Raw genomic sequence first — 144,179 nt, forward strand, 5'->3', positions numbered from 1 at the left:
ATCACTCCTCTCTCTCTGAGACTGAATTCCAGGAGCTCAGCTCAGTGTTTTGATGTGGGTTTCTGCTTCTGCTTCCATCAGCTAATGGATGAAGGTTCTAGGATGGCATTTAAGGCAGTCATTCTCATTATAGGGGAAGGGTGTTTGAGGTAGTCTCTCCACCATTACTTAGGTTCCTAGTTAGGGTCATTCATATTGATCTCTGTAAAATTCCCTAGTGCCACATTTCTTTTTAAACCTATAGTGGCTCCCTCTGTTGATGCGTCTCTTTGCTGGTTCTCCTGTATTCCTCTCCCCACTCAATCTTTCCGATCTCTCATGTTCTCCCCCCTCCTCTTCTTCCCTCCTCTTTCTCCTACCTCCCTCCCCAATTCCACCATGCTCTCAATTTGTTCAGTGGCTCTTGTCTTTTCTGCTTCACTAGGGGAACCTTGTATGTTTCTCTTATTGTCCTCCTTGTTTCCCAGCTTCTCTGGAGGTGTGGGTTGTAGGCTGGTAATCCTTTACTCTATGTCTAATATCCGTATATGTGTGAGAACATACCATGTCTGTCTTTCTACTAATTCTTATAATCAGTATTCTTTTGAATTTTGTCTTCTAGTTTATGTCAGTTAATCAGAATCTTACCTTGATTTTCCAAAAGTATTTAATAAAAGGATGGTGGCCACATCAAATACTTATATTCCCTGGGTCCCAAACACACTCTCAACTTCTCAGCTCAAGGAGGAAGCATACTTTGAGTACTTTGGGGAGCAAAAATAACTGTCTTTGCTCTAGCCTTCCTATTTAGGCCAAGAGAATTCTCAGGAAGACATTCTTCAGCAGAAGTTTCATTCCTGTGTGTTAGGAAATCACAGTTGTCAATCTGATGAGTTACACAATCACCTGAGAGAGGCATATCCCCTACCTCCACCTATTTAAATTTTAATTTGAACAGAATTACATCAGTTTTCCTACTCCATACCTGTCCCTGCTTGTCTTGAGCTGTAAAGAATCCCCCACTTTGACTAGCCATGGTGATACAGTTTTATGAAAATATCTCTTACATTCAAACAAATTGGACTTTGTGGGGCCCAACCTCACAGCCAAACAAGTATGTAATGCACCTTGAGATCACTTAAGATTTAAGCTGCTATCCTACTCTGTAGTCAGTCTAAGTTTAGTCTGCCTTTACAAAGAAAAATGCACAAACCAACCTTATTGGTCTTGAATTTCTCATGCAATTAGCTTTACAACCTGAGGCTAATGCATAACTTTAATTTTAAATTGTGTACTTTTCCATGCTTCTGACCCAGAACAATGTGTGTGTCTTTGTGTATTGAAGCAATTGTTATGGAATAGTTTTTGAGTACACTGTAAAGATGTGTCTTTAGCAAGGCTCCTTCTGATTGGTTTAATAAAAGAGCTGACTGGCCAGTAGCTAGGACAGGACAGCCAGATAGGGGATGCTGGAGGAAGGAGGGTGGAGTCTCTGGAGTCTTGAGAGGCACAGAGAAAAGGAAGATGAATGTGCCATGTTGAAAGTCAGCCATGTGGCAGAGGGTAGATAAGAAACATGGGTTAATTAAAAATGTCAGAGTTAGCTAGTAACCAGCCTGAGCTATCAACAAAGCATTTATAATTAATAATAGGTCTCTGAATGGCTATTTGTGAGTGGCTCCGGGAGACACAGAGAAACTCCATTTACAAGTAATTTGATGACAACAACCCAACAGATTGGAAGCAACCTCATACAATAAATATTTATAAAAATTGGATTTGAAATATCAGATAATTGTATGGGTGCAGAAGGAGATTACATTCCCCAGCCTGCAGCGTTTTTTGGAAGGTGGGAGAACCTATAGAAGGTGGGTCCAATGACAATTATGCCACTGAGGGCATGTCTTTTGAGGGGACTCAGTTCTCTTCCTCTTCCTTTGCTTCTCAATCACCATGAGGAAAGTTCTTCTATACTATGTCCTCTTGTACAATATGCTGTGACAAAGACAAAGCAGTATGATCTAGTAACTATAGGTTGAAATCCCGAAACTATGAACCAAAAATAAGACTTTCCCCTTTTTAAGTTGATTGCCTCAAGTACTTTCTCTTGAGTACAGTTTCTCAAGTGAGAAAAAAAATTTTACTGCAAGAGGTCTCAAGGAACCTATTTAGAGAATTTGAAAATGGACACAACACTGAGATGTACAGAAAGTTCTTGTCTGAGGCCTGAACAAATTATACCCACTGTGGAATGGGAACTGAGCCAGTAGACGATTGATTACTCATCCATACTCTCTTTCCATTGGTTCTGCATTGTATCAAGTCTACAGTCAAAACTAAACACCACACCAGGATTTATTTATTTAATTTAAACATGCACTAATACAACACGGGAGCCATCATAGGAGTTCCCTCTGCTTCACTAAATGTTTACGGCAATGTCTGTTTTGTCTACTTGAGAATATTACAACCACCCACAATGTCATTATCAGTATGTTTATAACTCTTGACATCTTATGTGAAACCACCATGGAAATTCACAAGTTTGCACAGATGAAAACATCACGTGGTAACTGCAGTGCCCAGGCAAACAATGACGTGGCCTGGTCACCAGCAAATTATCAAGTCATTGGGGCAGCCAGCATTGTTTTACTCTGAGTCATTCCTGCACCGAGATGATTTCTGCTTGGATACTGGGAACAAAACCTCGTTTGGGGACGTAATGGAAGCCCCTAAACCTCATAGGGACCTTCAGAGGCACAGGGCACACCCGGCGGCTCAGTGGAAGCCACCGCGATCCAGCGGAATGCGGCCTGCGCGTGGGCGGGCAGCGTGGTGACGTCACCGCGCGTCGGCTACGCCCCGCCCGGGTTCGGATGGTCACCAGGGGACGCTCGCGGGTCGGATCGCCTTGGCAACCCGCCGCTCCGCCCCTCCACCCCTTTAACCTTTAGGCTGCGCGGTTCCGGGTCCCTCTCCGTCCCTGTCCTTTCCCTCCCCTCCCCTTCGGGCCTCTGGGACCGGAAGCGAAGATGGCGGCGGCTACGGCCGAGCTGGTGATCGGCTGGTGCATCTTTGGCCTCTTGCTCCTGGTAGGGGAGGCGCTCCGAGTTCTCCCAGGGTGCGGAGGTGGGAGGAGGAGGGCGGGCCAGCCAGCGCCGGCCTTGCGAGCCCGGAGACCTTCCTCGCCCGTCCTGCTTCTCTGCTGGGTCCGCAAGGGTCCCCAGGGGAAGGTGGGGGAGGCGCTGACTCTCGAGGTCTCTTCCCAACTTCAGCCTCTTAACGTTTGGTCCGAGGACGTGGCTGGATGGTCGGTTTGGGGACGAGCGACCCTCGAGGGTGGAGAAAGGCGTGATGGCTTTGATCGGAGTCCACGCCGCCGCCAGTCTCCTGGGCGCTGGCTTGGTCACTTGTTTGTTTTTCTAATTGTCCCATTTCCCTACTTATGCTCCAACCCTTGGGGTGGTAAATCCCCAGACTTGCCCGTGCTCATTGTGCGATTCTGACTTGATGACGTGAGTGTCACATTCTAGGTGTCACATTCCACCTAGAACAGGAGTATGGTCAGCCCTCCTGGTGACAGTCAGTTTTATGGGTCTCCACTACTATGTGTCTGGCCTTAGATGCCTCATCTTTGATTATTGAGTGCACAAATCCACCTGTAATTGCCCAGAGTGTTCTACTTATCAATCTGGTACCCAAAGGCAACGGACTCAGTTTGTTTACTTTGCCTTCTCTGTGGACCTTTCGTGTTGTCGGACCCTTACCCCACTCTTCAAGGACTTGGAGTCCTATGGTTACTCAGTGTTTGCATTTTGAAACCCATTTGATGTCGTTTGTCAGATTCCCTAGACTGACACTCGTGTAGTTATGTTCCGCTAGTAAAGTTTTTCACCAAGACACACACACACACACACACACACACACACACACACACACACACACACACACACACACACACACACAGCACTTGCTTAGCTTGTTCTGGGGTCCTAAATTGACTCTTCCGTACAAGGGTGCTACCATCATTTCCACAAATCCCATTGCTGGGCTCTTCTCCAGGGGGGGAAGTTGGAAGCCCCAAAGGTTAGAGGCATGCTTGCTCTCCAGAGCCGTCCAGTTTTGTACTTGGAGAGTTCACCGGCTTTTCCAGTCCATTTATTTGGAAGAAAATAAACATGTAACCAGTATGAAAGTAGAGTGGGACTATTTGACTAAAAAAAATTAGATCACAGTAGTTTTTACTGTAGCCCACGGAAGGTTACAAAGGGAATAATAAAACGACTTTTATAGAGAGCCGATAAGTGAGAAAAATGGGTTTTAAATATTGAAAGACAAAATATGATCTTATATATGAAATAGGACTTGGGAGAGGACTTTGTTGAAAGAAAGTACAAGTGGAGGTAAACCGAAAAGTTAATGAAATTGTATCCTGGACAACAAGAGACCGACAGGAGAGCAACATGTGAGGTGCAGAAACAGTGATCTGTCTAAAATTAAACTGCAGTTTTACCTGCAGTGCTTTATAAATCCCGTACCGGGATGTCAGAAATGTTTTTTTTAATGGCAAATAATGTATTCTTCTGAGAGTAGTTTTCAGATTTTGAATGTCCAGAAAAAGTTTTAGAAACACAGGACCTGGGAACTTCACATTTTGAGAGTGAATGCCAGTTGTGTAAGAAAGGATCAAGTAATTCGTGTTCCCTTTTTACAACCTTTGACAAACAAAATGGACTTTAGTTTCTTGTGCCACGTTCAGAATAATTACATTTGGTCCCTTATGTAAGTCCTTCTACTGAGTTCCCCATATCCTCAGGAATTTGGCCTAACCCACCTTTCAAATGCTCTTCCCATTACTTCAGAGGCAAACTCCGTATCTGTAAAGCAAATTACTTGTGCTCCTCAGGGTGTGGGCATCCCTTACGGATTTGTCACCACTACACAATCCGTGGGTCCACCCCACTGAAGTAGCTTACCGTTTAATAAGCTCCCTTAAACATCTCTGCTTCTTAGTTTGACAAAAACTCTTTAGTATTCTCATTCTTTGCTATACCTGGTTGGTTCCCAACCTTGCCTACTCGTTAAAACCATCTAGGGAATTTTTAAAATCCTAATGCCCAGAACAATTAAATCCAAATTGGGAAGAGTTGGAGAACTATTGAAAAATCTCTCCTTGGTTTTAGTAATAGCTTCTTAAAAGAAAATAATGCTGTTTGTTAAGGAGTTACTGTAGCTATGCAATGTGCTACACAATAGCTCATTTAATCTTGAAAATCCATTAGAAGAGTTTTTATTCTTGTCTCACAGGTCAGGACAATTGGTTCATTTGATAATACAGTTACTGTTGTCATCGGTAACATAACCTAAAGAAAAAATTGGGGGGGTTTCTTAAAATAGTAAAAGTCAAAACCTCCTGCTTGACTATTCTTCCTGGCAGCTCTCTGTAGCTTGTCTTTCTGAGGGTAGTGCATGCTTTCTGGGCACTTCCTCTCAGTTTCAGCTTGGTAAAAATGCCAACATCTCTTTCCTGAAGTCTGTGGAGAATGTACTGAACACCGTGTTAAATGCTGTGAAAGTGTAGAGAGGTAGACCCAGCTTCCAGTGAGTCCAATACAAACTCGAGCAATGCTTACAAGAATTTTAAATTCACCTTAAAACACTCATTACATGTTAATATAACATTTTATGGAAAATAAGTTTCTCAAAAAATTAACATTTCAACAGAATTTGAGCTTAGGTTGGTTTTTTCCTTCTTTTTGTCAATGTCAGTGTTGAAATGACAGCAGTATGTAGAAATCATATAAATCTTTGATGGATTTCAAATGCATAGGGCCAAGTGAAAGAAACTAGACCCAAAAGATGATATATTACACAAATACATAAAGGCACTCTAGAAATGAAATAAACTGTAGGGACAGATCACAGATAGTGGTAGTTAGGGGCAATTGATGTAGAATGGAGTTATCTATGACAAATCAAAATGTTCAGTTGTAGTGGAACCACTCTTGGTATCTTAATTGTGGTGGAATTTGGATGCTACAGGACCAGTTAAATAACACAAAGCAAGTTTTGTCTTTGCATTCTCACAGATCTTGTATAGAACAATGGTTGCCACTGTTGACTTACAAAGCCCTGATTCTTAGAGGAGCCTCCCAAATTGGTTGATGTGATAGGGTATAAAGGTATTTAAAAACTACATATATAACTCTAGCTTACAGTCAGGGCTGAGGACACCGATAGTATGTGTCAGCAACCTTCTGTTATCGAGTAGAACATAGGAGCTCTAACATAGTACCTGACCACTACTGCCATGATCATGTCCATTAACATGGAGATGTTCAGAGCCCACCTGGGCCTCTAATGATGAACCTCTGGGAGGTGGGCCCAGCAGCCCGCCTCAGCAAGCCCCCTGTATGATCCCAATGCTGCCTAGTGATGTAGAATCCCTGAACCTAGGTGTGCTCTTTGTTAGGCACTGGAGAGGTCCTAAGAGTGCCATTCAACTAGAGATGTCAACTTCATTGCCCTGGGCACAGTTTTCACAGGAAAACTTGTTAGGCATGAATCGATTTTCATTATTGACTTTTCTTAAATGCCCTTTTGTTGGGCCCCAGCCCCATGGGGTCTCTGTGAGTTGCTGGTCAGCCTACAAGTGCAACTTGTTTTCCAGTCCAAGTGCTTTCTGTTTTCTAGTCCTGGCTTACTGCCCTGGCCTTGACCCTCTGACATCAACATTTAGTAGGAGGAAAACAACGATCTCTTCTACCTGGGGTTTTTTCCACTGTACTGTAAACTTGTATAAAAAGCTCCTCCCTCCTACAAGGGAGAGACCTCTTAACACTTGCAATGAAGACACACACACTCTCCTGGTAATAAAGGCAACACATGCATTCTATTAGTACAAACAAGTGGACATTTGGTCTCTCTTTTCCTGATACCCTGGACTTGGTTGTGGCACTGGCGCGGCACCCTTTAAAGTTTGAATTATCGTTTTTGTGTGGTGGTTAGCAGCTTTTGTGTGGTGGGTGGCCTCTGTGGGCTGCAGTTTCCGGTACATTTCCTTTAGATTGGAGAGATGTACTGGAGCATGACTTTGTGTGTAACTATGAATGTTTGGTGAGGATGTATGCACTGTTACTCATAAGGTGTGCGGACTTAAGTAAAACTGTAGTGCATTTTCATTCATAAATAGACTTTAACTTCCTATCATGTGCAAGTTTATAAAAATTTCCCTTACACATGTAAAAGAACCTTTGGCCAGATAAACTCCAAATACACACTGATATCAGTTTAAAGGATGTATAAGGTAATGATAGGTGTTTCTTCTGCTCTGTTTCAGGCTATTTTGGCATTTTGTTGGATATACGTTCGTAAATACCAGAGTCAGCGGGAGAGTGAAGTGGTCTCCACTGTAACGGCCATTTTTTCTCTGGCAGTTGCTCTGATCGCATCAGCACTTCTGCCGGTGGATATATTTTTGGTTTCTTACATGAAAAATCAAAATGGTACATTTAAGGTAAGTGTTATCCTGCTATGTGATTTTTTTTTTCCTTGTGGATATTTAGCAATAGTTTCATTGCTCCCTCCCTTCCTCTCTCCCTCTCTTCCCCCCTCTCCCCCCCCCTCTTGTGTGTCCTTGCATAGGCATGTAAAGTCCAGAGGTGGACATCAGACAGAGTTCAGTGTTTAGGTTAGCCTGGTGGGTCACAGAAGCCTTCCTGCATCCCTGTCCCTGCCGCTGCCCCCACTGCCCAATGCTGAGGATCAGGTGTGGGTGGCCATGCTTGGCTTGCAAGTGGGGGCTGAGGATCTAAACTCAGCTTCTGCTGCTTTCACTGATAGCTAGCATTTGTCTCCAGCCAACAATCCCTCCAGTCCTCTTTCCTTGAGTGGGAATAGATAAGTATAGAAATGAGTCACAGAGAATGAAAACACAAAGTGGTAGGCTAGTTGCAGACGACCACCTTATACAAGAACCCTCAGTTCAACAACCCAGCCAGTACCGGGCGTCTTTTTTTATATATGAAAATATTAATTGGTTTTAGTTTTGTGCTTCTTAGAATTCCTTAGCAGCATATTTGATTGTATTGACATTAATACCATAAATACGTGACTTAGGAGGGCTTTCACTAATGGCAGAACAGCATTTACTTCATAGAGTCTTAAAATATATAGAGAGATTGCTAGACTTAGAGGGGTAATTTTGGCCAAGTTACTTAACTTTTCTCTACTTTTGGTTCCTCATTTTAAAAAGGAAAGGCGTAGATTGGAGGAAGATCTTTTTCAGTTACGCAAATTCCTTTTGTTTCTTAATAGCTTAATTTAGCCTCTGGGTACTTTATGTCAGTATCTGGCACATGGTCTTGAATAAAGTAGTAATTTTTGAATTTCAGTAATTCCCAATGCTTTAATGACTCTTATTTTGGTCTTAATGACTTCACTATTTGATAACATTTTTGTGGCTATGTTTGGATATATTCTGCCTGTTGTAGAAACTGAAATTTCTTTTTCTCCTATACGGCAGATGTCCTTGTCAATTCTAGAGTTTATATATTATCCTTCTGAGATCTTTGATGGAGTTGAAGACAGATAGTTATGGTTTTCCTTAGTTAAGATAAAAGATAAGTTACATATAAAAATTTAGACTCACAAAGGTAGGATAGATGATAGAATATTTTTTTTTAATTTTGCAAAATGTTAATGGACTAAATATTGTTAACTATAGTTCTTGCTTGATAACTGTTCTGTTAAATGTAATTTTGCTATGTTAAAGTTAAAACCTTTTTATTTAGACAGAAAGAGGAGATGATGGGGGATGTCCTTCTGAATTCTGTAAATATATGTTTCTCTTTTTGGTTGATAAAGCTGTTTCAGCCAGGGGACGGGCAGGAAGTATAGGCAGGGCTGCCAGACGAGAAGAATGCTGGGAGAGAAATGTATAGAGTGAGTCTAGAGAGAAATGCCATGTTGCCACAGGGAAGATAGGACGACCAGGCATTCTCGGGTAAGCCAAGACCTCGTGGAGAGATACATAGTTTAATAGAAATGGGTTAATAATTAAGAGATAGCTAGTAATAAGAAGCCTGAGCCATTGGCCAAACTGTTTATAATTAATATAAACCTCTGTGTGCTTATTTGGGACTCAGTGGCTGTGGGACTGGGTGGGACAGAAAATTCCATCTACAGGCAGACCCCCAGTTAGTATTAATGGAGTCATAGCATGTGCCAAAAGTGTAGTGTTGGGAAGACGATTGTTGGCATCTGCTCTATTGTGTCTGTATATTAAGTGTTTACATACATTGGCTTCCTTGACCTCCCAAGCAGTCTGATGAGGTAGTTATATTACCTATGACTTTATGGGTTAAAAAAAAAAAAGCGAAACAGAAGTTCAGCCTGAAATTATAAAATAATTTGAAACCCTGGTGTCTGCCCCCAGAGGTCTTCTTTCATTTATTTTGATTTTATGGGGGGAAGATGCCCTTTTAAGAAATAAACTTTTCAGTAGTTTAACAGAGAATATCTTACTGTCTTCACTTATTTTCATTTAATTTATATTTTGTGTTTTGCACTGAGACATTTTAGGAGGAAATGATTATCTTCAATGGCTTCATTAGATTTTTCTGTTTTCTTTTTATTGTTGGACAAGAAGTAAACACCCTTAATAACCTTGGATACAGATAATTAAGTAATTTATCTTAACATTATGAGGTAATTTTCTCTGATGTCATTTTAGTATTAAATTACATGAAACTGTCTAATTTCTTGTGATTGAGGTTGGGTATACAGCTGTGTTTCCTAGATAAATGATTCTGACATTGTAAGATTGTGGGGGGTATTTTTATTTTGAAGTAGTGTAATGAAATCCAGGAAGTACGTAATTATAAACTTCTGGGATGTTTTTCTTACTGCAGTCTGTGATTAACGCATATATGTATGTATATGCACAACTATTCTGATATAGTACAAGCAGTGTAATTATCCCTTGCATAATTACTGTTTGAACTGAGATTGGTTTTTAGTTTTTAATTTAGAATATTTATTTATACATTAGAGGGAACTGTTTTCATCTTGGTATTTCTAAAGTAAATATTTCTATGAACTTATGAACTTTGTTTTATATTGTTGATTTTTGTACCCATGCCTGAATTAGTAGTCTTTTTCTGGATAGTAGTTATTTCCCTTTTTAAAAATTTTGTCTGGATTCATTATTCTTTCTTTTCTTTTTCCAGTGCTAGGGATAAGACTTATGTCTTAGCACACACAGCAGGCACTTCACCAGCGAGCTGCTTTCCTAGCCTTTGTGCTAGTTTAATTTGGGAGATTTTATTTTGCTTATGAGCAAGAGTTTAAGCACTTTCCTTCTGGCTGGAGATGTGCTTCAATGGCAGAACACTTGCCAAGCATGTCTGCAAACTTGAGCTCTGGGTTTGAATCTTAGTTTCTGTATCTTATTGTCTCTAATTAGTTTATTTTTAGCTCCTGTAATGAAAATAATGCAGTAGTATTCTTTTCTTAGTACACTTTTATTTGATTTGAAATTTGATATTGTTATCATCATCATCATCATTATCATCATCCTCATCATCTCAGTGTGTAACCCTGACTGGCCTGAAGATCTCCATCTCGGTCTCTTGAGCACAGGGATTACAGATAGACATTGTCCTTATCACCCCAAGCCCCACACGTGTTCTCATGAGCGTGAGTGCACTTGGTCGTTTATTCCCGAGATTGTGTTTTCATTTCAAACCTCATATTTGCTGTCTCATGAAAATAAAAACTAAGATGGACAAAAGTTCTTCTCTCCAAGTTCTTGCTGAGTTCTGGTCGGTGCTTAGTGAAAGTCAAGTCCAAGTATGTAACGGTTACTCCTGCAGACTTCATACTGCAATTGTAAGTTGTCATGTTGAAGAAAGGTGAGCTACTGACTTTGAATTTCCTAGTTGTTTTCCACACTCGATGATGCAATATCCCAGTGTGACTTTTTGTTCCTTCATGAATATGTACTGTATACACCAGCTTTCTCCATTTCTACCTCATATATTTTGAGTCTTCCAAACTCATGGGTTTGCTTTCAAAGTTTGATTATTTGTAGTGATTGCTAACTCGGCTAAAGTACGGCTTCTCCCTGTGAGGTGTGGCAGTCCCCACTGTTTTCCCTGCTTTTGTCAACAACCCTACTGGTGTTTTCATCATTCTAGCCACGTGTGGGCAATAATGCCAGAGCTGTTTCTGGTGACAGTTGTTTTTAAATGTGATAATATGAATGAATTTAGCATAACAATTTGTTTCTAGTTTTAGCGAAACAAGTTTGTAGATAAAAATTTTGTGGTATAGGTGTAACAAACAGTCCTATTAAAGACTCATTTAGTTAGCCTTGGATAAAGATATACATAAAGTATACAGATAATTTTAACTTAACTTAATTCTAATGTGAACAATGATACGTTTTTTTCCACCCTGTGTGGATTTTAAAAATTACCCAATCTGCAGCCTCAGAATGTTTGCTGTTTTGGTGCTGACTGTGTCTCCCCTCCTCTCTTGAGTAATCACCTCATGGCTCATTGTTTTTATGTGTCTGGTTTGACTACTCCCATTCCTGTTTTAATGGCGATGATGACATCCTGGAGCTTGTTTTCACCCTGGAACCTTAAGAATCAGTTCACTGTGGGCAGTGAGGTAAGGATGTTGGGCTAGGGAATGCTGATAGTGTTTCAGGAGCTTTGGTTTATAGCACTGGTTCGCAACCTGTGGGCTGTGACTCCTTTGGAAAACCTCTGTCTCCAAAAATATTTATGCAGGATTCCTAACAGTAGCAAAATTACAAATATGAAGTAGCAATGAAAATAATGTTATGGTTGAGGGTCACCACATGAGGAGCTGTATTAAAGGGTCCCAGCATTAGGAAGGTTGCGAACCACTGTTTTATAGGGAAGTGGAGTTGGGTTAGTGGAGGTGGTTTCACTTGTGGTGGTTATGTATTCATCTCTGTAAGTTACTGGAGTTGTGTATATTATGAGTCAAGAGACAAGAAAGGGTGGCTTTGCAAGTGTAATGTCCTTAAGAGGGGAAGGGACTAGAGTTCTCAGTGTGAATGTGGGATCCCCTCTAGGAGTTCTTGCTCTCCCTAATAAAAGAATTTAAGAATAAACTCAAATGGAAACTCAAGGACAATTTTATTAGCATTTAAAAGAGAAACCCAAGTCTGGCTAGCTAAACTCCAGTGCTGCACAGAGAAGGTTAAAGACCATTCCATTTAAGCTGGCATGGAGAGCAGACATGGAGATGGAGGGGAGGGAGTTGAGGGAAATGTGGGGGAACCCAAAGTGATAGGGAAAGCATGCTTAGAGATAAGAAGGAATTGAGTCATTGTAACTCTGAAAATCAGGCTTCCCTACAGAATGCATGGCTGCGGCCTTGTAAGCTCTGCTGGGAAAATACAGTATTTCAAGAAGAACTAAGGATTCTGCTTGTATCTTTAGTATGGCTTAAGGTGAGCCCACTGTCTTAGGGACATGGTCCCCTGATAACGAGGACCTTAGATCTCCACCCAAGCCACAAACCCTATCCTCTTGAACAGAAGGAGGTTTTCCTTACTGGGCTTTGTTGCTACTTAACAAAAGGATTAACAATGAAGTAGTGTGCCGCTTTGAAGGAAGATAGGCCTAAAGTTTGGGTACAAATAGAGGTCAGTTTTAACTTTGTCAATAAGTTGAGTCAGTGTCAGTATTTTAGATTCAAACTCTGAGACCACTGTTGGTGTTTAGCCCTGGGTAATTACTGTACAAGATTCTCCTATACTAGATGCCTGTAGCATTGGATGCCCCTTTGCCCTCCTCCAGCTTCTAATGTCTCAGGACATTGACAGATGCTCCTAATGTGGAATCACTTTTCCACGGTGAGGTTATCACTTGAGAGTGGGGAGGGTTTAGTTGGAGCTCTAGTTGGACAGAGAGGTTCCAGGGTCGTCTTGAAGAATAGCAAAGGCGTGCATACCCACTGTGTCTTTCTGTAGAATCCGTAATCTTTCTGAGATATTCCAATTTATTAGTCTTTAGTCCTCCTTCTTGACTGTTCCCCATTCCTCTGGCTTTTAAGTAACTGAAGTTCTCAGTAGTTTCTCCTTTGGGAGACAAGAGTTTATAAAACATATCAAGGGCATAGCAGTTCTCAAAGTGTGCGAGGAGGAAGGCTATCTAAAGTCAGCCTCCCAACAGTCCATCAGATACTCGGGAGGTAGGGAAGTGTATAAAGCAAATACACTAAGAACCCTTGAACTCTGATGTATATTTGACACATATTTGTAGCTTTACAATAATAACAATTTGGCTGGTCTATTGTCTTAAAAATTGGCTAGACAGAAGAGCCCTCTAAATTAAAAGATGTTACATTTCAATGAATATTTGCCTTTAAATTACTTTCATACTGTCTGTTCCTAATTTATGTTTTGAGATTGGTCTTTTGTGGAATTTCCAAGTTTTAACTTTAAGTGGTTTTCAGTGAGGATGGCACTTCTTCCTCAGATTGTCTGGGAAATGCGTTGGGGCTTTGTGTAAGATGTAACAAATGAAAACAGAACTAAATATCCTCTGGTTCACTGATTTGATCATCTTAATTAAAATTCTTTTGAATATTCTGCTCTGATGTGTAAGGAATCACTAGGGATGCCAGGCTCTGAGGAGCTGACACTTAATGGTTGTGTCCATTCATGTTGGGTACTTAGGACAGCGGGACAAAAAACCTTTCTCCTCATCCATAGATTTCTCAGAGCAATGGGTCCATTAACAATTTATGTTTCTGTATTTTCCTTTTGTTAAATTTTTAAAGATAGAAGTTAAGTGCATTTAAGCCATTGGTTGCAGCTTGTTCTGTTTCCCTAACTCTAAAGTACTCCATGCTATTTTTTTTATTAAATGGATCTTAGTTTTTAATATTTACATATTTTATGTTAAGAATTTATGATAAACGTTTTCTCATCTTTCCCCTGGTCAATGATGTCTTTAGCTTCTTTTTTTTTAACACACTACACTGTATATTTTTTGATAAAAATCCCTTATTCAAAATCAAAGGTGCAGGCTGGAGTTTACTGGGATACAGGTTCGATACAGGTTCATCTACACCTCAACTTTCTTTCGTATGTCTTGCTCTAGGGCCAAATAGTCTTGTCAGTAGATAAACTAGGTGTCAGCTAGTTTGAGCTGAGTAGCTATCAGCAGTTCACGGGGTGCTAGAATATGCTGATTGTTGAACACCTTAAGAACAGGGTTCCTAGGTCCAAGAAGAAACTGAAACTTCCTACCCAGCTCTTTCTGGGTAGGAAAAGGAGGCTGAATTTGGGCTCCTTTGTTGCCAAGGAACTCACTCAATAAGAGTCCTAAAGTCATCTAGTTATTCATTGTACACTACTATTTAACTAATTTATACACTGTTATGTCTTGATTTGTCAGATTTTTTTTTCTGTTAGATTTAACACAGAATGTGCAGGTCATAGGTTATCTTGCTCTTAATATATGAGGTTTTTTTTTTTTCTACCACAGTTTTGAACGGATTACTATTATCAGAGTGCCAAGTTACTAGAATGGGTGAAAGGCTCCTATAATAACAGTGCGATGTTTTCTCTGTATAGTAATTCAGAAATTTCTTATTGTTGATCTCCTTCAGTTTCTTTTCTTGCCGTTTGTCTGTTGTCAAATAACTTTTAGGATGTCCACTTTCCATTATACCTAAGTCTCAGCAGGGTACAGGTTTTATTCTATGAAAATGATGAATTTTAATTATATTTTCTAAGCTTAGAAATGGCAGCTGTGAAGGATGAATGCCAAGAAGTTTCAGTTAGCTTGTAGGTATTTTTTAAAAGGTATAATACACTTGTGTCAGTCACTGTGCTGGCTAGTGTTTGTCAACTTGATACAAACTAATGTCACTTGGGAAAAAGGACCCTCAATTGAGAAACCATCAGATTGCCCTGTAAGCATGCCCATAGATCATTTTCTTATTACTGAGATGGAGGGGGGCAGTCCTCTTGGGTGGTGCCACCGCTGGGCATGTAGTCCTGGGTTATATAAGGAAGCAAGCTGAGTGAGCCATGAGAGCAAGCCAGTAAGCCGTGTTCCTCCATGGTCTCAGCTTCAGTTCCTGCCCTGACCTCACGATGGACTATAACTTGTGCAGGGAAATAAACCCTTTGCTCTCCTGGTTTTGGTCAAGTGTTTCTGCACAGCAGTGAAAACCAAACACAGTAGTTACTTTGCGTGCCTATGACAAAATACTGGTCAGAAACAGTCTAAGGGAGAAAGGGCTTGTTTTAGCTCAGCTTTCAGTGAGTTAGTCCTGTACTTGGTCAGACATCTTGGTGTGGGCGAATGCAGCAGAGACTTGGGAATGCAGCACTCCTTGGTCTTTCTTAGTCTGAGGCAGGGCTCCAGCCCATGGCATGGTGCTACCCTCTTCCAAGGTGTGTTTCATTCTCTCTTAAGTCTCTCTGGAAACACCTCCACAGGCATACTTCAGCAATCTGTAAGTTCTAAAACCCAATTCTAGATAGAGCCAAGTTGATAATGAAGACTGCCACAGTATCTAATGTCCAGATCTTCCTGAGGCACAAGCCAGAGCTGCTATTCCTCATCTAGTCCCCACTATTTTCTGTTGCTCCTACACAAAATGCAGAATACTGACACTGACTCACAGGTCCCGCCAACAGTAGCCCTTCCTGTCCTGTCGTGCTACCTTTCCACAGCCATGGGGAGTCTGTCTTGAGCTTCTTACAGGTTTTGGGTTTTTTGTTTGTTTGTTTTCAAGCCTTCTCTATATATTCTGTTCTGTTTTCCCTCCTTGTATCATCTTTTCAGTTTTCTAAGACTATCCTTTTTTCCTTGAGTGACATTTGAGGACAGTTGGGAAAGTCACTCGAGATCATGTTTTCCCTGTAACTCTGTTGCTGTCTCAGTGCTTATGTATTGATGCCTGTTTGATTGTCTGCTCTCATTTCTCATAGAGACCATATTTCAGCCATAACAGACCCCAGAGATGATACTCATTGGTACCTAATCTTCACTCTGCATGTTAGGCAAAACTGTTGTTAAAGCTAATACCCTTACTGTTTCCCTTTTATCCTAGGAGTGGGCTAATGCCAATGTCAGCGTCCAGATTGAGAACACCGTTCTGTATGGCTACTATAGTGAGTATCATTCGGTTTCATTTTCTCTTTCGCCTGCCAGTCAAATTTAAAGTAAAACTACATGATTACTCTGAATTTTGTTATTAGTTTTGAACACAAGGAATAAATAAATTAGCAGTTTCCCCCACTTGTGCTCTGTATTTGATACGTGCTCGGTTTTCTGGCTTTCCTCTCACAACACTGAGGGTAGTAGAGTACACTCTGGGAGTTTTTTCTAGGGGCTGTGGTCGCTTGGCCTCTTTCTGTCCCTTCCTCCTCCCACCTATATTAGACAGAAGGTACAAATAGCTACCTAAATGCTTTCTTTTATTTGAATAGTCCCAGAATTAGGCTTTCATAAAAAGGTTTAAATATGTATATTTTGGAAAAGGATGCTGTTTTTTAAAATCAGTAAATCAAGATATTGAATAAGATTTTAATAGGACATAATATTGGAAATTGAAAAATACACAGACATTTCTAATGAAGGAATAGCTAATTTTATTGCACTGACTTATTTGCATGTGTGTATGTATGCTTAGGCATATGAGTGCTACCTTATGCATGCCAGGTCAGAAAAGAACTTGTGAGATTTGGTTCACTCCTCCCATCATAGGAATCCTGGGTATTGAACTCAGGTCAACAGAGTTGGGGCCACACCCCTTTTCTTGCTGGACTGTCTGGCTGGTCCTAAGTGAATGATTTTTTTGTTCAAGAGGCTTCCTGGATTTTAATTTAGCAGGTTTGGTTCTAACGCATGTCTTTTCTCCTGATCCATAAGAACCACGAAGTTCCTCTGGTTTAGGTTTTAGAAGGCTTTTATAGTATTTATATAGAATGTATTTATTTATTTTTGTTTTCTTTTTTTTCCACTTGTTTATTTTTATTTTTAGAGCTTGAGGAGCATTTTACTAGAGTTTAAGAGGAAAGCAGTGCGTTCTTAGGGGACAATCCAGCAGCTGCCAGGAAACAGAAAGAAATAGTAGTGCCTTTTAAGAGATGATATAGCACTCTGGATAGAAATGTGCTAGTCAGCTGAGAATGGGAGCCCCATGCCCTCAGTGTGTGCTTTAATACTTCTGGTTATTACATTAAGTAGATTTTATAAGATATAAATAGCTCTGTGTTAAGTTTTCACTACAAGTTATTTGGGTTAATACAAATGACTTTTTTAAACATTCTTTTGAGGAACTGGGTCTGTGCCCTGTTACATTATAGTCTCCACCCTGTAGATCATGTGACAAGATAACCAAACTTACTATGAAGCCTGAGTCTAGGAACCATATCTTATCCTTGAACTTATCAGCTGTTACAATGACCTTTTGCTACTAAGGTCACAAAAACACTTGTAAAGCACACTATTGCTTTAGGCAGACTTTTAAATGTTATCCCCAACAACCTACAGAGAGGGATTTTAGTGAGTTTTTCTGAATCATCCCAAGGATATTCTCTATCTTCTCAGGGATAAAGTGTCCTAGTCTCATTGTAAATGCAGAGGAAATAAGCTGATCATTACCAATGGGGGGATGCTTTAGGGGTTGCTGAATTCTCTGCAGAAGATAGAGTTGGTGACCAAAGCTCTATATCAGATTGCTTGTTGGATTGCCAGGTTCTGAGTTCAATCCCTGGTGTATACATACACCCTGAGTTCAATTCCTAGTGTATACACACACACACACACACACACACACACACACACACACACACAGAGAGAGAGAGAGAGAGAGAGAGAGAGAGAGAGAGAGAGAGAGAGAGAGAGAGAGAGAGAGAGAGAGGGAGAGAGAGAGAGAGGAGAGGAGTCTGCCATTTACAAAAAGAAATTTGAATGACTGCAAAGTCTAAATGAGGAAACCTAACATGGATAACGGTGATGATTGTTCTTGTCTATTGTGACTGTGGCTAGCCCAGCTTCTAAAATAGTTACTGTCTCCAAGCCTCACTGTTTTTCCTATTAGATTTGCTTCTGAACCTTAAGATTCAAAGCATCCAAGGCATGGTTTAATCATAGCCCATTAGAGTCTGCTATTCCGAATCTCATCTCTCTAGGGATATCAACACATTTCTGTTGTTAATCTTGCTAGTCATTGTGGACTCTCAAACTCAGTATCTCAATGAAATTTTCCTGACCCATTACTTTTGAACCATGTACAGATGAGGGAATCAGATCATCATATTAGTGGATGTACAACCCTAGCTGGGACTGTTTGCTGTTAAGTCAGCTAGCTGCTTTTTAGTCAGTGGTTCTGGGAGTATGACCTATGGGAATAATTAGTAGTATTAAAACCCCAGTGCAACTTCAGGATCATCTGGGACCTTTAAATAATTCAGTTGTTCCAGAGAGATTCTGATTTAACTTGTGTGCCTTAGTTAGGGTTTCTTTGGTGTGAAGGGACACCATGACTCCTTTAAAGGAAAACATTTAATTGGGGGCTGGCTTTCAGTTTACAGTTTTAATCTATTATGGTTATGGTGGGAAGTGTGGCAGCATGTAGGTAGAGTTGTGCTGGAGAGAGAGTTGAGAGTTCTACATCTGGAACCACTGGCAGCAGAAGAGACTGCCACACTGGCCAGGCTTGAGCATCTGAGACCTCAAAGCTTTACTTTCACTTGCCTTGGAGTGTGTGTTTTCAGCATACACAAAAAAATCTATTTGTATATTATTTGACCACCATTTTTCCTAGAATATTGAGATTAGTATACCTTCTCTAAACTGAACCCAGCTTTTAGGCTCAAATCAGTTCTTGTGTCTTAGCCCATGGGAGAGCTGGAACTACAGCTATACACCACTGTGCCAAGGGTCCCATGCCCATGTTTGATAATCTGCCTAATGTACTCAAGCCTGTATAACCATTGTTTAACTCTCAAATTTGATTTCTCAAATTTAAAGGGGGGATGGAACTGAAAGTGTGGATGGTGAGGCTCACAATTACAGTAGCACACACTGCTGAGCTGTTGTAAGGTGTGCGTGTGTGTCACTGTGCTCTTCCCAGACAGCAGTGAAGGTTTCATCCTCAAAGGTGGGTATTTAACGGGCATTTTACTGCTTCCAGGGGGACACTGAATGAAGTCCCCGGCCTTCTCCCCCTCTGAAGTATACAGTGATTACAAGTATAGTTTGGACCCACTGTTGCCTTTCCTTCTAAAAGCCAGAATGCTTATCCACCATCGTTCTGCCTCACACCTCAGGTCCAGTGCAAGCGCAGCAGAGAGCAATGGCACCCCAATGTCAGGATAACCAGTGCCCATGCTGCATGTGAAGCAGTCCCCATGGGGACATCTGCAAACACTCACCTGTAGAAACCACATTCTTCCTGACCTTCTGTTAAGTGAATGAAAGTTTGTTTTTTCAGACAAAGTTCCCACATGTAAGACTGGCAGCTGCCCGAGAGTCAATATCTGGATAGTTCCCAGCTATTGACTTCTCACTACCGCTCACCCTCTAGTGCCTGAGGCTGTCTGCAAGGGAGTTTCCTAGAACCTGATGGAGAATGAAAAGGGTACCTGCTGGTCCCTGCCCTTTGCTCTTAGTCACAGGGTCTTTAATTCAGAAGCTCCACTTGAGGTGTTCTTCTACCCAAGAACTGTAAGGATTCGTTTACCCCCCTTCTTGGTGTTTATTTTTCTTATTTATTTTTTCATTGTTTTCTTCACCATTTTCATACCTCTTTGCAGTGAAACAGATGCTATTATATGGGACTTTGATTTTCAGTTTCACTTGACTTTTCTACTTAGGTCTGGTACTGAGTCCTCCATGTCCCTGTCTTAGTCACTGTTCTAGTGCTGTGAAGAGACACTATGACAAAGGCAGCTCTTATGAAAGGAAGCTTTTAACTGGGGACTTGCATGCAGTTTCAGGGGGTAATTCCATGATCATTGTGGTGAGCAGCGTGGATTTACACAGGCTGGCAGGCGCCAGAGCAGTGGCTGACTTTATATCCTTATCCACAGGTGGGGGGGGGGAGACAAGAGACAGAGCAGACCTTGGGACCTGCTTGGGATTCTGAAACCCCAAAGTCCACCACTAGTGACACATCTCCTCCAACAAGGCCACACCTCCTAATCTTGTTTCTTCCACTGGGAACCAAATGTTGATACATGTGAGCCTATGTAGGCCATTCTTATTTAAACTACCACAGCCCCTCAGGTCTCAGTCTTTCTCTAACTAAATTGTTCCAGTGTTTCAAATTGTCTGTTATCTTTAGCTTTCTTCATTGTGCTTTTTTTTTTTTTTAACTCTTCCCTTTATTCTCATGGTTGCTTTAGCCATACTTGAAAATCTAGTATGGCAGAGCCAATTGTTTTGCTACCTGCTTCCTTGTAGGATTTCATTTAAGCGAATTTCCCTTGCATATATCAATATCTATACATCTTTCTATCTGTCTGTCTGTCTGTCTATCTCTCTCTCCTGCCGTCTAGCACTGCTTTATTAGGGCTTAAGTTTTTAATACATGAGCGTTGGGACATACATTCAAGGTTTAGCAGGGTTTGTAACTCCTAGGCTCTAGTTTGAAAAAGCTCATTGGACTTACCAGGTTTTTGTGACTTTTCTACCTTGAAATGCTGATTAAATAGTACCGGTTCCATAATATTAAGGGTGTAGACACATGTAGATAAGCAATAAGTAGATGTTACTGCTGATGTTTATTCCAACCCTGTTAGAGATTAGTGAAAGGAAAAGTCAGTATTGAAAGAATTAGCCTCTAATCTCCATTTTTATCCTTCTGGCACATTATTTTTGAAATGTCTGTAATGGTGTATTTCATTCAGTGCTTTCCAGAGAAGATAGGAAGGTGAAGATTTGTTTTTTGTGACTCAGGTCTGTAAAGTCCTTTTGGTAAGACAGCAAGTCTTGTCTCCTGGCCCCTCACCTCCTTTTTAAAAGAAACTTTAAAATGTAACTTCCAGCTGGGCGGTGGTGGCACACGCCTTTAATCCCAGCACTCGGGAGGCAGAGGCAGGCGGATCTCTGTGAGTTCGAGGCCAGGCTGGACCGACAGCCTCCAAAACAATACAGAGAAACCCTGTCTCGTAAAACCAAAAAAAAAAAAAATGTAACTTCCTGTTATGTTTGCTCTCCCTTTTATGTAAAAATTATTTCATTGTCTCTGAGTAGAAGCTAGGAAAACTAAAGCAGTCTTCAGTTGTGTGATCTGAACATCCTGTGTCTGGACAGACTGTCAGTGTGTCCCCTCGGGAATCACAGACCTACCCTACTCGAGACTCTGGAGAAGCATGTACTCACGGGTTTCCTTCTTCTAGCTTTCTATGCCTTGAGTTTTCCTGGATGGCTCTTTGCTTTCTCCTGTATTGCTTGCTTCTTTGATGTATAAGTGCCCCCGGGCTTAATACTCACATTTGTTCTTTATCTCAGTTAATCCCTAGCATATTTTATACGGTTTAATCTTCAGGCCAGTTCTTCATCCCAGTCTCTTACTTGTTTTACACTGTGGCTTGACTCGGTGCCATCTATATGCCAAACTTCCAGATTTAAGTCTGGGTGCTGATCTCTCTTGAACTTCATATTCTAGTTTGCAACTATTGCAGGAATTTCTACAAAGAAATCAAAGCCATTTCAGATATAACACATCTAGAGCAACCGACTTGCAGCTTGCTAGATCTCTTGATTTTCTTGATTTCAGTGGATAGCAACTGGAGGAATAGAGTTACTTCAGATAAAAAACCTTGGAGACATCACTGTTTTTTTCCACTTTGTATGTCAAATATGGCAGGATGTTTTCTTATGCTTGATCATCCCAATTAATTAAGAATCCAACTACTTCTGGATCCAACTACCCTCACTACCTTCTGGTTACTCTGCTGCTTAAGCCACCATTGTCTCTTTTTGGGTTATTGCAGCAGCTTTTTAATATATCATTTTACTATCCTTTGCCCCAGGGTATTCATGATATAGTTATCTTAGAGATTATTTAACAACATGAGCTTCTGTTCTCATCTGCTTGTAACCCTAAAAAATATTTTCTTTTTCACTCAGAGGAAGAGTAAGTTGTTACTGAAATGCACTGAACCTTATGTATGTGGTCTGTCATTGTTCATCTCCTGAAACTCTGAGGCCTTGTTTCATACAACTCTCCTCTGTATGCAGATGCCCAAGAAGACCCATAATGCTCTCGGCCTCCTCAGACCTGTGCCCTTTGTTGCCCAGTCCTCTTGCGTACTGTATCTAGTAATTTGCTTTTAACAGAGAAAATGAAGCAAAAAGTGTGGGCTATCACTTCTGGAGTGAGGCTTTACGAGAGGGATTTCTACCTTGCTTGTGCCCCTGGTTCTTTTCTCTCCTTAGCTTTGATTAAACATGCTGCCTTGCAGTCCCCTACCTAGTATAGAGTGGCTCACATAATAAGGCAATGAAGTAGCTTCCAGCCACAGCCAGTAAGAACTAGAATAGAATAGACTACACTGTTCGAGTGAGCTCAGAGGCAGGTCTACCCCGTTTGAGCCTTGCAGTAGCTGCTAGTTGGTCCTTTGTAGCCATAGGAGAAATTCTAGCAAGATCAGTTGGTTAAACTTTGCTCATATTTGTATCTCATAGAATCTATGACAGTACATGCTCTTTATAAATTTACTTTCTGTACTTTTTTTTTTTTGGTTGATGCTTTTTTTCCTGTATCTCTTTGTGTAGTCCAGGCTTGCTTTAAAGTCAGAATCCTACATCTTGGGATTACAGGTCTGAACATTGTGCTGGGTTCTACATGCCCTTTTCAGCCACTACTTTTAGACATTGCCATCAATACCTAGTATTTTCATCAGTATTTATTGCTGTGATGAAATATGTATGAATAAAACCTTGCAGGACAACTTAAGCTCAGGCTTCAGATGTCTCAGTCCAGGGTCGAATCGATTGATTGCTTTAGGCTTGGAGTTAGGCAGGACATCATGATGAGGAAGGGCAGTCAGTATAGAGCTACTCATCTCACACAGGTTTGGATGCAGAGGAACAAGAGGAGCTGGACTAAATATGTCCTCCATGAGACAAGGATCCTTCGTAGGGGCTGCGCTCCTGATAGTCCACTCAGATTTAAAAATAATCATTGGGTTAAACTATCGGTTAGGTCAGAGCCACCACCATCTGCTTGTGGAAATGCCTCAGGGACATACCCAGAAATGTGCGTCACATCTCAGTAGGTGTAGCGTGGGGTGCAGATGTTTAGGAAATGAGTATTTCTTTGCTGTGCAACCTAGGGCAGCTCACAGAATTTGCCACCTGTAAATGGAAGAAGAGATTATTTTTGCATTATTACATGAGTGAGTCTAGGGTAGGGTTTTGCACATGGTCAGGTAAGAAGATTGGCAGATTCCCCCTCCCATCCCCCAAAAAAGGAAAGTTGAACTAAAATTGAAGAAAACCCCACTATTGAAGTACGTTGGAAATCAGTGCAATGTCTATCCCACTTGGGAGAGTTTAAAAATTGCTGCAATGTTTTGGAGTTGTATTCTATCCTTGTATTTTGACCCCTGCCTGCCCTGTCCTCATGCCTCAGGTTGATTACTGGTGATCTGCCAGGCAGGCCAGGCCACAAAGTCAGGCAGCTCTAGAAGGGGCCTGTTCAGCTGCTGGGAATTCACTTTGAGTAGTACTTTCTAGTCTTTGGCTGTTTGTTGAATTACTCAGACATGAAGACAGACACCAGAAAGACAGGCTCAGATAGGAATAAAACAGAACAGGAATTAAAACAAAAACCAAACAGTTGAGTAAAGACACTTAGTGGGAGCTAGATTTGAAAGATTTAACACAGGCAGTGATTGATCAAAGAAACAAAGCAGGAACAGCACCCTTGAAGCAAAGCAGCGACCCAGACTGAGCACCATCCAAAATACAGACTTCAAATGGTATTATGTCAGGTGTCTGTTGTGATGCAGTTAAAGAGTTCAGAGAACCTTCCCATGCTAAGGACGACAACAGTTCATCAAGCAATATTTCTAAATGTTAAATTTAAGTGGCCGACTTCAAAGCAGCCTCTGTGAACTGGTTCAAAGCATAAGAAATTTAAAGAATTAGAGGGAAGTGAGACAAATGGAAATTTGTCTTTAAGGAGCTAGAAATGATTTTTAAAAGAACCAAACAGAAATTGTGAGGTTGAGGAGTTATAATAGAGAAATGAAAACTCTTCTGGAATGTCCCACTGGTAGATTTGACATTGCAGTAGAAAAACCTCAGTGACCTTGAAGACAGATGACCCAATCTGAATATCCAAGGAAAAGAAGGTTGAAGAGAAATCAATAGAGCTTCAAAGTACTGTGTGTCCTGATCAGACTCGTTCCAAATGGAAAGGAGAAAGGACAAGGGAAAAAATGTTAGAAGAAATTATAACCATATCCTAGTCCACACATTTAAGCACTTCAGTGCAGCTTAGATCGGAAGGACAGAGAACCATTGAAAAGTCATTCCGAAAATATAGCACAAAAGTAAAAAACAAACAAAAAAAAAACTTGAAAGTTGGGAAATTCCTAAGAGCATTTATGTGATTCATAGCTAGTTCTTAATGTGAAATAGTAGATTTCAATAGTCCAGCTACTGAAAGAAAATATACATGCTAATTAAGAAGTCTGTAAGCACTAACATTACCCTTCCAAAAGGGAAGATGAAGTAGACATTCTAAGGCAAAACTTAAGAGAATTCATTGTTAGCAGGCCTTCCTCACAAAAAATAGTGAAAGAAGCCCTTCAGGATCAAAATGCTACACTAGAAAACCACTATTGAATACAAAATAAGAGTAAGGGAGGGAAGCTAGGGCTGGGAGGCAGGGAGAGATAGGCAGAAGTAATGATGAGATGGGTAAATACATCTTTATCAGAGATTATATTAAATGTAAATGATATAACTACTCCATTCACATTAGCCATTGATTGGCATAGAGGATAAAATAATCACTTCTAATCAATGTACTCTCAGAGAACTTCTATTCAGGACTCAAATATGCAAACAGTAATTATAGCAGTTGGAATAAGTGTATTAATATCAGACAAGATGAACTTTAAGATGAGTATTACCTGAAGGGCTAACCTGAAATGGTTAAAGGGCTAACATACTAAAAGATATAATATTACTAATGTATTATTAGTGTTAAGACTAATTATATAATATACCCTAACCTATAGTATCAAATATTTAAAACAAATGGAAGAATAGAATCCTGACAAGCTTTGGTTAGACAGTGTACTTGGGTCTGATTCATAGGAGAAAAGTCTTTAATACTTTGGACTTTGTGTGTATTAATTGATCTCAGAACAGAAGACCCAAACAAAAACTGATTGGCTATTTGTGGTGGTAGTCTTATCTATTTGGGAGACTGAGGTAGGCGGATCACTTGAACCCATAAGTTTAAAACACTAATTTGAATGCTTAGAGAGAAACTCCATTAAAGGAAAAAAGATAATTGCCAGACAGAAGAACATAATTGTAAATCATATGACAGGGAGTATACATTGATATTATATCTTATTAATCATTAATCACACAAAGTGATCAGTTAGAAATGAGCAAAATATTTGACTAGTCATTCTTACTGGTGGTGATAAATGAATGCTAATAAATGTCAGCATTATTAATTACTAGAGATATACAAATTATATTTCTAGAGAGATATTCAATGCCTCAACTGAGATGGCTGCTTAGCCGAGTGTGTCTACTACAATACAGCTGATTGGTGGTTTAAACAAGCAAGTAGGAGATGATAAGTCTCTTAGTCTACCTTAATGTCACCCTGCCTTCATTCCCTTCACTTCACGTTGGAGATGCTTCTGCTGGGGTGGCGGATTAAGTTCATAGTTTGTAATTCAAAAATACTGTTTTGAATTTGGGGAGCTGTTCAAGTCCATAGCAGATGGACTGTATACTATACATGTATTGTAGAGTATAGAGAAAGTCTAGCAATGCTGCCGCTGGGAATGTAAAGTGGTATATTGCTCTGGAACACAGCCTGTCACTTTCTCAAAAAGGTTAATCTGTTATGTGACCCCGGTAGTTCTAGTTCTAGAATCTACCTAACAGAAGCAAACAGTGCCCACAAGCCACATGGTTTCATAGAAGCCTCAAACTGTGAATCTGAAAGCCCCAAAGCTGGTGAATTCTTAAATGGAATGCATGGCCATCTAGTGGACTGTGTATTCAGAAACCTAAGTTAGAGATCAGTAAGCCCCCAAGACTGCTCTCTTCCTGGCTGTTCACTTGCCTCCAGCGTCTGCTGTCAGTACTGCAAAATGCACAGTTGAATGCCTGTGACAGAGAAGCATGCTACTTTATTTTGGGGGGGGGGTTCAAGACAGGGTTTCTCTGTGACTTTGGAGATTATCCTGGAACTAGCTCTTTATAGACCAGGCTGGTCTCGAACTCACAGAGATCCGCCTGCCTCTGTTGAGATTAACGGCATGCGCCACCACCACCCAGCCCCACATGTTACTTTTTATGTCAGCATTTACAAAGAACAAACAAATGAAGCTTAGTGAGGAAATCAGATGAATAATTCCGTGTGTGTGAAATATCCCAAAAAGCCAAATTGCTAGATCAGTGCTTGCTTGCCTCAGGGTGGGAAGCAGTGAGCATTAGTTGCAGAGTGCTCTAAAAGTGGACTGTGGTAATAGTTCACAACTCTTTAAATTTCTCTTTGACATGTGTAATATGTGAGTTTTGTCATAGCAAATTCCTTGTTGACACTAGAGACAAGTATGGTGAACAATCAATACAGTAGCTTGAGGATTAGTCGTCGGGGTGGCAATAGTTGGAGGCCCCATGGCTTTAGGAGAAGGGTCACTGGGGTGTGCCCTCCTGGGGAACCTGACTTCCTGATTTCTTCCCCCTCCTTTCCTTTGCCCTTTGCCCTTTGCCCATGAAGTGAGCACAGTGCTCACTATCACTACTACCTGGCAGCCCCACCATTGGCTCATGTAATTACCCCACCTTCTTCTACTGACTTCTCCAAACGATGACCCAAATTAGCCTTGCAGGTGTTCATAGTAACAAGAGGCATAGCAGCTTAACTTTTGTTTTTATCATTTTATGTGATTTTCTATCATTGGAATGGTATCCTCAATTTGCAAATGAAAAAAAGGAAAATGAGGCTAAGTTATGAAGACAGGCTTATGAATTGGAATGTGGTTCTTTGATTTGTATGAAACAGGGCCTCTAGAGTAACTAGTTAGTAATGTTAATTGCTATGTTTCTGCCTACTGCTATTGCAGCTAACGTCTGTGTAGCTTTGAAGCACACATTCTAGTCCTCAGTTGCTAGACAATTGGGAGTAACATCAGAAATTGCCTAATCTTCTTTTTTTCTGGTTGTTTTATTATCAATTATTCCTATTACAAATGACCTTTTAGTGTTAACTGTGGAATAAACACTATAAAGAGGAAACAACAACAACAAAATCATTAACAAAATGACTGTTGTTCACAATACCAGTTCTAAGCTAAGGCTCACCAACAATTTTATTTTCCGTTCTGTATTCTCAGTGGGCATACAGGAGAATGCCTTTGTGGCTTTGCTTTTCTCTCTGAATTTGTTTCAGTTATCGCTTATCATTCAACAAAGTATCTGAAAATTTTGCAGTGTGAAAAACAGACTTCATGTTGCAATTTCTCTGCTCAGGAATCCAGATGCATCTCAACTGGGTCTCCCTGTGCAGGGAGGTGTGTCGGGTGCTATAGTCCTCCTGAGACCCTGCTAGGGAAGCACTAGCTCCCCCAGTTCTCACTCGCCTGTTGGCCAGCAACCCCAGTTTTGTGCAGCAGCTCTTCTGTAGGCCATAATACAGCGTAGCAGCTGGGGTCTCTCGGGGAAAGAGGGATCCTGTGGTCAAGATAGAATGTAATCTCAGAGTGACTTTAATTACTTTTGTCATGTTCTCCTTACAGAAATGACTAGTATGTCCTGGGAGTTGAGATGCTGCATCTTTTTTTTTTATTATTATAACTGATGTCATAAGATTAGGGCTCTGCATTTTGGTTTAGGTATATGCTTACTCTGGAAAGAGGGCGGGAGCACATTCCAGGTGCTTACTAACCACACACAATTACCTGGAGCCTTTTCTCTGTATGAATAGCATCATTCCACTTAGGGGCTTTGTGAGTCTTTTAAAAATACTCCAGAGGTTAATTATTATTAGGCTAACTTTGCATGCCTTAGAAAATCAAAACTGTTGAAAATGGTGGCATTGTAAAAAGCACTTTGCTGCATTTGGTTCGCTCTTCTCTCTTTTAGAATTTTTCAGTCAAGTTGCATTGATACAGGCCTGCGATTTTTTTTCTCCTTTATTTTATTCTTGTCAGGTTTTAAGTATGAAGACCCAGGTAGGTAGCTTTATAAAATGAATTGAGAAATCTTTCTTTTGGAGAATGCCATGGCCCACCACAGAGCACAGCATGGCTTCTCCCTTCCATCTCCTGGGGGTTACTAATTACCAAGGGAACAGTTCACACCACCATTCCTGGTTCCTGGTTCATTATGAGCAGTAAGTTTCCAAGTAGTTCATTATGAAACTTCCTTAACTGAACTGTGTGGTGGTTGTTAAATCTTAGAAGCTGTTTGGGAATGCTTCCAGCAGAGTGGGAAGTAGCACTTTCACCGACTCACTTTCACAGGGAGGAGAGTGGCCATTTTGGTCTCATTCTACAGAACAACCAGAAAATAGCAGCGATCACACCAGCGGGGATGGTAGGCTGGCCAGGGCTGGTATGTTCTGTCATGAGGTCAGAGTTCATTTCTTCTCTGGTCTTCTTCCTCATCATAGTCTCCTAAGAGCATAACAAGTTTAAGATGGCACCATCGTGTATCAATTTGAAATAGGAAGCAGGTGAAAGGGGGAAGGTCAAAAGCGACTGAAAAGATGGTGAGTGTTGGCAGTGCAGCTCCCGATTTTGACCCTGTGTTTCTTCAGCAGGAAAAATGTAAACAAATTTGAAAATGTTCTTATTCCCAGAGTATAGATCTTTATACTTTGACCCTCCAAGATTAAAAGTTTTGTAATGATTGGTTATTCTTAGTGTTGGAGACGGGATCTTGGCAGGCCAGGCAAGCATCAGCATACTACTGAGCTAAATCCCTGCCCCTTTTTACTTTAACTTTGAGATAGGCTTTCAGTAACTCATCTAAGGTGGTCTTGAACTTGCTTTATAGCTGGGGGCAGGGGGTGGGGGTTTCGGGAGGCTTGACTTTATCATCTTGGTACTTCAGCCTTCAAGGTAGCTGGGATTACAGGTCTATGTCACAGAGACTATCTGTTATCCTTTATTATAGTGTGTTGAGTTAAAAGTTAACCATTTTTACTGGTAATCAGGAGGAAACTGATCTTGAATTTTAAAATTTCAGAAACCTAGTGTATTTAAGTTCGTCTCATATGTATTACCCTTTAGTAACACAAAGTTATTAGGCAGATTTCTTGCTTTTTGTGTCTAAAGGAAAACAGTATGGGGGGATTAGCATGTGGTCTTGGCAGTAGCTCTCTGTTCACTTGTTTTACTGGTTCTTGTATATTAAATCTATTTAACATTTTTAAGGAAACCATGAGTTCGAGATCTTCTGCTATTGTGATCTTTGATATCAATGAACCTGTTAGCCCCAAACTTGCTTACTGTAGTTTGCTGATGGCAGTCTTTAATGAAGACACAGGTATCAGCACACTTCATACAGGAGTGGGGATCCATAGTCTTGGCTGGTGGAGTTAAGAAGGACTTCCTTTGACAATAGATATGAGTCTGAGGTACATCTTTAAATGAAACACTTCTGTTTCATGATAGTAGAAGAACCTTTTTTGCTTTTCCATTTGTAGATATAGAAGGATGACTGAGTGATAGAAATAGCCCAGTTCTACTTTTACAGTATTTCTGGGCTAAAGGCAGAGACCTTGGTGAAGGACACAGAGGAAAAATAACCAAATGGGAAAGATAGTTTAGTCTGGGCTGTAAAGAAACTGGCATTTAGGGTAGGTCTCTAGTGTGTTTTGTGGCCACTACCTATAAACTGTCCAGTCTCTGCGTTTCTTCTGTTTCTGTCTGCCTTGGAGAAGTGGTCACTGCCAGAAAGTTGGTTTTTTTCCTGAGTTTTCCTATCTGTCAGTCATTGTCCTAAGGTTTCCTCTGCTTTGACTTTTGAAAATGGATGTCTTCCTTTTGGATGAAGATGTGTGTTTACTGATTCGCAGGGTTCTTCATAGTATAGCATGAAGCCTGAGAGACAGATTTCAGGGCATCAGCTACAGTGTGACAGCATGACTCCTCTTCTCCTTGAGCTGTAGTTTCCTTATAACTTGTTATGCTAATGAGTATGACAGCAGCTTACAGCAGTCATAGGCCATTGTTTTACAAATGAGATCATGTTTAAATATTCTGTAACTCTGTGTACAGGCACTTCTTTCTGAATAAGTTATTTGAGGTTTTGGCAACCACCCTTCTACTTTTTGTCTTCATGGGTTTTACTTAAGTATCTCCTATAAGTTTAATTATGTAGATCTTGTTTGTTTGTGGTGTATTTCAGTTAATGAATGTTTTTAGTATTCATGTTATAGTGTATGTATAGTGTATTTTAAGTTTGACTAATAGTCATTTAACATATGTGCTATATTGTACTATATTGTGCTATTTATCTGTCATTGGACCCTGGGTTCTATCTGTGTTTTTGCTATTATAAATAATAAAGCTTTGGGCATGGGGTGTGGCTATTGAAGTAGCTAGATACCACTTCTAATTCCTTTGGATGCATACACCAAAATATATTCATTCACTCACAGTTGTAACTCTTAGTGGTTGAGAAAGCATTTCACATTCCTACAGGAATACACAGGATCCTATGTGTCCTTGCCAACCTGATATTTTCCCATGTATAGTAGTCAGTGTGTGAGCAGGTAGCTTTGCTTCCTTGTATGGAGGAATGTGATAGCTGCTACTTGGTAACTGGTTTAGGATGCTATACTGCTATTATTTTCCATGAGTTTATGTGTATGCAAGAAAATGCTGATACACGGATTTTTAAAAATAGGTTTTGTGGGGTTTCAAGTTTCTCAAAGTTACTTATATTGTTTTCTTTACTTCATAAGTGTACTGGATCTTTGCTCATGGTTTAAGCTTTGTATTGAATTAAATATTAAATATTTTACTACCTGAAAATATCTCAACTCTAACATCATTTTAAAGCAGAAAAATAACTCCTGCTAAATAACTCAGAATTTAGTTTTATTGATTGATTGCTATTCTTACCTTTTCTTTACCTTGTTTTAAGACCAGTGTGCTAATTCTGTGTTTATATTTAGCATATATTTTTATTTCTATAAAAATTGCAATATTATTTCAGTTTGCTCTTTAACTTACCAGAATGACTGGTAAATGTTGGGCTGGAAGGAGTACAAGAGTTAATTGAAATGAGACAGTGTACAGGTTTGTATAGTGTGTGTATAAGAACCTGGATGTTAGCCTCCACAGTTACCATCATTAATTTTGTTTTACATTGCCTGGAAGCTAACCTATGGTGTTATATATTATTCTAATCCATTTGCTGATTTCTTAGGATGGGAAGAGGAAAGGGCATTTGAATACTATGTATGTAACCAGAGTTCAGATCACAGGACATCAGTTTGGTAAATTTGACATTTGTTATTCTTCTCCACAGCTTTGTATTCTGTTATACTCTTCTGTGTGTTCTTCTGGATCCCCTTTGTCTACTTCTACTATGAAGAGAAGGACGACGATGACACCAGTAAATGCACTGTGAGTATCTCAATCTAGAGTGCTCATCTTGGTCAAAAAAGATTATTTCTTTGCTTTTCAAAAAATGCCATGACTCCACTAGACTTTATTCTAGCCCTTGTTTAGACCCCAGTGACTTGGGTGACTTAGAAAAAAACTATTTAATCCCTTTGGGCCTTGACTCCCTGTGTGTAAAATAGAGGTTAGAGTATGTATCGTGCACTTAAGAGGATTAAGTAAGTTAGCTTGCATAAAATGCTTAGAATAGTGCCTGGCATGATAAATGTCATACATAGACTTAAATCACACACACAAGCTAGAAGGAGCAGTGCACACCTGTAATCCCAGCATTTGGGAGATGGAGACAGGAGCACTGCCAAGTTGAATGCCAGTCTGGCTACATAGTGGTTTATATTTGTTTGTACTTAAGTTTACAAATGTAGCAAAACATATATGTGTTTACATGGCTGTTAAAAATTTATATTTTATAAACATAAACAACTGTGTACATACATTATTTATTCTTAGCCAGTCATGGTGACACACACCTTTAATTCCACCACACAAGAGACAGAAGCAGTTAGATCTCTGAGTTTGAAGCCAGCCTGTCTACAGAGTGAGTTCCAGGACAGCCAGGGCTGCACATAGAAACCTTGTCTCAAAAAAATAAAAACAAGCAAACAAACGAAAAGAATATTGCTTATTCTTTTCACTGATTTTGGTGATTGTATCATAGGTGCTGTTGTTCATTTGGGGGGGAATATTTTTCTATTTTGACAATTTCTTCTACTGGCTAATCATGCTTTCAGTGTCGTGCTTTTCAAAAAGGTCTAACCATCCCAGATTTTAGAATCTTGCAAAGACACTTAAGATGCAGAATACTGATTATAGTTTTCTTTACATTTGAAGGCTTTTCTGTCTAACAATTGAAACCTTGCACTCTTGACTTGAAATGTATATTTGATATGAAAGAGAGCATTTTTATGCTGTCACAGTACTTTTCTATGTAAAGGCTTGACAAGATGTTTTCTCCCTTGGCCTGTAGCAAGTTAAAACGGCGCTCAAGTACACTGTGGGCTTTGTTGTGATTTGTGCACTTCTTCTTCTCATTGGGTAAGTCTTGGTTTTTCATTGTGTCAACGCGGGAAACATTATTTGAGTAACAGTAACAGAAGCTTCATTCAGAAAAATTTTGGCAAGGAAAACAGAACAAAATGTGAAAATCAAACAAATGACTTTTTATGTCACCACTGCATGGAGCCACAGTGAACACTGGTTCTTGCTTCTAGTCCTTTTACCCATCTCCTCATGTACCCTCTGCCATTACTGGTTTTACACAAGTACATTTGTATTTTGTACATTGTATTTTGTCCAATTCTTGGTGAAGTTGCACTCTTAACACTATTGCCAGTGTTCTGGGCGACTCCTCAGGTCTGTGAGTGTGGACTCCTCAGATGTTGGTGGCAGGGCCTTTGTAGAAGACAGCTGTCCATGTGAGTGAACTCCAAGGATTACTCCATGGACATGCGTGATATTCACATGGTAAAATGAAAAGTCGTGTCTGTTGAGCTCTTAAGTTTGACCGTCCTGTCAAATCTTTGTGAGTTCCTTTCTGAATGCTTCATTCTTATTTTAACAGAAATGTCATTGACTTATGAGTCTGAGGCCTGTCCTTGTTTGTTGGAGACTTTCACCTTTGTTAAAATAGATCTGATCCTTTCATATTTTTATAGCAAAAAGGATGAATAAAATGATCCTTAGTTTCAGTGTCATGGTTTTTAAACAATTTTAATTAAAATTCTTTTGATATTGTAATACAATTACATCCTTTCCCTTTCCTTTTCATCTCTCCAAACCCATGTGCTCATATCCCTTTGAGGACATACATTAGGTGGTGATACGCTTTTAATATTTTTTGTTTATAATTAATTTGGTGGGTTTTTAAAAAAATAAATTTTATTCTATGTGTAGGGCTTTGCCTGCACATATATCTATGCATCACCAGTGTGCCTGGTGCCCACAGAGGCCAGAGAGGGCATTGGACCAGCTGAATTGAAGTTGTAGACAATTGTGAGCTTTCATATGGGTGCTAGAAATTGAACCCAGATCCTCTGGAAGCACTCTTAACCATCCTTCTAACCCATAATTTAGTGTATTACATTTCAGTAAATAACTTTCAATGCTTTAGACATTGTTGGATGTACTTTGTGATGGGAATGAAATCTGCCAGTGACCTCTGGCTGCCAAGGACTGTGGTTGCATATGCTTCCCATTCAGTTACATTCCTGTTTCTTCTGCCTGTCTTGCTGGGTCGTAAAAGGAGTGTATTAAAAGACCATACGATTAGGGGTTTCCCTGTTTGTTTTAGCTACAGAATATTCTTTTATAAGCTCATTTCCTACTAAAGAAAGCCAGAGGAATTTATGCTAAGTTTCTTTGGTGACATGGAAATCTTGTGTGTTAGCCTGTTACTTAGAACAGGGGGCAGCAAGCGAAAGGGGCAGATACAGGTTACAGTGCATTTAGTTAATGTGGTTTGTAGGCCCTTTTGTAGCTGTGGGATAATCATAGACTCATAGACAAAAGCAACAGTAAAGCTTACATTTTCATAAATACAGTCACTAAACATGTGGCAGGTCCCTGATGTAGAATATGACTGAGAACTAGCGATAAAACCACCTATCTCTGAAGAAGTCACAGTAAAAGAATAATGAATTAAAGACTAGCAATGTTTCGGTTATCTGGGACAGTGCTCTTCTCATTACCATGTGTGACGATTTGAACAAGGCGTGCATTTCAGTTAAGTGATTTACTGAATTTCTTGAGAATTTTTTAAAATTTATTTTTGTGTTTTCAATGCATCTCCACTGTAGTGTCTCCTCCTCCACTCTTCTCTGTTCCAATCCCCACCACTCTTCTCCACATCCACTCCCCCTCCTCCTCTGTTTCTCTTCATGAAAGAGCAGGCCTCCCAGAAATAACCACTGAACACAGTATAACAAGGTACAATAAAACTAGTCACAAACCCTCATATCAAAGTTGGGTGAGACAACTCAGTAGGAGAAAGAGAGTCCCAAGAGCAGACAAAAGAGTCCTAGATACCCTCACTCCTACTGTTAGGAATCCCACAAAACCACCAAGCTAACAAGATGTTGGCAAGTTAGGTCCCTGGTAAGAGTCTGCCTGGCACACAAATGGCAGCCTCTTACTGTGTCTTTTTTTTTTTTTCTATCTCTTCCCTTATTTCAAGGATACCAAGCTCATGGGACAAGGGCTCCACTTGACTATAGAATGACATAAAAAGTATGTGACTTTAAACCTACCTCTCCCCTCAAACTGACAAGTAAACAACCAACAGACTGCAATGTGATGTTTCAAATGATCACATAGACAGTTGGCACATCATATTAGACACATATGTAGGCTCTGAGTCTAGTGTGCAATGTTTAGGAAAGTGAGTTTCATTCTACTTAGCAATGAGAAGATAGCGGAGATGTGTGATTGTAACTTCAGGAAAGTTAATATATGTGACTGATTTAAAAGTTACAGCCATGTAAAGGGTGCTTGGACAGGGCCCTTGGGGACTGCGTTTGAGAAGTGAGGTATTAAAAGGTAGCAAGATCAGCCAGGTAAGCCACTATTGATTCAGGTGAGAAGTGAGGTCTGAGTGATTAGTTTCTCAAAGCAGGAAGAAACAAGATGAGCCATTGGGAAGAAAGAGAGGATGTGATATGGTGGTTGAGGGTAGGAAAATCTTGTGTTTGATTATGCTAAACTCATCTGTTCAAATTCATGTCCCCCAAAGTCATTGATTAGCCCCTTGTCTGCCTCTTTCCAATGATACACTGAATTAGGATGCTTCAGCCAGTAAGAGGAGTTTAGAATGTTTTTCCTAAGCAGCGTTTCAGGTTTATTATGCTCAATGATGAGAGAGAGAATTCTAATCTTACTGTGTTCTCATTCTGTTTGCTACTACGACTATGGAAACTGGGCGCTCTGTATTTGTTGTTTTTGAGAAAGGCAAATTAAGAAGATATTGATTTGATTTGGTTGTATCTATACCGTTGAAATACAACTCTTGATTGCCATAAATCATCACCATTTACTGAATGCCTGATAGTCTTATTTACTGCTTTTCCCTTCTCAAAACTGATATTATCACATCATTAATTGGTTTCAGTTGCCTTTTTAAATTAATATTTTTATTAATTTTTGAGAATTCCACACAATACATTTGATCAAGTTCACCCCACGATCTTGCCTTTAACTCTTCCCAGATCTATCCCTTCCAATTTCATATTCCCCCCTTTTAAAAATGTAATATTTTATGGACTCCACTTTGTGCCTTTCATAGTCTTCTGCCCTTGAGGCCATCCACTGGACCATGGTCAACCTATGAGGAGCTTTTAAGAACCCTGACTTTCCCTCAGCCAGCAGCCGTCAGCTGTCCGTACAGCCTCAGTTGCATACGGGTGCTCATAAGCCCCTCCTGTACCATGCTCAGATTTTGACTGGCTTTCTCTCGTGCAGGGTTTGTGCAGCCACCCCAGCTTCTGTGAGTTGACGAGTACAGGGGTCCTGTCATTTCCAGAAGACAGTGGTTGCTTGTGATCTGTTTTCTCCCGTCCTCTTACCTTAGCCTAACCCCATTTAAAGAGTTAAAGTTAGCTAGACAGTGGTGGCACCCGCCTTTAATCCTAGCACTCATGAGGCAGAGGCAGGCAGATCTCTGTGAGTTCGTGGCCAGCCTGGTCTACAGAGCTAGTTCCAGGGCAACCACGACTGTAATGTAGAGAAACCCTGTCTTGGAAAGAAAACAAGAGTTAAGCCTGTGCTGGTGCACATTGATCATTATTGCCTTTACTGAATTGGTCATTAAATATTTGAGTACTGTTGTTTAGGATTTAGTTACAGAATTATTTTCTGTTCTGCCCATTGGTATTTCTCTTTACATAAAATTATTTTGGTTGTGTTCTTAATGATTAAATCCCAGCGGTGATGTGGTTGGGAAGAGCTTTGAGCCTCTGCTCTAGTTTCTGCCTGAACAGATGCGTGATGAGTCTCTGATGGATTTCATTTTTTGAAATTTAGTTTAAAAATTCAGGTCATTTGGCATTTCCTCTGGTGTTACTTACTGTTACTTTTGTGTTGTTGAGCAGCCAACCTCAGAAATTGGATTGTGAGGGTCCCCAAAGCTAGATTCTGCCAATGCACAACACTTTTGATTACCAGATGAAATTTTTGAGAGTGAATACTACTCTTAAGTATTTGTAATATATCTTGTAATCATAGCTAAATGAACTTTTTATAAATATTTTTTTCTATGATCACAGAATGATTATTCTGACTAAAATATTCAAAATACACTTTGTGGGCTGACAAGAAATTTTTTATGCTAAAATAACTAGGCTATTGTATAAGTAGTCCTTTCTTGCTTATTTTTTGGTTAATTAAATCTTAGTAGTTAAATTAATACTATTGTTATATAGTATATAGAATTTAGCCTGCTTCTGCTTGATTTTATTACTAGACAGTGAACCAACTTTTATATTTATCCTTGTGCTGTTGAGTAGTTACTTTTCTTTCTAAACGTGATGAGAATTAAAATCTCGAAGATTAAGAAGACTAAAGGCAATGTGAGTAGTTAGAATTGCCCTCCACGAGATGGGAATTGAACTCAGGGCCTTGGTTTGCTAGACAACCCTTGAGAAACGCTGTACCACTGACCTACATCTGTAGCTAACCTGTTAGGAATCAACTGACATATGCATCCCATTCATCTTTTTATAAGAACTGGAGTAAAGGTTTTTAAAACTGAACTTTCAAAATAATTGCTGTTTTTGGAAAATATTTTCAATACAGATGCCTTAACATACCAACATATATTCATTTTTATATATTGAATTCAACATATATTCATTATTTCTTTGTAAAAATCAGATACATCCTATTGCTTTACTTATAATTAAATCAGTTTAGGAGGGATGTATAAAGTTACTTTTTACCCTTTAGAGTGATTTCCCATATATATTCTCTCAGAGACATCTGCTTGTTACCTTGATGTCTTCATGTTTTGGTTTATTGTTCTGGTCTAGAAAATGAATTCTCTATTCTGTTTTCCATTTTCCTTAGTGTAAGCTTCTGTAGTGGTGCCTCTATTTCAGGGTGTCCCTCTCACCTGTAGATTACAAAACAAAAGAAAAATGTGTTTGTTATTTGTATTGGGTAGGATCTTAAATGATATTACAAAGAAGAAAAACTAAAAACCATCTCTAGTTTCATTGTATGATATTTACTGTTTATTTTGATGCATTTTATTTCAGTTGTACATATAAATATATTGAAATAATTATATGCATTTATTTTTTGCCAATTCAACATTGAGCTTTTGTTATATCATGGGTGAGAACAATATATGTGGTACATTTTGTGCAGAGATGAGAAACTCCTGATACTTCTGTGTCTGAAACAGGACTAGTATTTGGAAGAAGAATTGATTTTTTTCTTTTAAAAGGCCTATTGAGAGTTGAGTTTCAGACCCTTTTCTTGTCTTTAGCTTATTTTTGAAGCATTTAGAGTTATTTTCTCCTTTGCAGTGCTTTTGTGCCTCTGAATCTTCCCAGCAACAAAAATTCCACAGAGTGGGAAAAGGTGAAGTTCCTGTTTGAAGAACTTGGAAGTAGTCGTAAGTATTGAAAACAGTTTTCAGTAATTCATATTTTGCATTCTTTGGGAACTTACGAAAATCAGTGAGTTTTTATTGTCCTAAGAAATGTACTTCACCATTCTTTACTTAAATGAGGAGGTCTACATCCGTTTTATGTGCCAAGTACTTTAACATGCTGAAACATCTTGCCTAAATATATAGGAGTAATTCTTAATGATTCACTGAATTCTTTGGTCAAATCATTTTGATTATTAGTAATGCCAATTTTTCCCTGTCTCAATATGTTAGTGTAATACTCCACTTTATTAAAGTACCTGTGAGCTGGATGCCAGACCTACCTTGGTAATATGAAGGTTTTTTTGTTGTTGTTGTTTCGTTTGTGGCAACCAAAAAAACCTTGGTGTATCTTTGATTTGATAAAATCTAGTTTTAAAAAGATTTATTTTATTTGTGTGTATGTGTGTTTATGTATGCCTGCCACATCTGTGCCAGTACCATGTATGAGTAGCTGTCTGGGGCAGCTAAGAACTCAAGGCAGGAAGCAGAGCGTAAACCGTGGAGGAGTGCTGCTTGCTGGCTTGCTCACCATGGTTTGCTCAGTCTGCTGTCTTTTTTCCCCAGGACCACCTGCCCAGGGGTGCCACCACCCACAGTGGCCTGGGCCCTCCAGCATCAACCTTTAATGAAGACAAGGCCCTACTGACTTGCTTACAGGGCAGGCTAGTAGAGGCATTTTCTCAGTTGCCGTTCCTTCTTCCCAGATAACTCTAGCTTGAGTCAGGCTGCCAGAAATCTAATCAGCACATGCTCTCACCTCCTCGTGTAGCCCAGAATGGCCTCCAGCTCTTCATGGCATGCTTCTCCCCATACTGAGCACATAGGTGCCCACCACTGTCTTCAGATAGTGCAGTTATCATTCCCAGTTTTTATGTTGAATTTCAATATAATTTTGGCTCGTGTTTGCTTTGCTTTTCCTACCAAGTAGACAAGCTGATCCTCTCAAGTTAAAAAAATGAAAAATGCTTAGTGTTATTTCTGTCTTTCCTTCCTCTCCCTCCATGTTAGTCTCCTTTCCCCTCCTCAGTTAGAGTGCAAGCCCTACACCTAAGGCTCAGAGCACACCACTGAAGAAGGGTGGAAAGACTGTGAGAGCCAGAGGACCAGGACACTTGCTACTAGTTGTCTTTTTTACACATAACAGGGATGCTACACACATGCAATCTCAACTATATGGTTGCCAAAACAAACCCTACACGGTGACAGTAGCACTTGATGTGACAGTGCTTTAGGTGAATTTCACAAGGCCCACCCAGAGATGAAGAGCTAGGTCATGAGTAGCTGCTGAGAGAAGTAGAATCATTCTCCAGGAATGAGCCCCCACTAGGTAGTCCAATTCTAAGAGGTCATCCCTCAATACATGTACACAAGAGCAACACTAAATGAGCTTAGACACCTGCCTGTATATGTGCATAATGATGGAAGAGATCAGAACGTGAGTGGGTTTGGAGGCTGGAGGCATGCGCAGATTTGGAGGGACAGGTGAAATGATGTAAATACAGCACTCATATGAAATTCACAAAACAATAAACTTAGATACAATTTAAAAATCTTGAAAAAAATGAAATAAACTCTAAAGGCTTTAGATTAAGAAAAACTTAACCTCAAATTATCAAGACTAAGGGAAGGCAGGCAAAAAGAGAAGGACGGGGTGTTCCTGTGTAGTTTTACAAAGAAGTGAAGGCATGGGCTGGGGAGGTGACACCTCGGTGGGCAAAAGCTGTGCAATCGTGAAGGCCTGAGTAGGGATCCCTGCGCCAGCATGGAAGATCTGTAGCCTCACCACAGATGGCTGGAGACCAGTGGGGGAGCCCGAGACTTGCTGACTGGTTGGTCTGATGAACTGGTGAACCTCAGGTTCCATGAAAGACCACAGTGGAGAGCAGCAGAGGAAGACCCACAGTGCTGCTAGTGCTCCTCCGTGTTCACACACATGCTCACCCGTGTTCACACACATGCTCACCCGTGTTCACACACATGCTCCTCCGTGTTCACACACATGCTCACCCGTGTTCACACACATGCTCCTCCGTGTTCACACACATGCTCACCCGTGTTCACACACATGCTCACCCGTGTTCACACACATGCTCACCCGTGTTCACACACATGCTCCTCCGTGTTCACACACATGCTCACCCGTGTTCACACACATGCTCACCCGTGTTCACACACATGCTCATCCGTGTTCACACACATGCTCACCCGTGTTCACACACATGCTCCTCCGTGTTCACACACATGCTCACCCGTGTTCGTGTGCTCCACACACCTCGGCACACACAGGGGCACAGAACAACCTTATCCTCATCTTTTCATGCCTCTCATACTGTACTGACTTCTTTTTAGGTCCAACACTTACATGGATTTTTCTTCCTAATTTTAAAAGGTGGAGGAAAGGAAATCCTAGCTGAAGATCAGTTTGTAAAGAGCTCATTAGAAATTCCTCTCTCTCTCTTTTTTTTTTTCATTTTTCTTTTTTTTTATGTATTTCATTTTCCAGTTTAAATTTAGATAAGAAACGAGGTTGCTTCACAAGTCAGTTCCAGGTCCCTCTCCCATTCCCTCCCCTCCTCCCTTGCCCTCCCCCCAACCCCCCTCCCCATTATCCCCTCATTCCCCCAGGGAGGGTGAGGCCCTCCATGGGGGTGTCCATAGTCTGTCATTTCATATAGGGCAGGGCCTAGACCCTTCCCCAAGAGTTCAGGGTGAGAGAGCACCTCACATTGTTCTATGGGAGTCCAAAGTCCGTGTGTATACTTGGGATGGGTACTGATCTGCTGCCCAAGGCTCAATAGATTACCTAGGCCTCCTCACTGACACCCAGATTCAGGGGGTCTTGATCAGTCCCATGCTGGCTTCCCAGGCTGATGCCTGGGATTCAAGAGTTAACCTTTGTCTGGTCAGCTGTTTCTGGGGGTTAAACCAGCCCAGTCTTAATCCTTTTGATCATCAGTCCTCCCTCTCTGTTACTGGCTTTCTTGAGTTCAGCTCAGTACTTAACCGAGGGAGTCTGCCTCTTCTTCGATCAGCCACTAAATGAAGTTTCTGTTTCCCAGACTCTCTGGCCATAGGATTGTAGGCTAGCACTCCCCAGATCTATGTCTAAAATCCATATATGAGAGAGTACATGCCTTGTTTCTCTTTTTGTGACTGGGTTACCTCACTCAGGATGGTTTCTTCTAGTGTCATCCATTTGCCTGCGAATCTCATGATTCCATTATTTTTTCTCTTTTTTTTTTTAACAGACTTAATTCACTTTATTTTTCTTGTATGAAAACCCTCATGTGGTGGCCACAGCTAGAGCCTGGGTCCTCTGAGCAGAGACTCTGGTGTGGGCTTTCACAAGATGGTCTGTGAATTCCTGTTAAGGAGACTTGGTGAACACAGTCTCTTTCCAGAGGTCAGGGGTCAGGTAGCTGTAGGTCTTGGAGATGGCATCAAAGATGGCCTTGGCAAAGTTGCCCAGGGTAGCAGTGCAGCCCCTGGCTGACGTGTAGCAGCCATCAATACCGGCCATCATCAGTAGCTTCTTGGGCACAGGAGCAGAGACGATGCCAGTGCCTCTGGGGGCAGGGATGAGACGCACCAACACAGAGGCACAGCGGCCCGTCACTTTGCATGGGACAGTGTGGGGCTTGCCAATCTTGTTCCCCTAGTAGCCTCTCCGCACAGGGACAATGGAAAGCTTGGCCAAGATGATGGCCCCCCAGATGGCTTTGGCTACCTCCTTGGAGCAATTAACACCAAGATCAACATGACCGTTGTAGTCCCCAATAGCGACAAAAGCCTTGAACCTGGTGTGCTGGCCAGCCCGAGTCTGCTTCTGTACTGGCATGATTTTTAGAACCTCATCCTTTAGAGATGCACCCAGAAAAAAATCAATAATCTCGGATTCCTTAATGGGCAGGGAGAACAGGTAGATCTCCTCCAGGGACTTGATCTTCATGTCCTTAACCAGGCAGCCCAGCTTGGTGACAGGGATCCACTCCTTGTCTTCGGCTTTACCTCCACGAGCCCCGCGTCCTCGACCATGGCCACGGCCTCGACCACGACCGCGGCCCTTGAGACCATTGCCGAAGAAGCCTCCGTGGAAGCGGCCGAGGCCTCCTAATCCTGGGCCCCCGGGTCCTCGGGGCCCACTTGCTGCACCGGAGAAATTCCTCTCTTGAACAGGCTTAGCCCTTGAAGGGCACAGCAAGATATATTTGTTTTATTCCTTCATAATGCCTAAAGAAGCCTGATTTATATATTTTATATTGCTATAATAAATATAAAATTCGAGTAGTAAAAATGTACATTAACAGTGTTTTTCATGTTCCACAGACGGTTTAGCTGCGCTGTCATTTTCCATTAGCTCTCTGACCCTGATTGGAATGTTAGCAGCCATAACATACACGGTAAGTGCAGTGGGGCCATGAGCTGTTTCAGCATCACCCTCGGCAGCAGATTGTACTTCAGTCATCTCTCACCGTCCTTCCCTCTGCAATGTCTTAGCTCTCCCTTGATTTCCTTACTTAAGAGGATGATACATTTCAGTGACTTGACCACAATTACCTGTTTGCAAAATGAATACTGAGAAATGAATCTTAGAACTTGTGGATTGCAACTAGTTCTGTCCAGTACAATAGGGGAATTAGTGTTGGTATGTGCCAGAGCCCTGAACTACACGTAGACTAGTGTGTTACTAGCTCACAGACTAGTTCTGTGGGAGCATGTGCTTTTACAGTCAGATGCTGACACTCCTCTAGTGTACAGTTCCTGGTGCTGTATTTTCTTTTTCTTTTCTTTTCTTTTTTTTTTTTTTTTTTTTGGTTTTTCGAGACAGGGTTTCTCTGTATTGTTTTGGAGGCTGTCCTGGAACTCTCTCAGTAGACCAGGCTGGCCTCGAACTCACAGAGATCTGCCTGCCTCTGCCTCCCGAGTGCTGGGATTAAAGGCATGCACCACCAACGCCCAGCTCATGGTGCTGCATTTTCTAACTTTCTGATTTTGTTCAAGTTTCTCCTGGAAACAGCAGGTGTGGTAAATAACTGCTACGAATACAGGCTGCTCTTTGGTTTGGTCAAATTAAGACGGAAGGGGCCATCGTCAGTGCTCTTTCTTACCCTTCCCCACTGAGCTGCATAAGCAGCATCTAAATGATCTGAAAGCTCTTGAGATTAATGGGATTATGCATAGAGCATTCTTGGTTCTTGTAAAGATGGGAAATACTGTTCTTTTGGAAACATTTTTGGATGTCTTTCTTTAGGCATAAAAGAAATGGACTGTTACTATAGTAGCAGAATCTAGTTATGTTACATGATCAATCATGTTTTATTATATATAGTTAATATATATAATAATATATATTATAATAATATAAATATCATGGGTGGCAAGATTGCTTAGTGGGTAAAGGTATCTGCCACCAAGAGTAATATTCTGAGTTTGATTTCTGAAACCCACATGATAGAGAGAACCAACTCCCACTAATTATACACACACATGTCCAAACACACACACACACACACACACACACACACACACACACACACACACAATTTAAAAAATATTCTGAGACACTTACATTTAAATATCTTGAGGTGCTTTTTTAGGTACTTAGTTTTTATTCACTCTCAGTTTTCTGTTTTAATGTATTATACATAAGGAGTTTGCCATCTGCTACTAGTGGGTGGTTATCGTCTACCTCACAGAGTATGTTTATAGCTTGTTAATTTTTCGTCTTTTGAAAAGAAAGCACATACTGTAAACCAATCGGGAGTTAGACCTGGTGCTCTTGTCAGTGTTATCTGGCTGGTCTGTCATATTGATTTTGAGTTTGTTTCTTAACCTTCTTGAGTCTGTGTCTTCTAGATTAAGTGGGAATAGAAAAGTCTCACAGGTGTTTGTGACGTTCAAGGGGAATTGTTTATAGAAGTACTTTGGTAATTACAGGGAAATGTGATAAGCAGTGGATAACAGATTAGTCAGGAGAAATAAACGAACAAAAAACCAAAACTGACATGTAATGCCACTGTCAAGAACCATGAAAGGCCCAGAGTCCATCCTGCTTTAGCTGCCACAGTTCTGTGGATTCTTCAGATGATGTAAGACTTCTGAGTCTGAAAAAAAAAACTGTGTCATCGGGCAGCAGCACTCGTAGACTCGTTGTCCTGTTCAGGGTTCCCGGGTTTCAGTTCCCACCAGCAGTTGTGAGTAGAACCAAAGGAAACATGGCGCAATGCATCGTAGAAAAGGAATTCTGGCTCAGGGAGGCTGAATCATTTATATGAACAGTACACATGGCTGCCCCTTGTCCCAAAGGAACATACTTCCTGTATCTGCCAAGGCTGTTGCTACACAGGTGTCCTTAAAAAAAGACTACCGGGAGTATGGGATGGGAGGGGTCAGGTGATAACCTGAATTCTGATTTGTGAGTGAGGAGGAAAATGAATGACATCACTAAGACCATCTGAAAGACAGCTTCCTGCAAGAGCAGTGTTATGATATAGAGAAACATGTTTCTAATTAATTAACTAACTTTATTTTGTGTGTGGGTGTTTTGCCTGCATGCATGTGCACCACTTGTGTGCTGGTGCCTGCAGAGGTCAGAAGGAACCAGATCTGGAACTGGACTTGTGGTTAGTTGTGAGCTGCTGTGTGAGTGCTGGGAAACGGACATTGGTCCTCTTGCAAGAGCAGCCAGTGTTCTTTACTACGGAGCCATCTCTCTGGCCCACAGAGAAATATGTTTAATATTTTGTGTTGATCAAATGGGAACTTTGAAATTTTTCATTCATTCATTCAAACCAAATGATCATGTTGGATTGGGACATTCTTTTTTTTTTTTTTAACAGACTTAATTCACTTTATTTTTCTTGTATGAAAACCCTTATGTGGTGGCCACAGCTGAAGCCTGGGTCCTCTGAACAGAGACTCTGGTGTGGGCTTTCACAAGATGGTCTGTGAATTCCTGTTAAGGAGACTTGGTGAACACAGTCTCTTTCCAGAGGTCAGGGGTCAGGTAGCTGTAGGTCTTGGAGATGGCATCAAAGGTGGCCTTGGCAAAGTTGCCCAGGGTGGCAGTGCAGCCCCTGGCTGACGTGTAGCAGCCATCAATACCGGCCATCATCAGTAGCTTCTTGGGCACAGGAGCAGAGACGATGCCAGTGCCTCTGGGGGCAGGGATGAGACGCACCAACACAGAGGCACAGCGGCCCGTCACTTTGCATGGGACAGTGTGGGGCTTGCCAATCTTGTTCCCCTAGTAGCCTCTCCGCACAGGGACAATGGAAAGCTTGGCCAAGATGATGGCCCCTGGATGGCTGTGGCTACCTCCTTGGAGCACTTCACACCAAGACCAACATGACCGTTGTAGTCCCCAATAGCGACAAAAGCCTTGAACCTGGTGTGCTGGCCAGCCCGAGTCTGCTTCTGTACTGGCATGATTTTTAGAACCTCATCCTTTAGAGATGCACCCAGAAAAAAATCAATAATCTGGGCTTCCTTAATGGGCAGGGAGAACAGGTAGATCTCCTCCAGGGACTTGATCTTCATGTCCTTAACCAGGCGGCCCAGCTTGGTGACAGGGATCCACTCCTTGTCTTCGGCTTTACCTCCACGAGTCCCGGGGCCTTGACCATGGCCATGGCCTCAACCACGACCACAGCCCCTGAGGCCACTGCCAAAGCCTCCGAGGAAGCGGCCACCTAATCCTGGGCCCCCGGGTCCTCCGGGCCCTCCCGCTGCACCGGCGTCATCCGCCATTTGGTGTTTTCCGAAGTAGAAGAAGCGGATTGGGACATTCTTAAAGCAACTTTTCTCAACTACAGAAGAGTGACCTTAAAGATAGTGATAAAATAACCAGGGTAACCTGTGCTAGGATTGGGAACCAAGGGCCACAGAGTAGTTGCTGAATAGAAAGGAAGGAGTGCTGAATCCCAAAGCCAAGGAAGAGGTTTCTGAGGAGTCTCTAGGGTTCAAACTCCTAGGGGCTGCAGCTTTTCTTTAAACTAAACATACAGCACAATGCAGGTTCTTACTGTGCATCTCACATTCAGGGATTTCCTAACCTACCTTATCATCTCAGTTTCTTCATGATGGAGATGGAATAATAGTCTGCAAGTTAGGTGTGATGGTTTAACTAACCAGTGTACTAAGTCTTAGAATCCACTGACTCCTTGTGAAATAGTTGTTGTTAACTTTGCTAAATATTTAGTTTTATATAAACCAAACTGCAATTTCTACTTCTGTCTTCTCTCTGTGGAAGTAAAAACATGCACAAAGCAATTATATCACGAAGAGTAAGGAAATGAATTATTCAAAGATGTGCAAGTCAGAGATGTATTCATAATTGATGGTTAGTTGGAATTGGGAGGATGTGGAAAGAGAATAAATATCATTTAAATAGCACTGAAAAATATGCTTGAAGCACAGTGAGATAATATTTCACACCTAACTCAGGGATCGGCTCAATTGACATTGACAGTGGGAAGGAGGAGAGCGTACGTACATAGCTAAGTTAGTTTGTATGGGTTTTTAGATGACATCTGCTATCTGATCACGTGCTTCCCTGGTAGAAATGGGCAGTAATCTCACCTTTTTAAAAGTCTAATCAGAAACTGCACCAATTCTTTTGAAAATTAATGAGTGCCTTTCGTGTAAGTAGGTAATTAATATTACTAATTATTGTATTTGTTTACAGTTGAGCTGCAAAGTTTTTCCAGCCTCATCCTGGGAAGGCTTGGTTGGTCTTTTGTGTTATATAGTGTGAAAGAAGGCATGATAGATATTTATAAAGCTGGAGGGGGTTTAATTTTAATTTTAGTATCAAAGTGAGATATTAAGACGTAGAGTATTTTGACCCTGAATATAAAGAATCAGCTAAATAGGAAATTCTGTTCCAGAATTTATAACTATTTTTTCATATTGAATTTACAGTCATTTCTATATCAATCAAGTGTGGGTTTCATGCACAATAAAATGGAAGTTCTTACTGTGTATCTCATATTCAAGAATTCTCTAACCTACTTTGTCATCTCAATGTGTGTGTGTATAAAATGTTATAATACTATATATGTGAATTTTATACGTATTTAGTTTAGAAGCTAGTTGATTATTTATATTTCACTTAGCTACTGACATTGTACTGTGTCTTAAGCATTAGCTATGTCATTTCATAGTCCGTTTTAGGAGAATGACAAACTATTTTAATCTGCTTATTATTTTAAGCTTAAGTTGAAAGGTGATCTGATAACTTTCAAATGTAACAAATGAACTCTCAGGAAATACATATCTATGCAGATATTGTAGATTTTCTTGGTGCCACCAAGTGGGGCAACGTTGAATCAAGATATTTCCATACCAGCCCAGTCTTAATCCCTTTGGTCATCAGTCCTCCCTCTCTGTTACTGGATTCCTTGAGTTCAGCTCAGTGCTTAGCCGTGGGAGTCTCTGAATGAAGGTTCTGTTTCCCGGACTCTCTGGCCATGGGATTGTAGGCTGGCACTCCCCAGATCTATGTCTAAAATCCATATATGAGAGAGTACATGCCATGTTTCTCTTTTTGTGACTGGGTTACCTCGCTCAGGATGGTTTCTTCTAGTGTCATCCATTTACCTGCAAATTTCAGGATTCCATTGTTTGTTTGTTTGTTTTTTCTGCTGAATAGTACTCCATGATACCTGGGATTCCAGCATGGGACTGATCAAGACCCCCTGAATGTGGGTGTCAGTGAGGTGGCCTAGGTAATCTATTGAGCCTTGGATAGTAGATCAGTATTTATCCCGGGTATACAAATTGACTTTGGACTCCCATCCAACAATGAGAGATGCACTCTCACCCTGAACTCTTGGGGGAGTGTCTAGGCCCTGCTCTGGATGAAATGACAGACTATGGACACCCCCATGGAGGGCCTCACCCTCCCTGGGAAATGAGGGGATATTGGGGGGGTTGATGGGAGGGCACGGGAAGAGGGGAGGGAAAGGGAGAGGGACCTGGAACTGACTTGTGAAGCAACCTTGCTTCTAATTTAAATTTAAAAATAAAAATAAATAAAAAAGATATTTCCATATCAAATATGATGAGTGGTGTGCTTAGAGACAAGATTGCTAACTGCATACTCATCAGGGAATCTTTAAAAATGTCCTTTAAGGTGCTCATAAATAATAAGCATACATTATCCTACCCTATGTACATTTAATATAGATTGTTTATTAGTGGCCATGAGTAATAAATGTAGTGCAATAATATTTCATGCTGTTGAGAACTAGTAGTCTGCCTGTTTTGGAGTATTCTATTTTCATGTTTGGGATCTGCTTTCAGCTTCTAACGCACTGTTCTGTGCATTTACATTGTTTTGCTGCTGTTTATCTCACCATTAAGGCAGTCCTTAAGTAGAAAAATGCTGCTTTGTTCTCCTCTGGTCTGTATGCACTGTTTCTGTGTCGTGCCTTAGAAATGCAGGTGGTAGTTAAACTCAGTATTTTATATCAGCAACGCATGTAACTCAAGGAAGGTGACTTCCGTAAGCAGGACTGAGTTTGCGATTGTGCTAGGGACACTGCCGTGTCGCGGCTTGTGTCTCAGCAGTTATAAGGTGGTCCGTGTCAGGGCACACGCAGACTTCACTGACAGTAAATGTGAGAAAATGGATGTGGCCTTATGAGGAAGGCCTGGGCTACAGCATGTGTTCCATGGGCTCTCGATGCATGGGACATGCTTGTTAATTCTACATGGCTTGTTGTTGAACCTTAGCGAAAATCCCAGAGGCTTGAGTTGGAAACAGTCTAAGGAGTAACATATATAGAAAATTTCCATTCTAAACTGAGCAGTGGAATATGATGGAAGAAATGTTTGAACTTTATACATAATGTTTTAAAACACTTTGGTTGTTGATTTATGCTTGGAAGCAAAACAAAACAACAAAAATTGGAGGCAATTAGGGCTAACCTAGAAGCATTTTAAACGCCTATCCCGTTAGACTTGCCATTTCCTAGAAATCCACTGGAGGGCAGTAGTAAGCAATGAAAGTGCTTTTGTGCATCCCCCCCCCTTCCCCTGAGATAAGAAGTTAAATTCAAAAGATTATTTAGAAACCTTAATGTTTTAAAATGTTTATTTCAAGTTTACCAAAATCTAAACATTCTAGTTAAATTTTTGATAAGCATTGAAACTTAAACATGCTACTTAGAAGCAAGCCAAAGCTGGGTAGCCAAGCCAGTGGTGACTGTATTGTATTTGCTACCATCAGTGAGACTTCCAATAGAGGTGCAGTGCCCTGGTGCCCTTTTTAAACGGGTTGTTACCACTGGAGTATTTTTATTTTCTAAAGGACTTTGTATGACACTATTTAGTAGTTCACACCAGCTCTTCTGATAAGTAAATCAGTGTGTATAAGACAGTAACTCCATGTGAAGAGGTCTCTCTTCTTAAAGGCCTTTAAGCAAGTGCTGTCCTCACAGGCAGATTATTTTATCATCGTAGTAAATGCTTTAGAATAAAGACAGGAGGAAAAAGAATTGGGACCTCCTCTGGACATATCAAACGGTCTCCGCTCTTGTTATTCGGCTCTAGCTTAGAAGCCTGATTAGCCAAGTTTGGCAGGCCAATAATGTTGACTACACATTGTTGTTTATTATAAGCTGGGCACATTTGCAAATCAGGGGAAATTTCTCAGACATGGTGTAATTAAGCTGGCTTGGAATGTGCCGGAGTTTTCTAATGAGGCAGGGCAGTAAGTGGCGCTCAGAGGAGGGCACTACATATATTAAAGAGTGACATAGCAGAGTTTGAATTGGGCCACTAGAGCGTTTTGAGACTTGTGGGGTAAGGTTAACAAGATGATGGCTATGCAAGATTGCTACAAGAACTCTAGCTCATGTTAAGAGATTAATAACACTCCTTCCTAACGCAATCCTAAGTGAGATTCAGAGAAGATCTCTGCATGTTAAAAATGGATGGATGAGTAGGACACTGAGGCTACAGTAGCAGTTGATGGTGCCATGTGCTGTTTCTCTCCTCATCTTCTGCACTGGCCCTCAAAGTACTTTCCCAGAATCCTCTCCTGTGAGAAGATTTTGGATGATATCTTCATGAGTCCTGGAGACTCTTAAAGGCTATTAATTAGAAGATAACATGGTCCGGTGTGGGCAGAGTATGATCACTTTGAAACAGCATAGAAGATAGACGTGAACTAGATCAGACCAGCAGAATCATCAGGCAAATGTATACAGCTTGGGCTTTGACAGCAGACTGTTAATTGGGAGCGTGTTGTAAATAATGACTAAAACAATATATTCCTAGTGAAGCGGTTCTGGAGTTAACTTGTTAAAGAACTCAGCTGCCCAGCACAGAATGAGGAGCCCAGTTCACGCCCCTTCCTGTCTACGGGGAGAATGAGTAAGGCACCATGGTTGTGTGCTTAGGAGAAATATGAGAAAGATTATATATTATTACTCTGAAGGACACCATTTTGAACCTGAAAACTGTGTAGAAGATGCTTTGAGTAGCTTTATTAAAACATGTACATGTTCCTTTCAGGCATATGGCATGTCAGCACTGCCTTTAAATCTGATAAAAGGCACTAGAAATGCTGCTTACGAACGCCTGGAGAACACCGAAGACATTGAAGAAGTGGAGCAGCACATCCAAGCGATTCGATCAAAAGTGAGCGCCTGTCTTGTCATTGGAAGCATAGTTACCTTCTCTGTGTCATCCGTCACGATCTGAGTTTGCCATTGACACACCCAGAACTTTTTACGTTGTTTGTATCCTGTGAGACAAATACTTCATGGAGCACTTCTCGATTCAGGGATGTGAGTCTGCTTCTCTTATCTGGGTGGGCCACGACACAGAGAAATGGGCATGCTGTTACATAACTAACTGGTTTTCTCCTTTTTCCTTTTTCATCTAGTGCTGCCTATTTTCAAGGGTAGTCTTCTTTTCTTTTTCTTTTTTTTCCCTCAGTTAATCCCCTTTAAAGTAGTCCTCAGAGATATCCAAAAGTGTGTCTCATCAAGGCTATATATACATGTTTTCCTAACTCAATAAATTCATAATGAAATTACCCATCAAAAGCCCAACTTTTATTAACATGATGCTCAAAAAGATTACTGTAACCCATACAGTACCCCCTTCTCATACTATGAAGGTCAGCTAGTCTGCTTTTAAGAGTCCCTGGCATCTTAAGAGTCCTAACACTGCTACAGTGCCAGACAGAGTCTTGACGAAGGAGGATACAGCCTCTTCTCTATGAGACCTTGTAAAATAACAGAGTCGGGTTAAAAATTCCAGCGTATGGTGGCATAGAGTAGATACTTCCGTGACAACAAAGAAGAACAGAAGGGGCAAGGAACGTGGGCAGGGACACCAACCTGAAGTCCCAGGTTTGGCGTCTAGGGCTCATGGTGGCAGCACCTCTTAAAATGAGCACGAGTGGCTCTCCTCTTCCTGCTCTATTATCCTGCTCTATTACAGGTGGCACGTGTGACGCTCAGTTTGCTTCCACTCAGTATCCACAGCAGTCTTTCCCCGGCAGATCCTCACCTTTGTGGCAGCTCCAGTATCCCGGGGTTTCCATCCCACTTTAGGCTTTGCCTTCACAACTCCATGAAGAGCCTGCTCAGGAGCTCTCTGTAGAAATACCAACCCTGATCCATGTTGCCAGGCCTCCATGACTGTCCAAACCCCGCTGTAAGCCTCATGTAACCTATTCTCGCATCCTACATACTTGCAAAACCATCATTGTGAGTACAGTACCACCTTCTGATGCCAGCCATGATATACCCTGGTCCCCTGAACCACATATGCAGTGGCCTCTGTGTATCTTTGACAGTCTGGGAAGGCACTTCCTTTGATGGTCATTTCTAGCAGAGTGCCCTAAAGGAGCTATCTTTCCAGACATCATCTTTCAGATGGATTTGAAGTATGGCTTCTCGGAATTCTCAATAGGCAGAGAATTGCCTTCTAGCCCCTTCTCTACCAGCTATCGTGAGCCTGTAATTGCTCTACAGTGGTGCTGTTCTCAGAAACACTTAGGACATTTGTCTGTATCCATCTCGGGCACAACTTTGAACTCCTCATGCTCCCCCAAACTCTTCATTGCTCCATCTGCATAAATCTAAGAAGACTGAGCAGTAGTCCTGTCCCAGTGTGAAGAATATTCTGTCTTCAAGCTTTCTTCACCACACAGTGCAGTCCTTTACTGTGGAGCTTAGCCTTCTCAAGTTTCAGTATCTGGGCAGAGCGCAGCCAAATTCTTTGCCAAAATGGAACCTGGATGGGCTCTTGCTGGCTTCCAGTTGGAGACACTGTTCCGCTCTGAAACCTTGAGCCCTGCTCCACCGTTCAACACTCGGGCCTTGTGAACTCTAACTAGAGTGGCCCACTAAGCTATGAAAGAGGTTGCTTGGTCTCAGGAGGGCCTGGCACAAACCATGGAGAGATGTTTATAACGGTGGGAGGCTCCTCCAAAAGATACTATCTTCATTTTGTTATTTCACGTTGAGGCTGTAGTAGCTAGCATGTGCTGGCGAGCATGTTTTGTGCCTTAATAAGAACAATATGGATGTCCCCCTGTTCTTAGTGTCTTCACATCTTTAAAATAGAGCCCCAAGAGAGTATTTGTTCTTCTAATAAAAGCAGTTGTGTTCTTTCTTCCTGCGTTCTGGGTTTGCTTTTATCGAATGCCTTCATGATCGCTATATCTGCAGCACGTATTAGGAACACTTCAGAAGCGTACATCAGGCTGCTCCTTTACATTGTTGGATCATGCATTTGCCTGTAGAGTGTCCAACTTTTTAAAAAGCTGCTGGATTGTTTTGTTAAGACTTTAATGATTTGAAAGAAAAAAAACACCCTTCATTTTGTTCTATTATTTGTAGAGCAAAGATGGTCGACCTTTGCCAGCAAGGGATAGACGAACCTTAAAGCAATGTGAAGAAAGATTACGAACGCTTAGGAAAAGGGACCGGCACTTAGAATTCATTGAAAACAGCTGGTGGACGAAATTTTGTGGTGCCCTGCGCCCCCTGAAGGTAAATGGAGTTTTAAAAAAATTACCCTCTCACTGTTTTGCAAGCCTGTATAGACCTCTTAAGGGAGATTGAATTCTCTCTTGGCAGTATTGCACTGTGGCAATTTAAGAGCATGGACTTTGGAGTTGAAATAATCAAGTTTGAGTCCCTGCTCTGTGATTTGGTAGTTTGAACAAAGCATGCAACCACGTACTCCTTGTAATGTGTCATTAGAAAACTCAAATGAAAGTAAAGTACTATAATAAGCTCTTAGCATGTTTTGTGGGTCTGTCCTGTGCTGTATATGGGAGAGTGTGGATGCATACTAGGGCGCAGGAACTCTGTCTAAAAGTAACAGATTGCCCTGGTAGATGAGTGTCTAGAGGCATGTAAAGCACTGTTAACGGGAAACCATTACTTTCTCCCTTTCTGAATCTGTTGTTTGTTAGCCTTCCATTCTTTGCTATGATGGTACCTGAATTTAAGGTAAATGATGGTGACTCAGACTGAGAAGTAACTGACACTGTTAGCTGCAGATCCAAGTTTACCTGTTCTATATCTGGGTGACTTTTAGACATCAGGGTTTTATACACAGTAATATACAAGTTGGAATTTATGGTGCACACTGCGTAGATTCACTCCAAGTAAAGTTAGCTGGGAAGTTAGAAAACAGGTTGGCCTAAATTTTAAGATAAATGTTTCAGACAGGTGTGGGGTGACATAGGTCTCTAATCCCCATACTTGGTAGACTGGAACTTGTGAGTTCAAGGCCAGCCGGAGCTACATGACGAGACTCTCAAAAACACAAAGTAAAACAGTGTTTCAGAGAATGCCATAAAAGATGGGTCAGACAGGTTGAATTTTGGCACTATTTTACTTACTACCATAAAAGTGCCTCTTTTGACATTTTAAAAATAAGAATATATTGTCCGTGAAATCAGGTAATTCTTCTAAAGTGGTCAGCTTTCTGACCATCTCTTAGGATGCTTGCTTGATTTTTTGTGTATTTTTTGTGGTGTTGCAGCTAGGATTCAGGACTTCTGCAGGGTAAGCAAGTGCTCTGCCATTGAACCTTGCACTTAGCCCAGAATGAAATAGTTAAAGGACCCCACCTTGGTCTTTCCTCCCACGGTGATTTATTGCACTAAAAATCTTAACTTTATTACTAAGTTCTTTGTAGCATCCAATGAACATTTATAATAAAATGCGATCTCTGTCATCATCTGCCTTCATGTGAGCACGTGTTTTTCACCAAGCATGCATGTAAATGGAGCAGCGATTTCGCTTCCTGACCACCCAGTCCCAAATAATCACACAGAAGCTTAATGTTAATTATAAACTGTTTGGCCTATTGCTTAGGCTTGTTATCTAGCTTAACCCGTTTCTATTAATCTATATATTGCCCTGTGGCTCATGGCTTTACCTGTGATCTAGTACATCTTGCTGCTCTAGCTGCTGACTGGCATCTGCCCCTGACTCCACCCTTCTTCTCCCTGTATCTCCGCTTGGATTTCCCACCCAGCTATGTAATGCCTTGCTATAAGCAGCTTTTATTATCAACCAATGAAAGCAACATATATTCACAGCATACATAAGGGTTATCCCACAGCACATATGTTTAAATCAATTTCACTAAGTGTACAGATCGATAGCTGTGTCGATGCATAGAACACCCACATGTCTCTAAATCCACCAGGTGTAGTGGTCTTTCACAGTTTAGTTTAAGCTTCCAAGAATTTCATAGGAGTGAAACAGAAATGACAGCTTTGCCACAGCACAGTGTCATATGTTTTTGAAGATTTATTTTTATCTATGTTCTTATCTTGTGAACACATGTCATGGGTGTACAAGCACCCCTGGAAACCAGAGGAAGCCTTTATATCTGTGGAGCCGAAGTTCCAGGTGCTGTGAGCCACCCAATGTGGGTGCTGGGAGTCGTCCTTTGAGGTCACGGGAGCACGCTTAACCACTAAGCCATCTCTCCAGCCCCGCAGTGTTTCTGTGTTCCGCCGTGTTGTTTCACTTTGTGTCATTCACTCAGCTTTACTGCTGGCAGTAATCTGCTGTGTCCATGTCACAGTTTGCTTATCTGACTTACTTCCTTTTTTCAGAGTAAACCTTTGTGCAAGCGTGGCTTTCATTGATTTTTCTTGGATAAATACCTTGCAGTAGAGATTTTCCGACTAATGTTTAATGCCCACCTTTGTGAGAAATGGTCCAAGTTTTTTTCCCCCATCAGTGGTCACAGTGGTTTTATTCATTTAATAGTGAGATCTTAGTTATGACATGTCACCGTCCCTCTTACATAGTGTTTTTGAGAATTGCTATTCTAAGGAATATAGCAGCTCATGTATTTTTTTTCTAATTTCCATTTATCAACTGGATAATGATATTGTTTTATGTGGTTGTAGATCTATAAAATGTGTATATAAATCTCTTGAACATTGTCTAAATCAGTTTTCCTCTTAAATACCTGTTTTAGTTAATAAATTACATTTATGATGACATCTCAATACGTACTACAGTGTATAATCATACTGAATTTTTCTACTGTGATGGTTTATAAATTCATTAAGAATTCTATGTCAAGGATTTTGTCAAATATATTCACTGTTGATATCTTTTCACAATTTGTGGCATTTTTAAAAAAATTAACACCATTGTACAAATACTCCTTGTATTTTGGTGAAATCCAATTTATTTATTCCCTGTTTGTACTGTTCCCAGAAATTTTTATAGTTTTCTCCTTCATTGTCTTGTAGAAATTCTATAATTTATCCCCAAGTTCAGGTCTGTGGTCAGTGTTGAGTAAATTTTGTGACTTAAGTTTATTTTTATACTGATGCCCATCTGCTCCAGCAAAGTTTGCATAGAGATTATCCTTCCCTCCTTGGACTTGGGCAGCTATCCCTCTTTTGGGATAACTGTCCGATATTTCCCGGCTCTGTCCCACTGGTCTGTGTGTCCTTGTGCTGAAGCTTCGTTAATGGAACTTTGTAGTCCATCATGAAGTCAGGCAGAAATTCTTTCATTTCATCATCCTCTTTCAGAGTTATGGGAGATCATTTCCATTTCCATGTAGATTTTAGAATAAATTCATAATTCTGTAAAGCACCTGTTGAAATGTCCACTAGGGTTATTCTGAATTTATAAGATCTGAAAGTAATTTGTGGAAAAGTGATATTTTCCCATTACTCAATTTTCTAGCTCGTGAACTATTTATATTTCTGTCAATGTTTATTATATTCACTATACTATCTTTAAAATAACTTGAAAATGTTTCTACTTCTTTTTATATCCTGTTGAAAACTGTATTATTGATTTTTAAATTTCAGTATTTATTACTCATTTGTAAAATTTTAGAATTTACCTTTTATCTTTCAACCTGGCTGGGCTGTAGATTCCTTAGAAAATTTTTGTTCTTAGTTGTGTTACCTACTCAAAGATCTCTACTTGTTCACTTCTAATATAAAGACTGTGGTTTGAATAAGTGTTCCCAGCAGGTAATTTATTAGATGCTTAGTGTCCAACTCTGGCACTTCTGGGAGACTATGAATCCTTTCAAAACTTCCATAGAAGTCTTGCCATCAGCACTGTCAACTTCCTGACAGCTGTGAGGTGAGCGGTTTGCTCCATTACATGTCTGTGACACATTGCCTTGTCAGTGATCAAATGCTTGAGGCTAGCTGACCAGGAACTAAACCTGTAAGCCAAAATAAACCATTCTTCCTTAGGAGTTTATTATGTCAAGTATTTTGTCATGGTCATAGACAATAGACTAAAACAGTGATGGGCTGGAAGATTCCCGGCTGCTATTTTCCCCTCTTCCAATTTTCCTATTGGAGACCTCTAGCACAATCGACTTGACATGTATTTCTATTCGTTATATAAATGTGTTGTTCCTGAATAGAGCTGAATTCTCACCAATATTCTGTTCCTTAGCTAGAAATAAGGCAGGAATGTCAGAAGGAAGTCCCTGGGGGATAGACATAGGTTTCAAATAATTTAACATATATGTAAGGAGAGAAACACACCTCTTTTTCTTTAAATGAGATATGAAAGTCATTAATTAGCACTTTGGTATTTGTCAGAAGTTGATGTAATTCAGAATAAGAAAACTACCTTTTGCTTAATATTTTTAAACATGAAGCATCTACGTCAGCCTTGTTGATGAAGGTCTAGATAGTTGGTTCACACATCTGCACTGCTCAGTGTGTGTGGAAAATATCTTTAAAAGTTTCTGACGCTTTACTTACTTTTTAAATTATTCTCTTTGAGATAGGTATTCACTATATAGTCCTGGCTGGCATTTAACTCACTATGTAGATCAGTCTGTCTTTAAACTCTTAGGAATCTGCCTGCCTCTCCCTCCCGAGTTCTGGGATTACATGCATGAGTCATCTTGCTCAAATTACATTCTACCTCAAAGTTTGGTACTAACATTGCTTTTTCGCTCTAGTCTATGATCCATTTGTTTTAATGATAAAATACATACTCTGAAATTAAGAGATTTTTCTGTCTTCCTCCCCCCCCCAAAAATTGATTTTTTTTTCTCCCATGAAGACGCCTATTGAGCTTGTGATCTCGTATATCCGTCCTCTCCCCAGCATTTGTAAACCTCTTCTCAACGTGTGAGGACTTTGAGCTTGGGCTTTGCAGTTAGTCCTGAGTTCCGTCCTTGCTGTCACCTCATTGGCTATGTACCTGCTTGCTCCTTCATCCTTCTGAGCCTGTTTTCTTGTCTTTAGAATGGAGTCATACATTTGTTTAATATGGGAATTAAATGAAGTGATTTATGACATATACCCTTTGTTTCTGATGCTCTTGCTACAGTTGTATATACAAACTTTTCAACTGTTAAAATACAACAGTGGTACTAAAGGTGATTATTCTGTTATTGAGACAAATTGTAAAAGTAAGCACTTAATTCAAATAAGTTAGAGACTCCTGTAGTTATAACCTATATATAGTAACAAAATATTTTTCTTGGCATGCAATCTAATGTTCATCAATACTTAAACTCTTTTCTGGAAAAAACAAACAAACAAAAAATAGGCTTAAAGCTCCAACAGACTCACCGACCCGAGTAATCTATGTCTATTTGTTAAATATAATTTGAGGTTCTTGTTATTTCTGTTCAGAGTTACAATATTTTTATTAATGTATTTTTTACATTCCAATCCCAGTTCCCCCTCCCTCGTTTCCTCCCACTTCTTCCATTCCCCCCCCCCCTTCCCATCTGCTCCATGAGAGGGTAAGGTCTCCCATAGGAAGTCTATAAGTCTTTTCCATCTCATTTCATCTCATTGAGGCAGGACTGAGGCACCTCCCTACCCCCCACACCTCTGTGTCTAGACTGGGCAAGGTATTTCGCCATATAAAATGGGCTCCACTAAGTCAGTTTGTGCATTTGTGTTAGGTCTTGAACCTACTGCCAGTCACCTCATATATTGTCTGTCCCAGTCACACCACTGTCACATATAATAAGGGAGTCTAGTTTGGTCTTGTGTAGACTTCCCCTTTGTCAGACCTCAGTCAGTGATTTCAGAGTTACAGTGTTACCAGTGACTTCACATATTTTTAATCTTTAGTTGTGACTGCTTTCTATACTTTAAAGTTTACCATTTTAAGTTTGTATCCAATGACATTAACACATTCATCATTTTGTACAACCATCACCACAGTTCTTTTCCCCGATCTTATTTCCCATACAAAACACCCTGCCTAAGAAAAATAGTTCTATTTCTTGATGACCACTGTTCTAGTTTTTCTCTTAGAGTTTACCTACTCTAGGCATATAAAGTGAAGAGCAGAAGAAACGCATACAGCTGTCTATAATAAGACATTGCTAACACTTTATGTATTAGTAATATCAACAATTGTAAATGACCTTACTCACCATTAGAACAATTTTCAAATTCTTATCACAAAACAAGATCCAACTATATACTGTTTAAAAGAGATACACTTAAACAGCAGCTCAAGAAGATTAAAATGAGGTATTTCAAGATAGATGGACAAACACAAACCATGGAAAACAGGCAGTGTTCTTGATGTTTGGGAATCAGAGTCAATAAAATATATTAAATGGAAAAAATGCTTTTTTCAGTAAGCAGGATGATGCTTTGATGATCTTTTCCCAGGGACTGTGACTGTCTCACCTTAAGTAGCAAAGGGGACTTTACAGATGTGATTGAGAATATCACCCTCAAAAAGCAGAGCATAGCTGGGACTTTTGGGATGGTCTCATTCTAACAACTTGAAACTTAAAAGCAGAATGTTTTTGACAAGAGACCAGGAGAAATCATACAAACGGCATTGATTATCAACATGTAAGAATGACTTGCTGTGGTATCATTAGCTAGAGAAATGATGTGGTAAAGAGAGGAAAGTGTCAGCCCTACTACCTCGAGGAATGAGTGTGAAGTGTTTCCCTCCCATGATTTCCAAAAAGGGCCATGGCTCTGTTGACAGCTTGTTTTTAAAGGCATGAGGCAGATGAGAGCCACGTCCTGTCAGATGTACCACCCACAGTTGCTGATGGGGAAAAAAATGAACTGGGTGTTATTGGTTTTACCAAAAGAGTTTGGAAAAATTTACTATAGCTGAAATAGAAAATGAACAACATTTTAATCTGAAAAGTTCTGGTCTATAATGAAAATATTATGAGCATTCATTGTGGAAATCAAACAACTATGTTTTATGAAGCAAAAGTCATGGAAGAGTCCAAGAAACAGACTGAAACCATGGTGATAGGTGATTAACAAATATCTACCATGTGCACATTAATGTACTTCATGTAAGCAGCATTGTAAAGGAATGTGGAGGAGGGGCTGGAGAGGAGGTTCAAGGTTAAAAGCACTGTCTATTCTTGCAGAAGAGCCTGGTTTGTTTCCCAGCACCCACAGGACACTCACAAGATCTCTAACTGGTACTGGTACTGGTACTGGAGAATCCCAGGAAATCTGACATGGCCTCCTGGGTACTTCATGCACATGGTGTACAGTCATACACGCAGGCAAAACACCCATATATAAAAATATATAGAGAGGGGGAGAAGGGACCCAAATATAATCAGTGTATATCTTAGAACTTAACATTTGGATAATAGGAGATATTTATCATGTTAATTGGGTCATAAAGAAAAGTGCCAGTAAATTCTATAAAGTAGATATAGTATATACCTTACTCTAAATGCAGTTTATTGAAACGAGAAATTTAAACAAAATCAATAAACAAAGGCCCCTTTCACTTGAAAATTTACCTTATAGTCAGGACCTCTTGAGTGAGTAGACAGCAGAAATAAAACCAACTACATAATTTCTAACACCTAATGGTTCAGGTTGAGCATTCCCAATCCCGATGTTGCAGATACTATTTAGAACTCTGTGGTAATCAGAAAGTTTCAGATTTTGTAAGATTACTATTGTCTATTTTTTCGTTAAGGATGCTCAGTGGTAAACTTTATATAATTATTCCTGGAAAACTTAAAATTTGAAACACTCCAAGCCCCACACATTTGACAAGGGATACTCAACCTAGATTGGGCCCTTTCTGGAGACTGTGGGAGGAAACACTTGCTGTTCATTCTGGTTGTTGAGCTAATGCGCTTTCTTGAGGTTGTAGGGCTAATGCTTCATGGCTTTGTCTGTACTAGAAGATAAACAGTGATCAGAGAAATACATAGCTCCAAACACAGTTATCAGTAAAAATGGAAGGGAAAAGGTATTTGACTCCAACATAACATTTCAAGCTACCAAGAAGCTAACAAAAGATAAGAAACAGGTAAGAAAATAAAGATGAGAGCGAAGGGGAAAAGATAGGTCAATTAGTAGCTCCTGTCTAGAGTATTTGTTTTATAATAGACAATCCCTGACCAATTCCATGAAAAGGAACTAGGACTGCTCAGGCAAATACCCAATTCTAGGACTGTGCCTGCGAGAGCCAATGATAGCTTCTTGTTCCAGACAGCAAGGAGAAATGCACAGAGAACAGCCAGTGCATACTGAGAGGAGCCAGCTTTGGGGGTATACCACTGAAAAAATGTAGGACCGTTTAGGTACAGAATCTTGGTATTAACAGTATACATAGTAACAGTAATGATAATAGCTCCATGAATGAAGTGCAAATCTGAGTGAATTAATGTGAGTAAAGAAGTCAAATAAAATAAAGCTCATTAAACAAATAAATTTAGAAAAACCCTGCAATGTTAGAAAGAGAGCAGCATCTGGCAGGTAACATGTGCTGTCTCTGGGGAGAGGCATTGAGAGGAAATTAAAGGCAAAAAAAAAATGCTGAGAATAAAATTTTGCCTATTCTCAAGTATGACACATAAATAAACCCTAATAAACCGTTGTCTAGGGTAAATGTAGTACGGATTTACTATATTGAGATGGTTTCATTAATTAATTAGGGGCACTTATATTAAGAAGGCCCCATTTCTCTTGTCCTTTCATACTGGGAGAAATCGTAAATAGATAGAAACTGACCTGGATTACTCCGGTCTGAACTTATTAGTTACGGAAGGGGAAATGTTACGTTTACAATGGAGAAGCCTCATTAGGGGTGGGACAGATAGACTTGATGGTGCCTCCTGATCTGATGTATTCAAAGGACCTAACATTTCTCTGCCATTTCTAGAAGGAAAAAAGGAAAGAAATGAAGAGAAAGGAAAAGATGGAGATGCTCATGAGAAATAGATTATTTAACTTGAAGGACATTCTATAAAATAATTGCCCTGGTCTCAAAATGTCTAGGTTAGAGAGAAAAAAGTTATTAGGACTTGATCCAAACTGAAGGTTACTAAGGTGACATGAGCAGCATGAGATTCTGGGTTGCATTTTAGACTAGAAAAGATTGCTTTTTCTATAAATGACATGCTTCAAATTTGGCTAAGGTCATATCAATATTAATTCCCTGATTTTTATACTTGAATTATGATGATGTTAAAAAAACATTACTGCTTTTTAGATACAGGGACTACAAGGCATTTTATCATCACTAATCCTCAAACTGTTCCACATGTATGCACAGCAAAAATAATAGAGCAAGGTAAGCGGCGACCCTTGGAGAATCGGGTTGAAGGATAAACTAGGATCCTTTGTACTGTGTTTGAACATGGCAGAGATGAAAATAAGAAAATGTGTATACTGCATACGTCTTCCTCCTCAGGATTACCTTTATCTTACCAACCCTCTTTCTTCCAGCTATACAAAAGTCTCTTTCATTAGAGTGATAGTGCACTAAATAAATTGCTTCTCATAGATAACCAGGAAAATAGCTACCTTCAAAAGCTAAATGATGATGCATTGGCATGTCACCATGAAATTCTTTGCAACTTTGTTTTTTTTTTGTTTTTTTTTTTTATTTTTAGTTTTTCGAGACAGGGTTTCTCTGTATTGTTTTGGAGGCTATCGGTCCAGCCCGGCCTTGAACTCACGGAGATCCCCCTGCCTCTGCCTCCCGAGTGCTGGGATTAAAGGCGTGTGCCACCACCGCCCGGCCAGCAACTTTGAAACAATACACATGGTGGAGCTGAAGCCTTTTATCTTTCAGCATTTAAAATGATATTAATGAGGCCACTTATACCATGTAAAGAGTTTATGTAATCTGTTTATGTAATCATAGTTCCCGTTGATATGTCCTAAACGAATGAAACCATGGGATTTCCTTTGATCTGTGAGGAAAGTCTTGGTGACTGATAAATATAGTAAGTATAGTATCAGTTAGAGGTCTGGGACCATTGGTCGTCCAGAATGCCTACTACTCACTCTACATGGAGAGCCAGATGGTTGCTAGAGAGAACAAGGTTTAGTTCCCATTCTTTTCAAACCCTTTGAATGAATTGACTTGGCATTATGTGGGTTAACAAGCACCTTTAAGCATACCTGATGTTAAGACAATAATAAAGACTTATATTTGAAATAATGGTAGCCTGCACTACAGGAGAGTTCCTCAGTCTCTGCACACTTGATACCTGATGTCTACACTTGCTTAGGAAGAGCCGTCGTGTGCAATAGGGCAGTCAGCGGTGCCACTTTCTACCCACATGAGGCCCATGCACAACAACCTTTTCCCAAAATTGTGACCGTGGGCATGAAGTGCCTGCAGAGGCCAGAAGAAGGTGTTCTTTTTTTTTTTTTCCATTTTAAATTTAGATAAGAAACAAGGTTGTTTCACAAGTCAGTTCCAGGTCCCTCTCCCTTTCCCTCCCCTCCTCCCCTGCCCTCCCCCCAACCCCCCCCCCGTTATCCCCTCATTCCCCCAGGGAGGGTGAGGCCCTCCATGGGGGTGTCCATAGTCTGTCATTTCATATAGGGCAGGGCCTAGACCCTTCCCCAAGAGTTCAGGGTGAGAGTGCACCTCACATTGTTCTATGGGAGTCCAAAGTCCGTGTGTATACTTGGGATGGGTACTGATCTGCTGCCCAAGGCTCAATAGATTCCCTAGGCCTCCTCACTGACACCCAGATTCAGGGGGTCTTGATCAGTCCCATGCTGGATTCCCAGGCTGATGCCTGGGATTCAAGAGTTAACCTTTGTCTGGTCAGCTGTTTCTGGGGGTTAAACCAGCCCAGTCTTAATCCCTTTGATCATCAGTCCTCCCTCTCTGTTACTGGCTTTCTTGAGTTCAGCTCAGTACTTAACCGAGGGAGTCTGCCTCTTCTTCGATCAGCCACAGAAGAGGGTGTTTTATCCTCTGAAGCTGGAGTTACAGGCTCTTTTGTAAGCCACAGTTAGGGTCCTGGGATTTGAACCTGGGTCTTCTGGAAGAGCAGCCAGTGCTCGTAAAGGCTGAGCCATCTTTCGTTCACAGTGTGTGTGTGAGCCGCCTACACAGGCGCACTAGCATACTTTATTTCAGGAGGAAGACTGACAGGAAGCTACTGATGATTGTTAGCACTGAGGAGAGAAACGGGAGCCTCGGGCAGATGTGGAACTTGTTGGCCGTTTTTAGCCAAGCTTTGTTCTTACACTTTAATGTTAACTTTTTTAAATGGTGTCTTTTTCTTCTGTACTAAACACTATACCTGTGTTTAGTGCACTATATGGAGGCCTGCACTTCAGTTTCTAATATTTTCCATTTCTATTACCTCCTTTTTATAAAGAAGTCAATTTAATCTCTCTGTCTTATTGACTCTGTCTCTTTCTATTTTCCCCTTCAGAATTTCAGTTCACTTTTTTTTGTTGTTGTTGTTTGGTTTTTCGAGGCAGGGTTTCTCTGTATTGTTTTGGAGGCTTTCCTGGAACTCACTTTGTAGACCAGGATGGCCTCGAACTCACAGAGATCCGCCTGCCTCTGCCTCCCGAGTGCTGGGATTAAAGGCATGCGCCACCAATGCCCGGCCTCAGTTCACTTTTTAATAGCATTTGTTCCTCTATTGGTATTATTTGCTGAAACATCATTTTAAGGTATTGATTTTAATTTTTTTAAAGTTTTTACTCAAAGTTTTGTCTATTAATTTCGAAGTCTGGGTTTTCCAAAATGCTTATTAATTATTTTATCTTTTTTGTGTCTTTCGTATTTTCTTGGTTTGGTTTTATTAATGATTATTAATTGTGCTGTCCTTGGGTTTTTTTAGTTATCTTTGATGGCATTTGTTTTAGTAATTCTTATGAATTAATTCTACAAGGTCTTCATTCTTTGCTGTGTGTTCAGTCTGGCTGCTGTCAATTAGTGTGTTCATTAATAGAGAGATTTTTTTTTTTTTGCCTGGTGGTGGTGGCGCACGCCTTTAATCCCAGCACTCGGGAGGCAGAGGCAGGCGGATCTTTGTGAGTTCGAGGCCAGGCTGGACCGACAGCCTCCAAAACAATACAGAGAAACCCCGTCTCATAAAAACCAAAAAAAAAAAGAAAAGAAAAGAAAAGAGAGAGAGAGATTTTCTTCAGTTCTTGCAACCGGTGAGCATCTTTGTGTGGGGGTGCGATGCCACACCAGCAGGTACTTCTCAGCGTAGCCTCAGCCCTTACTTCCTTCATGTGCAGTCAATCTTAGGCCTTCTTGGGTCTTTCCTCAGCCTGTGCATAGACTTGAGCATACACAGCTCCTTCTAGATTGCTGGGAAAGCATGATAACTTCAGGCCCCCAACAGACATCTCATTGACCAGACCTTCTTTTTAAAGCTTTTTGGTTAGTATATTTTTGAACACTGTCCACTAGCCTTTGAGGCCATGCAGTTCATAGATTTCTTGTCACTGTTTGCTGTCATCACTCCTACTCAAAGGCTTTTAGCACCATATGAACACCAATCCAGGTCAAGTACAGGGCACTTTATAAGTAGTTTTCTCGAGAAGCACCAGGCACGGTAAGGGATGGCATTTTTCTGGGAAGGATGATTTAACAGTGCTTCATCCCACTTCTCTGTGTGCGTGTTTCCTCCAGACAGCTGTCCTGTGCGGTGTGTCACCTTAGGACAGCTGTGTCACCTTAGGACAGCTGTGTTACTTTAGGACAGCTGTCCTGTGCCCTGTGTTACCTTAGGACAGCTGTGTTACCTTAGGACAGCTGCCCTGTGCGCTGTGTCACCTTAGGACAGCTGTGTCACCTTAGGACAGCTGTGTCACCTTAGGACAGCTGTGTCACCTTAGGACAGCTGTCCTGGGCGCTGTGTCACCTTAGGACAGCTGTCCTGGGCGCTGTGTCACCTTAGGACAGCTGTCCTGGGCGCTGTGTCACCTTAGGACAGCTGTGTTACCTTAGGACAGCTGCCCTTTGCGCTGTGTTACCTTAGGACAGCTGTGTCACCTTAGGACAGCTGTCCTGGGTGCTGTGTCACCTTAGGACAGCTGTCCTGTGCCCTGTGTTACCTTAGGACAGCTGCCCTGTGTGCTCGGTTTTACCTCCAGATTGCTGGCCCCATGTGCTGTGTTCTCTCCAGACTGCTGTGGCCCTGTGACTGTTTTCAAGATGACCATAGCATTAGAATGGGAAGTTTGGAGCTAGGACAAGTTCAAGTTTGCTGTGCCGTACCCAGACTCAGCCGCATTATCATGAATTCATGGCCATGAATTGCTGTCCGCTTCTAGTTAATGTCCATATTGTGGAAAAGGTTGATTCCAACCATTTGTGCTAGCTCCTTTTCCGCTTTTGTGGGGAACAAATGCTTCACGGGTTCTGACTCCACTGCCTTCACTGGCACTACCTCTATAACTTCATTTTCATTTAGAAATTGGCATCTTGGCTAAAGCATAATCTATGGCTTCTAGGTCAATTCAATATTCCCTTCACTGGTAAGATATTTAATTGCTAATTTAACTTTTTGTATATATGAGGTTGGAGCATCATAAAGTATTTAGATTCTGTTTATTTTGTAATCTTAAGTAGCTAATTAAATAGTCTAACTCATACTTAGCCTGGTAAGACAGCTAAGGATTTTTGTATTTAATATTTTTGCCAAAATGAAACAAAAGGGAATCTTTCTATCATCAAGGTCTGCAGTTTCTGTGTCATGTTCCAGGACCTCTAATTGAAAGCCATTTCTTATTAACCGTTAGGAAGAGCTATGCCTTCCCAGTTATCTTCCATGTTACATAGGCAGCACACATCGTTGTCTGAATCTAGGACTAAAGGAAGATGCATTCCTATTTCATAGTTCCTTGTCAGTAAAATCCCTTTTAAATAATGAGTTCTCAATGAAGTCCTATCATAGGAGATAGGTCCATGGAGTGTTGCCCGCTTTCCCAAGATCCTCTTGACCCTCTCTTTTGCTGTCCTTCCTACTCGTTAAACCCCAAGGACACTCTGTTTGAACTGGAGAATTGACGAAAAGCAGCCTGAACCGCTTTCTCAAATTATTATCTCATAAGCTTATCTCGATATGGTGGATAGAATAATATGTTCGTATTTACTTCTTTTATCCCCTCAGCATTCTGAAGCACACTTGAGTGTCATATGAAATGAAATTTCTCATTCATCTGTTTGTATCAGTTCCAAAGGAAAAGGCAAACAGATCTAGCCTGTACTTGGAACAGAGCCTTTTTCTTCCTGTGGCCTTGCCAGTTCTTTGCTCTGGCTTAGGTGTGCCTCGAACTTGAATAGAACTAGCAGAAAAGAGAGAGGCAGAGAGGGAGGCAGGGAGGGAGGGAGGGAGAGAGGGAGAGACAAAGCTCAAGATTTTGCTGCCAGAGAATCTATCTCTTTTCCATTCTGAAACAGTTATTTAGAAACTCAATTTCTTTTATGTCCATTCTGAAAACAAAGTTTGTATTCTAGGGTATGAGAGTTACAATACTTGATGTATTTGCCACAGAAATGTAAGACAGCTCCTCAAGCTGGTGCTGTTTCTGAAGAAATTTCACTTACGTAGACCTCTCTGGCTTGAGGTCTGTTTAACTCTGTGTGTGGTGAGAGAGAGAGAGAGAGAGAGAGAGTGTGTGTGTGTGTGTGTGTGTGTGTGTGTGTGTGTGTGTGTGTGCGCGCGCGCACGCACGCTGGTGTGAGTGAGTTATAGAACAAAATTTTTGATAAAACCAAAGTTTTCTTTACCTCTTAGTCAAGACTTTTTAAAAGGTTTTGCCACTTTGCATACACACTATTGGCCAAATAGTCTTATGATGGAAATTTGGATACAAATGCTGGGATTATATGCTAAATTAAATTGTACCTAGCATTAGATCATTGCTATGTGGTAGCCATTTATGTCAGCTTAATGATTTTATGCTTTCAATGTCAATGTTTAGAACTGTATTGTGATGAATGTGTCTTTCATTTTAGATCATCTGGGGAATATTTTTCATCTTAGTTGCATTGCTGTTTGTAATTTCTCTCTTCCTGTCAAAGTAAGTACAGCAGACATATTTTCTAAAGCACTTAGACAAATTCTTAGTGTGCATTTTGGTGCTGAATTCCACCAGTGTAGCCTGTTCGATTTGAAGTGCTGTACAGATTAACCCAGATAATCGCTAAAAGGTCTTGGGATAGACAGTCTTTCCTTATTTTCCGTGAGACATTTAAGTGAAGTGGAAGTGACATGCTTAAGTTATGATGCTGTTCTTTCTAGCTGGGCTGGAAATGTGATGGCATAGTAAATTGATTCTTCACCATGTTTTGTTTTAGTTTAGATAAAGCTCTTCATTCAGCTGGAATAGATTCTGGTTTCATCATCTTTGGAACAAACCTGAGTAATCCATTGAACATGCTTCTGCCTTTGTTACAAACAGTAAGTAACATGTCAGTCAGTTTATACTCCAGCAAAATACTGTGTCATTCTGTCACATTAGAATCATTATTATGCAGACTTAACAAAACTCAGACATGCGTTGGAGCCGTGCACTAATTTTTTATTTACAAATGCTTCCTAAATTGACATTGGTTTACAGATAATTATATCTGTGTATTAACAGACTTTTGATATAGGATGCTTAATATTACCAAAGGTGAATTCTTCCAAACAGTATTTGGTTTTTAATTTTTCATTAAGTACTTTATTTCATATCTAAAAATTACAATATAATTGATTTTAGAATTTTTTTCTACTAGGATGCTGCTACTAATAACATAGTGGTAATTGGGATTTTTATGAAAATATTTTACTTTTTTTTTTTTTTTGGTTTTTTGAGATGGGGTTTCTCTGTATTGCTTTGGAGCCTGTCCTGGAACTTGCTCTGTAGACCAGGCTGGCTTTGAACTCACAGAGATCCGCCTGCCTCTGCCTCCTGAGTGCTGGGATTAAAGGCATACGCCACCAACGCCCGGCCGGAAAATATTTTACTTTTTATGTTATTCTCATATTAGCCTAATCTGAAATGGGAGTAATATTTTAATTATCAAATGTAAATAATTGTTTCCAACTATTTTGTTGTAATTTCTAGAGCTTTCATAGCTTGACTATTAAAACTTGCTTTTCATCTTTTTTCAGGTGTTCCCTCTTGATTATATTCTTATAACAATTATTATTATGTACTTTATTTTTACTTCGATGGCAGGAATTCGAAATATTGGCATATGGTTCTTTTGGATTAGAGTAAGTATATGATGTCTTCTGGCTTTTATATTCATTACTTTGTACATTATTTCTGTTTTGTCAATTTATCCTCTTGGTCAGTTTGTGTATTATTTGAGAAAGATTCTTTGTAGCCCAGATTGACCTCAAGTCTGTGATTTTCCTGCCTTTATCATGTTTGTGTTAGGATGATAGTGTGTATCGCCACAGCCTACGCTTATATTTAGAATATATTATGTATAGATTGATACTAAAAGTGATAGAAATACTAACATTATGTTTCATGTTAACATAAAAGTGCTTTCTCTCTCTATCAGGAGGTCTTCAGTAGGAGTTTTATACACACACATCTCTCTCTCTCTTTCTCTCTCTCAGATATTTAGCAATGTTTGAAAACATTTTTTAGTCATAGTTACTAGGGACTGGTATGAAGCTGCTAATTGAACATTATCTGCTGAAGTTGAAAAACCTTGGTCTAGAGGATACGTTGTTTGTCTTAGCATTTGAGTGTATGAACATACAGCAAACCCAGCAGATACACTAAAGTTCAAAGCTTTCCTTCCCTGTTAGGTGTCAGAGATTGCTGCTGTTAGCCCTCTTTATTCATGACTTTCCATCTGTATATCTAGTCAACCAAATAGATGAAATCGGATTGACATTTTCCCTTGAACAACATAACTATTGATACCACACTTAAGTTAGTTACAAGTAATCTAGGCATGATTTAGAGAGTAGGAGAGTCTACATAGGCTATATGTAAATTCTACCTTTTACACAATGGAATTGAGTATATGCAGATTTTTTGTGTCACAGTGAACCTCTGTCCCAAAGACAATTGTGAATATTGCTTATTTTCTTATATTCATCCTGATATAGTTATGAATTGTAAATTGCCACTGAATCAGGTAGAAATTACTTCTAGATATGAATAAAAAAACCTAGTAAATATGCATTTGAACTGAAGAAAAACTTCTTTCTATGGGGGAGATGCTTTAGTGGTTGGAGCTTGACATCCATTAGTGCTGTGATCCTTTATTTTCTCATGAGGAATATGTTACTGTGTGACTACTTGCAGGCATAAGGGAATCTGGGAAATGTACATTTCTAAGGGACTCTATTGTCATCTCATCCAGAACAGAAATTCTGTTAGCCTGTAATATGCTGTTATCTAGTTACCATCTAGGAAGATGATACTTCAATTACTAGAGTAAAGTGGGGCTCACCATTTAAATGGAATGAATCACATAAATTCCTAAATTAACACTTTAATTCCCCTTCAGCACAGATAAAAATATCACATCTATAGTCAGATTATCATAAATGATCAAAAACTGATTTTTAAAAGGATATACTATGAGGGTATCATAACTGTTTCTATAGAAATTAGCACATCTGTTCTTATATGCTAGTATTATGGAACATCAGAACTATAAAACCGTAAGCATGTTCCTTTTAAACTTAGGGTTTAAATTCATGCTCTGAACCTGTAACTAGAACAGGACGTAGTTCGAGTTCTTAGCTTTATAAATAAGCTGAAAGTACTACAAAGGAAGCTTGAAACCTTGCCTGGAAGCCAGTGATGGTGACATTAATGAATTGTTTTATTTTATTATTTTCTGAAATATTTTAAATATTGTAAAAACAGGAACTGTATCAGTATATAACATAATAGCCTGACTTAAGGCTTCCAAATTGCCTTGGTGAAACTTTGTTACTGTTTTTTATTTTCCCCAGTTATATAAAATCAGACGAGGGCGGACCAGGCCTCAGGCACTCCTTTTTCTATGCATGATACTTCTGCTAATTGTCCTTCATACGAGCTACATGATCTATAGCCTTGCTCCTCAGTATGTAATGTATGGAAGCCAAAATTACTTAATAGAGGTAAGTGCAGCATTTACAATTGAATTCTTTCTGTATTTTAGAAACACTGTTTAAAAAATTAAAAGAAATAAAAATAAACCAAAAACAAATTTAGAGATATTTAAAAGCAAATTTTATTTATTAATTATTAAATTTATTATTGACAAAACTGGTGTTTCAATGTTTGTAAACATATTTATGCTTGTTTCATACTTTTTAAAGTAATTTCATTCTAAGTATACATTAAATGAATCCTGTGACACCAAGCTACTGTGCTTTTCCTCAGTACTTTTTAACTGATACTCTAATGCTCCTACAAGAGTAATGCTTTTAAGGAATTCTAGTAACATGTTCCCAAAAGTTCGGAGTACATAATGTTTGTGCATTGCTACTGCAACTCAAAGAGAGAGGTTTCTTGATTATTTTATCTGTAATTGGGCTTCTTTTAAACATGATGGCTTCTTTGGTGCTCTTTTATGTTTTCTTGATATGGTTGACTAATAAAAACCCACAATTATTTTTAGGTTTAATTGAATATAGCAAGTTTGGATTTTTAACAATTTAAAGTATTTTTGCCATATTGGATTCAGTATCTGTCTAGTATATTATTATTTACTTTTCTGTTGATGTGTTAAAACACAATGACCAAGGCAATGTTTGAAAGGGAGAGTTTATTTTGGCTTATGGTTCTAGAGGGTTGGTGTTAAATGGCAAGGAATAGGCAGCAGCAGGCATTGGGGCTGGAGCAGGATGCTGAGCACTTACATTTTAACTACAAGCATGAAGCAGAGAGAGTAACAGGGAAGGCTTTTTACTCTCAAAGCCCATCCCTCCCTCCAGTGATACACTTCCTCAAGCAATGCCACACCTCTTAAACCTCCCCAAATTGGACCACCAATGGAGGACCAAGTGTTCAGATACTCAGGATTGGGGGAAGGGATTTTCTCATTCAAAATACCTCATTTAATTTATTTCCTTTTCCTAAAATGCATCTTGCAGTGCTTCCTAACATTTACATCATGACCATGCTCTGCCCATTGCTTTAATGGAGGCTTCACCATTCGCCTATCCTCCCGATCTTTTTTCTTGTGAAGCCTCCTTTCCTTATTTATTCTTATACGACATAAATAAATGTGCATCAGTTCCTGCATCTATCATCTCTAGTTTTGCAAAGTGTTGAAAAATATTTCAAAGAATAATAGTTGATTACTAATGTAAGTGTAACACTATGTATGGTACAGAGTCTGGGTCACCAGGCTGGATCATTAGATCTCATGAACTGTCTGTCATTTCCAGACCCTGCTATTCTCCTGCTCATCACTTACCTGCTTTACTTGCCGATACTCAGTGCATGTTCTATTGGGAATCAAGATCTGTCTTTTGTATTGAGAAAAGATGCTTTCCCTGTTTTCTTTTTCCTTCCTTCCTTCCTTTGTGCCTTTCTTCCCATCATCCACCTTTCTCCCTATTCCCCACTTCTCTGCTTCTTTTTGTGTAGTGGGGAAGGATGCTTTTTGAATAGTGTGGTAATATATTGTTTATGATCTAATAAAGCCACTGAAGACCAGAATGCGAAGCCAGCCACACTAACCACAGCTCTAGAAACTGGGCAGTGGTGGCACACACTTTTAATCCCAGAACTCAGGAGACAGAGGCAGATGGGTCTCTGTGAATTCAAGACCACCCTGGGCTACATGAGAGTGAGTCAGTCTAAAAGAATAACAGAGCTCACGCCTTTAATCCCAGCACTAGAGAGGTGTATAAGGAAGAAGCAAAGGGTCTGATATGAGATTCAGTTTCCAGTCACAGGGAAGACAGGACCCCCATTTCAGCCTTGGTAGAGGTAAGAGCTACTGGCTGACATCTTTGCTTCTCTGATCTTCAGCTTGAACACCAATATCTGTCTTTGGGTTTTTTTATTAATCATGCAAGAAAATAGGGTTTTTGGTTTTTGTTTTGTTTTTTCAGTTGTTCTTGTGGGACTCCCAACTGCAGGGATTTCAAATGGAATCTACTGTCTAAGGCCAAGCAAAACTCCAGGCTTTTGCCTTTTTCTTTTTTGGTATCTTGCTACTTTTGAATAGAGTCCTATTGTTTAGTATAATGCCTAAATTATTGTTGCAAAAGCAGTTTAATATTTAATTCACCATAACTTCTTGTCTTACAACTTATATTAAGAATATTAGATGTCATTAGTCAAAAGTAGAATATGAAGTTCGCAGTGTGATTACTTTAATCCAAATATATTCATGACCGCAATATTTTATTTTAATCATATTTTCATCTTTCAGAGCAATATAACTTCTGATGTCCATAAAGGCAATTCAACCCTTTCTGTGCCAAGAAGATGTGATGCAGATGCCCCTGAAGGTAAAGTAGCTACTTGTCAAACTGCCTTACAATGTATGATTTGTCAGAACTTAATAAAGTAGCATACAGCAAGGTGTGGTTAACCCTGCCGGGTGGAGACCGGGAGAATGACAGCCAAAGAGAAGTTTTGGTCAGAGATGCTGATGCAGCTTCTCTAGGTTGCAGAAGAATGTATTTGATATATTCATCAAGGTCAAGCTGTCCCTACCAAAGAACAAAGCATTCAGACAATGATTTTGAGGTTACACAGTTGTGTGCTCAAGAGTTTAAAATATTGTTACTCTAATTTCATTTTTTTTTTGAGGGGATGACGGTAAGAATGACAATTGAAGAAAATTGCAGAATTGGGAATGAGATCCTAAAGGTCTGTGAAAGTGACAAAAGAACCAAGAAGAGTTTTAAGCAAGGACATAGACATTATTTCATGATTTATTTTTCTAAAAGTTGAATCTGATAGTTAACCAGAAATAAGTTAGGGAAGGAAGAATTCTAGAGTGATCCAAGACAGATGGGAAAACTTGAATAAACTGTAAAGTATGAGATAAAAGACACTGGTAAGATTAGAGAGAGGGGTGAGGGGTATGGAGGTGAGTGGAGATGTTTTAGGGGCATCCAGAGAGCTGATGGCATTTGGACATGTATGCTAAGAACTGAAGGGAAGGGATGACAATGGGATGTAGACTGGAACTCAAAACATATTCCAAACAAGAGCAGATAACGTGGATACAGAGAGGAATGAAAAGCAGGAAAAATTTTAATGATGGTCATGAAACCACCTGAGTAAAGGGGAGTATGAAGTATGAACAATGTTTACCTAAGTCATTTCTGAAATTCACAGTTGCGATTGGACGAGACATAGATTAAAAACTAGAAATGGCATGCATGCAGAATGAAGGGTTTTGTTTGTTTAGATTACAAGAGGCTTTAGGAGTTAATAGGATGGAATTAGTAGGAAAAAAGAGGTTGAAAAAAATGTTAGAAAGGATGAGTGATAGTCATGTATCACCCAGTTCTGGAGAATATGACACTAAAGACATTCAAGACAGAATACTTCAAAAAGAATGTGGGCTACCACTTTTTCTAGATTACAAAGCTGGGTAAGTTCCTACAATGGTCTGAGGGATATTATGACGTACCATTAATATCTGATTAGCTCAGTTCTCCATGAAGTGTAAGTTCAAACCATCCACCAGGATTTACTGGACCATGAAGTAAACAATGGAAGAAAGTGGCAGTAGTTTCTGATAGTTCATAAAAGGGACCAGAAGAATCTGTCTGAAAATAAGCTAACGATAGAGATAAGCATGTATAGGGAAAAAGAAGGAATTACCAATATGTGCTTTTCTTGCTCAGTCAACAGAACTGATGTGATTGACTTCAATCAGTAATAAGGTTGTTTGGGGAGCATGTGAGTTTGAGGGTTGAATTTAGGATGGAAAGCAAGGTGCAGGTCCAGGGTTGGAGAATAACTGTGTTCCCAAATGTTAAATTAGAAATCTCATCACACAAAATCTTACTCTGCCATCACATGCAATTATTTGGAGCTTTCTTGAAGTAAATTCATTGTCTTATTTGGACGTTAGAGTAGCTGAACATTTCCACTTCTCTGTAAAGCAGACTTCATTTCTGTGTGTTCATTCCATTTAGTGTATTAGCTCGCATAACAGAGGATAGCCTTAGAAGAAATCAGATACTCTGTAGAGTCATACACTCAAATACTAAAATATAAATTGATATGCCATCCCAACTAGATGAGTTATGGAATAGCCAAGGAGACAGAATTTAAATTTAAAGCTAAAGAAGGCACAATAACATATATAGGAGATATAAAAAGAGAAGTGGGAAGTATTTGCATGACTAATACTAATGTTAGAAGCAGTCCGTAGAGAAAATGTGCATTGATATCTTACTATAGAAAGAGGTGATCACTAAGTAAGTAAATGAGCCTAGCATCTGGGGTCATTGAAGAATCTAGCTTGCACAGATAGAAATCTGTTTGCCAGATCATTTTCTCTGCCAGCAGATCCAAGGTGACTTGAGACCCTGGAACCATTTATCTAAGCTAATATCTAGGTTAGGGTTAGGGAATTTATCCCCACTCATACATTTTTTTGCATGGAAATCATAAAAATGGGAAGAAAGCCATAAAGAGCCACATACATTGTAAATAGTTCTGAAAGTATGAACTGTAATATAATGAAGAAAACATCTACAAATGCCACCTGAACCATGGCCTCCTTCTTGTGGTAGATATAGACTGGATTCTGAGAGAGAAGGCCTGAAGAGCTGGGCAGACAGGGTGAGCCTTCAGCTTTAATCTGAGGAACCAGATTCCAAGTCTTGTTTTCGCATCTACATTTAATATTTTTTCTGTTTCGTTTAAGAGAGAGGAAATCTAACAGTATTACATCATTTGTCCTTTAAATTTTAAAACCAAAGTTTTGTTACTGTTTTCTAAATAAAATGGAATGCTCATTCCAGGCAATGATGTAATGGAAGTCACAGACATTATAAAGAGACTGAGAGAAACAGACAGACTAAACCTAGGTCATTAGAGGAGACACAGGTTGGAAAATAAGAGAGGAAACAGAAGACTAGCGTTTTAGTACCCAAAAAAATACGTTGTCAGTGGTCCGTAGTGTAGATGCTTAAAACAGAGTATTCAGTAATTAGAAATCCTTGAGTCTTGGAGAATGTGGTTTTCATACTAAACTACAGTATTAGAGATAGAAGGAAAGAAATTGTAAAATGAAGGGAATTCCCTATCTTAATATAGTTTTGAAGTACTCCTAATAATTGTATGCAAATCTAATTTTTGATACAGACTCATACTAAAAGACACGAGCTTGCTATTTAACCAATTCTTATAGTCTTTTTGCAAAAATGAATGTATTCTTAATTTTCTATGTGTGTGTGTGTGTGTTAGTCTAAGCTGTCAATTTGACACAATCTATAAGCACCAGGAAAGAATGTTAATGAGAGGTTGCAGGAAAATGAGTATAGAGAAAAACCTGCCCAGACTTAATGTTGGAATTATCAGCACAGAATAGAGTGGCTAACTGGAGGGAAAGAAGAAAACAAGCTCACAATACCAGCAGGCAACAATCTAAAGATGAATAAATAAATCCCTAGCAGATTTATAAATGACCCTAATAAACCACTTAGAGATAAATATAACACGAGTGACTGAAATTAAACCCAGTGTAGAAATCTTAAGATGAAAGCTATACCTCAGAGGAACTGGACAAAATCTACATCAGGCCATCAAAGTCAGCCTCACTGAGGAGCAAATGTGCTTTGTGCACCTCATGAGATGACAGCCTGACAACACTGGGTAGCATGAATCAATGGATTAATATCAGACAAAGCCAGCTGAAGAGCAAACTACAGTAATTAGCCTGCGTGCTTCAAAATGCCAGTGTCATAAATGGCAACAGGAGAAATTGTTACATCTTTAAGAACATAAAAGAGACATGATCAAATGTGGTTCATGGCCCTGAATTTGACCCTATAGTGGAGATAGAAGTCCTAAAGGAAATTACTGAGATGAGGCACAGGTGGAAAATACACAAAATAAAACATGCCCTATCAATGGTAAATTTCTAGACTTTGGTACCTGTACTATAGTTATATAGAAAATATCCTGCTTTTAAAATGTTGAAATGTAGCTGGGTATAGTAGAACGTGTCCTTAATCTGAGAACTTGGGAGGCAGAGGCAGATGGATCCCTGTGAGTCTGAGACCAGCCTAGGCTACACAGTGAGAGCTACATAGTGAAACCCTGTTTCAGAAAAACAAAAACAAATAACCAACAACAGCAAAATACTGAAATATTAGACAGGCACACCTTACATTTCCTGTTAAGGAAAATAAGAAAAGTCAGTCTGTATCCTCCAGGGCTGCTGTTTAAAAAAATGTGCCAAGGGTAGAGCAAGATTGAAAACTGGGAAAGTTGGCATTTCTGAGTATCATTTTGAGTTTAATTATACACTGTTTTTCATCTAATTTCACATTATTTATATGTCTTGATATTTAAATGTGTACCTTTTATCTTTCTTGAACTCTTTAAGTTTAAGTGGAATACCCAGGAGTTTAACACAATGTGTTAGTAGATTTAATGTGAGCCTACATGTCGGTGAGTAAAATACAGCTAAAGATGCCCCGAGCAATTTCAAACAAAGGATCAACTCCTTGTGAAAACAGTTAAATCTTTCTCATTTGCTCTTAATTTTGAATCTTTAGTGAAATATTTTGTGTTAATAGTTCTTTATCATTTCTGGTGTACATTTTTTAAGTTTTTCGAGAGTTTCATAAGAGCACTCTATATTATGTCTACTCCTCCCTTTTTTCCTTCCAACTCCTTTTGTGTCCCCCCACTGCCTTTCAAATTCATTTCTTCTTTATTGTTACACATATATGTACATATGCATATATGCATACACATTTAAACACATGGAGTTGTATAATCTACTAAGTTCACTTAGTGTTGCTTATATGTACATGTCTTAGGACTGACTACTTGGGATTGGATAACCTATATCAGGACACTCATCCCTGGAAAAGACTGATTTCCCTCTCTCAACAGCCACTGATTACTCATAGCTTTTCATCTAGGGGTGAAACTTCCCCCAACCAGGCTATCATATCAGTGCAAGTTGTCGTTGTGCAGGTCTTACTTAGACAACCGTGTTGTTGAGGTTTCATACATGCGGCTTACCTGTCTTGTCTATAAGACACTATCTAATACCAGGTATCCTGGCTAGCTGACATTTAAATCTTTATGCCTCCTCCTCCACAGTTTTCCCTCAAGGGTAAGTAAGGGTTGCATTATAGATAATTCTGTTGGGGCTAGCTACCCCATGGTTGCTTATTCTCTGAACTGTTAAGAGTTGAGGGATGAGACCTACCTCACCTGCCAGTGTAAGGATAAGTATTTAGAATACAGTTGGAAATTATACTGGTTTAGGAAAAGTGGCAGTAGTGGGTTTTCCTCTGATGTCTGTGACCTCTGTAGCCACAGGTAATTACATGTACAGTACCAGGGATGAATTTCCTCCTACTAAGCAGTCCTTAAGTCCAATTAGGCAGGTGTTGATTACTCATATTGCAACTTAAGGATATATTGTCAGTGAGTCATTGTTTACAAGGAGGACTGATGCTTGCTTTTTCCCCTTGAAAAGCCTACATAGTACTTTCTGATACCATCAGAACTAGTCTTCTAGGAAGAGGCTTCCAGGTCAGTTTTAGCTCAATTCTTCAAGTCCTGTGTCCAAAGTGGTGTATCTTCAGCAAGAGGATCTTACGTCCAAGTTCAGGAAACGTTCCCGTGCCTTGCACTGGGATTTTTACTAGTCTGTGGCTCTTAGTGAGATTATGCCCCATGTGACATTCCTCCATTTAAACTGTAATTCTGTCTGTCTACCTATCTAACTGCACACACACACACACACACACATACGTGTAATACATGTATTTTTATGTAAGCTTCTAATTTAACAGTCTTCTCTATGGTCTTTTTCAAACATCCTTGCCTTTAAACATCTCTTTCCTTCTTCCAACTCCCTCTGTCTACCATGAAATGACCTTTGCCTTATTTATAGACATATTCAGTGATATAAAATGAGTCATTCTTCGACTTACATTGTACCTTTTGAGGATGTATTCTGAAATTTAAATCTACTAAAACTTCTCTACATAGTGCTTAAAAACACTGAAGACTTTTATTTTTTAAATAACTCACAGATTTAAATACAGACATGGCATTTCATTTTTGGTAATAACAATCCAACTTTAATGAGCAGTTTTAATACTTTACAAACTTCTCACCCATTTTTATGATAAAACCATTCTTATATTTTATAACGTGAAGCTTTTGTTTTGGAAGCTGAGGGTAGTAACAGGTGGGATTTTTGTTTATTTGTTTTCTTTTTTCCTTTATTATGTGTGTGGGTGTTTTGCCTGCATGTATGTCTATGTACCACTTATGTGCCTGGTGCCTGCAGAGGTCAGAAGAGGGCATTGGATTACCTACAACTGGCATTACAGATGTTTTTGATGCACTACATAGGGGCTGGGAATTGAACCCCAATCCTCTGCAAGGGAAGCCAGTACTCTTACTGCCAAGCCATCACTCTAGCTCCTGAGGACTTGTTTTCTAATCAAAGTAGTTCATATGATAGTGCCAATAAGTTAGAGTGCAAGGCTACCTGGCTACACCATGTTAAATAATTCTTGAGACAACAAAGCATGTTTGTCTACGTGTTCTAGGAGACACTCATTCCCACCTGAAACAACTGAAATACCTTGTTGGCACAGTAGGACTTAGCTCAAGCCTTTCCCCTTATTTGTACCCCAGTCTAGTACTATTTGGTCTTGAGCTTACAGCAATGCTGCTAGTTTTCCAACTTGAAAGACCTTGAATGAAATGATCCAGCCTACCCCAACCTCTAAAACTTTTGTCTTCTTCCATTTTTCATCTTCCTGTTCCCTTTTATTGCAGTCAGTCTAATAAATTGAGTTTTGCTAGACTAGTAAGGGTTTTTAGTGTTGCTTGGAAATCGACTGTTAACAATGCAAAAGCTAAATATGCTAAGTAATTTAAGGGGCAAAAATCAAGAATTGAGTCTCAGGTTTCTCTTCTTATTTTGTAATTGGCTGCTAGTCTGTGGACATGCTCATCCTGCCAGCCCCAGAGAGCTCCATCCTCAAGCCCAGAACTCAACCCTTTTCCTCCTTTCTTCCACTTACCTACTCTGTGCTGTTCCTGCTACAGGGTTGGCAGAGTGGTCTCATTCCTCTTCTTTGCACTAAGCTACTTTGATGGAAGTTTAATGGTACTCATGTCTTATCTGTTTTCCAATAACAAGTTTCCAAATCCCACCAACATTACCTAAGAAACATCCCAACAACAAACACAACTACAGCTTTCTCCATCAGTGCGAGCACTTAAACAGCAGGACATGAGATGCAGCACTGAGGCTTTCCATGCCTTCACATAGAACAGTGAGAGTACCTAAATAGTAGGATGTGAGATGCAGTACTGTACATGCCTTCACATAGAAAGCAAGCACAGATATGATAGGTGGAAGAGGACAGACATACTTAGTCTTACTTGTCAATACTTCTACACATGAGCAAAGTATAAAATACTAGTTTTACCTTCATCAAGAGTTGAATATTCCCCTTTTGCCTCTTAAGCTAAATGCCTCCTATTACTTACAATTAAAAGAGAAGGAATCAGTAGAGAACATTTTTAAGGGCAAAATCAGCAAAACATCTGCCAGGTAGGAAGTTATTTTATGGAAGATTGCGCCTTTCCATTTATTGAAAAGTGGACAGCTGAAAAAGATGTACTGAAGGTTGTTATTAAATTCCTTTTACCATCTTTTCCCCAAACATTAAATACTTGTATTGTTGACTATCTAACGTTTCAGGGAATTTTATTTTGAAATCTCAGCACCTAAGTAACACTGCTCAAGCAGATTCATTGTCCTGTGGGTTTATGTGATTTTAAAAAAAATTTTTTAAATCTGCCAGGCGTCAGTGGTGCACGCCTTTAATCCTAGCACTCGGGAGGCAGAGGCAGGCAGATCTCTGTGAGTTTGAGGTTATCCTGGTCTACAGAGAAAGTTCCAGCACAGCCTCCAAAACAACACAGAGAAACCCTGTCTCGAAAAACCAAAAAAAAATTTTTTTAACCTTAGACATTAAGTGTATTTCTATATTTACTTCCTTTTAAAGCAAATGATTATTTTAAGTAATGTCCATTTTATAGGGCTTTGTATGGTCAATAGATTTCTCTAGAACCTAAATCTTTGGCAGAAATGCCACAGTGATGCTTTGTTATGGCAGGATTCAGTAATGTCACTGTGTGATCTGTGCCCAGGGTGGTCCATCAGAATAATGTGAAAGGGAAACGGTGGAGACTCCTCCCATCCTGACATGAAGGTCAGGTTTGAATGTGAACTATCAGCATAACCCCTCCTAACCCATATCTAGTCTCCAACACATTCTAAAGTCTTGAACTTTGATAACAAGATGATCCTCTTCAGGAAATGAGAAGTTACTCAATCCCTTGGACTCAAGGAAACAAGACATTGTTTTTTGTTGTTGTTGTTGTTATTTTTTAAAGGACATGTAGTCCTTTTGTCTAATAATCTACACATGTAGAGGTGGTGATTAGAATATTTTTTAAAAGTCAGGTTTAGTCTGTAAGGTGAAAATAAGTCAACCTCAGTAGAATTGTGATAATTTACTTGAAGGATACAACATTAAATAGCGTGTGTGTTGCAACTTAAGTGTGCTTGAAAGATAACATCATTTCACCTTCAGTAGGGCTGAGAACCACAGTCCTAAGTGTTTTGCTTTTGAGTATCCCACATGAGCACTTAGTTCTGGTTATTTAGCCTTCCTGTGCCTTTTCATTTAACAGATACATAGTGTTATGGGTCAGTGTTGTCAAAGTTGGGGTCTCATAGTGAACATCAGTATTCTTGTCCCTGCCCAGCTTCCTTTAACTAAAAGGAGGGCACCAGTATATGAGCAAATATGGTGTGAGAACCACAGAGACCATGACTGGTCCTCAGGAGGAATGGGTCAGATGTTGGGTATGATGGGAAGGAATTGTTACTGATGAGATGACGTCTGAAAACACCTTGAGATGAGGAATAAGCAAAGATAGCTGAGGCAGAGCATTTTAGAGATAGGAACAGCAAAGGGGTAGTTTCAAGGTCTTCATCTTTTATATTCAGAGGGAAATATTTGGACGACTGTGAACAGAATGGTATAATGTGACTTTCATTCTTTATGGATCACTATAGTGACTATGTTTCAGACAGTTCAGAACCTGGCGGACTTTATGCAAAGGGCCAGGTAATGGTCATCTTTTAGGTTTTGTGGAACTCACCATTCAGCTTTGCCTTTGTGTCATCAGAGCAACTCGGGCATAGAGATGTCTAGTTGTGTTCCCTAAACACAGCAGCAGGTGGAGACCCTGATTACCTGTGTGCTGTAGTCTGACTTGTATACTGACCACTGTATAGACTGATGAACCAAGGACAAAGGTGAGTTGATGGGTTATTTTCACTAGTCCAAGGAAACACTTATGATACTGGTGACAGTGTCAACAAGTGGTCAGAATCTAGATATATTTTAAGTGTAGAGACAATGGGATTTGCTGAGGGATCTAGATGATGGAGGATGAGAAAGTAACCAGAGATGATACACACATATTTAAATTTGGTTTCTTTGTTGCTGATTTGGTGGTAGGGATGGAGGGTGGCTTTAAATTTTTGTTTTGTTTTGAAATAGGGTCTTACCACATAGCCTAGGCTGACTTTAGATTCTCTATGTGACCCAGACTGGCCTCAAACTCACAGTCATCCTGTTTCAGCCTCTAGGACAGTGAGATTGTAAGAGTAACCACTGTTAGCTTGAGTGTTAATTAGAACATACTTGCTGAAAGTTTTGCATTGTTTTTGATAGTATGCAGAATTTTCTGTTTAACAACCTACTTGTACTTACTATAGTTATTACTGAACCTTGTTGACTTGTAGTTTAGGAGTCTTCCTTTATAGATAGAGAATTAATAGTGTGACTTATATTATACTAAGAATATAATATAATCTCATTATTGTAACTTATTATATAACTTACTAGCCACAGTTGGGTACTGTACAATAACAATAACTCATTAGGTTTTCTTTTTGGCCAGAAATACTTGTGTGGTTTTTAATATGATACATATGTTAGAATATTGCCTTATAGATAAGGAAGAAAGCTATTAACCTGTTTGCTACCTGTGATCAGCTCTAATGGAATCCTATGTTCATGTGAACGTGACATGCCAAGCTTTATATGGTCAACTGGTCATGTAAATGAAATTGGTAACATTCTTTTTTGAAGGAACAATACATATATTTTGGCACCTTGTAAATGTTATAAACAACCTCCTCACCCTCCACCCCTTTTTGAGATGGTTCCAAGTAGTGTAGGCTGTCCTCACACTCTCTATGTAATAGATCCGCCTCCCTCCATTCCGCAGTGCTAGGATTACGGGTGTGACCATCATGCTTAGCTTAAATCTTGTTAAATATAATCAGCTCTCAACACAAATTATATTCTAAAAATTATATTCTTAAAAATGATCACTATAAAACTTATTCGGTATAGAACAAATTCTAGCTTCGTTAGCCTGGTATGATTCATATATTCTTAAAATAACACTATTTGCTTCAGACTTTCCATCATCTTCACCGTTCATCATTATTTTCCCCTTTACCTAGTTCTTCCAGTGAGACTTAACCAAGTGTTGATTCAGCTTTGTGGCATTTGTTCAACTTTAAGTTAATTGCTTTTTATTGCTTCTTTTCTTTTTTTTTTTCTTTCTGCCTTCTTGTTTATGTGGTCTTATATTGTTTCCCAAGTCATTTTAGATGTATGTAATTTCCATGTACTGTAAAGATACCTGAGGATAGAACAGTGGTTTAACTGAGATTTCCTAAAAAACCGCTCCCCTTAACACTGCCCAGCATCCCCATAGCTATGCTCTACATGTGAGCTCCTCTCCCGCCTTAGTGGTCCTCCCACTCTCCCTGCTGCAGGCTGTACTGCACATGGGTATTTTCTTGTTTAAACCATTCCAAGTGATCATATTTTGATAGTAAATTTATTTGGTAAATAATTAGAGATTCTGAATGTTCATGTTAGTTTGGGGTGATGATGGTTTAATATGATGGCTCAATTATAATTATGCTTGCTCTTACCCAGAAACCCTGGAAATGTTCTTAGCTGTGCAGTATCTTGACACTGCTTATAAAATAAAATAAAAAGTATTGTTATTAGAGTTATCAATCAGGGGTATTTTAGTGGCAGTCAACATATATTAGAAATGACTTAGCTAGTGGTCTAAAAGAAACAAATGTATAATATTCAAATTATCAGATAAAATAAAGCCTGCTCTGTTTGATACACAATGGTCTAGGTGCATTTGTTCTTAGTTTTTCTCTGATGATCTATGAGAAGCAATGGAGAAAGATAGCAGACATGGAAGGTAATAGTCTTCCCATTTTACTCATGTGACCATGGTGCCCTTTCTCAGCTCTTAACTTACTTAAGAGTAAGTCATCAGAAAGGGAAACACATTTCAAGTTTTCAAGCTAAACATTTAGCCTGTGGTGTAATTGAAACTTTATATGTCATGTTCCATGATAACAGTCATAGTCTTCTGAATGCTTCTGAGTTTAAAACCCAACTCCTCAGTCTCACACTCACTCTTTCTCCCCTTCGTGTGTATATGTGTGTGTGTGTGTGTGTGTGTGTGTGTGTGTGTGTGTGTGTGTGTGTGTACACAACCTCAGTGTTGGCCTTCACCTTCCAACTTGTTTGAGATTTGAGTCAGGGTCTCTTATTCACAGCTGTGTGACTTCGGATGGCTGACCTGTGAGTGTCACAGGATTCTCCCATCGCTACCTCCCATCTGACCCTAGGGTGCTGAAGTTACAAGTGCAGGCTATTGTGCCCTACTTTACACAGCTCCAAACTCAGGTCATCATTCCAGAACCGATGCTTTTAGCCACTGAGCCATCTCCATCCTTAAATTGATTTTGAAGGTTAAAGAAAATTAAATTGTTTTACTGTCGTCTCCTCAGAAAACTTCGAGAGCTAAAGATGTACTAGATGTGTGTGATTCCGGTGAGCAGCTGGACGGTGGCAGATGGTGAACAGGGATCTCCCTCCCCTTGTTCAATGGGGAATCATCTCTTGGGATGAAATACAAACAAGACACTAATCTGCAAGCATTGTTCTCAGGGTACATGCCAGCCTATGCAAATAAACTAAATATAACAGGCACGTAAAGATAACAAATGCTATTGGATGATTGTGTATGGATTTTTAGGCAGGCGGATCTCATAAGTTGAGGCCAGCCTGGTCTACAGAGTGATTTCCAGGATAGCCTCCAAAACAATACAGAGAAACCCTGTCTCGAAAAAACAAATAAAAATGTGGAGAGCACATAAACAATGTGGTTGGGAAAATATTTAAGATACAGTTTTGGTGGTGGGCCAAGTAATCTGGTCTAAGCCAGTTTCAGATATCACTGAGTGGATTATTAGGCCTCTGGGGAAGAATGATTTGATTTCACTTATACTTGCTTCTGCCAGCTCAGCTGCTGTCCTGTAATCCCTCTTCTGGCCCTGAGGTTTCTAATTCAGGCCAGATTTAACTCTCAGTGTCCTTTAGTGTGGAAATGAATAGAACTTCTGCTTCTTCGTTTACTCTGCCATTCGTGTTGAGACTTTTGAGTGACATTTTCCAGATAGTTTTATACTTGTACATAAGACTCCTGTAATACTTAGCCAGAGAAGATACTGTACTTGTTCTTAAATAATTTTATATTAGCTATGTTTCTTGCTACAATGACAAAGGCTTTGTGTGGGGAAAAGGATCTATTTGGGCTTAGGTTTAAGAAGAGTTGCCTTCCATCATGGTGGAGAAATATAGTAGCTGGTCACATTTTGTCCGAAGTCTGGAAACAGAGATAAATGTTGTTCTCAGCTCGCTTTCTCTTGTTTTCCTTCTTTAGTCTGGAACCAGCTCAGGGATGGTGATGCCCACATTCAGTTAGCCTTCTCCATCCTTCTCTCTGGAAACAAACTCACAGATGCATCCAGAGATTGATTGTCTCCTGAAGATTCTAAATCCAGTCTAGTTGACCATGAAGAGTAATCGTTACAGTTTTAAACAAATTTTCCTAAGTTCTAGCTTTTAGCTCACTTCATTTATAAGCATTCAGCTTGACTAATTTAAAGGGATTTTTAACTGTTCAGCAGTATTTCTTATTGGTGAAGTGTTCACCTTTCAGTTTTGTGTAACCCGTTCTGTTTCAGCTCTCTGTAGAGGAGAGCAATGAACATGTGCAAACTAATGATGCTACTCATGCCAGAGAATTATTCTGCACTACTGGGGGACACTCCAATGCGTGTTAAGAATAACTGTTTACCTTACAGCCATTGTGCAACTCCTGAGAATAGTCATCATGTTACTTCATGGTATATTTCATGTTATATCATGAATTTCATTAAAATTTAACAAAAAAGGAAGAATATTAGCTTTTTAAATTTAATTTTGTTGGGTTTTGTTTTGTTTTGTTTTTTTGTTTTTCAAGACAGTGTTTCTCTGCATAGTTTTGTAGACCAGGCTGACCTCAAACTCAAAGAGATCCACCTGCCTCCGCCTCCTGAATACTGGGATTAAAGGCGTGTGCTACCACCCCCTGATGCTCAGGACTTTTTGATAAACCTCATTTAGTCTGTAGTTATCCTGGGAAGAAAGGATGATAGCCATTTTTTTAATATTTCACAAGCCCCATGGTTCACATAGCAAAGAGGGTAAATAATAGTCACCTGTGTAACTCTCAGGCTCTGGTGGTAGGCACCATTCGCCACAGCGCCACCTACCCTCTCATTCACCACAGTGGCATGCGTTTACTTCCGCTTCCTTTTGAAGACTACTCAAGGGTCTTGTTTTAACATCCCTAGACTCCTGTCAGATCTTAATTTAAGAAAGTTAGAAAATGTTCTGTTTAGCAATGTGAATTTTTCATAAGACCAACCCCACCCTAAATTTTATTTTACTTTATCATATTGAATATGATGGGAGATGAATCCTCTGTGAGTACTTTAGAATAGTGAGGCTTATTTAGTGAAAGATCATATTACTGTGAATTGCTGTGGATAGCTATATAATTGAAGAAAACGTAAAATGTGGTAGGAGCAGAGCAAATGGTGAAGTAATTTCCTATTTAGGTGCCTCCTCTGGTACACTGACCCCAGCACCTGGTTTGAAACCATGAACTCGAGTGCTTCGGGTAGGAGGGCAAAAAAGTGTTTAGAGCCAGCTGTGGTGCACATCTGTAATCCCAGCATTCAGGAGTCTAAGGTAGGAGGATCATGAGATCAGCCTAGTCTACGTAGGAAGACCCTGTCTAAAACTAAACACAGTCCCTGCAAAAATAGAAAGAATGTGACAGGGTTATGGAGAATCACTAGATAAGAATTTCACTGGTAACTCTCCTGGTCAGATGCAAAAGGTTGTGTCCCTGCTGCATGCATATTTCCCTGCTAAAAGATTGGTATTGGGTAATTCAGAAATACATCTCGAGATACAGTGGAAAGGGTCAGATTAAGTAAGATTTAGATTATTTAAACATTTGCATAACATATCTCTAGGACAGGTCTTCTGTTCCTTGTAAAATATAACCTAATTTCTACTTTTTCAGAAAACTGTGTATCAGCCGTAAAATTTAGAAAAGCATTTTAGATTCTGTAAATAATAATAAACTGGACAACAGAACTCACTGCTTAATTTTGTTTCAAGAAAAGAATGTCTCTTAGCATTATTAAAGCTGAGAAGATGGTTCATAAAATACAAATTAAATGCATACTCTCTTAATCAGCGGTAGGGTATGATAATAACTCCTAATTTCATATAGGATGTTTGGCCCTTGCCTGTTTCAGATGCAAGTATGTAGAAGTCATACTGTCTTAATAGATGGAAAAGAAGTTGCTTTGTAAGTCTGTTTTCTGCTGGCGAATAAAGGCCCCCTGAAGTGAGGAAGGTTGTTAGGCCCAGTGAGCAGCAGCAAACACAGTGTCAAACACAGTTGGGTCCTGCTGTGCCGCCATGCTTTTCTGAGTAGCTTGAAATATTTCCTCGGACTTTGCTTCCAACATATGCATCTGTGTCTTGTAACTTCATGAGAATAATGTATATAATGTATTTAGATAATATGAGTGTAAAATCCACCACAGCTATCAAGTAACCCGTCTGCTTTCTCTTTGAGTTACAGTTTATTTGAAGGAGAAATAGAAATGAATTGTTTTTTTATTGAGGCTATAATTCTGTCTAAATTCCAACAAGAGCCATCTCTGTAAACAGTGATAATGGGTTTTCTTTAGAAGAACCAACTGCTTTTTCAGGAGAGTGCTCTGAGGGGGGCGCAATAAAATCTCTCAAGTGTGAACTGTCCTGAGAATCTGTTTCTTTAAAAAGTGCTGCGTCTGCTAACCACTGGTTGCTCTTTCGTTGTTTCCCCTAATGGGAGCGCCTTTTTTGTTTTATACGGCTGGCACTCCAAGTTGTACTTACTTCTCTATTTCAAATAAATTGAACTGGCCGATACAACTTTTATTTTTAGGATCAATTATAATATTGAAGTTCATTTTTTGTGTGTCACAATAGTCAGCAGTTTAACGCTGGCTGAGATTGAGAGTAGATGTGGAAGAAGACCCCACCTCTCCTTAACATCCACTATCTAAGTTTAGCCAATACTTTCGGCTATCAGATTCAACGTGAGTCATTGGTTTATGAAAGGAGCAACTTTAAATAATCGTTTCTTTGTTTTTGTAGATCAATGTACCGTTACCCGCACATACTTATTCCTCCACAAGTTCTGGTTCTTCAGTGCTGCATACTATTTTGGCAACTGGGCCTTTCTTGGGGTAAGTATAGGTAGTCCAAGCATAACTCCGCCTTGCTTTACATGGTTACTTGTATACGCTTATGTGTATCTCAATAGTCTGTTTGCCTTTCGGTACTGCCATTGAGAAGTTTTTGAAGGTGTAATTTATATATATGTGAGTGACTGCCACGTGTGTGCAGGTAACCATGAGCCCAGAAGAGGGTCAGGTCTTCAGGAGCTGCCATTGTGGGAGGTTGTGATTTGCGGTGTGGGTGCTGCAAACTGAATTCAGGCTCCTGGAATCACAACTCTCGCCTTCGAGCCATCGCTCTAATCCCAGCTACCGAGTTTTCAGTGTGTTGCCTAGGTGGTTAGATTTTAGTAACACCACGTATTTGCATTTACAGGTATTCTTGATTGGATTAATTGTATCCTGCTGTAAAGGGAAGAAGTCAGTCATTGAAGGGGTGGATGAAGACTCGGACATAAGTGATGACGACGAGCCGTCTGCCTACTCCGTGTGAACAGCCTTCTGTCCCTAAGGACTTTGTGAATCTGTTATGCATTTTCAAAGTTTTCAAGTAACATTAGGATGAACTGTCTAGCTTTCATCAAAAATGAGAGCATGGCCATTAAAAAGAACTATATTTTTTATGTTTTCTGAAGTAACATTATTGTATCATAGATTAACACTTAAAATTGCTATAATAATGCTGTGTAAATACAATATTTCCAGGTTTGTGAGGGAATGTTTGTGGAAATTTTCTTTATTGTATAATAGTGTTAAATTTATTAAAATCTTGCAGAATTTACATTCCCTTTGTTGCTTTTTAAAAACATAAGAAGTCACTTGTCTTGTGCCTTAGGGTCTCTGGAATAATGTGAAATTTTAAGTCTTTCTCTGATAGACTGAACAGAGTGTTAAAGTATTGCTCGTGGATAAGTCTAACTGTCATGGCTTGTTTTCAATTGTGTCCATAAGATTATTAGTCTAACTTAAGTGGAGTTCATGAAAAATTGTTAAACTGCTTAAGACCATTGTATTCTAAGATGTGTTGCAGGTTTCAATGTTCAAGTCTTAATACATTGGGAGTGTTGCTGCCGCCACAGGAATATTTAGGGCACATCTATTAATGTAGATAGTACTTGTTTTATAGAAGATTTTGAAATTTGTAATGTCATAAATGGAAATATCAAGAATAATGGATGCTGAAAATTGAGTTTACCAAGAGTTGTAAGATATATGATATCATACTCAACTATTTTTTCATTTACTGTTTGGAAACTTATCAAAGAAAATGAAAGATATGTGACATAACAGAATATTCTGAAAATGTTCTGGGTTGTAAAAATAAAATCTAATTTGCTAATGTCAACTAGAATTCATAAAAAAGTATTTACCATTATGCTTGAAGCAAAATACCATTATGCTTCTAGAGAAGACTTAAGAGTTAGCCCGTCTGCAACTGAATCCTCCTCCTGTGCCTTAGTTTCCATAGCACTTTGTTCTCATTGATTCTCTGCTTCATGTTGACCTTTGCTCCTGTCCCCACCCTTACATTACTCACTAGGGTGCCAGTCTCTGCTTCTCCTAGTTTCGATTTCCGGGACGGACCATTCCCTGGACCTCCATCTCATTACTCTTCCCCAAACTCTGAACTTTGTCTGCGGGTAAGTTACATTACTGCTGTCATAGCAGTGGGTTGAATTGAACCCCATTGTTGGTTCACTAAGCCTCCTTTTGTTGGTGTTTACTTCATTGGTTTGGTTATGGCAAATGGCCTGATCCATCAGTCAGGCTCCCTGCTTACCCCACCCATCAGACAGCCTTATATACCCCCCTCACTGTGGAGCCATACTTAACTTTTTGCTGCCTAACTTTCCCTCACGTTCTTACTGCCACTTAACCATGTGATGCATTGAATAGCCTCCTTCCAAAATTCACATGTTGAAGTCCTCACCCCAGTTCCTTTGACTTGACTATTTAGAGGACATTAAGAAAGGTAGGTTGGGTAAAATTAGGTAGCTGAGTGGCTCCCTCAGAGAGACATCAGATGTACAGGCAGCATGGGGAAGCAGCCGTGTAAGGACACAGAGGAAGGCACTAAACTGTAAGCTAAGGAAAGAGACCTCAAGAAGACCTAGCCCCGCCAGCACCTTGCTCTTCGGCTTCTGCCTTCCATCTCTGTCAGAAAATAGTTTTAGTTTACAAGCCATTGGGTCTGTGCTGTTTGTCATCTAGCCGAGGCACACTAACACCCCGGTTCCTGAACTTCCTCACTGGGTGTTCTGCCAAGTCCTGACTCCTCCCAGCCTTTTCTTGACACTCAAAGAAAACCTGGAATTAGTCCACTGCTTTGCCGTGAGAAGGGTCCACTGTTTCTAAAGGAAACCTCCAAGCCCTCGTGGGAATGTAAGACCTTTCCGGTGGTTTTCTTTGCTTCCAGACTTCTTTGCCATCCCCACAGCATTTCTGTGAGTGGCTCCTCACTGCCATACTCTGGGTCAGCCCCTTCTTCTTGTCATGCCCAGTCAGCCTTTCCTTCGTCTCCTAAGGGGATTCTTACTTTTCTGTCCTTGGGTTTAGTGTTCCATCCTTCCTCTAAGGCCCCGGAGGAGTTGAGATGCTGCTCGATGCTGTTCATGTGGACCTGGTATGGGGCAGCATATCGTGACCACCTGCCTCTGTGGCCACCTTCTCCATGATGCCAATCCGTGTACACAGCATCCAGTTCTCTACCTGGGGACCCAGAATCACGCCTTACATGTGGAGAGCACATGCTTGATAGTAGATTTGCTAATTTGAAGCTGTAAACATGTCTATATTGGTTGAGCCTACATAAACTATTTTTACCTAATTGTCAGCAGGCATATATGCCTTCCTTAGATTATTTTTGTTTTGTTTTTGCTATTAAGTTTAGAAATATTTATCCTAATTATAATATATACTTATAGTACTTTTCAGCCAACTTCGTAGCTTACCATTTTACTTGTTTTATTGTTTAGGCAACAAAATTTAAGTACACATTTTCTTCCTCTTGTCTCCTATGTCTTTAGAAGCCTGTTTTATGCTAATGTTACTCTGTCCCTCTCCTAGTGTATTGGAATGCATTGGACTTTATGTTCTCATAAAGCTGATTTCTAAGTGTTATGACTTCTGCTAATGGACAATGTATTTCCTTTGAAGTCCTCACAGAAATGCCTAAATGAGAGATGATCTAGAGCATTGAGTTTCCAAAAGACTAAGGACCTTCATGTTCCATGCAGACTTCAAAGTGATTAATTTATTTAGCCATATAGCAGGATAATGAGCACCCTAGAATGGCTTCTAGCCAGCTTAATGCTCCTATACCAAAGAAATAAAACATCTTATTACATAAGAAAAGAAAACTGGTTAGGAGCTCCAGAGAGAAAAAGGTAATTTAAAAATGTTTTCATGAGCCTGCATGATGGCTCAGCAGTTAGATTGCACCCAGTCCTTACCACCTGAGTTCTATCCCTGGATCCCATGGTGACCCGGAAAGAACAGGCTCCTGAGACTAGTCCTCTGACCTCCATATGCCTGCACTCTCAAACACCCAAAGATTAAACTCGTGTTTTCAAGTATACTGCAAAGGTCCACCGTGGATGTTATATAGCATAATGTACTGCTTTATGAATAACCCACGGACACAGAACAGCAGCTGTTGGCTATAGCACTGAAAGTATGTATCAGGCTCAGTCACTGTGTTATCTTTCTGTCACTGTGACAACTTAGAGCAGAGTCCCATTAAAAGGGAGATTTATTTTGAGTCCCAATTCCAAAAGTTTCAGTCCATGTTCTTCTGCTTGCACTACAACCTTTTGGAAAGACCAGATAGCATAGCAGGGAACACACAGTGGGAAGAACACCTGTGGTGTTCAGGTAGCAGCCAGAGTGGGGGGCTGGGATTCCAATATTCTATCCCAGAGCACACCTCAAGTGAACTGAATTCCTTCCACTAGGTCATTCCTGAAGGTTCTGCTATCACTGAATAGTGCCTGCCCCAGGCTAGCAACCCAAACTTTTGGAGGATTCTTAAGATATGAGCTATAGCATCCAGGTAAAATGGCAGTTGGTAAAAAATAAAAATACTATATATATATATATACATATATATATATATACATATATATGTATAAATATATATTTAATTTTTTAAAGGGAGAAGGAAAAGACCTTAGAAGAAAGGATGGTAAAGTCTTCCTATCAAGGGATATGCGGCTAATTCTTTGATAAGTTGACACAAACTAGGATCATCTGGGAAGAAGGGAACCTCAGTTCAGAAAATGCTTCCTTTAGATTGCCTTGTAAGCAAATCCATAGGACATTTTCTTGAAGAATGATTCATGGGGGAGGGCATGGCCCACTATGGGTGGTGACACCCCTGGGCAAGCGATCCTGGGTTGTGTAAGAAAGCAGGTTAAGCCTGTGCGAGCCATGAAGCAAGCCAGTAAACAGCACTCTGATTCTGCTTCTGTTCCTGCCTCCAGGTCCCTGCTTCATTTCCTACACTGACTTCCTTCAGTGATGGAGTGTTACCGTGAAATAAATCACTTTTCCCCAAGTCGCTTTTGGGTTGTGGTGTTTATCTCAACTATGGAAATCAAACTAGAAGAGAAAATGATCCAAAGGGTAAAATACTATGACAGACCTCTGTTGTTTTTCTGAAAATTATTCAAGTGTTTCCAACCTTAGGCTGGAAGAGCCAATGAGTGCTTATGTAGAAGTCTCAGCAAATAATAAACCCTTTTTGTGGTTTTGGTCGGTGTTTTATCATTGCACCATAGAAGCAAACGAGAAGAGAAAAGGAAGAGAAATCAAAAGATCCTGTCCCTAGTAGAGGGAATGTAAGTACTAATGTGTGACAAATTACACCCCACTGTAGCCGGGTCCTAATGGCTCCCTTTGGGAAGGGGGATGAGAAGGGGCAGCAACAAGGGCACAGACACTGGGAGTCAGGTGAAAGGTAAACAGCAGATTCGTTTATTTAGCAATGGGGAGACCCACATGTACCCTCTCAGCACCCAGGCATTCCAGTGTGTTCACATTGCATGGTTGCCCCCTCATTGGCTAGGCACAATCAGGACCTCTGGCAGCACCAGGCAGACTCCTCATCACTCAGCCTTGTAGGCCTTCTTACACCCCCACCCTAAAATATATTCGCATAAGGAATGTTTTGAGCTAAGGGTATTTAGAAAACAGTAAAAACAAGGTCACTGGGAACTTGTCTTTCTAAAAGTAGATGAGGCCCTGTATAGAAGCTGTCTGCCCCATACTGAAAGGAAAGTAACATCCCTGGCACCAGCACCCCCCCCATGTATTCTATGCAGATTGTTCACTAACCCTTAGCTTCTTAGCTACTTCTGCACCATCAGCTGCCCAAGGCCAGCTTCTAGAGTCTAGTATTCTAATGTCTAGTTCTATTTTCATGATTCACTGGTCTGTGTCCAGCATGGAAGCATTCAAGTATACTTACTCTTTGAGTTTTCATTTCCATATCACAGGTTCTGTGTTATGCAAAAACTTAAAGTGGACGTGGATGATTTTCTCCTATTAATCTTGTCTTCTGTTACTGAGCCCCGACTGGAATCCTAAGATGGATAGAGAAAAGATTGCGTTCTCTCGATGCAGTTTATTAGAACTGTGAAGGTAAATATAATCAGTCGATCATCTGACTGATGATACAGCAATGTTAGGACATGGGAGTAGGAGGAGAGACAGAGAAAAATAGCTTAAGGAGGAGTTGGAGGTAGGGAGAGCTGTCTCAAGCAAAATGCTTTTATCATAACTCAGTAAGTGACACTTAAAATATATAAACATAGGAATAATAATGCTTTATAGTCTATAACAAATATATTAAAGATAAAAGTCATACTATTTATGGAGACATTTCATTAGAGAGATAAAATGTCCATTGCAATTATATGTAAATCAGTCTGAATTTCCTGGCAGCCAAGACTAAAAGATGATAGATGAAGTTCTTACACTCGAGCAGCAGTGTTCAATTTACTACAGATACTTTCTTGTTTGTTTCTATTTTTCCCAGGGGCATTAAACTTTAAGAGGAAGTTATAATATGAATTATTACATTAAAACATTGAATAATGAGATAATGACTACTAAAGCTTGAACAGAAACACATGTATGAAGATACAGATTCTTGAGGAAAATGTGTTTGCCTATCAAGAATTCTCAACACACATCGTGTTTATGATACTTAGTTTATTTTACTCAGCAAGTAATTTAGCTTCTACATATTCCATATGACAGTGGCTACTGAGAAGTTTCTAGGAATCAAGATGATGGCCTCATCCTTTCAGAATGTGGTCTAGGAATGCATAGCATTTGGCGGCAAATGGACTCCATATATACTAAGATTGTATGTGTCCCATATTTTGAATTAAATATAAAATCAAAGTTCAGTAACAATAAAGATGTTACAGTATTAGAAAACTTATGTCTGCAAAGCTTAACACATCCTTTTCTGATACATAATCTGTTTTTGATGAGTGTGGGATTAAAGATATGTGAGATATGCAGTTGGGAGGACCATTGCAGTCTTGTCTAACTACCATCTACATTATTTAGAGTTTTCTAGGGAAAAAGAATGTATTTCTATGCATATTTAAGAAGTGGTACCAGACTTAATTACATAATCAGAAGGTAGCTCATCCAACACAGAAAATGCAAGATGGAGAGGTAGAACCTGGTATCAGCTCCCCAGTATGAGAACTTTCATGCTTTAGCATAGGGAAACCGATAGTGGACTGAGGCTGAAAACCTGGAAGCTCCCTGAGAGTCACTGGTATGATGTCTGCAAGCCATGACAGCAACAACAGGCACATGTGGTCAGGGAGAATACTTTTCTTTCCTTCCACTTTTATCCCATCGTCAGCCTTGGCCTATTGTCCAGTGCTGCCGTCATTCAGTATGGGGCTTTCCCCTTCGGTTGTTAGTTCTCTCTGGAAATGCCCTCACAGACACCTAGAAGCGTGCTTTGGTTATTCCCTGTACATCTCTTGATCCAGTTGACAGTCAAGATTAACTGTCACCTTCACTCTTCTTCAGTAGCATCTACTTCCAAGATGAACAAATTTCTCGACTTTACTAAACTGAGCTGTGTTGCCTGAATGAATGAGCAATCGTTAATTAAATAAATGTCAGATGATTCAGTTTCAAAATTTTAAACACAGAGCTTAAGCCACACCATTTTTAGGAAATGTTCTTTCCTCATCCTCCTCACACACTTTTTGAGAGCCACCTTATTCTGCTCAAGTTCTCCTAAGGCACCTGCATAACCACTCATGATTTTCAACAATGATTTGACAACGAATGTGATACTTATAATAAGCCAATAAATGAATATTAGGCCATAATTAGGGAGTAAGTTTTCCACATGGTTCACTATGCATTTATTTCTACTTCATGTCAATACTAAAGCTGCTGAATAGGCATGAGATCATGAGTGCTACAACATATATGTACAAAGCACCAATATCTGTTGTCCACAAAAGACATATATATTTTAGTAGTAGATAAGCAGGTGACCAGGGTACCACTTGGAGATATTATGCGGCACAGACAGCAGATTCTTTCCCACATTCAGCACAAGAGTACTGATGACTGTGGAGCTCAGTAGTCTAAATCTTGCCTAGCATGCACAAAAGCCACAGGGTGATCTATGGAACAAGACTAATATATGTCTAAAAATTTTATTCTTTTTGTTGAAACCAATTTCATTTGATGAAACAATTTAATATATTGATGTTTTTTTATTCTGCTGTGTGGTTTATTCTAATACTTAATGGCAAGAACAATGTGATGGTTAATTTTCGTTGTCAACTTGAGAGTATTTAGTCCTGGCAGCCAAGACTAAAAGATAATAGATGAAGTCTTTATACTTGAGTAGCAGTGCTCAGTTTAGTACAGATACTTTGTTTCTTCCTACTTCTCCCAGTAGTATTGAACTTTAAGAGGACATTATAATAGGAATTATTACATAAAATGAATAATGCGATAATGACTACTAAAGCTTGAACAGAAACACATATATGAAGATGCAGAATGTTGGCTCTTGAGGAAAATCTGGATGCCTATCAAGATTTCTCAACATACATTGTGTTTACGATACTGCGTTTATTTTACTCAGCAAACATTTTACCTAGGTATATCTATGAGACTGCTTTCAGAAAGCTTTAGAGCAGGAGTGGCACTGTGGGTTCACTAGAGGTGGACTTGTGATAGTCTTCATTGTGAATTTCCTCTTGAGTCACAATGGTAACATGCCTCTGGGTGTCTCTGTGTGGTAACAAATAGAAAGCTTTGACACAACAGAAAAGCCTACTTTTAATGTGGGTGGTACCATGTCATACACAGACACCTAGAAATACGCTTCAGTTATTCCCCCATATATCCCAAGCTCAACTAAAGGGGGACAGAGAGCTGACCACCAGCATTCAGTTTTCTCTGCTACCCAGCTGCAGATGCAATACTGCCTCAAGCTGCTGCCAATGTGCTTTCGCTGCCATGATGGGCTGTGAACCGAAATGAACCCTTACTTCTTTACAGTCTATTGCTTTTCTCAGGGATATTGTCACAGATAATGAGAGAAGTAGCAAATACAATTAATCTTGATAGCAGTTTCACTATATTTACCTGAAGCATTTTGAAAATTTCGGATGTATGTACAAGTAAATGTCTATATACATAAGATTTCAGTCTAGGTCAGGAAAGAACAGTCTTCCTAATAAGAGTAATTTGTGGGAAAAAAGAAGTTCGTTCCTCATGTATTCAAAGCTCAAATGCTTGCATCAATATAATCAAGCCTGAAAGCCTTTGGTAATGGGTTTACTGATGCGTTTGCTCCAACTGATATTTTAGTTCCTAGCGAGTATCAGAAACAGCTATAGGCTAGAGGCACACAAATAAAATAGTGCCTATATTCTAAGTGTTGGGAATCATGAGACACATTTACTAGATAGCTTGATGTCACAAATGCCATCCAAAACATACTACATAATGTGACAATGCTGTGAGTGGTGACTTCTTGAGCTGAGACTCTTGAGGTAAGAAATGCCAGCCCACTTACAATCATTTGTCCATGTGGAAGGAAAGTAGCTTCTGTTGAGTGAGTCAGTCTGTAAGAGAGGCAGAGATAGAATGTGGTGATGGGACTGTGTGCACTCTGCTAAAGAGTAAGACGCATGGGTGGCTCCATTGAGGAGGGACTGTCTGAGCAGTATTAACACGTGGAACTCATTAACCACATTTGAACCTCACAATCAGTCAGGCCCGAGGAAATGGGGACCAGAACTAGATGAGCATTAATCTTCAGCTCAAGTGTGGTAAGAACCGAAATCACTATGGAATGCCTTTCCCATGCAAAAATTGGGAAGGTAACGTTGGTTTGTGCCACAGCTGTACCAATAAACTTGAGTGCCCTTGGATTTAGTAGCTTGCTAAGTTAGTTACTTCGCTAGTGAGGCAGAGAAAAGAATTTTACGTTTGTGATGTGAAAGTGAAATCTTCCTTGTACATGTTGGTTGACAATGTCCCTTTATTCTAAGTGTTTGTACCCTTTCTGTAAAAGGGCAAAGAGTAGTTGGGATTTTTGCACTTGGCATGGAGGCTACACGAAGATTGTTTTGACACGCATATTGTTTTCATTTCTGTTATTTTACAACCCTTTCAAAAATAAAAAATCTTCTAATTTAATTTGTTTTTCTTATTATATAACATGACAAGCTCTAAATGTTCCCATTTATTGCATTGCTTAAAGTAGGTTTATTTGCAAAGGTGTAGTCAAGATGACCTAGCTAGATTTCTACCCCACCCTCCCTGTTCATACTTGAGGACAGGATGTTTGCAGGCCCTGCTAATTCACCCAGTGGATCTAGGATGGTTTCAGTTGTCCAAGCAAACACTATCTTCATTATATATGGCAGGAGGGGTAAACCAAGTTATGCTATAATGTGACAAGAATGTCCCACTAGACACCACAGGATAACAAAAAGCCCAATGCCAGAAATGGGTTTCCTCTTTTGAGTTTGTTGATCAGTGAGTTAGCATAGATCCCCAAAGAGCATAGGCTGTTGCTAATGCTCTTAGATGCACTCCAGAGCTTCATGGTGAGAACCTATTGGTGAAGAAACCATATACTTGAGTCATAGGACTTGGAGAAATCAAGTTGGTACTCACCTGGAAGCTTCATCACTACCAGCTACCTTTCATAGAGTTTGAAAGGTCAATCAGCACTAAGAGGAGGAAGTAGTCACCAGTCTTACCCTGTTGTGCAACCCTGAAAGCTGCATTAGTATCAGCTTGCCAAGACATGCCCACTAGTATAACAGTGTTACAAATGTAATGGGTGTAACCAACTAACTACTTTTTTAAAAATAGGATTTAAGTCCTGATCCACACAATGAAACCCATACTTGGCAATGTTATTGGGAATAAGAAACTGAATTTAAAGAGATTCTAGGTCTTACGGGGAGCATACTGTTATCATTCTGCTAAATGGACCTGGCATTAAACCAACTCTTAATAATCTTAGTCATGGTTTAAAATAAAAATAAAATAAAAACCCACAAATCGTAGTAATGTAAGTTTTCACCATTAATATCTCCATTTTTATTGTTTAGTGATTGATTTTCTTCAAGCTGGTTTCCAAAACTCCACATAATGAAATTCAAGAATAAAACATCACCGTTACTCAAGCATAGAGGCAGTCGGAACACTTAATTAGGAAACAAGTCATTGTACTCTCCACATTGCTCACCTTGTTCTCAGGTTGGTTAGCAAGGACAACAGTACAGTCTTTGTCTCCCGGCCTCTGTTTCTCTGCTTGCTTTATTGTACAGAGTGAACGATTTCAGTTTTCCACAGAACATTGTGAGTTTAGAAACTAACATTCTTAAAGCTCCCCCCTTTTCAAGAATGAAGAAAAATTTGTAAATGTCCCATCACTACAGAGTATAAAAACAAAGTAAATTTAAATGAAATGTTTGGTGTCACTTTGCAGACTACAGTTTGTGTTTAGTACCTAGGCCTTGGTTTTCTCAGACCTCACAGGCTTGCTGCCACTAACAGTATAGCATAAGTATAAAGAAAAGACATGACTTAGGTCAAAATCCAACCAGAGTTGCTTAGTAACTGGGTGATTATTTTTATTTCTACAAGCTTTCTTTTGTAAAACCGACTCACGTTCCCTACCTTGTTAATTATCAAAAGAATTCACAGCATTAAGAACATATTAGGCTCTCAGCTGACATTACCAATAATTCCTGCATATGTAAAGACTTAGGAAATCATGTTTTTAACCAAAATATGGATTCATGTGCCATGGGATAAAATATATACAATCCAACACTTCCCACTTAATAACAAAACACGCTGACTAGTACATGTTCCTAGAAGGCTATTTTCTTGAGCACCGGACCTTAGTTTTAGGCTCTATTCCTTGAGTTCAAATGGATGTCTACATGAAAAAAGTAAACTATAACACCCAAAGCACATGTTGACATCACATATTGCAAAACCATGCACATATATGTCCCTCACACCAGTCATTTACTGTTTCCTGTGGACCAGCTGACCAGAAGAGAAGGACTACACAGATATCTAAAGCAAAGCATGACCTTGACCAAAAGATACTTGTCATTCATTCAGGAACTTTTTTTTCTAAAACTTGAACTTAAACCTATAAAGTAATGAAAGTAGAGTAGGTAGATGGTTACCAGGGCCCAGGTAATGGAGGAGCTACTAATAGTGTAGAAAGATTCAATTATAATAATTTCTACAGCCCTAGTGATTATAATTAATAATTTATACTCAAATTTACAGAATATAACTATTTTGGAGACATACTAGCTGAAGTGAGAAATAAGCTAATTATTATGACCTTGGTAATCATTTCTCAATGTTTATATATATCAAAACATTGCATTGTATATTTGAAAAAATACAAAAATCTTTGCTAAATGTGCCTCTTTAATGTTGTAAACAAGTTAATTTTTAAAATTATATTTTATGGCCAGAACTGATGGATAAGAAAATTTAAAGGCATAAGAATACCAATATGTGATGAATTGAAATTTTGTCTTTGGGTTCGTGTTTTGATGTTCTCAGTTTGTTTTGCTTGGACCATAGACCTTGCTATGTTTCCCAAATAGGCACCAGATTACTGAGCCAGAGAAATCCTGCTTTTTTTAACCTCCTGGCTACCAGAGACCACAGACACCTATCCTACCCATCTTTATTTCTGTCCTTATCTCTTGTTGGTCACAATTCCTTTACTCTTTCTCCCTGATGCTTTGAAAGCCGAACCTCTGATCTTTCATCTCTGCTACTTTGAGTATCAGTTTTCTGTGAAAAAGATAGGGTTTCATGCATATCAAATTTGGATGGTCTCCAGTAGCTTTCCCAACATGGTAGCTGTCTGTTATCTCAATCTTTCCCTATTTAGTTGAAGTAATTTCTCCAGGGGAATTTCATTTCTTTCAAAACTATCACTTCCCTTTGGTTTAACAGAAAAAGGAAAAATTTCAACCAGGAAAGCTCCACAATTCTCAGCATGATTCTTTTTCATTTTCTCACGCTGACTAAGCCCAAGTCAGCAGCTCACTTACTCTCATAGATTCCTTTATAACTTGCAGAGTTTTTGCTTGATCCAGTTCTCTGGTATACATCAAAATGATGTTGAGAAATGGATTTGACTCAGCATATTTAAACAAATATGTGAATTCGCTCTCTACCATAATTGTCAAATAAAGCAATCAAAAACCCAAGACCAGTTTGCTTTTACTACATAAAAATAATAGCAACTTCAAGGTTGCACCTTCTGTATAAACTGTCTTTTTAGAATTAATAAATCAGTATTATGTACAGTATGTAAATATCAGGTACTTTTATAATCATCAGAGGAAAGAAACCCAGGAACTTACTAGATTACTAATACCTGGGGTAAGCAAACTTACTGTTGTCACGCTGAGGTTAGCTGTCAACCTCAGTATCTGATTTTTCTACACACTTTCCACACATAATAGCCAACCCCTTTGTGTTTGCTGCTGTTCCGCAACCTTGGTCCACAGTTCCACCCTGGAGAAGCCCATCAACCTGGGTGACTGCAGAGACTGGCCCAACTTGATTCAGTATTTGGCTCAGTTGTGTCCCTTGATCTGGCGTGTTCACTCTGAGAATGAGTCACAAATAGCCCCTAGTGTGATGCCTTGGGTTTAGTGGGCAGTCAGTACTGCTATTATTTTACACATTGGTGTTCCTGCTCACAAAATGAACTGTACTCATTCATCCCACTGTCTTCATAACTGAAATAAGGACTTCATCTTTGATTTCTTTTACCCCACTCCCCCCAACACAGACATCACTATACTTATACCTGAATAAAAGTTTCCCTTATTGGAAATATTTAGGTATTGAAGGCTCGGCAGACACTTCCTATGAAAAGAAAAGAACAGTAAGTGTTGTGAGAGTCATATTTTTGTGTTTGTTTCTTTTTGCTTTGTTGTTTGTCTGGAGATAATGTCTGTTTCTGTATCCTAGGCTGGGCCATAACTCTAGGAGCCTACTGATTCCACTTACAGGTGCTGAGATAACTGGTGTGCTATGCCTGCAAGTTGAGCAGTTTTTGAGAGAGCTTCCCTAGAAGATCTCTTAGCCAATCTGCACGAGCAGATATTGACAATAGCGAATCTAGGTAAATCTTTAATTACAGCAAAATTCTTATGATTCTTGCTTGAGAGCAGCAATCACTATACAAGATGACAACTGAAGTGTGCCATAAACTTTTATGTGTGACAGAACCTGGGTGATAACTGCCGTTTGAAGGCAAAAAAGAGCAGAAGGTAAAAATCACAACTTGGAGGAAGTCATATTTCATATACAGACTCATTCATGAGATCTTGGAAAAACACAGATTTGATGAATGAATGACACAGTCATACAGCATCAATAATACCACAGTCCTCATTGCCAAGCCTCCTCCCCACATATACTTGGTAGTTGTAGCTGGGCATTATTTCCAAAATCCTTTATCATCTGGTTGCATATAATTTACAACCTTTGTTCCAAAGCAATTCCGAATCTGATTGACAATCACTCAATTGAAACATGATGGTGCCACCTAGTTTTCTAGGACAGGCGTCTTAATATTTTGACTCTCTACCTACACCCTTATCCTGAGACATTTTCATGGAGATTCCAGGTACTTGTGTACACAAAAATAGGTGTATAAGTCAAACATTTACTATAATAAATCATGAAATCCAAACAGTTCTTTGATTATATATTATTATTATTATTATTATTGTTTACTGCAGACAAAACCTAGCTTGATTATTTAGATATGCCTCTATTTTCATGTAATGAATATTTGATAATGCAGAATTCAACACTTTCCACAGTTGATCTGTATTGATCTGTATAATCATCAACTCCAAGAATACCACTTCATATAAATGGTAGAAGTATAATCATACTTTTCAGAAATTGCTTGAAATTCTGTCCTATTCTCAGGCCAAATTATTTTAATGAAACTTAAATCAGCAACTAAATTATCAGTTTTTAAAATCAAAACATTCTAACACAACACAAAGACATACTAGTTTGGTCTTATATGCTGAGGACTAGGCATGAAAATATTGAAAGATTTTAAACCATTATGCTGCCCTAAGATCAGAAAACACTCTTTTCATGTTAAAAAAAAACACTAAAGTTCATAAAATACAACAGACTTGAATTTGAGCCAAGGTGTTTCAAATAGGTTTATTGACTTTGAGTAGTATAATGAGATACAGTACCAAGTATACAAGTTTACAGTTTAGTAGCATGGTTTGTCATTACACGTTTAATTCCAAATTCACTTGTGGGTTTTGTGTGTTCAGATACATTTTGCTGTTGCAAATTTTTCCAACCTCCACATTCAGCTGTACAGCTCCACATGGGTTTATATTCTCACAGTTTAAGAACCTTCTATTCAAACACTAGTAACTACATATTTCTCTCATGATGACATGCTGCATTTCCCCCTCATATATCCTATGAGTGGCTGCAAAACAATTATGAATAAAGTTATTTTTAATTGAAAACATACAAAGTCTTTTTTTCTGGCTTTAATGCGATAAAACTAGAAATCAGTTGCAATAAAATATTTAAAGCATACTGTGGTGGCTTGAATAAGAACGGCCCCTATTGAGTCATAAACTCGAATGCTTCATCAGGGACTGGCACTTCTTAGCAGGGTTAAGAGGCATCCCTGGGGGTGGGCTTTGAGGTTTTCAGAAGTCCAAGCCAGGCCTAGTGGCTCTCTTCAGTCTGCTGCCTGAGGATCTGGATGTAGAACTCTCATCTACTTCTCTGGCACCATGGATGCCTGCCTGCCACCTGCTCTGCCCCATGATGACAATGGGTTAAACCTCTGAAACTCTAAGCAAGCCCAACTCTCTGTGAGAGTTGCCATGATCAATGTGTCACTTCCCACAACAGATCCCTGGCTGACAGACACACAAATACCTACAGATCATATAATCTACTTTGTATGTATGTGTATGTGTGTATGATGTGTGCTTGTGGTGAGTGAGTGTGCATGCAAGCATTTGAGCAAGTCTGGAGACGCATGTGCCACAGAGCACACTGCCAGAGGTCAGAGGATAACCTCAGTCAGTAGTGCTCAGCTTCCACATGGTTTGAGACAGTGTCTCTTCGTTGTTGACCATTGGTTGTTGACCATTGGCTGTTCACCATTGTTAGCCCACGGTTTCCGGATTCCCCTGTCTCCACATTTCACCTCACTGTAGGAGTTCTAGGATTAGAGAAACATACTGCTGTGCCCAACTTTGTGTAGGCCCTGAGGATTCAAGCATCAGTCTTCACACTCAGCAAACACTTCATTCGCTATCCATCCCTACATAATTTACTTCACAATAATGGTGTATTTCACATTTTTTGTTGTTGTTCTTCAAGACAGTCTCACTATGTAAGACAAGTTGGCCTTAAACTTACTTTGTATCCCATGCTAGCAGCAAGCAATATTCCTGCCTCAGATGCCCTAGAGCAAGGATTACGGACATGTACCCCTGTTCCTGGTTTTGAAGCAATAAATTACAATTTTTTTCTTGAAGTAAATCAAAGGAGACACAACACACCAAATCCTACAAGACACAACATATGTAATACTTAGAGGTAAGTGTATAGCAGTCAGTGTCCACATCAAAAAAAAAGACACGATGCTCTTGAACAAACGACTTATCTTTGTGGCTTCAAGAATTAGAATGAAAAAAATAGACATGAAAGAGGAAACAAATGACTGCAAACCACACAACAAAAACATCAGTGAAACAAAGAGCTGCTTCTATAAAAATGTAAAATATACAAACAAATAGACTAAGAGAATGAGACAGGACTCGAAGAAATATGTATGCAAAGGGAAAGATTCCATTGACATATCACTGAAATATGACAGCTTTTTGGGAATTCTTTACCACAGTTCTATGCCAGGAAATTTGATCACCTAGAATAAAAAATCTCTGGGCACATATCTCTTAGCATCATTAAATTATGAACAAAAAGAAATCCTGGACCAAGTAATGATGAGTAACTAAACTTAATTATGGAGTCTCCAATCAAAGAAAAGTCCACAACTAGATGGTTTCACTGTTTAATTCTACCAAAAAATTTAAAGAAGAATTTGTTAAAATGTTGAAAAAAATAAGGAAAATTTTCTAAACAGCATTACCTTGGTTGGTTTGTGCCAACTTGATACAAACCTAGACATAGTTGGGAAGAAACAATCCTGATTTAGAGAATACCTCCTTAAGATTGACCTGTAGGCAGGAAATAGCAATGGGAGACCCAGTGATCATGACTAAGTTTCCAAACCTTCAGTTCCCTTCTCTGAGGGAAGTCATCATATCCTATAAATGAAAACTTATTTTCAAGCAGTGTATTTGAAGATTCATTGTCCTTTTTTTGTTGTTGATAAAGAACAATTTTTTCATGCAATATATTTTATCATAGTTTTCTATCGCCCAGCTCTTTCTAGCTCCTCCCCACCTTGTAGGCTGAAGTTTCTATCCTGCAAGCCTTTCCAAAGTAATCATTTTCTTGCCAGAATCACACATTGCTGGGGGAAGTCATCCAATATACCAATGCATAGGGGAAACTGCTCAGTAAACAATTAATGTACTGCAATGCTATGGGAAGAATCCCCAAGCTATAATGTGAGGGAAAGAGCTTCATACAAGAAATCTGTATTTAGGACAGCTTACACATTCAGAAGGCAATATACCTTATTGCCTTGCTAGTTAAGGTTAATGAGATATGCATCTCTGGTGACAATATTCCTTATCACCTTGCTAAATAAGGTCTATTCTCCATGAGATATGCATCTCTGATGGCTTGACCTCTGAAATACACAATGAACCCTCACTACATAACTCTGAGGCCCATTGCACTTGCAACTCTGCAGCCAGCTGATTTTTGACAAAATGCTAAGGACGTGTATTGGAGAGAGTATTGTATTTTTGATGAATTGTATGGGCCTAAATTGGATATTCATATACAAAAGAATGAAACAAAGCTGATCTCTCCCAAGTTACAAAAAAAAATAGATGAAAGTCTTAAAATACAATCGCTGAAACTACTAGAAGAAAACTCTAGAGAATTACTTTCATTGCACTGGAATGGCCAAGCCTTCTTTTTATAGAACCCAAAGCACAATGAAGTGAAACTAAAATAGATAAATGCATCAAATGAAAAGCTTTTGCACAGCAAAGGGAATATTGAAGTCAAGAGGCAACTTACAGAAATTAAGAAAATATTTATGACTATAAAATCTGACATAACTAGAAGATTTTATATATACATCTATATACATATTTCATATATATACATATACATATATATGAAAGTTCAATGTCTCTATAGCAAAAGAAAATTATAACTAGGTACTAAGAAGAAGTTTCTCAAAAGAACATATACAAATAGCCAACAAGTATCAAAAGGTGTCAAGGTACTAACTAAGGGAACACAACCAAAATTTCATTAGGATAACACCTGTTGCACTAGCTATTTTCAGGAAGAAATAAGGGAAGAAGGAAGATGTACTGATGAGGCTGGGAGAAAGGGGAAGTGGTGCCCACTGTTAGGGAATAAATCTCAGGATACTCACTGTGAGAAACAGTGTGCAGCTTCCTCCCCAAATTAAAATGCAATTGTCCTGTGACCTAGCTACTCCCACTACTAGAATATTCACCTAAAAGATACAAAACACCAATTCAAAGGCACATCCACCATGGGCTCATATTTTTTAAAAAAATTTATTACTTTAATTTTAAATAGCTTGCTTCACATGTCAATCCCAGTTCTCTCTCCCTCCTCTCCTCTCGCACCCCTCCACCATCTCCCCAGCCTCCCACCCTATCCCCACTTCCTTCTACATAGGGGATATCTAGAGTCTGTCATTGCACTCAGGGCAGGGTCCAGGCACTTCCCTAAGAGTCCAGGCTGAGAGAGCATCCCTTTTTGTGTTATGGACACACGATGTCTGTTTGTATGCCAGGGATAAACACTGATCTACTGCCCAGGGCCCCATAGGTTGCCCAGGAGAACAGGGAGCAGACTGGAGTTCTCGGTGTCTGGAGGACCTACAGGCATCCAATTCATGTCCAACAAGAAACTAAAGGAGAAGGGTGGCTACCAAAGTATCATCTGTGGCACTTAGAGTTGCTTTGGTTGTTACGACCCAAAATACTCCCCTTAAAACCTGCACAACTCCAAATTTTTGTATCTGTTCAAGTTTGCCTTGTTACTGAGTATGTGGTCAATATTCGAGAAAGTTCCATGAGGTACTGAAAAGAAAGTGAAGAAAGTGTATTCTTTTGTGTTTGGGTGAAATGTTCTATAAATGCCTCTTAAGTCATAACCTCTGTTAGTTCCCTTATTTCTTTGTTAAGCTTCTGTCTGGCAGATCTGTCCAGTGGAGAGAGTGGGGTGTTTAAGTCTCCCACTACTAGGGTGTGCAATACCACTGTTGGGCATATACTTGAAAGAGGAACATTCACACCACAAGGACATTTGCTCAACTATGTTCATAGCAACTTTATTTGTAATTCCAGATCTTGGAAACAGATTAGATGCCCCTCAACTGAAGAATGGATAAATGTAGTATTTTTACACAATGGAGTACTACTCAGTGGTAAGAAACAATGACATCCTAAAATTCGCAGGCAAATGGGCAGAACTAGAAAAAAATCATCCTAAGTGAGGTAACCCAAAACCAGAAATACAAATATAGTATGTGCACACTCATAAGTGAATACCAAAAATAAAACAAAAGATACCTAGCCTACAGTTCATAACCCCAGAGAAGCTAGAACCCTCTTCCAGAAATAGATGGAAACAGATTCAGAAATCCACAAATAACCAATGGGCTGAGCTCCTGGAATACAAAGTGAGGGAGAAGTAAAAATATGAACAAAGGAGTCAAGACCATGATGGGGAAACCCACAGAAGCAATTGACCAGAGTTAGTGAGAGATTACTGACTCAGGTCTTACAAATGGGGAACCTGTATAAGACCAAATTAGACTCCCTTAATATAGGTGACAATGGTGTGACTGAAACAATATATGAGGCCACTGACAGTGGGTCCAAGACTTAACTCTAATGTACAAACTGACTTAGTGGAGCCCATACTATATGGAGAGACACCTTGCTCAGCCTAGACACAGGGTGGGGGTGGAGAGTGCCTTGGTCCTGCCTTAACTAGATGATGGGACAGACTTAGTAGATTTGCTATGGGTGGCCTTACCCTCTCCATGGAGCAGATAGGAGGAGGGAAGAGTGGAGGGCTTGGGAGGGGGAACTGAGATTGTAATGTAAAAAGTAAATTAATAAAAAAAAGAGGAAGGAAAAAACCTACACATGTATAATTAGTTGTCTACACAAACATTAAAATACTCTTGTGGTGAAAAGATAATAAACACAGTGAAGACACAGACAACAGAATTGCAACATTAAAAAAAGAAAAGAATAGTCATGTTCCTGGAGTCCCAGCAACTAAAAAATACACATGCCAAAATAGAATGGAATTTTGACAAAGGACATGTGTGTGTGTGTGTGTGTGTGTGTGTGTGTGTGCACGTGTGTGTGTGTCAGGGAGAGAAAATAAGGAAAACTAAGACAAATGGAGAGTCCATTAATATGGAAATGTTGTGCTAAACATGTACATTCAGCACACACACACACAAAAACCTGACTCAGACATGGGTCTAATGGAATAAAAGGCACAAGGACTAGCTCATTGTCAAGACTGTGGAAGGTTTCAGCTTTATTAGACTTTCAAAATAACAAGTTACCCTGCCATAGCCCATACATACTGCCAAAATAGAGATTCAAGTCAAAATAAAATATCGTATTGTTCATGATACATTGGAGCAAGAAACAGTATATTTTGAGATTCCTTTCAAACACACTTGTGAAGATTTTGTGAGACAAAATATGTCATTAAATGTTTAGTTAACATCATTGAGAATTGCTTTCTCACTCCCTCCTGAGTATAACAATGACAAAAATCTAAATGAAGTTTAAAAGTTAAGAAAAAAGGAAGAAGAAAAAGAAGAAGGACAGCATTGGAGAGGAATCAAAAGCTACCAAAATCTGAAGGGATTTCAGTTTCCAAAGTAAAGAAGTACATTGGGTAAAACCCACTTTTAGACAACTATTTCTCAAAGCACCCCTTTCAACCCACAGGGAACAAGGCCATTAAATCTCAAGCAAGGAAAATCTTACTACACCGAAGTATCAAAGGACAGAGTTCAGAGCTGGCAAAGTATCTAGAAATAGAGAGGGAAATTTTTCACTAGAGGGGGCACTTACTAATGAAAGTGCCCAAACTTGTGGGGGAAATTTTCCTTTCAAACATTTGTGATCTTGAAAACATACTTCAAAGCGGAGGCTTCAAAAGCAATAAGAAGAAATTAAAGGCATGCATATTGAAATAGAAAAGAAAAACTGGCTTTGCAGCAAGATCTGTGAAGAAAATTCTTGAAAAAGTGAATTAAATAAGGTTGAACAGTTTAAGGGCAACACATAATACTAGCTGTATGTTTATATACAAGTAGCATGCTGTCAAAGTTTAAATAATATAATTTCCATTAGTGTTAAAGCATAAAATACTTAAGATATGAAGTGACAAATGTGTATGAGACTTAGAAAACTGTAAAAAAGTGCTGAGAAAGTTCCTAAGTAAATGAAAAGATATTCATATGTTAAAGGCTCTATGTTTTAAGATGTAAATTGTCCCCCAAATTAATATTCAGATTCAAAAAAATGTCATCAAGATCTCAATACATTTTTTTGACAGAGTGTCACTATTTAGTTCTAGTTAGCCTGCAATTTTCCATGTAGATCAGGCTGGTCTCAAACTCAGAGATCTGCCTGATAAAGCCTCCCAATTGCTGGGATTAAAGGCAGGCCTGATGGGCGAAGTCCTTTTGTGTTTGTTTGTCTGATTGGTATAAATAAAGCACTGTTGGCCAATAGGGAAGCAAGATAGATGGGACTAGAAGTCGAGGAGAATTCTGTGAAATGTAGTCAAGAGTGGAGAGTCGCCATGTGATCTCCTGGGAGAAAAGGATGCTGGAAGAGAGTGTCCTCGGTCCTTATAGAAATATATATTAGTAGTTATGGGTTAGTATGTAAGACAGAAGTAGCCAATGAGAAGCCCTGGACATTGGCCAACAGCATTGTAACTAATAGAGTCTCCATGTGTTATTTTGGGAGCTAAAGCAGCCACAGGACCCGGGTAGGAATCCTGCAACACAGGCCTACTTCTAAAATATTTTTAAATTGTCATGGGAATTGGCACACTGATGGTCAACTGTAATCCCAGCACTCAGAAGGTTCGGATGGGAGGAGCAGTTGAGTTTGAGCCAGGTTCAAGACCAGTTGGGCCAACAGTGCTAAAGGAAATGTATATAAATTTAAGTTAATGTAATATATTTATCACATAATCACTTAATTAGAATAACTTCTAATAATCATTAAGTTTGGTGCATAATTATGCATGTATCATATGCAATTTAATATGTAGACAGGAACTGGAGTTGCAGCTCAGTTGGTAGAGTGCTTGCTTAACATGCAAAAGGCCCTTGGACCAGTTTCCAACACCATAAAAACCCGATGTGGTGGTATATGCCTGTAACCTAGCACTCACAGGGGAACCAAAAGCCGTCCTCAGAATCATCAATTTAAGGACTACAGGTCTCAAAAAATTTTTTTAATCCTGTAGTCAATTAGGCTGTGGTGGTGCATGCCTTTAATCCCAGTGCTTGGGAGGCAGAGGCAGGCAGATCTTCTGAGTTCAACACCAACCTGCTCTACATAGTCAGTTCCAGGATAGCCAGGGTTATGCAGAGAAACCCTGTCACACACAAACACACACACACACACACACACACACAAAACCAGACAAACAAAAATCAATACACAAATTGAAAGAGAAGACAGTCATAAAAAAAGAATAATTTTGCTAGTCTGGAAAATAAAAACATAGTCCAAAAAGCACCGAGCAAAACTAGGGAGAGCTAAAGACTGAGAGCATGGCAAGTGAAAAGGTATTCTGAAAGCCTGGACATGCGGTGCTTTGCAGAGAGCTTGCTAGGTATCAAGTCTTATGCAGCAGGTCTGGAACCCAAACTCAGAGAGAACCACAAGGCTACAGAAGGCATAATACATAAAATCTCCTCTTTTGCTTTAGCTTTTAATAACAAAACCTTTCCCCAGATCTCCATGTATGAAAGTTTAAAAAGGTTGAAGACATTTCAAGTGAGAAATGCCATGGAAATATCAAACTTCACCGTATCAGCCAAACAGAGTACAGTTGTAAGCAGTTTGACATGAAAGTGACCGTGCAAATGGGCAGGTCCGTGGCTCTGTAAGGGTGATGCCGTAAATTTGATGTTAATGTGTATCTCAGATCTATCTTAAAATAAACTTTGAAGAAGATTTTTTTTCCATAGCAACTTTCTGCAAAATGAGGGCATATTTTCTTCACTGCCTCTTTTAACTTTTTAACCAGAGATGCTTTGCTTTTAAATGTGTTGACTCCAGATCTTACTAAAATGGGAAAATAGGATTGACTGTTTAGATAAAAGGGGTGCTTTTGAAAACAGATTTGATTAAGTTTTTAACATTATTTATAAACTAGAATCTACATGAATTCAGATTCCCTTGGGGAACCTAAGAAACATCAGGAAATGGGACACAGCCATTGAAGAGCAGTGGATAATTTCTTCAGGTATGCTTGTTATTGCTACAAATCAATTTCCTTATTGCCTGTAAATATTTGTTTTCTAAATCCTAACATCAAAGGTCAAAGCCGGGTGTTAATATTTTCTAATCCTTTGACAGTGTTGACATAAATCATTTGTACTGTAAAGAATCCCTGGGTGGGGTCATTAAAAATCCTGTACAAACCTGGGCGGTGGTGGCATACGCCTTTAATCCCAGCACTTGGGAGGCAGAGGCAGGAGGAGCACTGTGAGTTCGAGGCCAGCCTGGTTTACAAAGCTATACAAAGAAACCCTGTGTCAAAAAATTAAGAAAGGAAGGAAGGAAAGAAGGAAGGAAGGATAGAAGGAAGGAAGAAACGAAGGAAGGAAGGAAAGAATCCTGCACAACATAAAGGATTTCTTGAACACTCAATGATCAGTGATTAATTCAATGTCAAAGGCATAAGAATCTGAGGCACTTCCTGGTCCATGGTCACTGGTTCCACCTGACTTCACTGCAGCCATGGTTCTGAGCACAGAACACACAACTGTACTTTGCACTGTGCATACTATGGCATCACGCATTGACAACACAGCCTGGAACGCCTCAGCTCACATTCAGGACTCACATATGACAGAGGATGAGTGTCTTGACTGTACACACCAAGTTTTCTGCTCTTTTAGAAATAGAATGGTTACTCTAACCCTAACCCATACAATCACTCCTCAATATGTAATTATCACACTAGATTATTTTGGACTGGTTTTATGTTAGGATGTTTCATTTTAAAACTTGATTACATGAAGTTACTTTTATGGTCTTACTGTCCTGGAACCCCAGGTTCAGGTTTCAGGATTTAAAAATCCTTTTGAATAGTTAATTTTCTAACTTTTTACCTTTCCTGCTATATTATATGTATATGCATACATGAGTATTCATGAGTGGTTTTGCAGATGTCATGTTCATCTGAAGTTAGACTATACAAATGTTCTGAATTACTGTGGGGATACATTTTTCTGAAATCATCTCTTCATCCCAGAGAGATTGACCTTTGGCTGGACCTTGCAGCCAAGTTTATAATGAGCCCTGAGGTCACATAGACTATGCACTTAGGCTGATGTCCTGGTGTGTACTCAGCTTGCTTCAGTTTAACTTCCTCTAAGAGAACAATGCAACCAACTTCACCATGCATTGGCTATCTCATGCAATCAGCTTTTACAACATAAACTAAATGCATAGCTTTAATCTTAAGTTATGCCTTCTTCCATGCCCCGATGCAGAATAATACATGTGGATATAATCATTTGCTGATTAAAGTAACCTTAAGACATATATCCCATAAACACTATAATCAACATGTGGACGTAGGTTGACTGACATCTGTTGTGATTTTAAGGGCTTTTCTGGGGTGGATTGGAGTCAGTAAAGTAAGCACTTCCCTTGTAAAATGCTATTAAAAATTCTGTAATGAATTCCCCATCTATTCCCAAACCATATTTCCTGTGTTGTTCAATAAACACAGAGAAAAACACTTTGTTAAGGGCAAATGTAAGACACACAGGACAAGTGGAGAATTTACATTTGGGCTCAACCTCGGTCAAACGAATCCACAATAATTCCTAAACCCAGTTGTTATGTTTCTATGTTTGGATCACATTACTTGCCTCATTCCCATAACAAAATACAAAAGGAGGAGTTCATTTTGACTCTGAGTTCAGGGTATAGTGCACTATGGTGGGCAGGGCATGGCAGTGGTAGCAGCCACATGAGGCAGCTGGTCACAATGAAAGCACAGTCCAGGAGTTGATAGACACACGACTGCTGCTCAGCTTACTTTCTCCTTTATTCAGTCAAGGCTCTAACTTTTTGGATGGTTCCACTCACATCTGGGGTTCATCTCCCCTCTTCAATTAATCCAATTTAAAAATAAAATCCCTCGAACAGACATACAGGGTTCATTTCCATGGCGACTGTCAAGTTGACAATCAAGATCGGCCACCATGGTGATGCTAACACCCATTTTATCCATGTGCTTGGGGGAAGGCTGTCATTTATAAATTTCTGGACTTCCTCTCCTTGGTCATCATGTTTCTAAGAAGTTTTATTTATATTTATTCTTAAGTGGCCAGACTATGGTAGCTACTTTCCTCTTCTCTGTTGATTCACCGTATTGACAGGATGTCTGCATTTTTGGTTTCAGCCATAATTAACACATGTGAAAGTGCCTACTGTGTGCTAAGAATAGGCTCCATGGCAGATTCCTTTTTCAAAGAGGAATTCAAGTGATGTCGTTATTGTACTCTAACATCCTGCTCTTCAACACCTCAAGGCAGTGCAGGGGCACGCTTCTTAGTCTTTCCTTTTACATATGAAGAAATGGAGCACTTGTGGGATTCTTCTCACGATCATACAATAAATAAGTGGCTGAACCAGTTTCAACCCAAGCATCTCAGATTGCAGCTCTCAGCCTCTCCCAATGCACACTCGGGCATCTTCTTTTCATATAACCAATTCATAGCTGCTTCCAACAGTGAAATCACTTGGTCTACTATAGATTTCATTTTGTTTTTATTTCGCCCTGAACTTGTTTTATTTATCTTATTTAATAGATATCCTGTCCACTTTTTATCTCCTTGAGAATAGATTTTTATCTTCTTCCTAAAATCATTTTGCAGCAAACGCACTTTGGGGTAATGTTTATCTCCGAGCTCCTGCGGTTTTGTTCTGCTTTAGTGTAGACAAAATGCTAGTGAGAGAAGGTGTTTAAGTGACCCAGATTACTGTTTTCTGTTTATTCGCCTTTCCTTGAATTTAACCTATGGATTTTTGCAGTTCTGTTGGAAATGGTGTTTTGTGTCAGCTATTCAAGGTCATGTATGTTCATTTAAGACAGTAACTAAAATATAATTTTATAGGTTTTGTTTCTTGCTCATTAATATGCTTCTTAGCAGTCTGTTGCTGCTTTGGCCAATATCTAATCTCATATTAGTATACATGCTTTGGAAAAGGAGAGAGATCCTGGTGGCAACAAAACAATCCTTTTGTTCCCTATTGTTCAGATCACCAAACTCCACGGACTTAGAGACACTCTCCTACCAGACAACAACCCCTGCCCCTGTGATTCCCAAAGTTTTTTGTTATTGCACTTTACACTCTAACTGATGTCCTTCAAATGATGGAGGCTGACTTGTTTAGGAAATCTGATTCCTCTCAGTAGATGTTCTTAAGTTTCTAGAAGTAAAACAATGCAAAATACCCACTGGTTGACATCTCTTCAAAATGGATTTGGGTTCATCTTATTAGCTGTGTCTGGAAACAGCAGACAAATAGCCATTTGCTCATTTAACCACTTTGCTTTTGAAGTGTTTAGCTTAGAGAAGGGAGGGGGAACCAGCTAAGTAAACCAGAAGGTATGTTCTTACTCATTGACCTTCATTAACTTCATTAGATCATATCGATGTTCTCTCTGGCACTGCACAGGCAGTTCTTCCTGTAGAAACAAATACTACTTACAAACATGTAGGTGGTCAAATAAACAAGGAGGGGAAAGAATCCCTCCCGTTCTTCTGAAACCAGTTTGGTTTTTATGTTTTCTTTGGTCCCGGTTTATTCTGCTGACCAGCTGTCTTGACTAAAATAATTTAGAATAATTCAAGCTGGGTGTGTGTGAGTGTATGTGTGTGTGTGTGTGTGTGTGTGTGTGTGTGTGTGTGTTAGTGCATGCCATGGTGTGAGTGTGTGTGGTTAAGGGAGTCAGTTCTTGTCTTCCACTTAATTTAGGGAAGGCCACTCTTGTTTCTGCCACTGTGCTCGGCACTCCAGCCTGACCAGGTAGTTTCCAGAGGAGAATTTCCCTGTCTCTGTCTCCCATCTTGGCTCTAGGAATGCTGGCATTCCAGATACATATGACCATGTCTGGCTTTTTACGTGGGTTTCAGAGATCTGAACTCAGGTCTCATACTTGCTTAGGGAAAAATTTTACTCACTGACCCTTCTACCTGGCCCTATGCCTCACTGGTTATTAATTATTATTATTATTATTATTATTATTATTGAGACAGGTTCCATCACTGACCCTGAAACTTCCTGTTTTGACTAGACTGGCTAGGCAATGAACTCCCAGGACTCTACAACCCCAGAGGTAGACTTGCAGCAACCATGCCTCCACACCTAACTTTTACATGGATGCTGGGGATGTGAACTCAGGTCCTCAGGCTTGCACAGCAACCATTTTACCTACAGAGCCATTCCCCCAGCCTCCTTAAGTGGGTGTGTTTATTGTTTATGCTTATGTTGGGTTTACTTCACTGATGAAGAAAGGAAGTAAACTTAGAAGTAATTTTAAAACAAAAGAATTCTAACTTTATCAAGGCCTTTGTGCCTCCAAATACTTCAATTATTAAAAACTAATATCCAGTTTACATCCCTTCTTCATCTGAAGATATATTTTCACAGCAAAATGCAGATTCATTGACTCTACTAAGCTGCATAGACTGCTAAGTGTATGAAGCAGGTCACCTAGAAATGTCAACGATGTGAGGAGCATGAAAGGAATCTTGAGTAGATCAATTAAAGATGGGATGAGCAAAAGCACAGGGCAATGAGAAATGGAGCTATAGAGAACTGAGAGATAAAGAGAGACTCATCTGAGAATGGGGATGAAGTCAGTGACAGATTGCTCATTAATAATGGTGTCCATCGGAGGCGGCTCCTACCTCAACTTCAGTTGAGCTCAGCATGTGAATCATGGCATAGGCCATGCACATGGGCTACATGTTATTCATATCTTTTGGGGGATAAATACAAATAGAAAAATTAAACTTTGTAAATAAGAAACGGGAGTAAAGCAAATGGTAGAGAGCACAGAAAGGAATTCCTATCTGAAAGTCTTGGCAAGCTGAAGGACAGATGTTGAATTAACATTTATCAGCACTGCTAAGATGTTTGCAGAAGTGGTAGAGCTACATCTCTATGTGATTTGCAGAGGACCTTTGAGAAATAAAACATCGGAGTCCTCTAAATGTACTCTAGTCATCTCCAGATTTGTCCACTGCCCAGACATGCTGACATTGACCACTGGGACAAGTCCTCCCAAACCCTAAAATTGTCAGCAAATGAACAGAAATCAGCCCAGACAGCAGAATGCCCACAGGCCCTTCAACCCATGATGGCTTCGCCTTTGCTTTTATATTTCCCTATCCAGCTCATCAGGCTTTGATCCTAACATTCAGGTTCAACAACATCCTTGTTTCCTACACTAGTGTTTCAGCCAGAAATCCATCCTCTTGCAGTATGTAGTGTGTAGTATGGTCAGTATGTACACTAACATCCATTTCTGTGTCTTCCAGGCTACATTTGATAAGGAGAAGTGTGTTTGCAATGGAATCATTAAATGAGAACAGGACTGAAAATTTGTATTCAGGAACAGACACAGAAAAATATTGTCAGGATGGATTTTTGTGTATCGTGCTTATGCAAGAAGGCATACATGAGTGCATGTAAGTGTAGGGGGCCATGTCAGGTAACTGCTTCTATTGCTCTCCATCTTAGGTTTGTTTGTTTGTTTTCAACCAGGTCTCACAATGAACTGGCAGTCATTGATTCAACTGGACTTGCTGGCTGGAAAGCCCCATGGGTCCTAATGCTTCAGTCACTTGGGCCCTGGGATCACAAACATGGATTGTTTCACCTAGCTTTATTTTATTTTATATAATATGGGTCTAGGTCTTGAACCAAGGTCCTTATGATTACTCAGCAAGCATTTTATCAAACTGATTTATCTCCCCAGCCCCTAAAAATAGGTTCTATCTGAAGTTCAGCGTCCCACCCATTTGAGATTCAAAATGTAAAGAAATGAATATTTGGGAAACGTGAGTTAAAGGGTTGCTTCTGTCTCCAAGAAGACCAAGGACCATGAAGTGCTATTCTTAGAAAGAACACAAAAAGCTTTGATCATAATCTCATAACTGCTCGTTATTGACTCTGGAGTACAACACAGCAGAAACAAACCCAGATGCTAATTTTAGAAAAGCCATTGACTCTTCCTGCTTCAAGCCCTCCTGGTTTCTTCAGGGCTGCTCCCCTTAGCTGGACTCTTTGCATGTAGATTTCTTCACATTCATCCTGACCAAAATTAGTACTGTACAGAAACTCAAATTTTGCTTAGAGCCAAAGATTGAACAGCTTCTAAAGAATTAGAAAACGCTACAGGTTTCTTTCTTTCCCTTTCTCCATATCTACCAATTTCCCCTCTTCCCTTGTCATGCTTAGGTCACACTCACCTTGTTTCCTGTCTTGGTTCTCATCATTTTTGCATCACCAGTTGTTTTCCATCATGTTGGAGTCAAAGGATAGGTCTTCAAAGAAACCTCTTCTGAGCATGGGACTGGAAGAGCATTCCCTCAGCCTTCAACTGCCTTCTGTATCTCTAGTAAAATTATCTCCTTATAGTAGTTATCAGATCACAAAGGTGTGTTGACTATGTTGCTCTCCCCACCGAAATGTAGGCTGCATGCTAGTAAGGTTCTATTCTGTCATGGTGATTATGGCTGTCCCCTCTCGCACGTGGCACAGTGCCTAATTAGGCATAGTGCTCAGAAGATATTTTTGAATAAGCAAGTGAAAATAATGGGGACAGTTTAAACCTTCTTGTCATGACTCATATTACATTTTATATATTCATGACCCTGACAACCTGGAGATACTAGAGAGGGTCGAGGAGGAAGGGAAGGTATGTAGCAGTCCACTTAACAAAAGATGCCCATATCTGGTTGTGTAACTGATGAGGTAAACTGATCACAAAACTTGTATTGTCTACTTTCTTCATTGTTGAAATTAAATGCCCAACGAGAAGCAACTTAAGAAAGGGTAGGGGTATTTTAATTTACAGTTTAGAGGATACAGCCCTTCATGGCATGCTGCTATATCAGGCATGTGAGGTAACTAGCTGCATTGCATCTGCAGTCAGGAAGCAGAGAGAGATGAATGCTGGTACTCAGATCACTTTCTTCCTTCTATGCAATCCAGAAATCTAACTCATTAAATAGATATGCCTAAATTTACAGTGGGTCCTTCAACCTCAGTTGACTCAATCTAGAAACCAGCTCTCCCATGTAACTAGGGTTTGTCTTCTACGTGGTTCTAGATTCTGTCAGGTTGGTGATCTATGCTAACCATCATAAGGTATTTCACAAAGGTGCGAGCAGCATGTAAGAGAAGCATCAAGGGTGATGGTGCCTTGGAGAGCAACAAACACATGAGAAATTACAATGAGGCAGGAAGTCACAAAGGAAGCATATTCGATGGAACCCGATGGCACCTGAGACTTTCAGTCAGATGAAGCAGGTAGGGGAAGAGCTTACTGGGCTCTTCTTGCCTTCTTTCTCAGGATAGCAGTGGAGGCTGTTAAGACAGAAAGAAGGATAAAGTAGATGTGAATGAAGATCTAGCACAGCATCCCTCACTCAGCATCATTTGAAAGAAGGCACTCTGATATATTAACAGGGTATCTGGCTTCAGATATCTGTGTGTGTGTGTGTGTGTGTGTGTGTGTGTGTCTGTATGTGTTGTGTCTGTGTGTGTGTGTGTTTGTGTGTCTATATGTGTGTTTGTATGTCTGTATTTGTGCATGTTTTCCTGAGCAAATCTAGATAAGCACAGTATGCTGGTTAAGAGCTGGGTGCTGAAGCTATCCAATGTGGGTTGCTTTATGAACTAGTTACATAACTGACTGTATCAATTGCTTCACAAGTGAAATGGGATCAGAAAGCTTTGTTCTGGGGATTTAAAAATCTACAGTAGATTCACATGTGTAAAGTATGAAGACTTATACCTGGCATATCCTAAGTCCTCAGCAAGTATTAGTTCTCAAGATAAGTCTCTTCTTGACTTGTATGACTTTGCAATCTGATCTCAAAAACTATTCAGATTAACATGGCAGGGGAGGTAGTGGGGAGGAGCCAGAAGCTTATACGCACTAACCTGAGTAAAACAATGATATCATTTCTATTAATAGGTAGTCCCATGGAATTCATCTTGAAAAATCTCCTTTTATGTCAGCAATTAGAAAGGGGCCTCAAAGATCCATCCAAATACTCTTTCACATGCTTCACAGGCAGATGGAAGTGGCTTTGCTTTTCCTTCTACCTCTGGTTTGCTAATGCCTATTAGTTAGGTCTAGCACTAAACTCATTAGCTTTCTCTTAGTTTAGAAACATTGTAGAATGCTGTCCCACAGATCAATAATGTAATTATAAAATAAAATCCCTTGTGAATATAAATTAAAGATGACCACAGAGAATTGTTTCTGATAGAATGGAGATATGGGTAAGTCCACCTTGAAGCAGCAACTGATGAATTCAAAGAACAGAAGACCAAAATCCAGCAATGGATAGTATGTTGGATACCAGTTATATAGCACTATTGTTAATTTGTATAAAAGATCTCTCTATTTTTTTCAGGAAATAAAAATATTTATACTTGAGTTATAATGACTCCTCTGTCTTCTAATCCATGCACTCAGGGGTTAGGGCTACCATATTGTCACTGGCCAAACTTAGAAGCCCTCTTTCACAACTGATGAGTATATACGTGGAGCAGAGGGCAGGATGAAGAGATAGGGATTGTTGGGAACTTGAGAATGTAGAGGAACTTCTCACCCAGGAATCCAGCTGAAGCCTTTCATCAGTACAGAAGCAAGAATCCCAAAGCAACTAACAACTTCTTAAGGCTTTACTCTCTTTCTAGCTATAAACTTGAAAATTTCTAGAAATCTCACCCAAAATCCCATTTACAGAGAAAGGACATGTACTATCCCCACTCTTCCATGCAGACCTGGTGGCTCCTGATTTTGTTTTATTAAAAGAGAGAGAAGAAATAAAGAAAATAAGTTTTCTTAGCAACTGTATTACTCAGAATTTTCTAGAATAGCCAAACTTAAAGAATGAATATCTATCTATCTATCTATCTATCTATCTATCTATCTATCTATCCATCCATCTAAAGGGATTTATTAAAGTGACTTACAGGCTGTGGTCCAGCTAATCCAATAATGATTGGCTATGAACAGAAAGTTCAAGGATTCAGAAGTTGCTCAGTCCATGAGGCTGGATGTCTCAGCTGGTCTTCAGTAAACACTGGAACCCCAAAGAAGTAGGCTCTAATGCCAGTAAAAGAATGGACTTCCTAGCAGGGAGAGAGGAAGTAGGCAAAGAGCAAAAACGTCCATCTTCCATGTCCTTATATAGGCTCCAGCAGAAGGTGTGAACCAGATTGCAGTAGGTCTTTCTACCTGAAAAGATCTGAATTAAAGTTATGTCTTCCAACCTCAAAGATCTGGATTCAAAGAGGAATTTCCTATTTCAAATTAAGCAAAAATCCTTCACAGTTGTGCCCTCCATTTTCATATTTTAGTTAATTCCAGATGTAGGCAAATTGACAACCAAGAGTAGCAACCTTTTGAACTACAACATATAAGCTACCAAGATGGTATACATGGATAATATGAAGATGATTGATAGTGACTCTCCACTCAACTCCTGTTCTTTTCCCAACTGTTCATCAACTAGAGACTAAGCATGCAACATATGAACCTATTCTGGGGCCATTTTCATTCAAACCACACAGCAGAAGCCAACGATCATGTGCTCATTAATCTGAGGGGCCTTATGAAATGGAAGCAGAAGGTCAGATGAAAGAAAAGGACCAAAAAATCTTGGAGTCAAGAGTTGAAAAAAAAGCAAAGGGAATTAGTGAGCCATGAATGCAGTCATCAAAAATCAAAATGCCTTGTCTCTGAAAGAGTAGAATCAAATGATAATCTAACCAAGGAATTAAACTTATCTTAAGAGACATAAAATAGGAAATCTTAACAAAAACTAGAAATAGAAAGCTAATGCTAGTATAAATATATATCATATTTATCATAGTAAAGAGCTGACAACGTGCTTGGGATTTTCTTTAGTGACACAGGAATATATTTCCAGCCTCCAATACAAAAGATCACAGTTCGGTAAATATAAAAGTGAGTGTTACTCGACTTGCAATTTGTACATAATGCATATTTTAAAATGCCAGCCTACAATTTGACTCTTGCTTCTTTTTAAAATTTACAATTATGTAAACAGTAAATACGTGTAATTCTATATAATTACACTGTATAAAATACTATCAGAGAAAAATTTTAATACTGAACTCATAAAACACACATATTTATAACTTTAAAATACAGAACCATGGTTTTATAATAAAAATATCAGGTTCTAATCTTAAGTTATCCTGTGTCTGGAAGCAAGTAAAGCTGTCCAGTTTAATGAGATGTTTGACACTCAAGTTGTAATATTCTTCAAGCCTCAAAGAACTACAATTCCACAATACCAAAGTATTATGATAAATTCTGAGCAAGCAGAAACATGGGGATTAAAAGCTGAATAGTCTCCACCCCCGGTTTTCCTGTCTGATGAGTAGTGGCACTTAGAGACTGACAATTTTAAGAAAACTACATTTTTCCATCTCTTTTCATCAAAGGGATGGTGTGTACTTTTCTCAGTTGTTAGACATTCTTTTGAGAAGGGATTTACTTTCTGTCATGTCATTAGCATATATACAAACTTCCACTGTCTTGAAATAATTGCAGGCTCATTCCCTTTCTGGTTGTTTGTTGGGTTTTGTATAAGGGACTTAGGATGCATTTCACTGCCGTCTAATTACCTGGCTGCAAATTAGAGAATGGATTTCGGTCACCTCGCTTGGACTTTCTATCCTTTGCCTATCAAGAAAGAATTCATTAATTTTCCTCTTTGCACTTAGAATCCAGCCATTTCCAGGAGGCAGGGATGATTATTTTTATGTGTTTTGTTTCCTAGGAAAATGCAAGCATGGGTCTATTTAATGCATGGTGTTGTTCTGATTGCTAAACTGAGGTGCATCCAAGTGACATGCCTTGATAAAATTAGTAGGAAGCTATCAAACCCATACTATGATACTAGGGGAGAAGATCCCAGGTGACATCTCTATGACCTTTGTAAATTAGGGGTTTAAGGGTTGAGGTAGTTGTCCTTGCACTATGAGACCTGACTAACATTGCTGCCTCCTGCTTGGAATGACTAGTCAGCACAGAAACAGAGCTGAGCGGATTTGGGTTTAAAAAGTCAACCTTCTTGGGCAGCATTTTCAAAATCTGTTTGTTACTAGCTTTAACTGGTATATTAGTCAGGATTACCTAAAGGAACAGAAATGACAATCATACATGTTTATGTATATATATGCTTATATTATGTGTGTGTTTGTGTGTGTGTGTGTGTGTGTGTGTGTGTGTGTGTAAATACACTTACAGGATGTGATGTGGTCCAGTAGTCCAACAATAGTTACCTTCATACTGAAAAGACTGAGAATCTGGTAGTTGTTCAGTCCACAAGGCTGGATGTTTGAGCAGTCCCAATCTCATACTGGACTCCTGGAGAGCTGTTACTGTTCAGTCTGCGTTTGAATCCTAAAGAAGTTTGTTCTAATGTCAGTGAAGGAATGCTGATGAACTTGCTAGTGAGAGTGAGGGCAAGCAGGCACAAAGCAAAACTCCTTCTTCTTTCAGGTCCTTTTATCTGGAAGGTGTGGTCCAGATTTAGGGTGGGTCTTTCTGCTTTAAATAACCTGATTCAAAGAATCCTTCTTAGGAGTGCCAAGCTTTAGCCATCATATTTTGTGTTTGTAGATAAAAAGAGCAATTTTATATCAATGCAATGACCATGGCTCCTACGCCATTTGCTCGACTTTCCTAAACCAACTTCAACTTCCTGACCTGAACAATGGACATTATCTTATCATTGAGTTCTCAGGAATCAAGTATAATAATTAAAGGAGTTTAGTAGGGGCCTTACATAGCTTCATAAATGGTGTCATCCCCAGGATCTTTTGTTTTCTAATGGTAACTGTGAACGCTCTATAAGACACTTCATTGCCTGCCCTATTTCTCACTGGGATTGGGACTGTCCTGGCAGAAGATCCTATATTTTAAAGTAGGGCATTCTTGTCACCAGACTGTTGAAACTGACTCTAAAGAATTAAAAGTTTTCCCAGGAATCTGATACTGGGAGAACGGAAAGGATAACTCTAGATGCCAGCCACAGCAATGACTTACCTTCACCCAGGTCTGATAAGTGGTCTAAGAGATGCTGTCAATGATGGATGGGACCACACTTTCACCGGGAGGCATGCCTCATGCTTCTTTCTCTCCATGTTTAAGCCTAAGCCTTACCTTAGTACAACAAAAGTGGAGTTGGGGATCATTTAGCCTAAACATGGCCACACCGAATGACTTTCCTTTCTCTTTTTTTCACTGTTGTCTCTTTAATTGGTATATTGAGGATAGGTAGCTAAACTTATCTTACTAAGGCTGCCAGGGCTCAGTATTTGCCCCTAACTGTCTGATAACATTTTTGTTACCTTTCGTCTTGCATCTGTGGATTGTGTTTAATAATTCTTTAAAAAAAGTATTTTATGTATAATTCTATGAGTATATATCACAATAAAATCATTTCACAGAAACAAATTTAAAAACAAGTTAAAAAATTATCAGGAATGATAATTTCTTGGGGACCATAAGTTGGCTTGACTATTAAACGTGTTTTTTCCTCTTCTAGAAGAACCCAGTTCAGTTCTTACTGCTCATATCAAGTGGTTTACAATGGTCTGTAACTCTAACTCCTTGGCATCCCACATCTTCTTCTGGGAACCTGCACACATATGACATATACTCACATAGACACAGGTATGTGTACTTGTTAAAAATAAATCTTGGAAAAAAAACTCAAAGTGAAACTATTTCATCTCAAAAACAAACAAACAAAAACTATTAACAAGACAACAAAAATGTAACATGACTTTTCTGATGCTGACAATACAGAGAAAATGAAAATGCTGGTCTCTATGGTGTTTTTTCCCCCCTGTGGAGGGAGTGTGGTTGTTTTGCTTTGTTTTGTCTTTCCATCACAAATCTCCCATCTAGTCATCTGCATTGGATTGACTTAGGCCTGTCTTTGTTAGTGGTACCCTTTTAAGAACTAACATATCACCTGATACCTTATACTGGCATGGACTCAAAGGAGCTTGGTGCTGTACATCTCATATCCTGTCTCATTACCTATGGATAAAGTTGTATTCCTTTTCCTTCTCAGATTGAAGCTGTTTTATATTCTAAGAAGGGATGGTCAGATAAGACAAAAACAAACCAAGAAACTGTAACAAGGGTCTGGAAGATGACTCAGTGGCTTGTAGATGACAAGAGTCTGATTTCCAGCACCCATGTCAGGAGAGTCAAATACCAGTAACTCTAGCTCTAGGGAATGCAACATCTTGTTCTGGTGTGCACATGTGTGCATACATGCATGCACACATATGCACATCAGTGAAAATAATAAGACAAATCTTGTAAAAAAAGCATAGCAAGATGAAAGAATAAAAGAAACAATAGGACTCAAGGATATCACCAAAGATAAGGCAGAGAAACAGGGCCAAGGGCTTTTATTTTAGCCACACAATGATAGAAAGATTGCTCTGTCTACGTAGTGACTGGCCAGATCACTTTAATTATGAATTTTGAATTACCTTCTAGATAAGTTCAACCTTTGATTTATGAGATAAATTGTACTAAAATAAGTTTGGCTGTATCCAATATGGCTTAATGAGATTTCTTTATATAAAAAGATATTATTGGCTATTATTAGGTTCATTCTTCTCAGAGTTTGAAGACTACTTTCAAATGTGATCCATACATCTTCCTTTTTTTGTTTATAAAAAAAGGCCTAGTTTCTTTTTTACAGCCTTTCATTTATAGTTGAGCACCTACCACGTATTTCCAGTACCTTTTAATCAAACATACATAAATCTCTCATCTAAACATTGTTATGGAAAAATTGCCCTCAAGCTGGCGTCTGCTGCTTATGGACAAACCCACCAAACTGGCCATCTTCCCTCCAAGGCTGGCTTTTCTACTGCCTACATAGGCAGCGCAGCTGTTTTCCTCCCTTCCTCCCAGCTTCCTTCCATGGTCGGCTGTGTTTTGCCTGTATCCCTTGCTGCTTTTTGTTCCAGACCCTTCTTTCTTAAGATAAAGTTCCTGAATTGCTCCTATCAGCAGGGAGACAGGCTGCATGCAGAACGGGCAGAGATAGTCTAGTGGCAACTGCAGGCTTTTTAATTTAAAGGTTGGCTAGGTTACCCTGCAGCACTGAGGTGAGGATTTTGTTTGTTTCATTGGTTTTGTTTCTTTTCATTGGTTTATTAAAATAAGAGGCAGCTGTGGGAGTGTTTAGAAAAAGGAAAAAAGAAAAAGGAAATTACAGCACCCACAAACTTTGGCTATACAGGAGAACAAAACCCCACCTTGAGCAGGCTGGACCTGAGCCCTGGGAGTTGGGTGTCCCCTTTCCCCAGTGATCTGGTGAGATTTTCTCTGCTGTACACATATTTGCAAGCTGCCTGTGGCTCTCAGTGAGGATGTGAGAACCTGAGTGACATCCCCTTCTCTATCCCCACCTCTCTGCGACTGCAACAGTTCAGTTGTCAATAATGAGGGGAAAGAGACACAGTTCTGAACACTCACAGAGCAGCCTGAAGAGTTTCTCCAAACTTCTAGGGACTCAACTCAGGCCAAACCAGGATTCCTGACGTTGGTAAGGAAATAGACATAGCTAGGCTAAGTTGGAGATCTTATTAAAGATAGCACAAGCTTAAGGGTTAAAGGTGAAGGGAAAGAGAGTCATTGGAGAAATGTTGCAGGTTACCCCTTGGAGAGGGGGTGAGAAGCCTCTGGCACGGGGAGTCAGTGAGTAGCAAGCAGAGCATGCTGTAGACTCATTTATTAAGGAAGTTAGACCTGCCTTTATACCCTCTCCCAAGATCCTATAGGTTTAGGCGGCTGACTCCGCTGTGTTGTCCTTTCCTCATTGGTGTCTCTGGGTCAGGTGTCTGTTCATCAGCATCTCTGGGTGTAGAGGCAGGCTTGGCTCAGGGACATGCAGGCTGGCCTGGGCACCTGGGCAGGACTACTACAGTGGCTTGGGTAGGCTGGCTACAGTTTTTCCTACGGAAAAAATGAAGTAAGATATAGCAGTGAGCTTAGGTGTGGGCTTCTCCAACAGATAATCACAGAAAGACAGACATATATATGTGGGCGCAGGCTCCTCCAGGGAGAGTCTCAATGAATTAGCATTAGGTAGATACACTATAATGGTGACTCTTGGGTTACTTCTCTAAAGATGGCTAAGATGATGGTGATGATAATGATTATTATTTTTTTGTCTCTTTCTTCTTCAGTCCCCCACTCTTGATTTGCGTGTGCCTCTCTCTGGTCGCCATACTTGTGCTCTCTACAAAGTCACAAGACGTGGGGGAAGAGAATAAATAATTCCTTTTACTCATATCATAAAAATCAACCTTCAAACCAGCAAATGGTAACAAGAGTTTTTTTTAAAGCCAGCTTTCAAATTTAGACATTTCTTGAGATTGACTTGCAGTCAGTTGATCCAGAGCTGTGTTGGGTAGGCCACACAATGAAATAAACTATGTGTAGGCTTTAAGAAACTCGTAATAGCTAATTTCAGGAGACTCTTTCTTGTTAATCCTCAGTGAAACCTGACAATTTAACTCTAATTTAACTCACTGGAAGCGATTTTGAAAAATACATGGTGATAACCATGTAATAATAACTTTCATCAATCACACAGTGTGCTCAGTTTCTAAAGTGTGATGCTTTCCATGGCCTGCTACAATCCACCAACAGCTGTGGCTCAGGCCTTTGTCTGGATCACTGACTCCTTCAAGAGTTGAATGAAGGTTAAAGTAGCTTTGGAAATAGCAGGCTCTGATCCTCAGCTGGGAGACACGTGATGGCACGCAAGATAGAAGCTTTCTGGACTGGCCAGACAGTCCAGTTGGAATTACACCCGAGGCAGATGCTTGTTAAGTATTTTAATTAGCAGTGCTGCATCTTTAGCATCCAATTTTGATGATGTCAAGAGGTTCCGGTGCTGTCCCTAATTCTATCCCAGGGCTAGTCAGGCACATAGATCTCAAGGCAACAGCCCCACTTAGAGCCGGAGAACTTTATGGATTGGTTTGCTTTTAAGCCATTTTTTGCAAACACTAATTTTCCGACCCAAATGATGATCACTTATTTATGTTGCTTATCTGTCTCAGGCAACAGATAAATACAGTTAGGGCTGGCTCCCGTACACTCTCAGTCATTCATTAATGAAATTCTGACTATATTCCTGGCTTTGAATGTCCTTGAGACTCAAGTCACTTCTGAATGTCCTTGAGACTCAAGTTATCACCATGGAGCTGCTTTTCTTCATGTCACAGTCTGGCCAGCCTTTCTTACATAGGCTACTTTAATCTAATCCAGTGGTTCTCAACTTTCCTAATGCTGTGACCCTTTAACACAGTTAAATGCTGTGATGACCCCCAACCGTGAATTATTTTTGTTGCTACTCCATAACTGTAATTTTGTAAAAATCTGTGTTTTCTGATGGACTTAGGCGACTCTTGTGAAATGGGGGTTCAGCCCCACAAGGGGTTGCGACTCACAGGTTGAAAGTCCCTTGCTTCTCAGAGTGGTGTACAGACCAGCAGTATTGGAATTACCTGAAACCTTATTTGAAATGCAGAACTCATTCCCCCAAAGCAGAATCTGCATTTAAACAAGATCCCAAGGTAATTTGCATGCGTTTAAAGTTTGAGAAGCAATTCTTTAGTGAAGATTACTTTGATTTCTTTGCAAGGTTGTGACTGCCCCTAAGTCACAGAGAAAAGTTACCAATGCACTTCGTGCAGAATGTCAAGTTGTCCAAGATGAGGACAACTCTCTTTCCCCGTGAACCTATTGTCAAATTGACTGAGGCACTTATGATGATGATTTTGCTTCATGGGTGAAGATTTGCTCTTGAAATTCATTTTGAAATGGTCTGTATAGATGGCTGCCTGTTAACCTGGTACCCTTGAGACACTATCCCTGCAAGAAGAGAAATAACTAAAATGACATAAGATTGCCTCATCTGCTTGTGAGTGCCAGAAGTTATGTTTCTAGTGTTGATGTAGGGAAGGGCTAAGATTGTCAAACAAAACACAGGATACAATATTGAATTTGAATAACATATAAACAACAAATGCTTTAGCATTTATAGGTGAATTTTGCATAAGTAATTCACATGCATAAAATATAAACATCTAGAAGACTTATTTATACTGAAAATATTATTGTTTATCTGAAGTTCAGATTTACTGGGTGTTATATATTTATTTGGTATTTGCTTAAATAATGCAAAGTACTGAGAAGTCAGGAGTCAGTACTTGAATATTAGTGGTTTTTACATTGCTAAGACTCCAAACCAGATCCTCACCCATGCTTGGCAACTGCTCTACCACTGAATTCTGTTCTCAGACTTTATATTTTGACATAACACATAAATATAATTTCTTAGCCCCATAACATTCTTTTCTGGATGTTAGGGCAGCCAAATTTATTCCTATCAAATTGGTAAAGAAAGCAAAGGGAAGAGGCATTGATTTTTGCATTAAAAGAGCCTCCCTCTTAAAATGGATATGCCCTTGATATGACACATTAAACACCAGCCTAAAGCTCAAATCAATTGCTGTGATGTAAGAAAAGTAGGTATGCTACCAGGCAATTAGCTGTTGACAGCTATTATACTCAATAGCAGTGTCCTTTGAGATGTAACTATGACTGCACAGCTGCCTAGAGAAGGGTTACTCCAGCACATTGCAGTCAACTGCAGCAGATAGATCTGTGACTCTTCAGGTGCAAGAAATAGAGAAATTCTTGTTAATTCTGCTTTAGAACTCACCAAATTAAGTTTGACAAGTATTCGAAAATACTACATAATTTTTCAGGGAGCTAGCTGCTTCAGCAGCTTAGATCATATGAAAAGCCATAAATTGGATGGCAATTAACTCCTTGGGTGAATTATCCCTGTGAATTTAGACTAGTTTGGGCTATGAACTGCTCCTAGGTAATTGTAAAGTGAATTATTCCACAGTAGTATCTTGCATTGGCAGGCTTTTAAATATATATATATGCATATATATATTTATGGAAAATTAAATGTTGTAAGCAAATTGTTAGAGAGGATGATTCATTTTATAGTTCTAAATTTTGTAGCATCTAAAAATGGGGAAGTTTTGTCTGTAGAAGATGGTAGAGATTAATGTCAGGCAGAGGACTATATACTTCTGTCTGTAATTCCCCAAGAGGTCTCTATTTCATCATCACACCTTTAATTGAAAAAAAATCACTCCTATATTAAAATTCCCTTTGGTTTAATAAATATCAAGAAATTACAAAAGTAGAGAATCATGTAAAAAAATACACTTGTAGCCATAGCCCATGTTAGCTTTGTCTTCACTCCCTATTTCTATGTGGGAACAGGACTTTGTAAAGGTCCTACACATGACAGTTTGCCTTTGTCTCGGAATGTATCTTAAAAGATAAAGGCTATCTTTGAACAGTACTGTAAAACTGGCTGCACTACTAAAAGCAAACTACAGATTCAGTGCAATGCAATTGCCATCTAAATCCCAATGACATTCTTCACAGAAGCAAACAATCCCAACATACATATAGAAGTGCAAAGTACTCTGAGAAGCCCAAGTAATCCTCAGAAGAAGGAGCAATAAGCTGCTCTTAAATTATACTACAGAGCCGTAATAACAAACACTGTAAGATATTGCTATTGGTACATGTACGGAGAGTTCTTACACACCCATAGTGCTGACCACACCCATGTGGGTGTGTTCACATGTATGTAAGACCTCTCCCTACAGGTACAAAACAAACATACAGACCAATGGGACAACTTCATAGATTCAGAAATAAACTCACCCAGCTACAGACACCTAAATTCTTGAGAAAAAAATACACACACACACACACACACACACACACACACACACACACACACACATATATATATATATATGGGAAAGTCTCAACAAAAGGTGCTGGGAAGCTGGATATTAACATGTAAAATTAACTAGATTAATATCTCTTCTGCACAAAAGTCAATTCCAAAAGGACTGAAGACCTTAGTGTAAGATATCAAACTTTGAAATTCCTAGAGGAAAACATAGGCAAAATATTCAAAGATATATACGTAGACAAGAACTTACTGAAAAGGATCCTACTAGAACAGGGAATGTTTCCAAAACTGACAAATGAATTAGAATGTCCAAAGAAAAATATACAACCACTAAAATGAAAAGGTAGCTTACAGAGTAAGAAAAATTATTTGCCAGAAAAACATAAAGCAGAGTGCTACCATCTTCAATATATGAAGAACAAGAAATGGATTAAGTACTCGGAGCCTCAGAGATGGTTCACTGGTTAAGAGAGCACTGGTTGCTCTTACAGAGGAGTCAGATTTGATCCCATGACCTATATGGAGGTTCACAATTGCCTGTAACTCCAGATCCAGGGGATCCAACACCGCCCTTTGGATTTTTAGGGAACCAGGTATAGCCATAGTACACAGACACACAGGTAGATAAGACACACAGACAATAAACAAACCAAAATAAACTTTCCAATCATAAAATCAATAAATGCGATTTTCAAAAGAACTTCCAATGGACACTGCATATTTGGAAAAAATGTTTAACGTTCTTAGCCCTCAGAGAAATTCAAATTAGAACTTGTTTGTACCCACCTTGCCCGGTCAGAATGCCTATTATCACTAAAATAAGTGGCTGGGAGGTGGCGGTGCATGCCTTTAATATCAGTACTTGGGAAACAGAAGCAGGCAGATATTTGTGAGTTCAAGACCAGCCTGCTCTACAGAGTGAGTTGCAGCACAGCCAAGGCTACAGAGAGAAATCATGTCTCAGAAAAAAAGAAGAAACAAAAGGAAAGAAAGAGAGAAAAGTAGTGATAATTATTGTAAGGAATTGGAAACGGGAACCCTTATACAGCAGTGTGGGAACATAAGATGACGTAGCCAATAAAGGGATCATTGTGGGAATCTTGCAAATACATGGACATAGTACTAACATATGATTCAGAGAATCCATTTCTGGGTATACTCAGAGTACTTTAAGTTGACTGGCCAGTAAGCAGCATCCTCCAATGCCCCTGTATCAGCTCCTGCCTCCAGGTTCCTGCCCTGCCTGAGTTCCTGCCCTCACTGCTTTTAATGAGGAACTGTTAGATGGAACTGTGGAATAAACAAACCTCCCCAAGTTTCTTTTGCTCATGGCATTTTGTCACAGCAATAGGAACCCTAACTAGGCCACCAGGCAGCTCTAGCTTGTGACAAGTTGACCAAAAGTAACCAGAGTAAAAATAAAAACAAGAGCGCAAATCAAGGCACTTTACCATGTTTTTGATATTTTTGGTCTCCATCTGGCACAGAACTGTTGATAGAAGCACGGGTATTTCTTGGTTCTGGCCAAGACAGAATTAGTTGTCAAGGGCAAGAAGCAGAGCTGCTCACTAAAGGTCCCAGCTCTAACTGCCTCACAGGTTCTTTTCCTATCTCCATCAACAACAACAGCGAGTGAGGCTACCTGTAAGTTAAGGGGAACAGCAAGAGACGTTCCAGAGAATGGACAAGAACCGTGGAGGAAAGAGTGATTAATATGTAACTTAATGAAAAGGCTGTAATAACACATATTACTTGGTATACTAGCCTGAAAACTCAAGGACATAAAATAGATCTTATTATCATTCCAACTATTTAATTTTATGTGTAACTTTAAAGTTAAATAAAGTTATATCAAAGGAAACACCAGCGCTGCCCATGTAGAATGTAGCTACTAAGATTAGCATTACAAATAAACAGTAGCTCTTTAATATCAGATATCCAAGACTCGCATTTTCTCTATGGCTTTATAAAGATCGTGTTTTGACAGTTTGGTGATTGGAATGTGTATGTTTTTATAAATATTTATGAGGCAAAGGGCATTCTTCATAGGAGAAAGTGACCCCCTTTCCCTCCCAAGTAACGCCTGACAGGGTCTCCCGTTTCGAGTATTTCTTCCCATGATTCTCTAGAAAGGCCCAGAGAGTGGGAGGGGGGCAAAACCACAATGCCAATGATATTACAATGAAGCTGAGGTCTTTTGAGGATATAGACCATTCATAAGTGCACACATGGAAGAACATTCCATGGCCCTTAGTTTAAAAATATAATGAGAACAGCCTATCTACAGCCCGAAGATAGCAGGCTTCACAGCAAGATAGTAGTTTAGCAGCAAAGGGGCACTTTGCCCAGTTGGAGACACAGATTTCAAGACACTGCTGTGTGTTTCTTGGTTGCCTCACATCTAAAGACTGCTGAAAGTCCATGGTTACCAGTTAAGAAATACCGTCTTAGAGCTAAGACATGCTGTCACTTTTTAAATGGAAGTTTTTACAGTGAAGGCTGGGGCAAGAATTCTACAAAAGATTGGTAGTCTGCAAAAAACAGGGAACAGGCTGTGAATTCTCACCTCTCCCTTCCATAGCTCAGGTCTGTCTTCTACCTAAGAATATAGTAGGACCCTTGTATGCCTGGCTTCTTTGTTCATTTCTTTAACACTAACCTATATTGCTTACATGTGGTAACTGTGTATCTCTTCATTATTGCCTAATATCCCATTATGTGCATGTACAAACTAGTATCCATTTTCTTTGTTGGTGGGATTTAGATTGCTGTTATATAGATTTGGGGTTATTATGATTAATGCTGTGGCATTCAGAACGTAAGCAATTTATTTTATTAGACGATAGTTTTACAGGGTAGTTTACCAATACCCTTTCCCAGCATCAATGTTGTGACTTCTCCTCTTCACACCAGGGTTTAACATTGTTAAGTTTTCAAAGCTGTGATCATCTGGGTGGAAGCGGCAGAGTTTCTTATAGTTTTAGTTTGTTCTCTCTTGATAATCTCTCTCTGTCTGACCATTGGCATGTTTTCTTTTGTAAATGATTTTTTTTAGTTAAAGTGGTTATAGTTCCTCCTCAGCATGTTGTTTTAAAATATATATATTCTGACATAAATCTGTTCGTTTTGAAAATAAAGATTTACTAGTTTTTAAATTTATGTGTATTTGTATGTGCATGGGAGTGCAGTGTCTGAAGAGACTAGGATGGTTGTTGGATGCCCTGTTGCTGAAGTAATAAATGGTTGCGAGTCACTTGACATGGGTACTAGGATTGCAACTTCAGTCCTCTGTAAGAGCAGCAAGTACTCTTAAGTGCTGAGCCCCCACTCCAACCTTCCTGCCTCTACAACATATTCTATGTATGAGGTTTTTTTCCTGGATACAAGTGTCTGCACTTGTTCTTTGGTGTAAATTAAACTGCGCTTTCAGTTTATAATTTTAGGGATCTGGAAAAAAAAGATTTGCAAAGACAGTGCAAAGGTTTCCTATGTGTCCCACACCCACTTCCCTTTATTACTAATACTCTACACTTGCATGGTACATTGTTATAATTGATGAACCAATATTGATACGTTAGTAGTAATGAAGCCATGTGTTACTGATGCTTCTTATTTTTTCACCTAATATTCCTTTTATGGTCCAGGTTTTTATCTAAGTGATTAGCCTTAATTGTCATGTCCCCTTGACCAACTTGTGGTGGCGACAGTCCTTGTTTTGAACGATCTTGAGAGTTGTTAAGAAAACTAGTCAAATGTATTATATAATGCCTCTCTATAGGTATCTGATTGCTAGATCAAAGTTACATGCTTTTAGGAGGATGACAACAGAGGTGGTATGTTGTCTTTATTTCAAGAATGCGCACTAGTATATAGCAGTACACCCTGAACACATCAAGAAGACACGCTGCTGGGCAGAGGATCAGAAATCCTATATTTGTCACAGCGATTCTGAACAGAGAACTTAATTCTCTCCCTGGAAGAACTTAATATAGAAAGTAGTTTTCCCTATTTGTGGTTTCATTTTCTTGTTTTCAGTTACTCTGGTCACCTGTGGTCTGAAAATACTAAGTGGAAAGTTCCAGGAATAACTGAGAAGTTCAATGTTTTGAGTGGCATGGTGAGCTCTCCGTGGATCTGACCCGGGCCACAAATGATTCCCTTTGTTTAGTATATTAACACTGTACTGCATATATGTTGGTTTACAACTTTTCCGGCGCTTTCATGCATCCACCAAGACTCTTGAAAACTATCCCTTAATAAAAGGAATCAGTACTGTGTGTGTCTTTTATTTGAACCCTAGATCATATCTTTTGAGTTAACATTGCTTAAATGAGAAAATGAGTTCAAGTGCTATGTTATTTAAATGTTAAGTGCTTTAGTGTGCATGAAATCAAGAGATATGTAGATAATGATGCCTTTGTAATAAATCAATCTGCCTATAATTTCTTAGGAATACTATTATATATGTTTAACTACAGCACAAGGTAATGCTTTTGTACATGCTTAATATTGCTATGGGGCTTAACATGTTGTTTGCATTAAAAGAAATTGTGTAATATGTTGAAGTAAATTAAATTAGATACAATTATATGATATCACAAGAGTAGTAAATCTGATGGAAAAACACTTTCTTAGGTATAGCTTTCTGTGCATGGTTCTGTGGAATTTAGCTAGAGGATATGATTCCAAAACTTTTTGTGGATCCTGTTTTCGTGTGTGAAATGAATGTTGTGACAGAGAGCCAGCATCCTGATGTTTGTGTTAAAATTAAGTTTTAAACATAACTAATCCACCTAGCCTGTATGTTTCCATGATGGCTTGGTGTAGAGTCACCTGCATCTGAAAGACGCTTTTCAGTATATTTAACCAATTTGTGTCTCTCCCTCTGAACAGGTCCATATATACAAATTTATATGTTTGCTTTGAACATTTGGTGTTTACAAAAATAGACTGGCTACAGAAGACTTGAATCATTTTCTAGAATTTATAAAAATTCACATTTAAAAGTCAGGATAAAATGTGATTGGTAACAAAGAAGAGGGAGAAAGGAGTGTTTTCGCTTCCAGAGTGTTGATCCCCACTGCCACAGCCCCTCTGTGTGACTGGAAAACTGCACTTGGAACCTGCCAGTGTCCTGATTTGCCTGCACCTGAAATCTGGAAAAGGCCCAGCTTCACACCTTCATAAGAGCGATAGTTCAAGGCACACAGAGTCACCCAACACACCAGCCCAGGGCCACTGGAGGGTTAATTAGAGAATATTTATAAAGCACTTCAGAAATGAAATGAAGTTCTTCAAATGCCAAAGTTATTAAGATATTTGGCAGCCTACACAGAAAGTGGAAATTGTTATGCTGGCTTAGGTTTGGCTTAATCTTTAAAAATTGAGATGCTGAAAATTCAACTTCTAATTTAATTCAATAAAAGTTTACTAAGCAACATGGTCTTTGTGTTGGGATTTTCTAGAGGAACAGAACTGATCGAATGAATATATATGATTACATAGATATGAACGACAGAATATATATGATAGAATGGCTTACAGGCTGTGGTTCAGCTATTTCAACAATGGCTTTTTACTAATGGACTGTCCAAGAACCACTAGTTTGTTGGTCCATAGAACTTAATGTCTTTGATCATCTTCAGTTTATGCCAGAATTCCAAAGAAGTAGTCTCTAATACCAGTGAGGGAAGGGACTTGCCAGAGAGAATGAAAGCAAGCAGGCAAAGAGCTTCCTTCTTCCCTTCCATGTTGTTTATATAGGATGCCAGCAGAAGGTGTGGTCCAGATTAAAGGTGAATCTTCTCACATCAAAAGATCTGGATTAAAGGTGTGTCTTCCCACCTCAAAAGATTTGGATCAAAAGTTGGTCTTTCTACTTCAAATGATTTAATTAAGAAAAAAAATCTTCACAGGTATAGCCAGCTACTTGGGTGTTGGTTAATTCCAGGCATAGTCAAGTTGTCAACCAAGAATGTTCATCAGAGTTTTCAAAGGCAAGTCAAAGGTGAACGAAACTTTCTCCTTCTTAAGGGGTTTACTTGTTAGTGTCCAGGTGGACTCACAAACGGTTCATTAAAGGAAACCCAAAGGTTCCTCTAAGAGTTCCAAAGGGCACTGAGAGAGTCACTGTGAGTAGTTACTAGCTGGAGCTACAGCCTGAGCTTTAGAGAGGAAATACTACATCTGTGCCTCAAGAGATGTTAAATCCTTGACAGAGAAGATGCTGGGAAGGGGACTATCTTATTTCTATTGTCATGGAACACTGTGATCAAAACCTATTTGGGGAGGAAAGGGTTTCTATGGCTTATACCTCTACACTGAAGGAAGTCAGGATAGACACTCAAACAGGGCAGGTACCTGGAGGCAGGTGTGATTCAAATGCCATGAAGAGTGATGCTTATTGGCTTGATCCTTGTGGCTTGCTCAGCCTGCTCTCATAGAACTAAGGACCACCAACCTGGAGATGGCCCCATCTACAATGGGCTGGACCCTCTCACATCAATCACTAAGAAAATATCCTACAGGCTTCCTTATGACCTGATCTTATGGAGGCTCCCTCCTCTTTGGTGACTTCAACTTGGGTCAAGTTGACATAAAACTAGCCAGCACAGAAGCATTTAGAGAAAACTAAGGCTGAAAGGCAGGAAAGACACTTCAAGGAAATACCATTAGCAAAATATTGTCCATCAAATGGGAAGGCTGGGCTGAGATGGTGGAGTGGGGTCAAGTTGAAAAGACCTTATTCACCAAGGCAAAGGAGCCAGAAGAGTGCTGCTGGAGGCTTTTGGGAAAGGTCAAGGGGCTGTGGTATGGATGTGTTCTTAGAACATCACTGAACACAAAAGAGTGTACTAAGCAATTATTTATGGAGTAATGCATGCATTACGTTTTCTTACATTTTAATGATGAGAACCGTTTTCTTAGATACTTTCCTAATTTCATGCAAGGCCATGGGGTCAAGCTTCTACTAAAATCCAAGTTGTCTTTTAAATGTATCTGTTGTCTTCCTTGCAGAAATGCTTCCTTTATCCCTTTTCCCCTCTAGTTCCAATGTTCTGCCAATCTTACTGGACCCTGTTTCCTCCAAGCCCTTATCAATAGAGGGCTACCTGTCTCATCCCTATAGTGCTATTAACCCTGTTCACATCCTCTCTATTTTCTTCCCAATTCTAGGTTCTATTGCTTTTCCTGATGGAGAGCTAGATGTGTTTATAAAAAGTCTGTGACCTTTCCTAAGCACTTGGTGCCCAGTGGTAATCACTGTGGGGGGAAGTGAAGAATGCTAGTGGAAGGAAAGTCAAGCCCTGGTGTGTGTGTGTGTGTGTGTGTGTGTGTGTGTGTGTGTGTGTGTTCAAGAGAGCTCTGGAACGTAGACATATGCAATTTTGCCTCAGTGTCTTCATCTGTCAAGAAGACAATGAATAAATTACACACCATTGTCAAGAAGACAATGGAATAAGTTACACAAAGTAAGTGAATTTTAATATTTTGAAAAGATATTTAGTGAAAGGATGGGTATGTAGCTGCTCCTTCATAAGGTTAATATAAGAGGGAAAGAATAAATTGGGTGTGATGTTTCATGCTTTTAATCTCAGCCCTCAGGAAGCAGAGGAAGAGGCAGATGTATGTGAATTTCTGTAAGTTTGAGGCCAGCCTGATTAACAAAGTGAGTTCTAGGACAGCCAGTGGTACACTGTGCAATCCTATCTCAAAAAAAAGGAAGAGAAAAGAGAATATCTAATAGATACCCTACTATCCTAATATGTGACATGAAAAGCATCTGAATTTAATCATAATAGCTTAGACCAGCGTCACATCTGAAACAATTTTGCCACACATATACACACACCCCAGACTATTTGGCAGTAACTAGAGATGTTTTTATTTACTGAGAAGTGTTGCTAGAAACTCACAAGTGGAGGGCAGGAGTGTTGCTGTGTTACGGTGGGCAAGATGGTGCTACACAACAGAGTCATCCAGTATCAAATGTAGGCAGCACCAGAGCTGAGAACCTTTTCCTTAGACTGCATAGTGAGTCCTATTAGTGTAGGTGAAAGTGAAGTGGTAAAAGCAGAGATGGGAAATCAAACTACCTACTGAGCACCCCTGGGTGGGGCATTCTGGGCCAGAGCCCGTGGAAAAGGTATCCAATAATCCAGGGAGAAGTGCTAGCCATTTGAGTCTGAAACAAACTTTGTGTGTTTGTTGATGTGATGCAGGAAGGGAGAGGAAATTTAGTGAATTATGGTTTCAGATCAGGTCATGGTGACATGTTAATAGCTTGTTAGTGTTCATCCTTGATTAGCTCAACTTTTCTCAGTACATGACAATGAAGCCCAGGTAACAGAAGGAAAAGATGACATAGGTCAGACGTTTTCCTTATCTTAAAATGAGATGTTGTAAATAAACAGAACAGTCCTGACAATTAAAGATAAAATTAAATTTTTTTGATAGTTTGCCAGTGAAGCCAGAAATCTCTCCAACTGATCTAGATTAAATATTGTAGATGATTTTAAAATATGTCCAAAATGCTTTGGCTCTCTCTTTAGAGGTTAGAGCCCACTTATTTTTCTTGATATTGTGAATAGACTTGATTAAAACAGATGGTATGATACTTAAACTCAGAATTGGCAGAATGAGAGAGAAAGAGAGAGACAGAGAGAACACACACACACACACACACACACACACACACACACACACACACACACACACACACACACACACAAAGGTCACATGGATCCTGGTTACATGGCTCCTGGCTTGCTGTATCTTAGATCACTGCCTTGCCACTTAAGAAGTCCAAGGAGAAGGAATCACAGACCCAACGGTTTCTCCTGAGGACACATTCTCTGGCCTCCATCAAGATTTTAGATGACTGCATGGCAGTAATGTGAATCATGACGCATAACCAAGTTCCTAAGTTACCTGTAGATTCCCCACCCTTTGAGACTGAGTAATGCAGTAATGTGAATCATGACGCATAACCAACCTCCTAAGTTGCCTGTAGATTCCTCACTCTTTGAGACTGAGTAATGCTAATGATAATTATTATTTTTTGAGCTAGCAGGTTTTGAGATAATTTATGAAGCAAAGAACCACTGTATAGCTACCATAAATACATAGTATAAGTTATTTATTAAAGACTAGTACAGATAACATACATGAGAGTTGGAGATAAATTTTCCATAACGGTCCTTTGTGAGAGATAAGATTTCAATTCAGAATTATTGATTATGGTATCAGATTTTGGATTAGATTTCCAGAGATCTAACACTGGAACTGCCTAACTGACCAGTTGGCCCAACTTCTCAGGCTTCGGGCTCCTCAGTTAAAACATAAAAATAAGAAACTCAATTCTTCCTTGTTATTTTAATAATACAAGCAAACCCCCTCCTGCTATTAAGATCCAAGGCAACTTTGATTATAACTTGAGTCTTATCTAGTAGATTCTTTTATGACTCTGGCATATAGGAGATCATGTGGTAACCAGCACCTTTTTGCAAACTTCTAAGAGCCAGAAACTCCCCTTGTCTATTGTAAGTAAAAGTTCTCTCTCCTCTTATGACTGCATCATGGATGACTGTAGCCTAATACTATGAACTCTCCCAATAAAATTCTTATCTGGATGACAAAAATAGAATGGCTGTAAAGTACTTGAGTATTTGAAATACAAACATGAAATAACATTAGTTGTTATTGCTACTTCTGTGGTTAGATCACGTTCCACTTTAATGGTGACTTAAGTTTCCAAAAATACCTTGTAACAGCTATCAGAGAGAGCATGAAGCCTGTTTTGCAATGGGTCTGGTGAGTTTCCAAATCAAGCATTAAGGACTGCCTTCATTAGGACCTTAGCACACAGGACTCTGTGGCTGGTCTTGAGGCTGTATTACTTAGGGATAATTGCCTTAGGACCACAATGGAGTATGCTGTTAACTATTATCAAAAAGCAACCTCAAATTAGTGCAAGAGGCAAACTCATAAGATATTCACATTTTGAAGACTTTAACTCTCAGTGAACATTATTTCCTCACTTCTCAAATACAATTTATCTATCAATGTGGTGGTTTGAATAAGTGATCTTTATATCTGAGTAACTGGACCCTGTTGGTGGAATTGTTCAGGAAAGATTAGGAGGTGTGGTCTTGTTGGAGGAGGTGTGTCACTGGGGATGGACTTTGGGATTTCATAGGACTAGTACCATTCCCAGTTAGCTCTCTGTTTCTTCCTGTTTGTGATTCGGATTATGCTCCAATGCCATGTTTGTGTGTCTGCTGCCTCATTTCCTGTCATGAAATTTCCTGTCATGTTCTCAAACCCTCTGTACATCTACATTTTATAAGTTACCTTCACCATGCAGTTTCATCACAGAAATAGAAACCCTAACTAAGACAGTTAATTTAGCTTCTCAAAATATCCTGGTCTAGGGATAGACAGACACTTCCCCAGTTAGGTCTCCATACTGTTTTTGCAGAAGACTGGCATTTGGTTCTCAACACCAGTGTGAAGCAGCCAACAATGCCTGTAACTCCAGCTCCAGGGGATTTGATGACCTTTTCTGGCCTTTGCAGGCAGAGTTGTTCATCTGCACACACACAGCCCCAATTAAAATAAAAATAATTTTTTCTATTAATTAATTTTCTTTCTTTCTTTTTATTTTATTTTTCGATAAAGGGTTTCTCTGTGTAGCTTTGTAGACCAGTCTGGCTTCAAACTCACAGGGATCTGCCAGCCTCTGCCTTCTGAGTGCTGGGAATAAAGACATGCACCACCACTACCCACTTTTAATTTATGTTTTACTTTCCAGTTCCAGTTAAAAAAAGTATTCTGCTCTAATCTGGACACTGGCGATGAACACCTTTAATCCCAGCACATGGGAGACAGAAGCAGGAAGATCTTTGTGAGTTCAAGGTCAGCATAGTCTACACAGTAAGTTCCAGGGCAGCCTGAGCTGCATAGTAAGATGCTGTCTCAAAATTAAAATAAAATAAAAAGTATTCTGGTCAAAAATAGCATATATTCCAGGCTACAATAATATTTTTAGCTACCTGTTTATGTTAATGATATCTTTATATGAATTTTAGATATCAGGTACCTATATGAAACTTGAAAGATAAGAACACAAAATGAAATTCAGTTTTGCAGAAACTTTTCTGGGAAATGGTTTTGTGCCTAAGTGGGTACATTCAGTTCAGCCCCTGGCCTTTGCTGTCTGTCACTAGCACCCATGAGCTTTCAGAATAAACGAGGTGTAGTCTATAATTCAGGATAACACTGAGGGCTAACTGAAGACTGACTGTCGGATAAGGGCAGAGAAATCTACCAGTTTGGAATATTTGTCTAAAATTTTTAACCTGACCTCGAGGTAGCAAAATGGAGATACACTTGATTTTTTTTCTGCTAAAATAATAAAATGTGAGAAAATAAGTCAAGAACGTCCTTTTCCTGCTAAGAGTACAGGACAGACAGATTTTAATCATATCTATTAAATGTAAGTAAGAGTAAAATCAAAAGATCTTGAACTGCATGATCTTTGAAAACACAGAATAGATGAATTCTGTTCAAGAGACATGAGGATAAAAAGGAGACTACTCGGCGCCTTTTGTTTTGTGGAGAAAGAGCTTTCCTTCATTAAGACTGACACTATTTAGAAAATCACAATGTCACCTCTAATCAGGGTACATTTTATCTGAGGGTAATCTGTGTGCACTTCAAAGATGTCTGTAAAGTGAGGCTGACTTCGTTTTGTCACTTGCATGAGGATAAAGCCGCTAGCAACTGTGTTTCAAATCCTTTCTTGATGAAAATTGTAGAAGCCATGAACAGAGAAAAAAATACTCCTTTTAAAAAGAAGACAAAGGTTTTGATAGTGTTAATATTATATCTGGAAACTTCTGTTCCAAATAGTTTCAGTTTAAGAAGAAAATGATTCAGAAACAAATTGCTATAGTTACATTTTTTCTATAAATAGAGGTAATGGCAATTCCAACTTTATAGGAGTGTTATGAAGATGGATTATCATTTTAAGTTAATATTAAGGAATGTAGAACAGTTCTTAGCACATAACTCATGTTATTATAAGTGCTTCTTAAGCACATAAGTATAATGATTTTTAGGATGCAGACTATTAGAGCTGGAATAAGTGAACGACGGTATACTGAGAATAGGACTGGTGACTAGTGGAACATGGAAGGGGCCCGGTCCATTTGTGTGATCAGAGCTGTGTCAACATCATCCAGTATGACACCCGATGATTTTCCTGAAGGCTGAAGATGCCTTCATTCTTCCACTGTCACGACTTTACCTGTCCTTGCTTGGTTTGAGCTTATTATTTCAGGCTTTTCTCTGTTTTTAAATCTCTTTTGCCAGAATTCATTGTGACTTTTAAACAATATATTTATTTGGGGGCCGAAGAGATGGCTCCATGGCTAAAAGCACCACCTGTTCTTCCAGAGGACTTGGGTTCAGTTTCCACCATCCACGTGGCAGCTCAGAACTGTCTGTAACTCTAGTTCTAGGGGACCCCAGCATCTTCACACAGACATGAATGCAGGCAAAACACCAATGTACATAAAAATAAAAAGTCCTACTTTATTTTAAACTGATTTTATTATGATACCCATCTAACTACCATGGCACAGTTGTAACTTGGACCTTCTTACTACAATCTATACTCACGAACACACACACACACAACATACATACACTCAACCATGCACATTATTACCCCTTACATGAATGTTGGACAAGTTTCTACCA

The 144,179-nt window shown here is 39.5% G+C and overlaps 1 protein-coding gene and 2 pseudogenes across 1 annotated transcript; 1 reads left to right on the forward strand and 2 right to left on the reverse strand.

Moving 5' to 3' along the window:
• The first annotated feature begins 2,843 nt into the window (after window positions 1-2,843).
• On the forward strand, window positions 2,844-90,554 carry Lmbrd1 (LMBR1 domain containing 1). The gene is made up of 16 exons (XM_005086518.4): window positions 2,844-3,071; window positions 7,319-7,495; window positions 16,093-16,153; window positions 31,746-31,843; window positions 32,868-32,935; window positions 38,419-38,507; window positions 42,873-42,946; window positions 51,069-51,194; window positions 53,411-53,563; window positions 68,258-68,322; window positions 68,600-68,702; window positions 69,402-69,506; window positions 71,220-71,369; window positions 73,640-73,718; window positions 89,127-89,218; window positions 89,586-90,554. Exons 1-16 carry the CDS (start codon window positions 3,012-3,014, stop codon window positions 89,700-89,702), a joined length of 1,617 nt encoding a protein of 538 aa, XP_005086575.1. The 5' UTR covers window positions 2,844-3,011; the 3' UTR covers window positions 89,703-90,554.
• On the reverse strand, window positions 41,785-42,863 carry LOC121133365 (annotated as a pseudogene).
• Window positions 45,383-46,549, reverse strand: LOC121133262 (annotated as a pseudogene).
• Window positions 90,555-144,179: the final 53,625 nt, after the last annotated feature.

This window comes from Mesocricetus auratus, unplaced genomic scaffold, assembly GCF_017639785.1.
Source record: "Mesocricetus auratus isolate SY011 unplaced genomic scaffold, BCM_Maur_2.0 Super-Scaffold_100021, whole genome shotgun sequence".
Classification (NCBI taxonomy): domain Eukaryota; kingdom Metazoa; phylum Chordata; class Mammalia; order Rodentia; family Cricetidae; genus Mesocricetus; species Mesocricetus auratus.

Bases quoted from the DNA above. Each gene is read 5' to 3' on its own strand.
- Lmbrd1 (XM_005086518.4), top strand. From the start codon at position 3,012: ATGGCGGCGGCTACGGCCGAGCTGGTGATCGGCTGGTGCATCTTTGGC. The intron at 53,564-68,257 runs GTAAATGGAGTT...CTTTCATTTTAG, and splicing joins GTGCCCTGCGCCCCCTGAAG to ATCATCTGGGGAATATTTTT. The intron at 89,219-89,585 runs GTAAGTATAGGT...TTGCATTTACAG, and splicing joins GCAACTGGGCCTTTCTTGGG to GTATTCTTGATTGGATTAAT.